Source organism: Lathyrus oleraceus, chromosome 1, assembly GCF_024323335.1.
Source record: "Lathyrus oleraceus cultivar Zhongwan6 chromosome 1, CAAS_Psat_ZW6_1.0, whole genome shotgun sequence".
NCBI lineage: Eukaryota > Viridiplantae > Streptophyta > Magnoliopsida > Fabales > Fabaceae > Lathyrus > Lathyrus oleraceus.
In genome coordinates, this window is record NC_066579.1 from 237958773 (window position 1) to 238102951 (window position 144179).

The 144179-nt window shown below is 39.3% G+C and overlaps 1 protein-coding gene, 2 long non-coding RNA genes and 1 other non-coding gene across 4 annotated transcripts; all 4 read right to left on the reverse strand.

The window, feature by feature from the left end:
• Positions 1-28393: 28393 nt before the first annotated feature.
• On the reverse strand, positions 28394-28500 carry LOC127117152 (small nucleolar RNA R71). Its single transcript, XR_007801910.1, has one exon. It is a non-coding gene; the product is annotated as a small nucleolar RNA R71 (small nucleolar RNA).
• Positions 28501-46157: 17657 nt separating this feature from the next.
• On the reverse strand, positions 46158-48433 carry LOC127129304 (uncharacterized). Its single transcript, XR_007806290.1, has 3 exons — positions 47863-48433; positions 47278-47779; positions 46158-46446 (listed from the first exon to the last, which is right to left on the reverse strand). It is a non-coding gene; the product is annotated as an uncharacterized LOC127129304 (long non-coding RNA).
• A 2281-nt stretch (positions 48434-50714) lies between these two features.
• LOC127129287 (uncharacterized) lies at positions 50715-52127 on the reverse strand. The gene is made up of 2 exons (XM_051058519.1): positions 51046-52127; positions 50715-50956 (listed from the first exon to the last, which is right to left on the reverse strand). Exons 1-2 carry the CDS (start codon positions 51823-51825, stop codon positions 50816-50818), a joined length of 921 nt encoding a protein of 306 aa, XP_050914476.1. The 5' UTR covers positions 51826-52127; the 3' UTR covers positions 50715-50815.
• Positions 52128-80468: 28341 nt separating this feature from the next.
• Positions 80469-82811, reverse strand: LOC127129298 (uncharacterized). Its single transcript, XR_007806283.1, has 2 exons — positions 82158-82811; positions 80469-82074 (listed from the first exon to the last, which is right to left on the reverse strand). It is a non-coding gene; the product is annotated as an uncharacterized LOC127129298 (long non-coding RNA).
• Positions 82812-144179: the final 61368 nt, after the last annotated feature.

A 144179-nucleotide genomic window follows, 5' to 3' on the forward strand; every position in this document is an offset into this window, starting at 1 on the left:
AATTGTACCATTCCGAGATCTTTCAACTTCTTCAACAGGAGAGCATACGTCATGGGTGGCCTATCAAATTGACGATCAATCCCCTTTCCTCTCACTTGGCATCCAACTCTCTGTGTTCTCTGTTGAGGGAACTGATGCTGCTGCTGTATCGATTGATTACCAATAGGAATCATTACCGCAGCAGTATGCTGGTAGTAATGATCCCCACCGTATCCTCTCTGGGCATACACAGCACTCGCGCCATCCTCCCTCTTATGCTGACCATTACCAAAGGATTTCTTCGATCCAGACAACGAAGTGTTTCCTTGTATTTTCCCCTTCTTCAGCCAGTCTTCAATCCTCCCCACCTTCTCGGCAATTGCTTTCTGCCCCAAGGCGAACTCTTGCATGACATTGATCAGCTCTCCCATCTTCTCTTTCAGCTCGAGAATGTCTGTGTTGGGTGGATTCATCATTCCTGTGTCAATCAATCATGTTAGAAGCTGACACCTGCAAAATAGAAGACAATTATTATGACTCACACATGAATGCAATGTCTATCCGCATGAGGAACACTCTGTCTTTCGATCCTGGTTTCATCGAGACAGATAATAATTCAGCAGCAACATTCTGACATCAATCGTCTGGTTTTGCCATACAGAGCAGGAAGTTATGATTTAGCAAAGATATCACCCAACCATGTGTGTGTTGTGAGTGTGCACAGATAAGCAAATAAAGCTTGAAGATTGATCACTGAATGATAATAACCATCGTATATCAAAAGTGCACAATAAGAGCGAGAGTCATACATCAAGTCTGATACAAATCACATACAATTCTCCAAAAATAGAAAGAAAATACAAACAAGTGAATTCCGTCAACAGGCCTGACGGTAATCCAACACAAATAAGAAAGGTCTAAACCGATGAAGGCCCCACAGACGGCTCTGCATCATCAACCATCTTGGTAAACTTCACCGCGAACCTAAGCTCAGTGTTCTCCTGCTGCAATCTCCCTATCTCCTTCTGGTGAATCTTCATCTGTCGGAAGTAATGATCTCTCTCAACAATGTAGTGATCTCTCTCAGCAATGATCTTCACGTTCTCTGCTTCCTTAATCTTCAGCTTTGCCTCCCATTCAGCAATAAGGACTCTGACTCTGTCTTCCCTCTGATCCCTCACAAGGATTTGTCTCCTCTTTTCATCTTCAATGACCTTCGAAGCTCTAGCCAACCTCTCCTTGGTGATGTTGTGCTCCCTTGTGGATGACTCTAAAGCTTGGCTGACCTTGCCATAGTAAGCGGTGTCTATCTCAAAGCGCTTCACTTCCATGGCATGTCTCTTGTCCTGGTCTTCTATTCTCCCTTTGATTTCCTGATTAGCCATCTGAATCCTAGCAACACTCATCTCCATCTCAGTCTTCTCTGCTTGCAGCTGATCTCTGGATTTCTTCATCTCAAGGAACTCTTCCATACTGACAGAAGAACGTGGCCCCTCAATCAAAGGACACCAAGGATCACCTCCAGGAAATGGTAGATGTTTGAGTTTAATCCTCTTCCTAAGCCAATCATCAAATGGAGGAAAAGACTTGCTATTAATCTTACCAAAAGGAACCTTTCCCTTTCTCTGAATATTACGCCATGCCCCGGACACCTGCCTCAACTGTAACAAATTACCCTCAGCCGGGAAATAGAAAGACTCCTGAATCTCACGCTCGAGAGGAGGAACCTCCATAGCAAACCCCATGTGTCTCCTAAGAAGCGTCGGGTTATAATTAATGCAACCTTGAACTCCTATAAGAGGCACATTGGGAAGACTCCCACAACTGTAAATGAAATCCCGTCCAGCCATACCATTGTGATTCCAAGCTATGTCATTGGCTCGCAAACCCATCAACCTGACTGACCACTTGACAGTAGGATCAAGAGCGACAAAGGCACCTCTGGAAGGCAAATACCCCATGAACCATTTGTACAACAGCTGAGCACAACACCGGATCAATCCCCCACGCCGCTTCTCGTTCCGATTGTGGACCGAGTAATAGACATCCCCAACCAGAGTAGGAACAGGATTCCTCTGCATAAACAATCTGATAGCATCAATGTCCACAAAGTTCTTCTGATTAGGAAACAGGATGGTCCCATAAATGCTCACAGCAATCAAGGCACAGACCGTCCTCCAATTACCCACAATAGCATGCTCCTTGGCTTTAGCCTCCATGAAATTAAGATGAAAACCAGGCAGCTTTCCCTTCTCCTTCAAACCCCCCTTAGTCACCTCTGGGCTCAAATAAAGAGCACGAGAAATCTCAGCAACATCAGGTTCCCCCCTAGTGACATAGAATGGAATCTGATCTCCGATCTGAATACCCAGGATGCTGGCATAGTCCTCCATCAAGGGTCCCAACAAGTAATCCGGGAAGATAAAACATCTCAAGCCCGGGTCGTAGAACTGAAGAAGAGTATGAATGGCACTCCTATCACTGTCAGTGAGCCTGAAAACCAACTTCAGAATACCACCGTATGTCTCCCTGAACATCCCCACATGGTCGGGTGTAATCAATGCTATCATATCTCTCAGCACATTAATCTCTGGATTGAAGAAACTGTAAACGACGTCATATTTCAAGCCGGTCCTCATGTCTGGAACAAAGAAGTCTCTCAACCAGGATCTCAATCAAGAATGTCCCTGCATATGGATAAACATGAGTTAGATGCACATAAATGCAAAATGTGAATGATGCTGATGTGTGAATGCAATGCACTGTGCCATCCTCCAAGTCATCTGATCAACCACTGCACTGAGTTACAGCCTCTGAACTGATCACAACCATCTGAGGTACTGAGTAACCACAAATCCGACTTGGGGTTCTGAAATAAACGGAACAGAATGATACATCACCATCATCACCAGCATCACAGAGAGCACACTGAACTGACAACCACAAGAACCTCTGAATCAGCCCAGGGAATCCTGAAATAAACGGATCCCCACTGATAAATACCACGGACAGAACTCCGGCGTCTCAGAAATAAATCCATAAATTCGACTTATAAATAGAACTCTGATCAATAGCTGAACCATTAGTCGCCATCAGAACATGCATCTGTAAGAATCAACCCTCCCCTCACAGGTGAATTCTAATCAGGTCATCCTAAGGCGGATAATAGTCTCGACAATCGGGCAAAGATACTCAACGGGTTTGCCCTTTCGGGTGTGCCGCTGTAGCTCTCTTAAAATCGTCTAAACCAAAGATCCGGGAATGAACGGTCACCGAAGTCAACAGCTCTAAAGAGATAACCCAACCAAAGTGGAATACTCCACCCGGAAGAGCTCACTCAGAAGAACCTCGTCCGGCTTGTGGTATGTCACGTCGTAACAACATGCTGATAAAGCAAGTGAGGAAACGTGAGACCACACTAATCCTAGGTGTATACTCGGGCCTGGGTTTTAGCCCCACTCAGAACACCCACCCCAAATCAGAGAAACCACCTGTACAGAAGACAGCACAATGATAGTATGATGCATGCAAACATTTATGCAAATAATCACAGTACAAAAATCATAAATGCAATAAATAGTAGCACAAGCAACCTAAACTATCCTAGAGAACGCTAGGAGAGACTCGCTTAGGGAAGATGGACCAGCAGGAGGTCAACTTCTGTTATCCCCAACAGAGTCGCCAGCTGTCGCATTACGCGAAAAACCGGCGGGAAAATGAAACAACAGAGCCGCCACCGTGCGTTATTTATCCCAAAAGAGGGAAAGGAAACGCTCGAAGTAAACCTGGAAAAGACATGGTCTCGCGACCAGAGAAAGATGGGATCGGGAGTCGGTTATGCAAATGGAAGGTATTAGCACCCCTCACGTCCGTCGTACTCGACGGGATCCACGCTCAAAAGAATAGAAGAAAGGTTGCTAAACACTGCTCAAAAGAATGCACACACACACTGGAATAAGACACAGGTGGAAGAAGAGGGGAAAGGGCTCGCTAGGATATCACATCCTATGCCTACGTATCTCATCTGAAATGAGAATCAGAGCTACCGTAGTTCGGCTCACGCACGACGAACAAAACACACGCACAGACGCTGAGACGTCAAAACAAACACACAAACAGGTAAACATGGAAACCGAATGCCAATCACTGGACTTACATCAGACTCCGGACCAAAAACACACACAGGAAACCGACTACCAATCGCTGGACTTACGTCAGACTCCACGCAAACAAGAGGTTAACCGGACGCTGAGTCGTCAAAAAAGCAACAAAAAAGCTGAACAAACAAGCTAACAGGGAGTCTGGTACTCGAACCTGCTAGCTGCCAAGCAAACACACACAAAAAGAAAAAGGGTGAACACACAGACTAGAAGGGAGTCGGGAACTCGGACCTAATAGCTGTCAAGCAAAACACACGCAAAAAAGGAAAAGGGTGCCCGGAGAGATCTCGTACGATCTCCTGCCTACGTACCTCATCTGGTATGAGGATCAGGGCAACGTAGTTCCCCTTAACAGGGGAGAAACTTTCTCCTAACCAGAGACTGGGAAATGACAAACTAGAAGGGAGACTGACTCGAGCCTAATAGTTATCATGCAATCCATAATGGTCCTAGGTTGAGGTTTCTATCTAACTTGCGCAGGCAGCAAGCTATCCTAAACAGCACAGGCAAAGCAAACATACACACAATTAGCACACACTATATACAAACAAAGTGGCCTCACACAAGGTTAGACTGTGAAACACAAGCCAACTGGAATCGGGTGTAGTTAGCTCTTAACCCTAACATTGAGAGTTAGGGTGAAGCAGATGAAGTGGGAAGTGAAGGTAAGACCTCACAGCTCTTATCCCTGGCCTGGGAGAGCTTCAGACAAATGAAAGTGTGGGAGTTCAGAAAGTTGGAACTCTTCTCCACATATGACTGACTCAACAAAGATCTTGGGTTAATATCCACAATGCATCAACACAAGGTGTGTGAGCAAAGTGGAAGACACACTGAATAGCAGGAGATGGATTGCACATCTCTTTTATCTGCCAATTGCCTTATCAAAGGACTTTTCCTGCTTGGCACAAAAAGAAACATACACAAGCGTTGCCTCTTAAGGAGGGCTTCAGATAGGTGCCTGCCCAAGTAACAGGACAGGTCTTCCAGACTACATGAAGTCAGAGAGTTATACCTATGTGGTTAAGCAACCAAGCAAAAGCAAGTTCAAATTGAACTTAAGCAACTTATGTACCTGTAGAAACATCAAACAAATCAGTTCAACTGTACAGACAAACAGACAACATGAATATCAACAGTCAAACCCAATGGGCAAAGGCATAAGCCAACAAGTCAAACTCAAATGAGTTAACAATCCTACAAAACACACAATGTTAGTAGTCAAAAGCAAGCATCAAATGCTCAAGTGAGGTTGCATCATGAACCATATAACCTGGATGTTCAACCTGAAATCAAAGCTCAAAGATGAGACAAACCACTAGGTCAAGGCCTAGGGTCAAAGAGGGAGAAAAAATTCAAAACAGAACATGAAAGGTATGCACATTGAAAGCACATTGTGATAACAGAATGAACAAATGCACATTAATTCAAAAATGCTTCAATTAATTTTGGCAAAAATCATGGGTAAACAGAACACACAACATGATCATCACACAAAGAATTAGAGCATTTGGACAACATTAAGCATGGTAATCAAATTGCATAAGGCAAGGCAAGCACAATCAAGCACATATGTGACACAACTTGGTATACCAACTTAGCACAAGCCTAAAACAGAAATGGTAAAAGATAAAAACCTCAAACCAAAGCCAAAACAAACTTCAACATGTCTAGAAACAATGTCCAAAATTTCACATTCATAGGATAAAGCACAAGCATTTCACAAACAATTGGAAATCATGACCATTCAAAAGCTCACACATGGCAATCCAGAATGAAAAATCTCAATCAAATCAGAAATCAATCCAAAAATTCCAAGAAAATTCATGATCAATCACAACATCCATATTATGTATCATGTAAAAAAACAGAGCAATTGGAATTCATTTGATAGGGTAAACACATAGCACAAGATGAACATCCAAAGGTGTGACATAAATTGTCACACCTAACTTAGAAAAATCATAACTCAGCAATGGCAATTGATAAAAATGCAAACTCAACAAGAGCATGTTGAGCATTTGTTGAAGCATTTCACCTAACTTAGAAAAATCTATGTTGATGATATGATTGCTAAATCAAGTGATGAATAAGAGCATGTTGAGCATTTGTTGAAGTTATTCCAACGCTTGAGGAAGTATAAACTCCGCTTGAATCCCAATAAGTGTACTTTTGGTGTTCGTTCTGGTAAGTTGTTGGGTTTTATTGTCAACGAGAAGGGTATTGAGGTTGATCCTACCAAGGTCAAAGCAATACAAGAGATACCTGCACCCAAAACTGAGAAGCAAGTCATAGCTTTTCTCGACCGCTTGAATTATATCTCAAGATTTATATCGCTTATGACTACCACATGTGCCCAAATGTTCAAGCTTCTCCGAAAAGATCAGTCTTATGACTGGACCGAGGATTTCCATAAAGCTTTTAACAGTATCAAAGAGTATTTGCTTGAACCTCTGATACTGTCTCCACCTGTTGAAGGAAGACCATTGATCATGTATCTGACCGCGATTGAAAATAGTATGGGTTGTGTTCTTGGACATCAAGATTAATATGGGAAGAAAGAATATGCAATTTACTATCTTAGTAAGAAGTTCACCGACTGTGATACTTGGTATTCTATGCTTGAGAAGACATGATGTGCATTGGCTTGGGCTGCTAAGCGTCTGCGCCAGTATAAGTTGAATCATACTACTTGTTTGATATCCAAAATGGATCCAATCAAGTACATTTTTAAAAATCATGCTTTAACTGGGAGAATTGCTCGTTGGCAGATGTTGTTATTTGAGTATGATATTGAATACCGATCTCAAAAAGCTATTAAAGGTAGTGTCTTGGCTGACCATTTGGCTCACCAACCCATTGAATATTATCAATCAGTACAGTATGATTTTCCTGACGAATAGATCTTTTACTTTAAAATGAAAGATTGTGATGAACCATTGCTTGAAGAAGGGCCAGAACCTGGTTCCCGTTGGGGCATGGTATTTGATGGAGTTGTTAATTCGTTACGTAATCGCATTGGGGCAATGATTATTACTCCTCAAGGCACTCATTTTTCGTTTACAGCTAGATTGACCTTCAAGTGTACAAACAATATAGATGAGTATGAAGCTTTCATTATGGGGCTTGAAGAGGCCATTGATCTTAGAATTAAATATCTTGACATCTATGGAGATTCAGCTTTAGTAGTCAATCAGATCAAAGGTGAATGAGAGACAAATCAACCCGGATTGATACCATACAGGGATTATACAAGGAGGATTTCAACTTTCTTTACAAAGGTTAAGTTTCATCATAACGCTTGGAACGAAAAACGGATGGCAGATACTCTCGCAACATTGGCTTCCATGATTATGGTGAATTTTTGGAATGAAGTTCCTAATTTGACCATGATGCTTCTAGATAGGCCAGCTCATGTATTCGTTGTTGAAGAAGTCAAAGATGAAAAGCCTTGGTATTATGATATCAAATGTTTCCTCCAAAGTCAGATTTACCCGTCAGGGGCATCTTTGAAAGATAGGAAGACTTTGAGAAGATTAGATGGCAACTTCTACTTGAATGGTGATGTGCTTTATAAGAGGAATTTCGATATGGTTTTGCTTAAATGCATGGATAGACATGAAGCATCCCTATTGATGACTGAAGTCCATGAAGGTTCCTTTGGTACTCATTCCAATGAACATGTTATGGCGAAGAAGATGTTGAGAGCAGGTTACTATTGGCTGACAATGGAATCTGACTGTTGCAAGTTTGTGAAGAAGTGCCAGAAGTGTCAAATTTATGCAGATAAGATTCATGTTCCTCTTACACTGTTGAATGTCATTTCCTCTATGTGGCCCTTCTTCATGTGGGGAATTGATATGATTGGCATGATTGAGCCCAAAGCTTCAAACAAACATAGTTTCATTCTGGTGGATATTGATTACTTCACAAAGTGGGTTGAAGCGGCATCATATGCAAATGTGACCAAGCAGGTGGTAGTCTGATTTATCAAGAATGAGATTATGTGTCGTTATAGTGTGCCAAGTAAGATCATTACTGATAACTAATTGAACTTGAACAATAACATGGTGGAAGCTCTTTACAAATAATTCAAGATTGCACATCATAATTCTTCCCCCTACAGACCCAAGATGAACGGGGGTTTTGAAGCTGCAAATAAGAACATTAAAAAGATCATTCAGAAGATGGTTGTGACATATAAAGATTCACATGATATGCTCCCATTTTCTTTGCATGGAAGTTGTGCTCCCCTTTCTCTCTTATCTATGCCATGGAAGTTGTGCTCCCCGTAGAGGTTGAGATCCCGTCATTGCATATCTTGATGGAAGCCAAGTTAACTGAAGTTGAATGGGGTCAGACCAGATATGACCAGTTGGATTTGATTAAAGAGAATAGATTGACTGTCATGTGTCGTGGTCGGTTATATCAGCAGAGAATGAAGAAAGCTTTTGATAAGAAGGTCAAGCCTCATGTGTACAGAGAAGGTGACCTCGTGCTAAAGAAGATTCTATCTTTCAAACCTGATGTTAGGGGCAAATGGACTCCTAATTATGAAGGCCCGTATGTTGTTAAGAGAGCCTTCTTAAGAGGTGCATTGATTCTTACAACTATGGATGGTGAAGAGTTCACGCGTCCTGTGAATACCGATGCAGACAAGAAATACTTCGCCTAAAAAAAGAAAAGAACAACTTGTTAAGTTGAAAACTCGAAAGGGCGACTTAGGCAAAAATGAGTGTCTCGGTGGATTGAAAACCCGAAAGGACGATCCAGGCAAAAATTAGAGACATAAAATAGAAAGTTCATCTCGGTAGATTAGGTACCCCGCCTTGGGGAAATCTAGGAAAAAATTAGGGATTATGGCAAGTAACTGCATCGGGTTGGTCCTGATCTTTAAAGCAGTTTTGAGCAGTCATTTGGTTCTAATTCACCATTCTCAACCAAAGACAAGCACAATGGATTTTGAAGTTGGTAGGGAGAGTAGTGATCGTTGTATTCAATGTAGACCTTTTCCATGTAAATTACCATTTTCAAAATTTGTGAAGATCCATGGAGTCTCGCCATTTGCGGACTACCATTCCATTAAATAAAGTTGAGCTTTTATCCAATTATTTATATTCTTATTTGCTTCTATTTTTAAAATTGAATTTTTGCGATGATGATTTTGAAATAAATCAATCAATGAATAATCATTTTTCTTAAAATAACGAAGCATTTACTTTAAGAATAATCAATTTTAGCAAGGAACATCAACAGTAATATCAAGGACGGTAAGTCTTGATGTGTGAAACATTGTTGGTATTCCCCGAGCAGTTAGTTTGGTGACTTTGTCCTCCCCAAGAGTTCATCGTGCATCCCTAGCATGGTTGATAAGTTGCTCCCCAGGCAACCAATCATCCCCTTTGCAATTCATCTTTCCCCAGCTGAGACATTCATGTGTTTCTACATTTCCCAATTTGTGACTTGATGAATGAACCCTGGGTATCTTGGAACCTTTATTTGGGCTCCAAATTCCCAACATATTGATTAGTGTGTTGCATAACCGCGACAGTTTCTCGCCTACGTGAGTTGGTAGGACCGGTTATCTTTTCCTTGGAATTGGTTTATTTTGCAATCTCCAAGAAGAATCTGATGATTATTGTAGGATTTGGTGGTCTTTGATTTGTTCCAGCAGGTCACGACATCCCTAGCAGTTGCCTGTTTCCTCACTTATGGTTTTACCTCTTGAATCCCCGACAAAGTTTCATCTTATGATGGAAGTTCCCTCATTCCCAGTGCTTGGTTTTGGGCAGTATTTGGTTATGTCCCCTGTAAGGTTGTCTCCCATTTATGGTTTTGACTTAAGATTCCCCGCAACTTTGACTTATCAAGATCCTCAGCAAATTCTTGGCATGTTTGGTGGAATGCATGTTCTCCATGTCTTTCCCCAGCCAAAGTTGAATTTATTCTGAGCTAGATGATTTATTTTCATCCCTAGTATATTCTCCAGTGGTTGTTTCCATCTTGTTGAGATTAGTCGGGTGTTTAGTAGTGATGATTCAAATTTTCGTTATTTGTATCCTTTGTGCTGGTTTATCAGCATAATCATAATCATATACATGCATATTCATGCATAAATACAACATCAAATATTTTATTGTGCATTTTATCGCATTGATTTTTCTTCTGATCCCCTGCTTTGGTGATATTATTTCCCCATGCAGATTTGGTGTGTATGTCCTCCTTCAATTATAGAGTGTCAGCCCCTTAAGCAGAAAGAGTTTATCCTTTCTCACTCCCCACTGAGTTATTTCCTCGTGGATGATTATTATTTCAGTTTCCTCCCCAGTTCTTTACCTGGATGGAACCACTCCCTTTGGGTTATATCCCCATTGGGTTGAGTCTTTTTTTGACCATTTCTTTCTAGTTCTTACCTAGATAGATCTTTTGGTCCCTGAGAGTTTATTACCTAGTAACTGGAAATATTATTCTTGTTGTTGAGTACTTTACTTGTGCCAAGTAATTGGTAAAAGGTAATTTACTTCTTTGTTTTCCCCAATGGATTCGTTCTCACGTTTCCCCAGCAAGTCTATCCTTGATATGTTCATCCTAACTGATGACGAATATTCTTCATGTCTGGCTTTCTACCCAATAAAAAGGTAGTTGTAATTCCTATTTTCCCCAGAAGGGCTCATCCTTGATATGTTCACTTTAACCAGTAATGGATTGTCTCTTTCTTTGGTATTCTACCTAGTAACCGGTAGTTGTAATTCCTACTTGCGGTATTCTTCCCAGTAAACGGTAGATATAAATCCTATTCTCCCCTCGGGGTTTATCCTTGATGTGTTCACTTTAACAAGTGACAGATACTCTCTCTTTCATCTTCTGCCCAGTAACAGGTAGTTGCAAATCCTATTTGATATCTTTTCCCTAATAAGTCATTCTTACCCAGTATACTCCCAACAAAGATTCTTTTTGCATTCATATCATATGCATCATGAGGTCTCTTAGAGACCAAAATTTGTTTCTTGATGTTGTTACTTAAGTCCATTATACTTAGTTGATACGAATATTTTAACCTTCACATCCTCATCTAGAATGTCCTTAAATAGGGGAAGCTGTAAGGCCCCAATTTTGACCCTAAGATCCCTCATGATATCTCATCATTTGCATTGACTTTGGGATCACACCTTGGCATCCTCATTACCCCTCATTCATTGGGTTTGTATTGAGAGAGATCACCAAGCACATTTGATTGTATCATACTTTAGTTTCTTTTGTTTACTAACCAAAATACAAAAATATGTCTCTATGTGTCTTTGTGCCTTTTGTAGGTAGTGTATACATCCATATGTGCCCTATCAAGCTCACAACTAGGGTTTGAGACCCTCAATGCAAAGAGATAAATCCAACAATGGTCCATATTGGTTCAAAAACATCATATATGGATCCCCATGTTCTTCATTTACCAATTTGATCAAGAATTCATGAAGAGATTGAAGCTTGTTTGCCTTGGAAGCCCTAATTCATCTAGGTATCTTGTATGACTTCCTGAGCAAGTTTCTTCATCAATTGATTAAATATTTCAAGGTATACTTCATTATACATCATCTAAAGCATATTTGATCCTACACGATCCCTAAAGATCAAGAGAACTTCAAGTTTGCAAGTTGGTTCAAAGAAGTTGACCAGAGAAAGTCAACTGGTCGAAACTGGGGTTCCCTAGACCCTATCTCCTACAATTTTTGTCATATGAAAATGATTCCAAGAGAAAAGTTTCTATTTATGACATTAAAAACAACTTTCATGTTTGCATCAAGAGATAGTTTTGCTTTTAAAGTCAATTTTTATGGTGAAACATTAAAGGTCATTTTGTTTGTGCCCTAGTTAGGAGGTCAAATTCCAAGGACCATAACTTGATCAATTTTTATGATATGAAGGCCATCCAATTTTCATGATCAGTTTTAAGATGTATTATCCAACTTTGGTTCTTTGAGAAATGTCAAATTCAACTTGCAAGGGCATATTTCAAGAGGAAACATTATAGGTCATTTTGGGCCATCATCATCGAACAAGCAATTTTCCTCAATGTCTAAAATGCATAACTCCCTCATGCCAAATCCAAATGATATTAAATTTATGACCAAATTGAAGAGAAATAAAAGCTCTACAACTTTGGTGAAGAAACCATTTTCATTTGGAGCTCATAGCAAAAGTTATTCAAGGTGGAAGAAGTGGTCATTTGACTTTTTACTTAGAAAATTTTCAACTATGTTTGGTTTCTCCAACTTCCACCCACAACTTCATCACGATCCAAACTCCAAATTGGAAGGTGTTCAACACCAAAGTTTTCCCCCTTGATGTCACCTTTCAAAATCATCCAAGATCACTTCATTTGGACAAGAATTGAGGGACTTGCGCATGGTTCCTTTGGTGGGCTTATTTTGGCAACTTTTGAACTCAAATGATTATTTCCTTTTGCATGCTTCCATGTGATGACTTCAGTACCAAGTATGCCTGAATTGGAAGTGGATTGCATCATTGGTTGGGCCTAATTCAATGTCCATGCACCCATGCATAACTTGCTAAATTTGGCCAAAAATTCAAAAGGTGTGGAAATCAATTTTTTCATGAGCTTACAAATAGAAGAGCATTGCTTCAGAATCAAGGACACACATTGTCCAAGCCTTACCAAGCAATCCCAAAACCCTACTCCATAGAATACCTTGAGGATTTATTTGAAATATAGTTTGAATTTCACCTTCTGTTTTGAGATTCAAACTCCAAGGATTCATTATCATTTTCATCTCATTTGATCATTGCAAGAAAGAGGAGGAAGAGCCAAGTGGATTCACATTGAGATCAAGCCAAATCACTGCTACCCGAAGATGAATTTTTAGAAACTTCAAGCCTTCGATTCTCTCTCAATCTCCACCATTCTCTTTGTTTATTGGTCGTCTGAGGTCCTATCAATGTAGGCAACAAGATTGAGTTTCTTTGAGGTCAAATTGAAGCAACTCAGATTGTGTACCTCCAAATTTAATTCCTCATATATCTAAATATATTTTAAGTTGGATAAAATTGAGGCCAGATTCTTGATCCTGGGCTTTTTCTCTTTAAAATAGTGTCCTAACTTTTATTTTCTGATTCATTGAGGATGGACCAGTTCGGTGAGGTCCACCGGAAAAGATGACCGGAGCTAGGGCTCTGGTGGTGTGTTGGCAATGTTCTAACCATTTGATCTTGAGTCCACGTTCTAATCCTGACCCTTTCCTTTTGATTACCACTTGTACATGCGCGTTGACTGTGGACAATGGTGGATGATATGCGCTTGGCCATCATATCTTCCACCTCAATTAATGAGGGAGATCTGATGGCCCTCGTTTTTTCCAATTTCTTTTTTAATTCTGATTTTTCATTTAATCCCTTATTTTTTTTAATTCATATTAAATTCATTTTTAATCCAAAAAATATGGGACTTTCACCAAAAATCTTTAATCTTTTCCTCTTCCATATTTTGAATTAAAATCATTTTTTGGATTAATTTTGATATTTTTCATGAATTAAATGTTTTTTTGACTTATTTTCAATTGTTTTAAAATACTTCTGACTTTCAAAAAATTATGATTTTTTTTGTCTAAGGTCCTTTGACCTTGTTTGACCTAGGATAAATCATTTGGCCATTTATTTGGTGTTTTGAAGGGATTTGAGGTTTTATCCATTTAAAAATGCATTTTAATTCATTTTTAAATTGATTTTTAATTGACTAAATGTTTAAAAATTATGTTGAGCCATTTTTATGGTCTTGTGATGTTTGACTTTCTGTTTGGGCCTTGGTCAGTGTTGATTTGGCTTTTGTTGAATCAATACCATTGGATTTAGGGGATTGATGAAATGTACATTTCATCTCCCCAAATGAACGGATGTTATTGATCAAATGAAATTCCTCTCACGAACAATTTGGGTTTCTACTTCCCCTTCCCTCTTCATATTCATCCCTATTCTTCCCCAATCCAATATTTTACCAATGAAATATCTCCATGTCTAATGCTAGCTGATTCATCAATGACTTTGTGTTAGATGAATTGACATGAGCCATACTGAGATAGGTTCCCCCCCCCCCCATTTTCTTTTAGTGTGTGGTATGTTTTAGGAGTTTGGTTCCTTGTACCGAATCTCTAACATGCATTAACACTTATATTTTTATTGCCCGACCTCATATAGTTGTGACTTCTAATAAGTCCAATTACGATTGCTTAACATAGAGCTAAATTTGATCAAGAAGGCATAACATTCAAGTGAGATTGTAAGCCTCCCATTCTTCATGGCATTTTATGGAGACTTGGAATTTTTTCTTTTCATGAGAGCTAGTGGCATACTTGTTGAATTATCCAAGTTGGAGCCCTTCTCATGGATGATGTCTTGGTTAAAGGATTCATACTTGTTAATGAATGGTTGAGTATTCTCCGAAGAATGACTTAACAATTAAAACTCTTCACTAACAATTGACTAACTTCTTATTAACATTTATTTACTTTCAAGTCATTTACTTTATGCAATTTAAATTCCAGTACCTTTATCATTCCTTACCATTTACATTTCATGCAACTTGTTTATGTTTTAAGTCCTTTCACTTTGCTCATTTGAGCCATATCTTGTGAATGTATATATTGTTTTCTTGCTTTTGTATTTGATTGTGGTCTTAGGACCTTAAAACATCTAATAACAACAAAAAACCTAAAAAAGTATGTTGGTGGACTGTTGGACTTGATCTGAACTTTTGGACTTAGAAGTATGAAACTTCCCTATGCTAAAGGACTTGGCCAATGCCGACATTTGAGACTGGGCTATCTTTGACTATGCCTTTATCTGATGTAAGATCTTGGATCCCTTTGATTCATCTGCTACTCTGTCTTTGTGCTTAATTGTCATATTGTTATTATTGCATATGTCTGATGTTTTATCTAAGTTGATCAAGGAGTATTTCATTTGATATATTGGAAGATATTGAAGATTATCAGCTATTGGACTGCTTTCTTGGATATTATGGCTATCTTTATTAGATTCCTTGATCTTCATGTGGTGTTGCAATATTTCTTATTGCTTGTTGCTTGTCAAAGTCCAAAGGAAAATGAGTGTCTATATGACATTCTTGTCTGTTGGATTGCATCACATTTGACAGATCTTTTCAACTCTTAACTTTTAATTCTTGCTTAGGATAGTCCATTCATCTCCGGTGGACCTCGCTGGACTGGTCCACCCTGAACTTGTACAAAAATGAAATGTGAGTACACTACTTTAAAGGAAAAATGCTCAGGAGGTCGAATTTGGCCTCAATTTCTCCCAATTCCAAGTATATTGAAAGATACGTGGATTTTATATTTGAGGTGCATGATATGAGTTACTTCGATTAACCTCAAAGCAACTCAATCTTGTTGCCTACATTGGTAGGACTTCAGCCAACCAAAAATTACTTGAAATAATGGAGAATTGAGAGAGAGTCGAAGAGAGAAATTTTCACAAAATCCACCTTCTGTTTGCAGTGAAAAAGCTTGATCTCAATCTCAATTGGCTTGGGCTTGCTTCTACTTGTTTGTAGGAGGTGAAATGGAAGCTCAAATTGCTTGGACTCTTGGAGTTTCAACTTCAAAATAGAAGTGAAATTGAAACTTGAATTCAAATTAAAACCTTCAAGATTATTCGTTAATGGAGATAAGGGTGTTTGCAGTTCAAAGCTTGGGCAAGGTCCTCTTCTTCTGAGCAAGAGGGCATGTATATATAGGCTTCATGATTCATTTCTACACCAATCCAAAAAATGTCAAAAATAGCAATGTCAGTGCATGCTTGCGTGGGCGTGTGATAGGCCCATGAAATGATTGGAAAAGGTCCATAATTGTGTATGAATGATGCTGAAAGATTAACATGAGGCCATGCTATTGTACTTGAGAATTGGTTATAGGATTTATCCAAATGGGACCATGAAATGTAACCATGCGCAAGTCCTTGAAAAATGCTCAAAATGCCATGATATTGGACTCTTTGGAAAGGTGACATGAAGGGGAACAACTTTGTTGTTGAACAAGTTTTCATTTTGAGCTTGGATCATGATGAATTTCAAGGTGGAAGTTGGAGAAATCAAACATAGTTGAAAAATTTCTAAGTATAAAGTCAAATGACCACTTCTTCCACCTTGAATAACCTTTGCTATGAGCTTAAAATGAAAATGGTTCCTTCACCAAAGTTGTATCTCTTTCATTCCTCTTCAATTTGGTCACAAATTTGACATCATTTGAATCTTGCATGAGGGAGTTATGGATTTCATAAGTTTAGGAAAATTGCTTGTTCAATGATGATGGCCTAAAATGACCTATAATGTTTCCTCTTCGCACATGCCCTTATAAGTATAATTTGAAATTTATCAAAGAATAAAATTTGGAGAAGACATATTGAATTTGATCATGAAACTTGGATGGCCTTCATATCACAAAAATTTAGCATGTTAGGACACAAACAAAATGATCTATAATCATTCACCATAAAAAATGACTTTCCAAGAAAAATTAGCTCTTGAGGACAACATGAAACTTGTTTGGAATGTCATAAAGTGTAACTTTGCTATTGGAATAATTTTCATATGACAACAATTGTAGGAGATATGGTCTAGGGTACCCTAGATTTGACAAGTTGACTTTCTCTGGTCAACCTCTTTGAACCATCTTGCAAACTTGAAGTTATTTTGCTCTTTGGGACTCATGGACAATCATGTATGCATAATATGATGTACCATGAAGTATACCTTGAAATATTTGACCAATTGTTGAAGAAACCTGTTGAGGAAGTCACACAAGATACCTAGATGAATTAGGGCTTCCAAGGAAAACAAGCTTCAAACTCTTGATGAATTCTTGATCAAAATGCCAAATAATGAACATGGGGACCCATATATGATTCTTATAACCATTGTGAACCTTTATTTGATTGATCCCTTGCATTTAGGGTCCCAAACCCTAGATATGGACTTGATGAGGCACAAGTAGACATGCACATTACCTACAAAAGAAAAAGAAAACTATACTAGACATATTTTTGATATTTTGGTTAGTAAACAAATAAAAACAAAGTATGATACAATCAAAAGTGCTTGGTGATCTCTCCCAATGCAAACCCAATGAATAAAGGGTGAAGAGGATACCAAGGTGTGATCCCAAATCCAATGCAAATGATGAGATAGCATGAGGGATCTTAGGGTCAAAATTAGGGTCTTACAGTTGTCCCTATTTAAGGACATTATAGCTGAGGCTCTGAAGGTTAGAATCTTTGTATCAACTCAGTAGAATGGACTAAAATAACAACATTAAGAAACAAATTTTGGTCCCTAAGAGACCTCATGGTGTATATGATATGAATGTTAAAATAATCTTTATTGGGAATATATTGCCTCAAAGGAAAAGAATCCAGACAGACTAAAAATCCATAGGAGCATAATGCATTCCATAAGGAAAGCTCATTGAGGAGACATAGACTCTGGGGATAAAAAGTTGTGCATAGACCAGGCTATGACTTGAAAAACTGTTGGAGACGCGAGGGGATTTCCATGAGAATAAATCAATGAAAATACTCGGTTGGGGAAAAAGGAAATCTACATGTATCGTGATAAAACCAATACAACAAAGAATATTCCCTGGGAAAATGCGTAAATCAGGACGAGACTGAAACGCAAAAGAGAAATCGATTTCTCAAAAGAAATACGAAATCAAACTCAACTAGGGAAGAAAAAATTCAACACATGAGTAAAAGAAATATATTATCTACTACCGGTTACTGGGTAAGAAGATAATACACTCGGATAGAGGGACATCCATTACCGGTTAGGGTAAACACATCAAGGATGACTCATTGAGAAAAATGAGGCATATTCATTTCCGGTTACTGGGTAAGAATGACCTACTGGGGAAAATACACCAAATAGGATTTATAACTACCTTCTACTGGGAAAAAGACCAGAGAGGGAGAGAGAGAGTATATCTCACCGGTTAAGATGAACATATCAAGGATAAACTCAAAGGGAAGAATATCCATCACTAGTTAAGATGAAAATATCAAGGATGGATTGTCGGGGGGAAATAGGAATTACAACTACTTGTTACTGGGTAGAATACCAAAGGAAGAGAAAATCCGTCACCGGTTAGAGTGAACATATCAAGGATGAACTCTGAGGGGAGAATAGGATTTACAACTATCGGTTACTGGGTAGAATACCGCAAAAGAGAAAATTCGTCACTGGTTAAAGTGAATATATCAAGGATGAACTCTTTGGGGAAAGAAGGAATTACAACTACCTTTTTACTGGGTAGGATACTGAACATGAAGCATATTTGTCATCGGTTAAGATGAACATATCAAGGATAGACTTGTCGGGGAAACGAAAAAAATGAATCCGCTGGAGAAACACAAAAAAGTACATTACCTTTTACCAATTACTGGGAAAATTAACATAGGTAAAGTACTCCACACCAAGAAGAATATTACCAGTTACTAGGTAATAAACTCCCGGGGACCAAAAGATCTATCTAGGTAAGAACTAGAAAGAAACTGTCAAACAAGACTCAACCCAGTAAGGATATAACTCAATGGGAGTGGTTTCATCTAGATAATGAACTAGGGAGGAGACTGAAATAACAATCATCCACAAGGTAATAACTCAATGGGGAAGGAGAAAAAATAAACCTTTTCTGCTTAAAGGGGCTAACACTCTACAATTGAAGGAGGACAGACACACCAAATCTGCATGGGGAAATAATATCACCAAAGAAGGGGATCAAAAGAAAGATCAATGTGATAAAAATGCACAATGAAATGTATGATGTTGTGTTTTATGGATATGTATACATGAGTATGTACATAATTATACTGACGAATGAGCACAAAGGATACAAATGACGAAGATTTGAATCATCATAACTAGATACTCGGCTAATCTCAATAAGATGGGAACACCAACTGGAGAATCTGCTAGGGATGAAAATAAATCACCGAGGATATAAAATTCTAACTGCAAAATGAATTCAACTTTGGTTGGGGAATAGGCATGAAGAACATGCATCCAACCTAAAATGTTGCGGACAAAGAAGGATCTGTTGAGGATCCTATCATAGCAACAAGTCATCACTGTGGGGAATTTTAAGTCAACAACATATCAAATGGGAGACAACCCTGCAGGGGACATCATCAATACTGCTCATAACTGAATACTGCCTGAAGGAAAAAATCTTCTAACAGGAGATGGAAGTCTGTTGGGGTCTCAAGTCACAATAAGAGGTAAAACTCTGAGTGAGGAGAACCAGACGATCTACTGGGGATTCCATCCAAAACAAAACCTATGTAGGGCTTCACTGGGGATACAACAATCTGCCTGGACAAATCAAATGCCACACGAGGATACAAAGATCAGTAAAAACTTACTCAAAAGGAAAACGATAGTCATCAGACTCTTCTTGGAGATTGAGAAATAAACTAGTTCCAAAGTACCAAAATATCAACCAGATATGCAGACTCACGCAGGGGAGAAACTACCACGACTACGCAACACACAAATAAGGGTGTTGGGGATCTAGAGACCAAATAAAGGTTCAAAGATAATTCGGGGTTCATTCACCAATACACAAATCGAGAAATGCAAAAACATGAATGTCTCAACTGGGGAAAGATGTATTGCATAGGGAACAACACATCAGCTCTACCGGGGATGAAAACCCACCAACCATGCTAAGGATGAACACAAGTTGTTATGGAGGTAAAGTCACCAAACCACTGCTCGGGGAAGACCAACAATGCCTCACATATCAAGACTTACCGTCCTTGATATAGTTGTTGACGTTCCTTTTTGAAATCGATTATTCTTAAAGTAAATGCCTTATTATTTTAAGAAAAATGATTGTTCATTGATTTATTTATTTAAAAATTATCATCATAAAAATTCAATTTTAAAACTGAAACAAATGAGAATAAAAAATAATTGGATAAAAGCTCAACTTTATTTAATAGAATGGTAGTCTGCAAATGGCGAGACTCCATGGATCTTTACAAAGCTTGAAAATGGTAATTTACATGGAAAAGGGCTACATTGAATACAATGACCATTACTCTCTCTTCCAACTTTGAAATCCATTGTGCTCGTCTTCGGTTGAGAATGATGAATCAGAACCAAATGACTACTCAAAATTGCTTCAAAGATCGGGACCAGCCGAATGCAGTTACTTTCCATAATCCCTAATTTTTGCCTAAATTTCCCCAAGGTGGGGTACTCAATCTACCGGGATGATTTTTCTGTTTTATGTCTCTAACTTTTGCCTAGATGGCCCTTTCGGGTTTTCAATCCACTAAGACGCTCATTTTTGCCTAAGCCGACCTTTTGGGTTTTCAACTTAGCGAGCTATTCTTTTCTTTTTTAGGCGAAGTATTTCTTGACTGCATTGGCATTCACATGATGCATGAACTCCTCACCATCCATAGTTGTAAGAATCAAAGCACCGCCTGAAAAGGATCTCTTAACAACATATGGGCCTTCATAATTAGGAGTCCATTTGCCCCTAGAATCAGGTTTGAAATATAAGATCTTCTTGAGCACGAGGTCACCTTCTCGGAACACACGAGGCTTGACCTTCTTATCAAAGGCTTTCTTCATTCTCTGCTAATATAACTGACCATGACACATGGTAGACCATCTCTTCTCTTCAATCAAATTCAACTGATCATATCTTCTCTGGAACCATTCAGCTTCTGTCAACTTGGTTTCTATCAATATACATAGTAACGGGATGTCAACCTCCACGAGGAACACATCTTCCAGGCCATAAACAAGAGAGAAAGAGGTTGCCCTTGTTGAAGTGCTGACGGATGTACGGTACCCATGCAAATCAAATGGGTGCATCTCATGCCAATCTTTGTACGTCACAATCATATTCTAAATAATCTTCTTGATATTCTTGTTTGCAGCTTCAACAACCCCATTCATCTTAGGTTTGTAGGGAGACGAATTATGATGTGCCAGCTTGAAGACTTTACAAAAAGCTTCCACCATATTGTTATTCAAGTTTGATCCATTATCAATAATGATTTTTCTTGGCACACCATAACGACATATAATCTGATTCTTGATAAACCTTACAACAACTTTTTTGGTTACGTTTTCATATGATGATGCTTCAACCCACTTTGTGAAGTAACCAATAGCCACCAAAATGAAACGATGTCCATTTGAAGCTTTGGGCTCAATCATATCAATTCCCCATATGGAGAAGGGACATGGAGAGGAAATGAAATTCAAAAGTGTTGGAGGAACATGAATCTTATCCGCATAAATTTGACACTTGTGGCATTTCTTCACAAACTTGCAACAGTCAGATTCCATTGTCAGCCAATAGTAACCTGCTCTCAACATCTTCTTTGTCATAGCATGGCCATTGGAATGAGTACCAAAGGAACCTTCATGGACTTCACTCATCAACAGTTCTACTTCGTGTCTAACCATGCAGCTGAGCAAAACCATATCGAAATTCCTCTTATAAAGCACATCATTATTCAGGAAGAAGTTTCCAGCTAATCTTCTCAAAGTCTACTTATCTTTCACAAATGCCTCAGACCGGTAAATCTGACTTTGGAGGAAACATTTGATATCAAAATACCATGGCTTTGTATCTTAGACTTCTTCAACAACAAACACATGAGATGGCCTATCAAGACGCATCATAGTCAAATTGGGAACTTCATTCCAAAATTTCACCACAATCATGGAAGCCAATGTTGCAAGATCATCATCCATCCGGTTTTCATCTCGAGGAATATGATGAAACTCAACCTTTGTAAAGAAAGTTGAAATTCTCCTCGCATAATCTCTGTACGGTATCAAACTGTGTTTATTCGTCTCTCATTCACCTTTGATCTAATTCACAACCAATGTTGAATCTCCATAGATGTCAAGATATTTAATTTTGGCATCAATGGCTTCTTCAAGCCCCTTAATGCAAGCTTCATATTCAGACATCTTATTTGTACATTTTAAGGTCAATCTAGCTGTAAACAGAAAATGAGTGCCTTGAGGAGTAATAATCATTGCCCCAATGCCATTACCATACGAATTGACAGCTCCATCAAACATCATGCCCCAACGGGAACCAGGTTCTGGCCCTTCTTCAAGCAATGATTCATCACAATCTTTTTTCTTCAAATACAAAATCTCTTCGTTAGGAAAATCATACTGCATTGACTGGTAATCATCAATAGGTTGGTCAGCCAAATGGTCAGCCAAGACACTAGCTTTAATAGCTTTCTGAGATCGATATTTGATATCATACTATGATAACAACATTTGCCAACAGGGGATTCTCCCAGTTAAAGAAGGCTTCTCAAAAATATACTTGGTTGGATCCATTTTGGATATCAACCAAGTAGTGTGATTCAACATATACTGGCACAGACGCTTAGCAGCCCAAGCCAATGTGCAACACGTCTTCTCAAGCATACAATACTGAGTCTCACAGTCAGTGAACTTCTTACTGAGGTAGTAAATGGCATATTCTTTCTTTCCAGATTCATCTTGCTGACCAAGAACACATCCCATACTTTTATCAAGCATAGCCAAATACATGATCAAAAGTCTTCCTTCAACAGGCGGAGACAGAATCGGATGCTCAAGCTGATATTCTTTGATATTGTCAAAAGCTTTCTGGCAATCCTCGGTCCAATCACAAGACTGGTCTTTCCAAAGGAGCTTGAATATAAGCATACATGTGGCAGTCATATGCAATATGAAGCTCGAGATACAATTCAAGCGGACGAGAAAACCTCTGACTTGCTTCTCAGTTTTGGGCGTCGGCATCTCTTGTATTGCTTTGACCTTGGCAGGATCAAGTTCAATACCCTTCTCGCTGACAATAAAGCTCAACAACTTACCAGAACGAACACCAAAAGCACACTTATTAGGATTCAAGTGGAGTTTATACTTCCTGAAACGCTGGAATAACTTCAACAAATTCTCAACATGCTCTTCTTCATCACTTGATTTAGCAATCATGTCATCAACATAAACTTCAATCTCTTTATGAATCATATCATTAAAAAGAGTGGTCATAGCTCTCTGGTACGTTGTACCAGCATTCTTTAAGTCGAAAGGCATCACTCGATAACAGAATGTTCCCCAAGGTGTAATGAATTTGCTCTTCTACATATCTTCGGGTGCCATCTTGATCTGATTATAACCGGAAAATTTGTCCATAAATGAAAAGACTTTGAATTTAGTTGTATTATCTACCAACATATTAGTGTGTGGCAGAGGGAAAACATCTTTTGGACTGGCTTTATGCAAATCCCTGTAATAAACACACATGCGGACTTTTCCATCCTTCTTTGGAACATGCACAATATTGGTCACCCACTGAGGATACTCGGAGGTAACAAGGAATCCAACATCAATCTGCTTCTACACTTCCTTTTTAATCTTTACTGGCATATCAGGATGAGTTCTTCTCAACTTCTGCTTGACCGGTGGGCATTCTGCATTTAAAGGCAATCTATGCTCCACAATCTCAGAATCCAAACTAGGAATATCTTGATAGGACCAAGCAAACACATCAAATACTCTCGAAGAAGATCAACCAATTCCTTCTTAGCTTTTGGACACAGTTGAGACCCAATCTTGATTTCCTTCACATCATCATCGGAACCCAAGTTGACTAATTTAATTTGTTCTTCAAATGGTTGAATGGCTTTTTCCTCGTGCTCAAGCAAACTGGATAAATCTTCAGATGCTTCTTCATCATCATTCTCTTCCTCAGCTTCAAACATAGGAAAATCAAAGTTTGGCGAGGGAGTAGGATCATTACATTCAATGGGTTTGAGAACCAACCAGCATAATGATTTGATATTTTGATTTTAGAGAAGTGAAGTATGAACAAATATTATGCAGATGGAAAAAGTATTATTTATTTATGTTTTTTGTGATTACCATTTCCAGAAAAAGCATAAAAGTAAAAATAAATATCATAGATGTGGATGAATAAAATTGTATTTTGTTGATGATAATATTGAAAGCGTCCAACAATGTTTCACTTCTCCCTTAGGCATAGGAGAAGGATTTTTATTAAAATAATTAAAAAAAACAAATTACTTTGAATGGTGCATAAAAACAGGAACATCAACAGCAACCCATCTATTGTCTTACCGTGCACTAGACGTACTGATGTACGTAATGAGAGGAATTGGACCTATGTTTTAGATGCTACACCTGTTTTGGGTCCACTTCCTCCTAATGTTCCTGATGAGGAGGGACACGACACGGATGAAGAGTTTGATCGGAGAGAGTGATCTCCCGTACCTCATGTGTCCCCCCATCACCCTTCACCACCACACACCGCACCATCTTCTTCTTTTGCAGGTTCTGCCCCTGGCTTTTATATTACAGAGGAGATGTGGCATGACCACATGGCTAGAAAGAAAAAGCGTGATGACCTACTCTCTACCATTCAGCAACAACTGGCGGACAACATGAGCTTCATGCAAGAATCGCAGCGGAGGACAGATAGATCCTATGAGACTGTTGTACAGTCTCTGCTTACGATCACAAACGAGCAAGCCCTTCAGCGGAACTACCACCGTCAACATTATGCGCTTATAGAAGCCACTCAGGGTTCCATTTTGGGTAACCTTCGAGAGGTGAGGACTGCTCAGGATGCCTTACAAGCCAGGATGGATCAGAGAGACCGTCGTCGCAGCCGATCCCGTCGTCCACCTCAAGATGGCGAAGGCACCAGTGGTCAGCAGTAGAATGTCAGGTGACTCTCCCCTGATCTTATTTCGAAACATTGGGGACAATGTTCGATTTAAGTGTGGGAGGAGATTTTATCGCTTTCTATTTTTCTTTGTTGTTTTTAGTTAGATTGTTTATTTTGCTTTTTAGTCGTTTACTTTGTTTCATTTTGCTTTTAGTCCGAGTGTTTTAGATAATGCATGAGTCTGAAGAGTCACCAGTATAGTGTATCTTTAGTACATTCTAATCTCCCCATTCCTTTAGCCCTACCAAAAAAAATTTGCAAAAGAAAACGGTGTTATTCTGAAAGTTTTTGGGCTTTAAGACCGGTTTGAGTTGGGATGTGGTGACTTGGGAGAACTTCTTGAAACATCAGTATCATTTTAGCACCATAGACTTTATGAATATAGGAATCACTCCCAAAACCCCATATACCATGGCCTTAATCATCATTTCAGTATAGTCCTCAGTAGTTTATTCCAGCAGTCAACTTCGGCCGATGCAACCTATACGTAGGGGACCGATGAACATAAGTGAATGATCCAGTGAAGTAAATAAAAGAAAAGAAAAGGCAACTCCGGTATAGGTGACCCTCACAAAGTCATTTAAACCAAAAAGTTGTGAAAATTCGCTACAAAAAGAAAAAGAAAAAGAAAAACTCACCCGCTGTTAGTTGGTTCAGAGGTATCTGGCGCTGAACTCGGTATGGCGGATTACGATCCGATCCCCTACAACTGCACTTGGGTTAAATAAAAGGGTTTACACAACTTTATGTGCCAGGAACCCCATGTTCGGATCATAATCACTAACAGGTCACTCTGTTATGAAGCATGTACGGACAACGGGCTTAATGTGATTGCGCCTGAATGAAAAGGGCCCAGAAAGAGATGAAGAGGTAGGCCTAGGTATTGTGGGATAATATGGGTTGGTTAATATAGGAATGGAGTTTATGTCCGTGTTTGCGGACAAGTGTCATCACGATACCCTTAGATCACTCAGTTAGTACCTATCACTGCATCCTGACTTGAACTTAGAAGCCTTTCTAGCCCGAATTACTCGTTGACACCAGTTTTTCTTCTATGAGCTTTTTAGTGTTTTGCTTGAGGACAAGCAAGGGTTTAAGTGTGGGAGAATTTGATGACATTGAATTTCACCGTATTTTCGACTCCGATTTCGCATGCATTTTAGTGGTTTTATTGTTATTTTGTTATGTTATTACTATGTTTCTCTTTGTTTTTAGGTTTTTAGTCTAATCAGAGCCCCGATCGAGAAAAGGAGTGAAAATGAGCTAAAAAGACTAAAATTCATCATTTTGCACTTGTGGCTCCCACTGTGACTGGCGCCATAGGTCCATCCATGACGTGTCACATCTCAACTTCCCTCAACTGCCACGTTCCCCACTACCTCCACTTGGGCGCCACAATTTGCCCTTATGGCGGGCGCCACAAGAAGAAAACTTTTCCCTCCCAAATTCAAACTGAAGGGCATCCTTGTCTTTTCCATTATTTTACTTGCCTATAAATAGAGACTCGAATTCATTTGTTTAATCATCCAAACTTAGAGCAAACTTAGTTGCAAATTAGGCATATATTCAGTATTGTAAAAGTGGTAATCGCTTCGCATTGTGGTCTTGCCACAATTGTGTGATCGAGTCTGTAATCGAGTTTGGAGCACTTTGGAAGGAAGTTAATCCTGCCGCCATTTTCATTTCCGCTTCGCATTTTATTCAACCCTCCGATTGGAGCAGGTTTTTATCGCTTTACCTTTATCTACTTTACTTTCCCGCACTGTCTTTACTTTATTTATTTCCCGCACTGCCTTTACTTTATTTATTTCTCGCAATCGCACTACTTTTATTTATTTCTCGCAATCGCACTACTTTTATTTATTTCTCACAATCGCACTACTTTTATTTATTTCTCGCATTCGCACTACTTTCATTTATTTCCCACACTCGCACTACTTTTATATATTTCTCGCACTCGCACTACTTTCATTTATTTCCCGCACTCGCACTACTTTTATTTATTTCTCGCACTCGCACTACTTTTATTTATTTTCCGCACTCACACTACTTTTATTTAAATTCCGCACTCACACTACTTTTATTTAAATTAAAATACACCTTTATTTTACCATGTCTAGCTAAACCTATAAAGGTTAGAATGTAAGGATCATAATTGAACCGATAATCCGTACAATTGTTCGTAGAAACACTTAAGGACTATTTTGACTTTCAACTTAAGTTTTCCCGCACTTAATTTCCGTTGGGTAAGATCGAAAGTCGTCCAACATCTTTTTAAACTTAATTGGTTTTAACTATTTCAAATACAGCGAAAGTGCTTTGTTTAGTTCATTAGGAGTTTTTAACTTAAAAAGAAAAGTGATTTTAAAACTATTTTCGGACGCGTTTATAAGTTTAGAGTCTGGTTCGTGAGAACCTCTTTTTGTTAAGAAATCCAAGTTAAAATACTTTTCAACTAGTCAAGATACTATATTTCTTAAAAATAGGTTTACTACTCTAACGCAATGCGCGCCTTTTTATAAGTGACGATAAGAGGGTTTGATTAGGGAGTACAACTCGGTTCTGAATACGCGAAAGCGACAGTTCCCGTTAAATTGGTTCTTTTCAAAGTAGAAAACACTGCCCATAAGTAGTTCTATTAGCAAGTACTTGGATTATTAATTGATTACGTGAATTACATTCGAGCCTGTCTTTATTAACTGAATTTAATTTAATACTTTACTCTTCATTGCACACTCTAAAAACCCCTATTTTGATTACCTTAGATAAACACCATAACAATAGATAACGATAGATTGACACTTGGTCTCTGTGGATTCGACAATCTTTTATATTACTCTGACGTGTTCGTATACTTGCGAAGAACCCGCATCAAGTTTTTGGCGCCCTTGCCGGGGACCAATTTAGTCAAATTTCATACCCTGTTGTTATATCGTTTAGACTTAGGTTATTACCCGCCGGTCAATGCGAAGAACTCGCAGCACCGGAAGCTTAGTATACCCTCTGGCGGAACCTGAACATTACGCTCGCGCACGTTTATTCTTCCATAGATTTAGGAGAGTTATGGCCGAAGATCAAAACCAAAGACCTCTTAAGGATTTCTCCCAACCATCCAACGAAGAACCTAGTTCTAGTATAGTAAACCCAACCATCCCAGCTAATAATTTCGAACTTAAACTCTCCCTGTTGCAACTAGTGCAACAGAGACAATTCGCATGTCTCGCTACTGAGAACCCAAACCAACATTTAAAAATCTTTCTCCAATTAGCAGACACTTTTAAAACCAATGGAGCTTCTCCTGAGGTAATACGTTTAAGATTATTCCCTTTTTCCCTCAGAGATAAAGCCCTATCATGGTTAGATTCCCTTCCACCCAATTCCATTACGACTTGGGATAACCTTAGAAGAGTATTCCTTGTTATATACTTTCCCCCAAGTAAGACCGTCGTTCTTCAAAACCATATAACTAGATTTACCCAGAACCAAGGAGAATCGTTGTTCGAAGCTTGGGAGAGATATAAGGAGCTGTTGAGAGCATGCCCACATCATGGTTTAGAAAATTGGTTAATCATTCAGATCTTCTATAATGGACTTCACTATAACACTAAGATGACCATCGACGCTGCCGCAGACGGTGTGCTGATGAACAAACCTTATCCTGAAGCTAGTGCCCTCATCGAAGATATGACTCAAAACCATCAATCATGGGGAGTCGAACGAGCGATAGTTGAGAAGAAGGAAGCCCAAGGAGGAGTGCATGAGTTAAGCTCTATAGACATGATGCAAGCTAAAATGGACGCATTAGCCCTCAAGGTCGAGCATATGTGCATAAACCCGAATACTGCAGCCGCAGTTTCGTCGGATTATGAGATATGTGGAACCAAAGGACACCAATCTGCAGAATGCAGTCTATTAAAAGAAACCCACTCTGAGCAAGTGAACTACACCCAAGGGAACCCATATTTGAATACCTATAACCCTGGATGGAGGAATCATCCAAACTTCTCCTATAAGAACAATAACCCTATCCAAAATAATGCACCTCCGAGACAACCTGGTTATCAAGCCCCAAGACCAAATCAACCTATGCAACCTGTACCACCAAAGTCGAGCCTTGAGAAAATTATGGAAAATTTTATCACTGCTCAAACCCAACAAAACAAAGAGTTCATGAACCAAAGCATTCACGTTAACGAACTGATTACCCAGTTAGGAACCAAGGTTGACCAAATAGTTACTCACACCAAGATGCTTGAAACCCAGATCTCTCAGGTAGCTTTAAACCAAGCCCTTCATACCACACCTGGAGGACAGTTCCCTGGACAACCTCAACAGAACCCGAGAGGACAAGCCAATGCCATTACCTTACGAAGTGGGAACGCTTATGATGAGCCACAAACCCAAGATTGAGTGAACCCAAAACTTCTAAGGAATTTACAGCCCTCACGGACAAAGTAAAGGAACCAGAGGAACCTGAAAAACAGGAAGGTCAAGGAAAAGGAGAAGAACCTAAAGACAAAACTTATGTACCACCCCCGCCATATAAACCACCTATACCATATCTGCAAAGACTCAAACAAACCCATATCAATAACCAATATCAAAAATTTATTTAAGTTATAGAAAAAATTCACATAGAAATCCCTTCCACATAAGTCATCACCCAAATACCTTCTTATGCAAAGTTTCTCAAAGACATCCTTACCAACAAACGTAGACTTGACGATCCGAAGCCCTTGGAATGTAATTCCATTTCCGAGAATAAGTTAGCCAAAAAAGATAAAGATCCTGGAAATTTCTCCATTCCTTGTCTTTTGGGAAGTCATGTCATCGAAAAAGCTTTTCTAGACTTAGGAGCTAGTGTGAGCTTAATGCCTTTAGCAGTTTGTGAGAGGTTAAACTTAGGAGAATTACAGCCTACTAAGATGTCACTTCAGTTAGCCGATAGATCTGTCAAGTATCCGATAGGCATATTAGAAGATGTCCCTATTAGGATAGGTCAGTTAGTTATCCCTACTGATTTTGTTGTCATGGACATCAAAGAGGATAATGATATACCAATCCTTCTAGGTAGACCATTCTTATCAACTACAGGAGCCATAATAGATGTGAAGAGAGGAAAGTTGACCTTTGAGGTGGGTGACGAGAAAATAGAATTTATACTTTCGAAATTTCTTATGGCACCTGTGATGGGAGACAGATGTTATGCCATAGATATCATTGATGAGTGCGTTAGGGAATTAGAACAAGAAGAAATCATAAAAACAATTAAGTTACCATCAACTCTCATAATGGAAGATGATGACTTTAGGAAACCCTATACCGATGATAACCTTTACGAATGTTTATCCCTTACCCCAGATCATGTGCCATGCCCTAAGAAACCAACCTTAGAACTTAAGGAACTGCCTAAGAACCTGAGATATGAGTTCCTCGATGAAGAGATGAATCGTCCAGTTATAGTCAGTGTTACCTTGAGCCAAAAGGAAACATACCAACTTTTAGATGTTTTACGAAGATATCCCTCAGCCTTAGGATATAATATCTCTGACCTGAAAGGTATAAGCCCATCCGTATGCATGCACCGGATTTCGCTCGAAGAAGATTCAAAACCCTCCAGAGAACATCAGAGAAGAATAAACCCTATAATGAGTGATATTGTTAAAAAAGAAGTTCTTAAGTTACTTGAGGCATGTATAATCTATCAGATCTCGGATAGTAAGTGGGTGAGCCCTGTGCATGTAGTACCTAAAAAGGGAGGCATCACAGTCGTGAAAAACGATAAAGGAGAACATGTAGCAAAGCTGTTAGAAGGAGGATGGCGGATGTGTATAGACTATAGGAAATTAAAGAAAGCAACCATGAAGGATCATTTCCCTTTACCATTTATAGACCAGATGTTGGAGCGTCTAGCCAGACACTCCTACTTCTGCTATCTAGATGGATACTCTGGATTCTTCCAAATACCTATCCACCCCGAAGATCAAGAAAAAACTATCTTTACATGCCCTTATGGAACTTTTGCCTACAGACGAATGTTATTCGGCCTCTGTAATGCCCCAGCTACTTTCAAACGCTGCATGATGTCAATCTTTGCAGATTACCTAAATGGTATCATGGAAGTGTTTATGGATGATTTCTCGGTTTGCGGATTTGATTTCCACAATTGTCTTGCTAACCTTGAGAAAATCCTGGAGAGATGCGTGGAGGTGAACCTCATGCTAAACTGGGAAAAGTGTCATTTCATGGTGACCGATGGAATTGTTTTAGGACATATAGTTTCCGAAAAAGGTATAAAGGTAGATAGAGCTAAGATAGAAGTAATAGAGAACCTAAAACCACCCAAAACTATCAGAGAAGTCCGAAGTTTTCTTGGACATGCTGGATTCTACCGGCGTTTTATCAAGGACTTCTCCAAAATAACTAAACCCTTAACTAGCCTTTTAATGAAAGATGTTGAATTCATTTTCGATGGAAAATGTAATGAAGCATTTAATCTTTTAAAACAAGCATTAATATCAGCACCTATTATGAAACCCCCTGATTGGTCAGAACCATTTGAGATAATGTGCGACGCTAGTGATTATGTCGTTGGAGTCGTTCTAGGACAAAGGAAAGATAAAAAATTACATGCAATTTATTATGCCAGTAGAACCCTAGACGCTGCCCAACTTAACTATGCAACAACTGAAAAGGAATTACTCGTTGTAGTTTTCGCTATAGACAAATTTAGATCTTATCTAGTAGGAGACAAAATTATAGTTTACACTGATCATGCTGCCATTCGTTACCTATTAAATAAAAAAGATGTCAAGCCCAGGTTACTCCGATGGATTCTGTTACTACAAGAGTTTGATTTAGATATAAGAGATAAAAAAAAGGCACTGAAAATGTAGTAGCTGATCACCTTTCTAGGCTAGAACACCTAAAACCAGACTTAGTACCCATAAATGATGATTTTGCCTATGATAGACTGATAGCTAGACTAGAAACCATTGAAGATGATAGCCTAGGCCCGCATGAGCACTCCCAAAATTCCTTAGCAGTAAGTAACGTACCATTGTATGCAGACTTTGTTAATTAACTAGCTGCTGATATCGTACCCCCTGATCTTGACTACTACCGTAAGAAGAAGTTCTTCAACGATGTGAGAAACTTTTATTGGGACGAACCGCTCCTTTTCAAAAGGGGTAAAGATGGCATTTTTTGTCGTTGCGTTCCAGAAGAGGAGGTGAAAAGTATAATCGAGCATTGTCACTCTGCACCCTATGGTGGACATTCGAGCACCTCTAAGACATACGCCAAGATTCTTCAAGCTGGCCTATTTTGGCCTGCCATGTGGGGTGATGTCCATGCTTGCATTGTCAAATGTGATAGATGCCAACGCACGAGAAATATTTCAAGGCGTGACGAAATGCCTCTAAGAAACATTCAGGAAGTAGAACTCTTTGACGTTTGGGGTATAGATTTCATGGGACCTTTCCCACCATCCTTAGGAAACAAGTATATCTTAGTAGCTGTAGACTACGTGTCTAAGTGGATTGAAGCTATAGTTGCACCCACAAACAACACTAGGGTGGTGATCAAGCTATTTAAAAACTATATATTCCCTAGATTTGGAACGCCCCGTTTAGTCATAAGCGATGGAGGATCACACTTTATATCGAGAATATTTGATAAACTTTTAAGAAAATATGGAGTTAGGCATAGAGTAGCAACACCATACCACCCACAGACTAGTGGCCAAGTAGAACTATCCAATAGGGAGATAAAACAAATCCTTGAAAAAACCGTTTCTATCTCTAGAAGAGACTGGTCTCAGAAGCTGCAAGAAGCATTATGGGCCTACCGAACCGCTTTCAAAACCCCTATAGGAACAACTCCCTACCAACTAGTCTATGGAAAATCATGTCACTTACCTTTCGAATTAGAGCATAAGCCCTATTGGGCCATTAAAACTTTGAATTTAGATTACCTGACCGCTGGTGAAAAGCGTATCCTTGACATTCACAAACTAGAAGAACTCAGGAAATCCGCCTACGAGAATGCCAAAATATACAAAGAGAGAACAAAAACCTGGCACGACAAAATAATAGTAAAGAAAGATTTCAATATAGGCGACCTTGTTCTCCTGTTCAACTCTAGGTTACGACTTTTCCCTGGGAAGTTGCGCTCAAGATGGACTGGCCCTTTCAAAGTTTCCAAGATTCTGAGATCCGGAGCTGTAGAAATCAAGAACGAAACTTGTAGTCCATTCATTGTAAATGGACAAAGACTGAAGCTCTAAGAAGGAGGAGACATTCCAACAGACTACTCAAGCCACACTCTGATAGATCCACCGATTCCTACTACAGGTGTATAAATTCCGATCGTCAAGCTAATGACGTTAAACAAGCGCTACTTGGGAGGCAACCCATGGTTTTCTTATCTTGTTTTACTTTTTTGCATTTATTTATTTTATTTTATTTTTAATCATATTTTCACCAGGACTAAATATTTAAATTGTTTGTATTTTTCAGGATCCCTTTTCCTAACTTTTATAGGATGTAGGACTTCGACGATATGCACATAGCCTATAGAGATGATGCCCAGAGAGAGCGCTACATAGCTCTTTACCAGCGCCCTATGGCCCCTACGCGCTACCCAGATCAGTACTGCATGGAAGCCCTGGGCATTGAGCCAAGCATCTGATTTCTGAGCCACCAGCTCCATTGGGACGAGTTCGCTGACGACCTGAGCAACACCTACAGGAACTTGACATTGGAGTTCCTCAGTTCATTTGATTATGACCCTTACTCTGGACCGGATGGGTATGCTGCTTTCAGGCTCTTTGGGGTTGAGTACTCTTTCAGCCAGAAGGAGTTCGGTGACCTATTAGGTTTCCAGACCACCCCTGACGCTATCCCTGAGACACCGATGGGATACTTTCTGGGTAAGGAAGTGGAAAAGTTCTGGAGTGATATCTCAGGTGGAGGGAGTGAGTATCCTTCTACCCAGTTGTCCCAGGCTATACACAACCCTGCTTTTAGGTACTTCCAGATCACACTGGCACACTCCATCCTGGAAAGACTAGATGTTGAGACGTTACTGAGTGAGGAGGAGATATTCCTATTATTTTGTGCGTCCTAGTCTCGCCCCGTGGCATGTGGGAACTTTCTGTTGTGTGGCCTCAGCGGTGTTTCCAGATCGTCTGAAGGAGTCATTCATGTAGGAAGGATCATCACACAGATTGCCATTGCCTTAGGTCTATCCCGCAAGCTGCTACATCTCAGTACCTTCTGTGGGTACACTACTATGGATATCGATTTTTTATTTGACTAGAGGGTTGATGAGGAGATCCTCCTTCAACCCAAGACAGTTCAGATTGCTGGTCGATAGCGAGGTGATACATTATTTTACACTGCTTGATCCTATAATTACCAGTGTTCATGACCCAAATAACTGGAGTTATGCTTTGGAGGGTCAGGTAGAGACTACCGAGAAGCCCAGATCCCCACCTATTGCTGAGTATACCCATACACCGTCTTCACCCAAGATCATTGTACTCTCTAACAATTTATCATTGCAGACCCTAGACATCCGCACCCAGATTGCAGAGTGTTGTAGAGAGATTGCCGACCTTAGGCAGGAGGTGGATGACCTTACCTTACAGATGGGAGTATCCGATCTCACACATGCTACCGAAGCTGACTGTTTGTACCAGGAGATCGCAGAGTTTCGCCAGGAGATAGTCATGCTTCGTGGATCTAGTCAGGCAGACGAACCCCCTACTATTTGATTTTACCATCTCGTTTTATTTTGTCTCATTTATGCTTATATTTTTCGCATTTACCTAACTTATTTTATATCATTGCATTTGGGATATTTTCTTAACTATGTTAGCACATTGATATTTCCACATATATATATATATATATATATATATATATATATATATATATATATATATATATATATATATATATATATATATATATATATATAGATATAGATATATATGTTTTATATTTGTTTATTATATTTATATTTTTATTATAGTCTAATTATTATAATTATTTATTTATTTATTAGTCTAATGTTTAAATTTTATTTGTATAAAATTGTGCAAGCCTTATTGAAATTCTAGTTATCAGACTTTAGATGTCACACGGGTTGTTATGACATCCAATTCTGCACAGACAAGAATTATGCAGAACTTAAAAGTAAGTGCAGTAAATAACACAAGTAATTGTTTACCCAGTTCAGTCCAACATGACCTACATCTGGGGGCTACCAAGCCAGGGAGGAAATCCACTATCAGTAGTATTAATTCAAAGCTAAACTCACCCATTTACAACTCTTCACTTAATCCCTACCCAATGCAATTTCAATCTTACTCTAAGATCAGAGTTCCTACTCACTCCCCCTCAATCACCTCAGTGATTACTACCTTTAATCAATATTAAAGACAATTTTGAAGTCACACTTCAAACAACTCTTGATTGTGCTTAACAGCTTTAATCAAGATACACAGCACTCACGCTTAAACGCTTTGAGCGACACAACACTTACAACTCAATGAACACCCTATGCCAAAGCAATCATCTACGTGATAATGGCTTGGCTTACAAGATATGTCTAATACAAGACTCACAAAAATACAGCAGTGAAGTATGATGGACACACTAAATCTTCACGCCTCAAAATCCCCAGTTCTGAATGAAGGAACGACTTTCTTTTATATTGCAGTACTTGGGCCTTTGCACTTGTATTCTCCTGAATTTAAGGTCACGCGAGTTTCCCTAAATTCCACATCTAGGTTACTAACAAATAGGCTATTTGTTAGGTTCATTAAATGTAGCTTGGTTGTTGATTTCCCGGATTTTCTCTCAGCTGTTGAATCCCTGAAGAATAGCCTGAGAAAAAGCTGAAACAGAAAACTGAACAACCTACAATATAGCATATGCTGTCAGGAATGAATGTCACGACATTCAGCTTGACATCAAGGATCATATGCTAAGTCTGTTTTTCCAGAAAACAGACTGTACAATTTTGCTGACCTGTATATGACCAAAATGACCATACTACAGTAACAGCTTACATTAATAAATGTCAAAGTATCCAATTTGACATTTACACATTTGGCCTTTAATCAGTTCTGTTATCCTCTTGAAGAACAGACTAAGAAACATGCTGAAGTATAGCAGAACACCACTCTGTCTATTGTTCAGTATATGTTGTCAATGATGAATGTCATAACATCCAGTTTGACATTCAGACAGTAGGCCTTATGCCAGGTCTGGTATTTCCTTGATAACCAGACTGGAAATAAATACTAAGTTCTAACAGAACACCAGCTGTTCTATTCCTTAGTATCTGCTGACAGGGATGAATGTCACAACATCCAGTTTGACATTCAATAAATCCTGTATTAGCTAATCCTGCAGTAACTACTCAAGTGTGTCATGACATCAGTCAAGACATCAGAGTCCAGCTAGTGTTTTACCATCTAATGCAGCCAATTAAACACTTACACTTATGTCACTAGGAAAATACAATGCAAACGTTATCCGGACCCCCCAACCAAAAAGAGAATGAGAAGCCCATGCCAATAAAGCAAAAATCCAGCCCAGCCAAATTTAGCCTTGTGGCGCCCGCCATGGATGTTGTGGCACCCGCCACAGCGTCTGTATAAGCTCGGGGCAGACTCACATTCTTCACCATTTTCATACCTTCAAACCTCCAAAACCCATATTTTCACCTTCCGAAAAAGTCCTTGAACCCCACAAAAGCTCCCACATTTCTCATCTTCACACCATACAAACCATTTTCCCAACTTCCATTTTCATTTTCATCCGTCGAATTTCATAAAAATCCCACCTTTATACAAACCCATCTTCATCTTCTTCATCACATTGCAAGAGCTAAATAATGGAGTTCAATGGATTTATCCTTCATGAAGGGAAACCGGGAGATGGGCAAAGGAAGATTATCGAAAGGTTGCAAAATCGGGAAATCCTCCCGACAAGGTTTGTGGATGAAAATTGTCTTTACACTTTGGGTATCTACCATAGCATTTTTTATTTATTAGATAATTTAGGCTTGCACACTATCTTTTCAAACAAAGAACCCACCTTTGAGCGATTGACAATCGAATTTTTAAGTTCTTTAATCTATATTGTCAATCCTAACACTGCTAGTACAGTTGGTACTGTCCGATTTAGAATGTTTGCTGTTGAGTATGAATTCAGTACCGACGCACTAGCAAGCCTGTTAGGAATCCCTCACGGGGAAGGTGCTATTTGTGAGGCCCCTTTGGATTCAGATTGGTCGGTCGAGGTGTTTTCCTTCTGGAAGAGATTGTCTAACACTTTAATAAATTCTTTTGAAGGAATCCTTGCCTCGACCATCCATAACCCGGCCATCAGTGTTTTTAGATATCTATTAGCATGTACTATTTTTGGCCGGGAGAATCCAAACAAGGTCAATGCTCGAGAGCTTCTATTTTTGCAAGGAAGCCTCATAAATAGAAGAATTAATTTGGTCCCGTTTATGATTGCCCATATGGCTTTAACTCTTAATAAAGCGGGACCTATTATTTTCGGAGGACTCATTATGTCTATTGCTCGGACGCTTAACCTGAACAATGAGATAGCTACCCTAGATCCCTTACCTCCTCGCACAATCAACCTAAAATTTCTGAGAGATATGAAATTGTGCCGATTGAGAAGAGAATGAGGTTATATGCTTATGGTTCATGGTATAGCTATCCCATCTGTTGTCTTACCGCGCACTAGACGTACTGATGTACGTAATGAGAGGAATTGGACCTATGTTTTAGATGCTACACCTGTTTTGGGTCCACTTCCTCCTAATGTTCCTGATGAGGAGGGACACGACACTGATGAAGAGTTTGATCAGAGAGAGCGATCTCCCGTACCTCATGTGTCCCCCCATCACCCTTCACCACCACACACCGCACCATCTTCTTCTTTTGCAGGTTCTGCCCCTGGCTTTTATATTACAGAGGAGATGTGACGTGACCACATGGCTAGAGAGCAAAAGTGTGATGACCTACTCTCTACCATTCAGCAACAACTGGCGGACAACATGAGCTTCATGCAAGAATCGCAGCGGAGGACAGATAGATCCTATGAGATGGTTGTACAGTCCCTGCTTACGATCACAAACGAGCAAGCCTGTCAGCGGAACTACCACCGTCCATATTTTGTGCTTAGAGAAGCCACTCAGGGTTCCATTTTGGGTAACCTTCGAGAGGTGAGGACTGCTCAGGATGCCTTACGGGCCAAGATGGATCAGAGAGACCGTCGTCGCAGCCGATCCCGTCGTCCACCTCAGGATGGCGAAGGCACCAGTGGTCAGTAGTAGAATGTCAGGTGACTCTCCCCTTATCTTATTTCGAAACATTAGGGACAATGTTCGATTTAAGTGTGGGAGGAGATTTTATCGCTTTCTATTTTTCTTTGTTGTTTTTAGTTAGATTGTTTATTTTGCTTTTTAGTCGTTTACTTTGTTTCATTTTGCTTTTAGTCCGAGTGTTTTAGATAATGCATGAGTCTGACGAGTCACCAGTATAGTGTATCTTTAGTACATTCTAATCTCCCCATTCCTTTAGCCCTACCAAATCAAATTTTGCAAAAGAAAACGGTGTTATTCTGAAAGTTTTTGGGCTTTAAGACCGGTTTGAGTTGGGATGTGGTGACTTCGGAGAACTTCTTGAAACATCAGTATCATTTTAGCACCATAGACTTCATGAATATAGTAATCACTCCCGAAACCCCATATACCATGGCCTTAATCATCATTTCAGTATAGTCCTCAGTAGTTTATTCCAGCAGTCAGCTTCGGTCGATGCAACCTATACGTAGGGGGCCAATGAACATAAGTGAATGATCCAGTGAAATAAATAAAAGAAAAGAAAAGACAACTCCGGTATATGTGACCCTCACAAAGTCATTTAAACCAAAAAGTTGTAAAAAATCGCTACAAAAAGAAAAATAAAACGAAAAACTCACCCGCTGTTAGTTGGTTCAGAGGTATCTAGCGCTGAACTCGGTAGGGCGGATTACGATCCGATCCCCCACAACTGCAGTTGGGTCAAATAAAAGGGTTTACACAACTTTATGTGCCAGGAACCCCATGTTCGGATCATAATCACTAACAGGTCACTCTGCTATGAAGCATGTACGGATAACGGGCTTAATGTGATTGTGCCTGAATGAGAAGGAACCAGAAAGATATGAAGAGGTAGGCCTAGGTATTGTGGGATAATATGGGTTGGTTAATATAGGAATGGAGTTTATGTCTGTGTTTGCGGATAAATGTCATCACAATACCCTTAGTTCACTCAGTTAGTACCTATCATTGCATCTCGGCTTGAACTTAGAAGCCTTTCTAGCCCGAACTACTCGTTGACATCAGTTTTTCTTCTATGAGCTTTTTAGTGTTTTGCTTGAGGACAAGCAAGGGTTTAAGTGTGGGAGAATTTGATGGCACTGAATTTCACCGTATTTTCGACTCCGATTTCGCATGCATTTTAGTGGTTTTATTGTTATTTTGTTATGTTATTACTATGTTTCTCTTTGTTTTCAGGTTTTTAGTCTAATCAGAGCCCCGATCGAGAAAAGGAGTGAAAATGAGCTAAAAAGTCTAAAATTCAGCATTTTGCACTTGTGGCTCCCACTGTGGTTGGCGCCATAGGTCCAGCCATGACGTGTCACAGCTCAACTTCCCTCAACTGCCACATTCCCCATTACCTCCACTTGGGCGCCACAATTTGCCCTTATGGCAGGCGCCATGGAGTTGTGGCGGGCGCCACAAGAAGAAAACTTTTCCCTCCCAAATTCAAACTGAAGGGCATCCTTGTCTTTTCCATTATTTTACTTGCATATAAATAGAGACTCGAATTCATTTGTTTAATCATCCAAACTTAGAGCAAACTTAGTTGAAAATTAGGCATATATTTAGTATTGTAAAAGTGGTAATCGCTTCACATTGGGGTGTTGCCACAATTGTGTGATCGAGTCTGTAATCGAGTTTGGAGCACTTTGGAAGGAAGTTAATCCTGCCGCCATTTTCATTTCCGCTTCGCATTTTATTCAACCCTCCAATTGGAGCAGGTTTTTATCGTTTTACCTTTATCTACTTTACTTTCCCGCATTGTCTTTACTTTATTTATTTCCCGCACTGTCTTTACTTTATTTATTTCTCGCAATCGCACTACTTTTATTTATTTCTCGCAATCGCACTACTTTTATTTGTTTCTCGCAATCACACTACTTTTATTTGTTTCTCGCACTCGCACTACTTTCATTTATTTCTCGCACTCGCACTACTTTTATTTATTTCTCGCACTCGCACTACTTTCATTTATTTCCCGCACTCGCACTACTTTTATTTATTTCTCGCACTCGCACTAATTTTATTTACTTTCCGCACTCGCACTACTTTTATTTAAATTCCGCACTCGAACTACTTTTATTTAAATAAAAATGCACCTTTACTTTACCATGTCTAGCTAAACCTATAAAGGTTAGAATGTAAGGATCATAATTGAACCGATAATCCGTACAATTGTTCGTAGAAACACTTAAGGACTATTTTGACTTTCAACTTAAGTTTTCCCGCACTTAATTTCCTTGGGTAAGATCGAAATTCGTCCAACGTCTTTTTAAACTTAATTGTTTTTAACTATTTCAAATATAGCGAAAGCGCTTTGTTTAGTTCATTTGGAGTTTTTAACTTAAAAAGAAAAGTGATTTTAAAACTATTTTCGGACGCGTTTATAAGTTTAGAGTCTGGTTCGTGAGAACCTCTTTTGGTTAAGAAATCCAGGTTAAAATACTTTTCAACTAGTCAAGATACTATATTTCTTAAAAATAGATTTACTACTCTAACGCAATACGCGCCTTTTTATAAGTGACGATAAGAGGGTTTGATTAGGGAGTACAACTCGGTTCTGAATACGCGAAAGCGACAGTTCCCGTTAAATTGGTTCTTTTCAAAGTAGAAAACACTGTCCATAAGTAGTTCTATTAGCAAGTACTTAGATTATTAATTGATTACGTGAATTGCATTCGAGCCTGTCTTTATTAACTGAATTTAATTTAATACTTTACTCTTCATTGCACACTCTAAAAAACCCTATTTTGATTACCTTAGATAAACACCATAACAATAGATAACGATAGATTGACACTTGGTCTCTGTGGACTCGACAATCTTTTATATTACTCCGACGCGTTCATAAACTTGCGAAGAACCCGCATCACTTTTATTGTTTCGAAAGGAAAAGGGAAAAAGTACGAACAAAACCCAAAGATAAGAAGTTTTCAAATAAAAACTAATAAAATGTCAGAGATTACAGGTAAGGTGGTTGGTTACACAGAGGGAAGGTGTTAGCATCCAAAGTGTCCTAGGTACTCCTAGGGAGCCCTTTTTTTTGTGCAAGTGATTTGGTCAAAATGATGTTTGATAAAAATATAGAGTGGGAATATGAAGGAAGAATTCATTAATTATATTTTTGTGTTTGACAAGACCTTCGGTCTTATGCCTACGTACCAACATAAAAATGAGGGATCAAAACCCCGTAGTTCGTGGTAAAAACTTCAAAGAAGTCGGTGAATTGATTTTAACAAAAGTTTAACAAGAAAGGCACAAAAGGACCAAATATTTGAATGAGGTTTGTAGTTCTTTTTGTCTTTTTGAAATTAAAGTCAATATGGTTAAGTTCATTCACAAGTTTGATTTAAGAAAAAGTTTGAAAATTCAATGGCATAAGGCCAAAGTTTCTAATCATTAAAACATGTCTAAGTTGAAAACAGAAACAAAGAAGGTTTTTGAAAAGAGGGAGAGATTTGAAATTAAAGAAGTGGGAGGAGATGAAGGGACTATCCTACGCAAAAATTAAAAGTTCAGAGTTGAAAAGATCTGACCAATGGGATGCAATCCAACAGACAAGAATGTCATATAGAAACCCATTTTCCTTTGGACTTTAGCAAGCAACAAGCATAAGCAATCCAAGCAATTATATGAAAACCAAGGCATCAAATAAAGATAACCATAATGTCCAAGCAAGCAATCCAAGAGCTAGCAGTCTTTAATGCATCAGATGAAATATTCCTTTGACAAACTCACATAAACAATCATTAAACATAATCAACATAACAATTAAGCATAGAGGGAAAGTGACAGATGAACATAGGGAATGTTGCCTAGTTCTAAGTCCAAAAGTTCAAATCGAGTCCAACAGTCTACCAAGATGTTTTTAGGGTTTTTGTTGTTATTATGTGTTTTTAAGGTCCTAAGATCACAAACAAAATCAAAACAAGAAAACAATATATATAATCACAAAATATGGCTCAAATGAGCAAAGTGAAAAGGACTTGAAACATAAACAAGTTGCAGGAAATGGAAATGGCAATGAATGATAAAGGTACTAAAATTTAAATTGCATTAAGTAAATAACTTGAAAGTAAAGCAACATTAATAAAAGTTAGTCAATGGTTAGTCAATGGTTAGTCAAATGTTAGTGAACTATTTTAATTGGTTAAGTCATTCTTTGGAGAACACTCAACCATTCATTCATAAGTATGAATCCTTAAACTAAGACATCATCCATGAGAAGGGCTCCAACTTGGATAAATCAACAAGTATGCCACTAGCTCTCATGGAAGGAAAAAAGGTCAAGTTCCCACACAATGCCATGAAGAATGGGAGACTTACAATCTCACTAACTAGAATGATATGCCTTGCGGGACAAATTTAGCTCTATGATAAGCAATCATCATTGGACTTATTTAGAAGTCACAACTATTTGAGGTCGGGCAATAAAAAATAGGTGTTAATGCATGTTAGAGATTTGGTACAAAGAACCAAACTCCTAAAACATACGACACACTAAAAGAAATGGGAAGGACCTATCTCAGTCAAACTCATGTTAATTCATCTAACAGAAGGTCATTGATGAATCAACTAGCATTTAGACATTAGAGATGAAAATGAAGAAGGAATCGGAAATAGAAACTCAAATTTATCATAGGAGGAATTTCATCTGATCAATATTATCCATTCATTTTTGGAGATGAAATGTACATTTCATCAATCCCCTAAATCCAATAGTATTGGTCAAACAAAAGTCAAATCAACCATGCTCAAGGCCAAACAGAAAGTCAAACATCACAAGACCAAATAAATGGCTCAACATAGTTTTTAAACAATTATTCAATTAAAAATCAAGTTAAAAATGAATTAAAATGCTTTTTAAAATGGACAAAACCTCAAATCCCTTTAAAACACCAAATAAATTTCTAAGGGATTTATCCTATGTCAAACAAGGTCAAAGGACCTTAGACAAAAAAATTCATAATTTTTGGAAAGTCAAAAGTATTTCAAAAATATTTAAAACAAGTTAAAAAAAATATTTAATTCATGAAAAGTATCAAAATTAATCCAAAAAATAATTTTAAATCAAAATATGGAAGAGGCAAATTTTTAAAGATTTTTGGTGAAAGTCCCATATTTTTTGGATTAAAAATGAAATTAATATGAATTAAACAAAATAAATGGATTAAATGAAAAATCAGAAATAAAAAAGAAAATAGAAAAAACAAGGGTCATCTGATCTCCCTCATTAATTGAGGTGGCAGATCTGATGTCCAAACATGCGTGTTCCATTGTGTGCTGCAGTCAACGCGTCACATGGTTGGTATTTAAAAGCAATGGATCAGATTAAAACGTGAGAATAAGATTTGAGGGTTTGGAACGTGCCAACACACCACCAGAGCCCTAGCTCCAGTCATCTTCTCTGGTGGACCTCACCGGACTGGTCTACCACCAAAGTTCACCAAAATAAAAAGTGAGCATACCATTTTAAAGAGAAAAAGCTCAGGAGCTCGAATCTGGCCTCAATTTCTCCTAATTCCAAGTATATTAAAAGATACAAGGAATTGAATTTTGAGGTACACGATATGAGTTGCTTTGATTTGGCCTCAAAGAAACTTAATATTGTTGCCTACATTGGTAGGACTTCATACAACCAATAAACAAGTAAAATTATGGAGAAATGAGGGAGAATCGAAGACTTGAAAATATGGAAAAATCACCTTCGGGTTGCAGAGATTTGGCTTGATCTCAATGTAAATCCACTTGGTTCTTCCTCCTCTTGCTTGCAGTGAGTGATTGAGATGAAAAGGGCTATGAATTCTTGGAGTTTTTCTCCCCAAACAGAAGTGGAATCAAGAACTCGATTTCAATGAAATCCTTAAGAAATTCTATGGAATAGGGTTCTGGGATTGCTTGGCAAGGCTTGGGAAGAAGGTCCTCTTCATTTTGAAGCCAATGAGTTCTTATATAGGCCATGGAAAGTGATATTCACACCATTTTAATTTTGAGCCAAAAATAGAAATTCAAGTGTGTGGGTGCATGGGCATGTGCTAGGCCCAAAATGATCATTGCAAACCACTACAATTCGTGCACAAATGCTACTTATGTCATAACATGGAGCCATGCAAAGTTAAATGTTGTTTGAGTTCAAAAGTTGCCAAAACAAACCATGAGAAGAATCCATGCGCAAGTCCCTCAATTCTTGCCCAAATGAAGTGATCTTGGATGCTTTTGAAAGGTGACATCAAGGGGAACAACTTTGATGTTGAATACTTTTTCATTTGGAGCATGGATCATGATGAATTTTGAGGTGGAAGTTGGAGAAATCAAACATGGTTAAAAAATTTCTAAGTACAAAGTCAAATGACCACTTCTTCCACCTTGAATAACTTTTGCTATGAGCTCCAAATGAAAATGGTTTATTCACAAAATTTGTATCTATTTCATTCATATTTATTATGGTCACAGATTTGACACCATTTGGATTTGGCATGAGGGAGTTATGGATTTTAGAAGTTGAGGAGAATTGTTTGTTCAATGGTGATGGCCCAAAATGACCTATAATGTTTCCTCTTGGCACATGCCATTTCAAATAGAATTTTACACTTATTTGTAGTACCCCAAAATCCCCCCCCCCCCCCCCCCTTTTTTATTTTCCATCTAACCCGTAACCTGAGATCCATCTATCCCCATTCACGTCTCATGCATATTCATCACCATTCATTCCTCACAGATTCAAGGTTTCTGATTAACAAAGCGGGGTTGGATTGGAGATTTCGGTATTGGAGTTGGTAATCCTTGTGGTTTGTTTTGAAGGGTTGGAAACCCTAAATGGGTTCACGACATTAACAAATTGTTGGATTTGAGACCTTTGGTCATTGCTGGACACTTGGATCTTTGACCTAGCTAAACCCTTGTACATGGCTTGTTTGCATTCATATTCCACTGAATCTCATTGGACCCAAGTCACTATCATCCAATCACAAAATACATTGGTTCTAGTTGGATCATAGTACCACATGAACATACATTTTAATCAGAGAAGTCCATTTCATCATCTTTTGCATCAGTCTACTTTTGGTCAACTTTTGACTTTTTGGTCAACCAGTTGACCAAAGTCAACTTGTCATACTTGATAATTGCATTTAACATAATTGTCCATGATCATTTCATCATTAATTCAAGTTAATTTAGAAATTCAAGTTAATTTGAAAATTCAAGTGAATTTTGATAATTCAATTAAATTTGGAAAGTCTTTATTTTGGAATTCAAGATTTAATTTTGAAGTTGGAATTGGGAATCCAATTTGATTTTCAGAATCGTCTTTCCTATGGGCCATGATGGTTGTCCTAGAGTGATCCCATTTTTTGTCTTTCATGTCCATCACTCAAAAAAAAACAAAACTCATGTGCAAGCCTAACCCAATTGTCCATGTCCAATTAGTATCCATTTGGAACCAGTTATCCATAAACCATTTTGCTAAACTAATATCCATTACTAATCCAATTTGATTTTTTAATCCATGTTGACTATCCAAAACCCATATCCATTTCCATATCCAATTCTTTAAAAAACTCAAATCCATAACTTTAAACCGATTTCCAATTAATCCATTTTCCAACTATCCATTTTTATCAACCATGTTAGGTGTTATCCCTTTTTCTAAATCAATTAACCATTTACCAATTCTAGAATCAACCTTCCAATCAAGTTAAAAATCACAAACACAATCTAACTTCCCATTTCAATTAGAAACCTTTCATTAAATCCCTTCATTTCACAATTAATCTTTCTTTTCAATTTCAAGCTCCAATCTTAACATTCCAACTTTCCATAACATTCAAACTTTCAATATATTTAACCATTCAATACACATTACAATTTCATCAATCCATTTCTATTACAACCATTATTCCAAACATTTTTCATTAATCCAACTCAATTTCACATTCTTTAATTCAAATTACAACAAAATTTGCATCAATACATAATGAAAGTTTAATAGCATCCACCATGCTCCACTCTTCAATACAAGTGCATAGAGCAAGCAACCAAGTTTCACTCCAATATTCAAAGCATCCCAAGTTCACCATAAGTTCACAAATCATCTAAGCATCCTGCAAAACACTTTCACCGATTAACTCCAAGGCTAGCAAAATAATCCATTTTCAAAACACAGCCAATAGTCCTTAACTATCCAAAGCAGGTTGTGTCATATCCAACATCAAGATTCCAAGCCAATACCACAACAAATTAACCAAGTGATCACAGAGTAAGAATTTTCGGTCCAAACTAACTAGCCAACCGAATTGGAACTGTAAAAAAAGGCTAACATTTTGGCAGAACAGAGCATTAATTCTAACATAAATCATTCTAACATATTTTTAACCAAAGTTAATACTTTAACCGTATTCACATAACAGCAGAAAACAAAAGTAATTGGCATTGCAATCTAAGCTGAATTTCTGACTAACATTGCCAACAGTTACTGACAGAAATTGAACAAATTTTATTCAAATAAGCAGAAATCACAATGACACGATAATGATATATGAAGTTCTGGAATGATGGTTATCCTATCCTATCCTATCCCACCTATTACCGCACCACACTCCCTACCAAGTACAATTTCAAAGACAAATGTGAAACATGAGACAACCATAAAGTGCAGTAAAAGATCGAATTGGAAGCATTACCCCTTTCAAACAATCTCATCCGTAGGACACATCACAAGCATAGCAGTTTCTAACTGCATAACTGAACCAGCGAAAATAACAGAAGGAGAAAACCATTTTTAACCAACCGTAACTAACTCTAGACCTCTAACTGATTCCTAACCAACCTAACAGAAATCCTAACTGTTTTGTAACTAACCAAAACCGTAACAGATTCTCAACCGACTCTAATTGATTGGAAGCATAGTAAAGGAAGAATGAATCTATAAATACCTGGCTGATCATTGAGAGAAGGAGCTTTTTTTTGGATTTTTGCAGAGAGTTCTTTTCGATTCTGCAGCAGGGAATTTTCACTCTGCAACAACATCACTTTATATCCATTCTCACATAATCATCCCTTCAATATCAGCTCTCACCTTCAATCGAGCCCTTCAAACTTGTCTCAACCAATTCCTTCAACCTTCTCTCGAACAATTCCTTCACCTTCAAACAGCTTCAATCCATGTTTTTTCTAACTCTGCATTGTTTTCCATTGCTCCAATTCAGGGCTCCCATCAAATCTTCACTCTTCACAATTCATCTTTGAGATGCTCCAACACCAATCATCATCTGCAACAAAGAGTGCTCCTTCTTCAATTGGCCTAGAGGGTTTCTCGATAATTCATATTCACCTTCAATCCTCAAGCTTTAACTTCCTTCAAACGTCACCTCTCGGTCTCCGTTTCTTGACCTGCCGCCGTTATGTAAACACCGCAATGATGTCGTCACAACTCATCTGAAAAACCACAATGTCAGCTTGCAACCATATCAAACGCAACAGTGGTGGTAATAGAAGGAAGAAGGGAATGATTTTAATACCTGTCAATCGCCAAAAATCAGAGTACCGGAGTTTTGATTTCACAGCCTATCACAATAAGTCCAATTCAAATTCTTCTTGATTAGATTCTCAGTTCACGTGTGAGGCTTCACCACTCTACGCACAAGATGCGAAGTTGCATAGGCTTTCAGTTGCGGCGTTGAATCTTGCGATCCGGAGTTAGCGAAGACGGCAATGAACCTGACCTAAAGGGTGAATCCGAATCATTTTGTGCAAACTGAAGAAGAAGATGCACGCATATACATACACGTCGCGGCAGTAGTGATTGACTAGGGAGAGAAATTTCATCGAGAAGGCCTGTCAGAAGCAATCGCGGAAGCGTGTCCTGATCTCGATTTAGTTGGAATTGGACGCGATTCTTGTTGAACTTAGGATCCAATTCGCAGTTTGAACCAAAATCCAATTGGGAACATCGAACGAGCACGATTCATGATTTTGAAACGCGGCCGATTCCATCGACACGAGGACGTTGAACGCGATCACTATGCTAGCTCAGGGCTTGCTTGAATAGGTGTTTTCGCAGAAGCGCTTTTGCCTGATTTCAGCTTATGGAGCGGCATTAGGAAGGTCATTCGTCCAAGGTCGAAATTTGGACCAGCATTGATGTCGGGCCGAAAGCCCAAGTGCTTCATTCACCCGATACACACCCAAATCACATGTGCACCCCCTTTTGTCCAATGGGTCATTAATCTGGGCATGTGGTCTCCGGGCCTAAGTTATCTGTTGCAGAAAATTTTACCCTATACCCCTACAATTGTACCCATACCCCTACATTTAAAATTTTTTGACCAAAATACCCTCATATAAATAGGGTATATTTTCCGTTTCAAAATTTTTTTACCATTTTCGTTGAAGACTTCCGGAGAAGAAATTTTTTTGGCGTTTTTGCATTGTATACCGGAACACTTAAGAGTAAGTCTTCCGGTTTGAAAATTGTATACCGGAACACTTCTCTTAAGTGTTCCGGTTTGTTGTTTTTTTTGGACACTGAACCGGAAGTCTTCTAGAAAGTCTTCCGGTTTGTATACTTATATACCGGAACACTTTCTTAAAGTCTTCCGGTTTGGATGATGTGTACCGGAACTCTTCTTTGAAGTGTTCCGGTACGTAATTTTTTTTTTTTTTTTTTTTTTAATTATTTTTTTTACATTATTTTTGCAGTGGTTCGAAGAAGAGGTGCAGATGGCCGGATTCCAGTCCGCACGTTAGACCGGGGTGCATCTTCATCTGCAGCTGCAGCTGAGCCGACTGGATATCCAGGAGGGCCGTACGATACATCGCTTTTGGTGAAGTACGAGCATCATGTTGCTCGACATATATGGTTCGGTGAGGTAAGTAAACGGACTATATTTGAAAATGAATAATAGTTGAATATTTTATAATTTGTTTTCTAATATGTGTTTTAATTGTTTTTAGGAAAGAGGACCAAAGAAAGAGTTGAAGGTTGCCGGACATGGACTGAAGTTGAATTCTAGGGTTCCATTGGCTCTTCCACCACAGATGGAGAGTTGGGTATCTAGATCCGGTTTAGCTTCACTGCAGAGAACGAGTCTGAACAAGATAGACACAAATCTTGTCTCTGCATTTGTGGAAAGATGGCATCTAGAGACATCTTCATTTCACATGCCGTTTGGTGAAATGAGCATTACTTTAGATGATGTCGCATGTCTACTTCACTTGCCCATTAGGGGTATCTTTTGGAGTCCTCAGGATGTGACTGAAGAGCTAGCTGTTGAACTTGCTGTGGACTACCTAGGAGTGTCACAGAGTCAGGCACAGTCACATGTTCGGAGCTGCAGGGGGTCGTATTACAAGTTGGAGTGGTTATATGATATATTCGTACATCATAGGGCTGCTTCCAGCTGGGCATATGCGACTAGAGCATATCTATTGATGTTGGTGGGTTCCACCATATTTGCTGATAAGACCTTTACACTTGTAGAGGCACGATACCTCCTTCTGTTTAGGGACTTGGATGGATGTTCAGGATATAGTTGGGGAGCAGCTGCACTAGTTACCCTCTACCGATATCTTGGAGATGCGTCCATGTACAGTTGCAAACAGCTAGGTGGATATCCTACTCTCCTACAGGTATATAATTTAATTTTGTTAATTAAGTGTTGGATTCATTTTATAAAATATTGTAACTTAATTTGTTTTATTTATTATGTTTTTATTTTGTAACAGTGTTGGATTCACGAGTATTTTCCAACTGTTGGAAAAAGAGGGGAGAATTGGAATCCTGCTGGAAACTGTGGTCTTCCCCGAGCGATGAGATGGTCATATAGACAGGGAGTCCTGAAGGTCGATGATTTATGACCTATTTTGGACGAGCTGACACCTACCGACGTCATCTGGCGACCATTTGAGGATCATAGAGCATGGCGTGTATTTGATGAGATATGTCTTTACAGGGGCTGTTTGAAGTGGGGTGAAACAGTTGTTCCATACTTGCCTGATAGATGTTTACGTCAGTTCGGGTATAGACAGTATGTTCCATCCCCACCTCTGGATTGTATGATGGCGACGGATATTGATGTTGATTGGATCAGTTACCATCAGAGTGTTGTCGATGTGATCGGTTCATCTTCCGTGGCCACCACTCCATCTGAGGTAGTAGACGGTTATCTGGAGTGGTATTATCGTGTTTCCCATCCACGGTTGGTCCCTCCCCATCGTGACGCTCCTAGAGAGGTACCCGTTCCTGTATATGACGCCGGGCCATCTGATCCTGATTGGGCTCGTGTATCTACATTGATTCGTCGCTATCTGAGACAGGTTAATGCTGAAGAGGAAGATCCACAGTTTTCTGATTTATTTGAAGCTTTGCATATTTCTCGTTCACATTGATTATATGTATTAAGCTTTGAATATAATAGACATAATAATATAGATTTCATGTTTTGATTACATATTTATGTTTTGATTACATAATCATGCTAATACAGGTGTAAGTAATTGCCAATGTTGCATACGTCCTGCAAATCCTAGCATCCAAGTAGTTGCTATATGAGAACGAAATTTCTTCCAATCTAATGTGACCGGTGGCAATGGAAACCCCTCTTTCATGTTAACCTGATAAAGTAAAATAATTAAAAGATTAAGTCATATAACATAAAATATTAACTGGAATAATTAAAATATTTAGACATAAAAATACATACCTGAACCCAATGATTCTGGTTAACAAAACCAATGCAATAAATAGAGACATTTGGTGAATGTGAACTTGTCATCGGAAAGAAAGTGATGCACGGATTGCCTAAACAAACAAGTACAACATTATAACGATTGGCTATCAAGTAACCCATATCTGGTAGACTCATCCATTTTTCAGGTGGCTGTGAACCAAACGATTCTATCATCAAAGATTCTCTCACAGCTGACAACCGATTAGAAAATAACTTGTCATACAAAGTTGACCTATCCTTGTCTATTAATTCCAACCCCAACTCTCTGCGAACCATTGACCAACCATCCTCACCATATCCATGCAATGATGCAATGACTCTAAATCCACAATTACCATCTGATTCAACATTAACTACATCTTCAATGTATGACCTAATATGATTAGGAAATTGAACAATGAATTGTGGTTGCTTCTTTGATAATTTGATCTTCTTCGAAGTCTGTGATGGTTGAGATTGCCTTTGTGAAGATTGAGATGCCTTATCAACATACTCATGATACGAAGGGTCCCTATAAACATCATAATCTGCTGGTTTTTTCCCTTTCTTCTTCACTCCTCCTTTGGTTTTTATTTTCTCAGGTGGTGGACACAATGTTGTCATTGTTGGGTATGCTAGTTCACATACCCTACTCCTTAATGCCCTTTTCCCAACAACATCTAATGACCTAAATCGTCTCCACAACTCATCCATTGCAGCTGTCATATCCACCTCTGATCCATCATCTTCACCTTTCTCTAACTCAACTTCCATAGTTAGTTTCCTCCAATGAACATGAACAGCATCAATGGGTATCGGTATACCACCTACTCTGTATCTTCCTAACTCACAAGCACAAGGTAACCCATAAGATGTTCTAAGAGTACAACCACATATTTGCCTGTTAGTTCCAACATAATCAACTCTCAATAACTCTTCAGCAATACGTCTCAAAGCAGCTCGAGATACGGAACCACGCAAATAACCATAAAAGGGACTTACGTGCGCGTTCTCAACTTCGTAAAAACTCTTTTGAAATGAAGCTCTAATGTTTCCCAGTTGTAACCTCAAGTTGTTATTCATGGCTTCCCAATATTTGACCATGTCACCTATACTGTTTCCTAACATCTGCTTTAACTTCCAATGAGCAGATTCAACCCTAAAAATATCAGATATAAAAAATACCATTAGATATTGAAAATATTAAGTATTAAAAATATCAGATATTGAAAATAACACATCAAAAAACATAAAAAAAAAATCAAATATAAAATTATAAGACGTACCGATTAGTCGTTGTGTTACCCAAATGTAGGACTCGATTAATCCATGCTCCAACAAATCTATGCCTATGTGGAGTCAACCATGTGTCTTTCACATAATTAATAAATCCACTATAATCAACACATGCTTGCTCAAGTTGATGCAACCGCTGACCATACTCAACCTCATCACTAGCCCAGACAACTTCCATCCATAATGTGTCTATCGTCTTTTGCAGGTCATTCACCACATGTTGTTTGCATTTGGCACCAACGTTTTTGTTAATGTGAAATCTACATAGCAAATTAATCGAGTTGGGAAACACAACTTCAATTGCTTTCATCAAAGCAAGATCTCTATCTGTCAAAATCACTTGTGGACACATGTCTTTCTTCACAAACAACTCTTTTAATTTCTCCAATACCCAGCAAAAATTCTCTGTTTGCTCAGACTCCATATATGCAAATCCAACAGCAAAAGTCAACTCAGTCGATGTCATGCCAACAATTTCAAACAAAGGTTGTCTATATTTGTTTGTCTTGTAGGTGCTATCCATAACTAACACAATCGGAAATATATTCAACAACTTCACTGAATCAGGATGTGCCCAAAATATCTCTCTCACCACTTCCGAGTCATCCTTTTTTCTACTCCAATACACATATCCTGCATCCTCAATAAGCTTAAACAGATGTTGTATCTCACTCCTTGGACCTCTTATCTCTTTTTCTATCACACTCTTATGCTTGTATACTTGCGTAATACGAGTGACATTCTCAGGAAACTTGTCTTGCAAGGAAAGCAAAATGTTTCTAGGTGCTACATGTCTCTTTGCCAAATCAGCGACATGTTGCTTCTCATCTGTGGTCAACCTACCAATAAACGAATGACCTTCTAATCTATCAGGTAAACCATGATTATGTAACCCACATTTTACATCAATCTTCCAACCAGATCCATCTTTCGCCGGAGTCGACCTGATTTTAAATGGACATCCACATTTCTTGGACGCACTTTGGGTACCACTATCACTAATCTTGTGTTTCCCACCTTTATCACAGCCAAATATTATTTTGTTACTTCTCCCTCTCTTCCCCGTTTTAGTATCTGAACGACTGATAATAACAGTTACTTTATTGTCGATTCCAACCTCTTTAATCCATCTGATAACCTCTTCTCGTGTACCAAATCTTTCCGTCGTCATAAACGCATCAGTAGTATCTACACATATTTTGGGAAGATTTTCCATTTCTGTAAAAAAAAAAAAAAAAAAATATTAAAAAAAAAAAAAAAAAAAAAAAAACACGTACCGGAAGACTTAAAGAAAGACTTCCGGTACACAAAAAAAGCAAACCGGAACTCTTCTCCAAAGAGTTCCGGTATGCAAATTTTTTTTGAAATTTTTTTATGTGAACCGGAACTCTTTCCTTAAGTGTTCCGGTTTGTTTTTTTTTGTGTTCCGGAAGTCTTCCCATAAGTCTTCCGGTTTGCAAAAATACATACCGGAAGTCTTTTTGCAAGTGTTCCGGTGCGAGGGGTGTGAAAGTGTAATTTTTGGAATTTTCAACTGAATGGTAAAAATGAAATGGTAAATTGGTTAAAACCAATTAAGGGTAAAATGGGAATTTTTAAATTTTTGTAGGGGTATGGGATTAATCGTAGGGGTACAAGGTAAAATTTTCTCTGTTGCATATCCTAATTTACCAGGTTCTGCACCCAATTGCTTTTTTGGTTTAAGTTGTTAATCAATTTTACCTATGCTAATTCAAACCATTAGGATTTAATAGAATTTGTAGAATTTAATTAACCATTAGGATTTAATAGAATTCGTAGAATTTAATTAACCATTAGGATTTAGTTGAATTCATAGAATTTAATTGACATTAGGGTTTAATTGACCTTTTAGAATTTATTTGATTTTTGAGTTCGGTCGATTTTGACTAATTCCAAACATTTAGAATAATTGTAGAATAAGATTACATTGTAGGCATAGTTGAATTTTAGTTAGAATTTAATCGGTGATTGTAATTCAATATTCTCATAAACGACAATTTTGCCCTTTAGAGGTAATTGAAGATCTTTTATCCATTTATGCCATAATCCCATTAGGATTAGAATTCATCTTTAGGATTTAATCAATTTTAGGTCATGGTTAGAATTTGACATATTTTTGTAAATGACCAATTTGCCCTTATGGGCCTTATTTTATTATTTTTGTGATAGAATGGCATGATCCCTTTAGGATTAGAATGTAGGACTTTAATTAATCATTTCCTTACAATTGTAGGACTTTTAATCAACATTTTGACCAATTTGTGTTAGACTATGGCACGGATCTAGAAGGGGGGTTGAATAGATCTCAATTAAAAACTTGAGTCAGCGCCACCAATTTAAAAGAAAATTGGTTTTCAAAATTGTTTTAAGTGCGAAAGCAGCCGAGGAAAATTTTAGTCTAAAACGAACCGTTATTGGAAAACCGGATATGCGTTAAGCTGATGGAGTAGAGATAAAATGAAATACAAATTACTACACTATTTGCACACTCAATTGATATATTTCACTAACTAGCAAGCCTAGTTCCAATGATCCAAAATACCAGATAAAACTGAATGTAAACTTAAGACAACTTTGGCTTATGCAAATTCACAAACACTTGGTGTGCATACACTCCAAGAGATATTTGAGTTGAGTAAGTAATTCAAATTTATCTAGTACAATACACTATTGTACTTTGTATTCAAACAACAGTTTTAATCTCTTACTCAACTTATATCAACGTTTGGTAAAATTGCTTAAACTAAAATCACTTAATTTTTGAGCTGAAAATCAGATTATGCAGAAAATTAAAGAAGACAGAGATTTGATGAGGCAGTTCCCCCGCCGTCCTCGCTTCGGGGTACGTCTGCCCTCAATTCTAAAAATAGAATTGAGATGATTAATTAGATATCACCTGTGAAATTTAATCGTTTATACAAGGATTGCAAAGCACGTAAACAACAGAACTTCCAATGTGTTGAATGATGCTTCCTATCCTTGCTCCTTGATTCAAGATGAATCAAGACCTTCGATCGTTGTTGCTAGACCTCCGATTCCAGCCCCTTTGTTGAAGAATCTTCCGTTCTTCAAACCCTCGGCCCGGCTGATCTCAAACACAACGAGTCGAACCCGAATCCTTCACTTCAATGCCACCGAATCCGCTACTAGACTGATGAAGACTTCCTCTTCTCAATCACCTTTGCTCGGCTGAATATTGATGAAGCGATTCGTCCAAAAACCCCCAAACACAAACCCGTATTGGAGGACAAAACCCTAATGGTTTTATTCAAGAAAGAACCTGCCACAAGCTTCAACCCGAACTGGATTCTTCGATCACATCTTCGAACCTTATCACCTTTGCTCGATCACGAACCACATCAAAAGTAATTGTTTGCAGATGATGAGTTGTGAAATGTTGAAGATGAAGATGATGAGTCTTGGGCACCTTTTTCACTCTTTCTTGTTTCCTTGAACACTTGAACTCAATTAGCAAATGTTGGTTAATAAAAGTGTTTTAACTTCTATATATAGTAACAGACAAAACCAATTAAAAATAACAGAATTTCAAACATTGGAAATAACTCAGAAAACTGAGTTTACGCACGAGCGGTCGACCATAGGTCGGCGTGTGCTGAGCCGTGAGCTTTGAGCTGACCCTTATGGTCGACTCAAAGCTTCCATGAGCTGACCTGTGGTTGACTCAAAGCATCATGCGCTGACCCGTGAGCTTTGAGCTGACCCTTATGGTCGACTCAAAGCTTCCATGAGCTGACCTGTGGTTGACTCAAAGCATCATGCGCTGACCCGTGAGCTTTGAGCTGACCCTTATGGTCGACTCAAAGGTTCCATGAGCTGACCTGTGGTTGACTCAAAGCATCATGCGCTGACCCGAGGCTTATGCGCTGACCCTTGCGGTCGACTCAAAGCCTGCAAACCTGCAAAAATTCGTATTTTGTGATTTTCATGCATTTCGTCATGATCACACTTTGTCCACATATGTTTTTAAGAATTATAACAGATTTAGATAAGCATAGGAAAGGATATGATAGGTGATGTGTTGCATTTGTTTGTAGACATGCATGGTGGTCATTTGTCATCATCGAAACTTGCGATCGTATGTTGTCTAACACTTTGCCCTTACATACTCCCCCTTTTTGATGATGACAACCTGTGCACAGCCAAAGAGCAAACAACATGCAGTATATGCAGTATTTACACACATTATGCACACTCCCCCTTTCTTTTGTAATCTAACGCTATCTGCAAAACCGACTGTTAATTGTGTCGAACATTTTGGCTGCTTGTACTCTTCTCCCCCTTTGACAACATCAAAAAGAGACAAGGAACAATTATTCAACATAACAAAAAAAATTCACAGGAAATAACACAAACAGATAATAATATCACACCAATATCATTACTGAATGATAATCATTAATTAAAAGAACATTAATCATTAAAATAGATTGAGCACAAACAAGCATAACAGAGAAATGAATACAATCAAACAATAAGCAAAGATTTCAATTTTACATTTTTCTGCACATATGTTGACAAGTTTGATGCATAGATAGAATGCCATACGACAGTAAACATCCAAGGAGATATATCATGCATATATATACAATATCATTATGTGGTATAGCTATGTTAATCATGAAACTTTGCAGAAAGAGAGAGAGAAGGGAACAATATCACCTTGATGCCGGAGTGACTTGGTGAACACTAAACTTGTGCTTGCAACAACATCAACTTGTTAGAAGTACAAGATTATAGTCTTAAGTGGAATAAGGTAAAACAGCAGATTATAGTGCCCGTTCCGAAATATCGAGAATACCAAGTTCTCGGCAGATATGAAAGAAAGGTTCAGTGGCTAACGGCTTTGTGAAAATGTCCGCTAGTTGATTTTCAGTATTAATATGTTCGAAAACAATGTCACCTTTCTCTACATGATCCCGAAGAAAGTGGTGTCGAATTTCGATATGTTTGGTGCGAGAATGTAGCACAGGATTCTTGGTCAGGTTAATGGCACTTGTATTGTCACAAAAAATGGGAATACGGTCAAGTTTGAGGTTAAAATCCAATAGTTGTTGCTTAATCCATAGGATTTGGGCACAACAACTACCGGCGGCAACGTATTCCGCTTCGGCGGTTGACAATGCAACAGAAACCTGTTTCTTGCTATGCCAACTGACCAAAGAGTTTGAAAATAAGTGACAAGTGCCACTGGTGCTCTTCCTGTCCGATTTGCAACCGGCAAAGTCGGAATCGGAAAAACCTACCAATGAACAATCATTACCTTTGGAATACCATAGTCCATACTTCGGAGTACCGGATAGGTATCGAAGTATTCGTTTGACGGCTTTTAAATGGGATTCCTTGGGACATGATTGATATCTTGCGCACATGCATACGCTAAACATAATATCGGGACGAGAAGCAGTAAGATAAAGGAGTGAACCAATCATACCTCTATACCGTTTTACATCTACTTCCTTACCGTCTTCATCTTTGTTCAAGTTTGTACACGTAGGCATGGGGGTGTCTATGGCCTTTGCTTTTGCCATGTCAAATCTCTTGATAAGGTCCAAACAGTACTTTGTCTGGCTCACGAAAGTTCCTTCTTTGAGCTGTTTGATTTGCAGACCGAGAAAGTATGTGAGCTCCCCCATCATACTCATCTCGAATTCACCCTGCATAAGATCAGAAAACTCTCTCACAAGATTCATGTTAGTAGATCCAAATATGATATCATCTACATAAATTTGCACTAATATCAAGTGCTTTCCTTGACGTTTAATGAAGAGGGTTGTGTCAACCTTTCCTCTTGAGTAACCTTGATCGAGTAGAAATTTGCTTAGTCGCTCATACCAAGCTCTAGGAGCTTGTTTGAGGCCATACAAAGCCCTTTTAGTTTATAAACATGACCAGGATACTCATGAGATTCGAAACCCGGAGGTTGTGCGACATAAACCTCTTCATTTATGTGACCGTTAAGGAACGCACTCTTGACATCCATTTGGAATAGCTTAAAATCTTTCGCACAAGCGAAAGCAAGGAGAAGGCGTATAGCCTCGAGTCGGGCAACCGGCGCATAAGTTTCCTCATAGTCGATGCCTTCCTCTTGGTTATACCCTTGCGCGACTAAACGCGCCTTATTACGGGTTATTACCCCGTTTTCGTCCAGCTTGTTCCTAAACACCCATCGGGTGCCGATTACTCGATGATCTCGCGGAGGAGGGACAAGGTCCCAAACCTCATTTCTGGTGAACTGATTAAGTTCCTCCTGCATTGATAAAAACCAGTGTTCATCGAGTAGGGCTTCTTTAGGGTTTTTAGGTTCCATCTGCGAAACGAAAGCGAAGTGATAACAGAAATTACTTAGCTTAGATCGAGTTGTTACACCCTTTGAGATGTCCCCGAGAATGTTGTCGATTGGATGGTCTTTGGAAGACTTCCAAGCTTGAGGGAGATCATCGTTTGAAGGCGGATGAACTGCCTCGGTTTCCTCATGTTGTACATCTTTGTCCTCCTCAATTTTGACTAAGTCAGGTTGATCAATCCCCGGCTCGCAACCTTTGAGTATGTCTTCAGTAGATGTACCTGCACCATGAAAAACACTACCCTTTCCGACGTTTCTCGGATTGGATTCATCAAAAGTAACATGTACAGACTCTTCTACAGTAAGTAATCGCTTGTTGTATATTCTATATGCTTTGCTAGATTGAGAGTATCCGAGGAAGATACCTTCGTCGGCCTTGGAATCGAATTTCCCTAAGTTTTCCTTTCCATTGTTCAATACAAAACATTTGCAACCAAAGACATGTAAGTGAGAAACATTTGGCTTTCGCCCTTTTAAAAGTCCATACGGTGTTTTGTTTAGAATGGGGCGAATTAGCACCCTATTCAAAACGTAACAAGCCGTACTAATGGCGTCAGCCTAAAAATATTTTGGTAAGCCACTTTCATTGATCATTGTTCTTCCCAATTCTTCCAAAATTTGATTTTTACGCTCCACCACCCTATTTTGTTGAGGAGTACGTGGAGCGGAGAAGTTATGATCAATACCATGGTTACCGCAATATTCTTCAAATAAGTGATTTTCAAATTCACCTCCATGATCGCTTCTAATTGCAACAATGTTTGTATTTAGTTTATTTTGGGAAAGCTTAGCAAATCGTTCAAAGGCGGCGAATGTGTCACTCTTACTTACTAAGAAAATAGTCCAACAAAATCGAGAAAAGTCGTCCACTATTACGAAACCGTAATAGTTTCCTCCTAGACTTTTAATCCTAGATGGCCCAAATAAATCCATATGGAGAAGCTCGAGAGGTCTCGTTGTTGAAACGATATTTTTGGATTTAAATGAGATCCTCGTTTGCTTCCCCTTTTGACAAGCATCACAAAGGTGATCCTTGGTGAACTTAATTTTGGGGAGACCTAGGACTAGATCTTTTGAGACTACTTTGTTGAGTAAGTCAAAGTTAACATGTGCTAAACGCCTATGCCATAACCATGAATCTTCACTCATTGTTACGAGGCATTTGTCACTTGTTAACGATACTTCATTTAAGTCAAGCATATAGACATTGTTCACACGAAGACCATTAAACATACTCTTCTTATCATCATTATGTACAATTTTGCAACAATCTTTTGAAAACGATACATTGTATCCTTTGTCACATAATTGACTGATGCTAAGTAGATTGTGTTTAAGACCTTCGACAAGCAAAACATCAGAAATAGTAGTAGAGGAGGGATTACCTACACTACCTTTACCAAGTATTGCTCCACGGTTGTTATCACCATAAGTTACATATCCCTTCTTCTTAGCCACAAAGTCAATGAAGAGAGATATGTCACCTGACATGTGCCTTGAGCATCCACTGTCGAGAAACCATCTTCTCTCGGTAGTCTCGAGGCATTGTACCTGTGACAAGATAATTAACAAGAGAAGGTACCCAATTGCTTATTGGGTCCTGAGTGGTGAGGAACGAAATGGTTGCATTTGGGCATCCATTGATAAATGCCTTTAGGAACTAAAAACCTCCTAAATCTACATTTAGCAATGGAATGACCTTTCTTGCAACAATAGAGACAAGAGAGAGCTACATTTGGATTGCTTTTGCTATCTTCATCTTTTATAACATATTTATATTTTGATATGGATTAACCATACTTTTTCGAAAATTAGATTTGTTGATAGCAAAAGTAATCTTGGGCTCAAGAGCCTTGTCAAGTTTGGCTTTTAGGTTTCTTACTTCACCTTGCCAAATGTAACAAGTATCACACCCAAAGTTCATCATTCTACTTTTAAGGTCCTCATAACTTGTTTTTGTGCTTTCCACTATAGAAGCTTTAAGAGCCTCAAGTTTCCGTTCGGATTCTTGAATTTTATGTTCCAAATGAGAAAAAATTTCTTATTTGAGGCAAGCCTTTTAAAGGCTTCTTTTGCTTCATAGTGTAAAGTATCAAAAGCAATTTGCAATTCATTATCAGACATACTAGAGGATTTTTCATATTTAGCATGTCGTACCTGTTTCTTTTTGTTCTTTTGATGAGCAGAAAGGCATAGATTTGCATTTTCATCTTCATCACTAGAGCTTTCATCATCAGAGGAGTCGCTATCGCTTTCCCAAGCGATGTATGCTCTCCTTGGCTTTGATGGTTTCTTGTGTGGTTTGTATGAGTCTTTTTCTTTTGTCTTTTTGTTCATCGGACAGTCCGGTTTGTAGTGACCCGGCTTTCCACACTTATAGCACGACCCTCTAGTTGTTTTTCCTTTTGAGTCATCATTTTTTGGGAACCTAGATTGCTTCCGGAAGTTTACCAAGTTCTTCTCGGAATGTTGGATGTCGTTCTTTCTCACGTAACGGTTGTAGCGTTTGACGAACAACCCCATATCTTCACTCTTGTCCTCTTCTTCTTCGTCACTCGATGAATAATCACTTTGCTCTTTTGCTTGAGACTTTGAGGAGGAAGTCTTTAGAGCTATTGATTTCTTTTCACTCACCTTTGCTTTGTCTTTCTTGTCTTTCTTTTCGTGTTGTTCCAGGCTTAAGAGAACTTGTTCGTGCTCTTGTAGTTTACCGAACAATGTTGTCAAGTCTAATGTGGTAAGATCATTTGCCTCTTTTATGGCGGTCACTTTCAGCTGCCATTCCCTGTTAAGACATCTTAAGATCTTATTAGTAGCAATATCATTGGAAACAGGCCTACCAAGTGAATGTAATCGATTGATGAGATGAGTGAATCTCTTTTGCATGTCGGCAATGGTTTCCCCTTGCTCCATGAAAAAGAGATCAAACTCTTGTGTTAGTGTATTGATTCTAGCCAATTTAAAATCATTTGTCCCCTCATGGGCAATTTGTAGTGAATCCCACATGGCCTTAGCAGTAGGACAATGGGATACACGATAGTATTCATCTACGCCTAATGAGGAGATTAGGATATTTTTGGCTTTCCAATCATAATTGTATTTCTTTTCATCATCATCGGTCCATTGTGCTTCGGGCTTAGGCACAACTTCGTTGTTCTCATTGGTCATGGTTATTTGAATTGGACCATTGAGAATAACATTCCATATTTTTCTATCTATGGAATTTATGTGCACCCGCATACAGTCTTTCCAATAACTATAATTTTCACCATTGAAAACGGGAGCTCTATTGTAAGCCCCTTTAGGTTCGTTAGCCATTTTCTATCAACGTTGTATTTTGAAGCACGGAGTGAACCGGAGCTCCTGATACCACTTGTTAGACTATGGCACGGATCTAGAAGGGGGGGTTGAATAGATCCCAATTAAAAACTTGAGTCGGCGCCACCAATTTAAAAGAAAATTGGTTTTCAAAATTGTTTTAAGTGCGGAAGCAGCCGAGGAAAATTTTAGTCTAAAACGAACCGTTATTGGAAAACCGGATATGCGTTAAGCTGATGGAGTAGAGATAAAATGAAATACAAATTACTACACTATTTGCACACTCAATTGATATATTTCACTAACTAGCAAGCCTAGTTCCAATGATCCAAAATACCAGATAAAACTGAATGTAAACTTAAGACAACTTTGGCTTATGCAAATTCACAAACACTTGGTGTGCATACACTCCAAGAGATATTTGAGTTGAGTAAGTAATTCAAATTTATCTAGTACAATACACTATTGTACTTTGTATTCAAACAACAGTTTTAATCTCTTACTCAACTTATATCAACGTTTGGTAAAATTGCTTAAACTAAAATCACTTAATTTTTGAGCTGAAAATCAGATTATGCAGAAAATTAAAGAAGACAGAGATTTGATGAGGCAGTTCCCCCGCCGTCCTCGCTTCGGGGTACGTCTGCCCTCAATTCTAAAAATAGAATTGAGATGATTAATTAGATATCACCTGTGAAATTTAATCGTTTATACAAGGATTGCAAAGCACGTAAACAACAGAACTTCCAATGTGTTGAATGATGCTTCCTATCCTTGCTCCTTGATTCAAGATGAATCAAGACCTTCGATCGTTGTTGCTAGACCTCCGATTCCAGCCCCTTTGTTGAAGAATCTTCCGTTCTTCAAACCCTCGGCCCGGCTGATCTCAAACACAACGAGTCGAACCTGAATCCTTCACTTCAATGCCACCGAATCCGCTACTAGACTGATGAAGACTTCCTCTTCTCAATCACCTTCGCTCGGCTGAATATTGATGAAGCGATTCGTCCAAAAACCCCCAAACACAAACCCGTATTGGAGGACAAAACCCTAATGGTTTTATTCAAGAAAGAACCTGCCACAAGCTTCAACCCGAACTGGATTCTTCGATCACATCTTCGAACCTTATCACCTTTGCTCGATCACGAACCACATCAAAAGTAATTGTTTGCAGATGATGAGTTGTGAAATGTTGAAGATGAAGATGATGAGTCTTGGGCACCTTTTTCACTCTTTCTTGTTTCCTTGAACACTTGAACTCAATTAGCAAATGTTGGTTAATAAAAGTGTTTTAACTTCTATATATAGTAACAGACAAAACCAATTAAAAATAACAGAATTTCAAACATTGGAAATAACTCAGAAAACTGAGTTTACGCACGAGCGGTCGACCATAGGTCGGCGTGTGCTGAGCCGTGAGCTTTGAGCTGACCCTTATGGTCGACTCAAAGCTTCCATGAGCTGACTTGTGGTTGACTCAAAGCATCATGCGCTGACCCGTGAGCTTTGAGCTGACCCTTATGGTCGACTCAAAGCTTCCATGAGCTGACCTGTGGTTGACTCAAAGCATCATGCGCTGACCCGTGAGCTTTGAGCTGACCCTTATGGTCGACTCAAAGGTTCCATGAGCTGACCTGTGGTTGACTCAAAGCATCATGCGCTGACCCGAGGCTTATGCGCTGACCCTTGCGGTCGACTCAAAGCCTGCAAACCTGCAAAAATTCGTATTTTGTGATTTTCATGCATTTCGTCATGATCACACTTTGTCCACATATGTTTTTAAGAATTATAACAGATTTAGATAAGCATAGGAAAGGATATGATAGGTGATATGTTGCATTTGTTTGTAGACATGCATGGTGGTCATTTGTCATCATCGAAACTTGCGATCGTATGTTGTCTGACACTTTGCCCTTACAATTTGCACATGCTCCCTCATGACTTCTAACTTAGAATTTTCCATCAATTTCTAATGCATGATCCCTTAGGGTAGTTCCTAACAATTACTAACTTTGATTAGGATGATCTAGTTCCCCAAAAATAAAATAAAACCCATGATTAAATTGATTAAGAGCAATTTCGATCAATTAAATCCTTTGAACTTGTATAATCTAACAGTCTAAATTGAGTGACCAAAAGACCCTTGTTCACTTAATAAGACTTTTCTTCCAAGCTGTGGAGCTCAAGGCCTCAAGACAAGATCTTCAATCAAGGCATTCTCAGTCATACCAAGCAGCGGATTATTCAAGCACATCAAAGGTGGCATATTCAACACTTGTTAAATCAAAGTTAGAAGTGTGTGGCACAAGCCTTAAGCAATAGAGAAGGAGTGGGACTAGAGTATTCCTTCCCCCATTCTGAGTATCTTTGGGTATGGGACGTATGACTCAGCACTCATCGTACTCATCTCTATTCATAGACTTTAGAACAATTCTAACCATACGACTGACAAGTCTCTCACTACAAAGCAAAAACAACAAAATCAAGGACCATGTCAGCAACTTATCAATCATGAATCAAGTTGTACGATACGAGCCTTAAGTAATGGAGAAGGAGTGGGACTGGAGTATTCCTACCCCCATTCTGAGTATCTTTGGGTATGGGATGTATGACTCAACGCTTATCGTATTCACCTCCATTCATAGACTTTAGTGCAATTCGAATCTAACGATTGATAAGGTCTTCATAAATACAAGAAACAACTACAAAGACTCTTCTCTCTCCACTTGAAGTTTAAGACGAGAGTTACATGCCACGAGCCTTAAGTGGTAAAGAAAGAATGAGACTACAGCTTTCCTACACTCATTTTGGATATCTTTGGGTGTGAGGCATTTGGCTTGTTCCTTATTGTATCCACCTTTACCCATAGAATTTAGGGTGATTCTTATTCGGTAACTATCAAGTTTATCTATTCTTCATTCTATTCAATTCTCAATCATTCCATTTCTAATCATTTCAATCTCAACCATCCATTTCTTCTTGCCTCCAATCAATTTCTTTTTAGCCCTGGTGGGTTAAACTACGAAAGCTCTGATTTCTTTATTGCACTATAAGGGTATGTAGGCAGGAGAACTCGGTTTCTTCGCAAGCTATCTTATTTATCAATCCACCTTCTCTACCCTATTTATCAATCAATCATTCTCCGTTCATTCAATATATACCATCTTTTTGAGACCAATCATATTTCTCCTTGGACTCCTTGTCCATCCTTTTAGGACGTCCTGGTGGCAGTCCCTCTCTTCATTCAAGAGCTGTTTGGGAAAACAACCTCAAACACTTAACTTAGTCTTTCTTTTTGTCTTTACCTTATAGTGGCGGCCTACTATTCCACGTATTGGTAAATGCTTACCTTGCTCTTTGATTAAGAGTCTATCTCCTTCTTAGACCCAAGATACTATCCTGATTTGATCTCAAATTGTTGATTCCCCAGCAAGTGATTCCTTGCACTTCATTACTGCAGTCCTTCCTTGAAGATGTGTTTGTCTTGTGAGTCCACGTTGCTTATACAAATCTCTCTCTCTTTCTATTCTCGTAGTTCTGAACTACGATTTCTCTGACTTACTCATTGCACCACGAGAATACGTAGGTACGAGGATGCGAATCCTTGGCGAGCATACTTCTAATTATTCTTCCTTCGTTTTAGGGCATCGTCCATATCTTTCATAATTCATTACCTACCTTCGATCATAAATCGTTCACCCAGTGACATACTGTCTCTTTGACATTGAAATATACTTTCTTTGGAATTCCATATACACCTTTTTAGGACGCCTAACAAATAGTCCTCATTTCTACCTAGAGTTGTTTGGGCAAACAACCCCAAACACTTAATTCCTTCCTTTTTAGCTAACACCCTGTAGTGGTTAAAATATATTTCCCTATATGGTAGAAATCCCATTTCTCTTATGGATTCCAATATACTTTCACCTTTTGATTTCAAATAATACTTCCTCAGTCGCTATATTTCCAAATACCCTATTTTGTGACTTCGGTCACTTTATTCCGTTCATCTCCACGATACATTCATAATCTACCTTCATTCACTCCACGTGATATACCTATTCTTTGATCCAAATACAATATACCTTTGTGTTCCATCTTGTACCTCCTTGAGAACCAAGAGTTTTTTGGCCCTTAACCCAAACACATAATTCCTCTTCTTTTCAGCTGTTCCAATACAGTGATACAAGTGCTATACGCCCTCACTTGTTGGTTCACACCTGTTTACTCTTGGGTTCACATTTTCGCCTTTTTGGAGTGCAAATCATATAATTCTTTGGCTCATACCATATTTCTATCACCATTCTTTTCATCTCCTACTTCTAGTTCCTTGAACTACGAAGCTCTGAATTACTCATTGCACTATGAGGATACGTAGGCATGAGGACCCTAATCCTCACCGAGCACTTTATCCTTCCTTTCCCATTTTTTTGCGAGTAATCTTTAGATAACACCTATTCGAGCAAGAACAATCAAAATGGTTCCCATGGAGTACCATGGATGTTTGGGGTGCTAATACCTTCCCCTTGCATAACCGACTTCCTTACCCAGTATATCTCTTTCCCCCGGGTTTTATCGATGTTTTCCCTCCCCTTCGGGGATAAATAAAGTTTGATGGCGACTTTGTTGTATGTTCGAGCGTGCTATACGTTCGGGTATATTTCTGCTAGCTTCAGCTGGCGACTCTGCTAGGGAGTCCTTGCTTTGCTAGGTAGGAGTCGAGCCTAGTTTTGATTGCTTTCTTAGCTTGCTTAGGTGTTTATCTTTGCGCTTTACTCGCTTTATCATATTATTAATTTGATATATATTATGGATATTATTTGTTATACTCCCTGCTGGATTGGGATAGATTACATGAGAGGAAAGCTCTGTAATCGAGCTCAGTATACACATAGGTTAGACTCGTGGATAGTCGTGTACGCCCGCGTTTCGCGCGTTGGGTTGTCACGAGAGCCACACCCAGACTAGATTCACTTGGAAGTACTTTTGTCCTGTGAGTATTCACTACGGCAGGGTATTTCCATTTCGAGTCGATGACTCCGGGAGACCTTCTAGGGACCACCTTGGAGCATAATCCACACCTGTGAGTGGGATATGGGTTTTTATTGCAGGAAACCGTAGACTCTACATACCCTTGTTCTCATGGATGTCGAACCTTCGATCCTGCATCGGGAAGTATACACAGATTATTCGGATTATTGGTGTTGTTAACCTATGGTGTTGCATCGTTGTACATGTATTGGAGCTTGGAACTTGGGTTACTATACCTCCAGTCCTTTGAATCTATGGATGTTGCATAATTATTTGCATTTCATCCCTAACATGTGCATTCATTCATTTTCATTTCACGCATGTTAACTAGAAAACTCACCCTATCCATTCCTCCGTCAGAAAGACAATGATTCGCCGGCACCACTCATCCGAGGATCATGGAGGAGATCAAGAGCATTGACCGAGCTGATATGGTTTTGGGGCTATTCTTGGATAGCATTACAACAAACTTCCCAAATCAGGTTGTGATTGATGAGCAAGTTGAAGACATTCTGAAGGAAGATAACAAACATAAGGATGTTGCAGGCTTTCCGCCACCTCGTCCTCAAGAATAGTGTGTACTTCCACATCAGAGGCCTGCTCAAAACCATCAGAAATTGAAGCAGAAGCAAATCAGCAAAGGAAACAAAGATCAAGGAGGGAGACTTCCTCGCTATGATCCAATTCCTGTGAGTTACGCACATCTTCTACCTATATTGGTTAAGGTTGGGGCAATTGTGCCTAAACAGACCGAACCTGCTAAGTTTCCCTATAGCCATAAGCATGACCCTCATGCCACGTGTGGATATCATGTTGGACATGTAGGGCGCTCTACAGAAGCTTGTCGTGTTCTCAAGATCAAAGTTCAATAACTCATTGACCAAAATTTGTTGTGCTTTACACCCATGACTGCTAAGATGCTCATCGAGAAAGAGTTCTAATACAAGGGTCCTTCGATTCATGTGCAAGTTCCTCCACCTGTGTTCCAACCTGCTATGCAGTATCTGAATCAAGGATCCCACTTTGGAATGATGTTGGCCTATATTGGGGCATCATCTACTGTTGTTGCACCTCAGTACACCTATATTGGGGAACCCTATACCCCATTTGGAGTTCATTATGATCAGACTTCACATCAGACGGTCAATCCTGGCTTGGGGCAATCTGCTCAAATGTTCCATCCAATGAATATTCCTCCGACTCATGCTCTGTTGCAAGTACCTTGGATGCCTATGTCAAGCTACTCATACCCACGTGGTGTCACGTCCTAATATCAACAACCTTCTCGGACTCAAACTCTGAAAAGTCAACAAACTGTGCCACGCAATCATCAAAGGCAGAGACAGACCAGACATCGCAACAAGAAGCGTCCTCAACACGACTAGATCCCTGTATCATATACTCAATTACTTTCATATCTTGTCCAGCAAGGGGTAATTGTGCCAAAGGAGATTCCTCCTGCAATGCCTCCCTACGATAACAAGCATAATCCTAATGTGTCTTGTGTGTTCCATGCCGGATACATAGGGCATTCTACTGAGGATTGTTGGGATTTCAAAGTTAGAGTGCAAAAGTTAATTGATTAGAAGGTCTTGTCATTCTCTGAGAAAGGACCCAATGTTATAACCAACCTGTTGCCAGACCATTGTGGACAAGTTGTGAACGCAGTCAGTGTTGAAGATGGCTCAGATTCAGTTGCTTCTTCAGAGGAGATCAAAGTTAGAACTATCATATTGACTCGATCATGTCTCATTTGTAATATTTTCTTGTATGTTAATGTATTGTTCAATTGTGAACTTGTTTGTTTTTGAATAATGATCATAATGGAATAAACGTCCATGTTTTGCTTAAAATCCATTCGTTTTCACTCATATTTTATTTATCAGTATCAAACTGTTTCTCAAAATAAAACCAAAAGAGAATTATGCAATTAAAAATGCACAAGATCGTTGCCTGTATGCTTTTGAATAAGACCATGCTGATGATGTAAGGCATTGTTCAATCCCTAAACACTGGAGGTATAGGGAAGTTAATCCCTAGTCAACCCCTATGGGCCTTGTAGTAGGAGTTCCTTTCTTTAACACATACAACCCTCATGTTTAACCAGGGGCAGGGTAGTCTTTAGTTAGTTTAAACTTGCATTCGAAATTCAGAAACAGAATGTCTCATTAAGTGATCAATCACATCATATCCCTCTCAGAAGGATAGAATCACAAACTCATAATGGTGAGATAGTCACGAACTGTATAACAAATCCAAATCAGACAAGCAGAATATCATAGAATTTGCTCAAATAGGAAAAGAAAAACGGAAAAAAAAATGAAAAATCAAAAGCAAATAAAAAGCCAGCTAAGTTAAGAACTTGAAAACAAGATTGACTTAGGAAAAATTAGGGAATCTCGGTGGGCGGCCGACCCAAAGGATCAGCCCAGGAAAAATCAGGGTAAACAAAGCAAAAGAATCAGAGGATCAACATCAAAATCCTCAACAAAAGAGCAAACCTTTGTGATTGCAAACCAAAACAGAAGGAGAGTGGTTATTGCTCCAATATCTCATAGGGTTCCTTAACCATCATTGTTGATATCCAAAATCCTTTTCTGAAATATGAATGCTTGTTCTAAGCTAACTGAACGTAGGACTGGAGAACATCACGAAGAATGGGCGGGTTAGAATAGGTTTTGAGTCTTATATCCTTTCTTCCTGATACCGTGAACCAGGCCATGTTACAACCCTCGAAAGACCTAACTGAAGCATGGTTTATTTTGAAAGCATACTATGGTAAGGTCACGTTAAGCTGACTCCTAAATATTTGCTTGTCATCTGTATTGATACTGACACGATATTCTAAATAGTGATACATTCACTAGATGTCATAATCTTAGTGAACACACTTGAGTTTTCAAAACTTGCATGAATATGACATTATAATTATTATTCTTAAAATGAGCATTTACATGTGAATAGTCATTTGACATCAAGGGAGATGACATATGGGGAGCATTGATCAAATTCGTGATATCCCATAGCTCGAATCTCTTCAAGAGACAGTCAAGCTGGGGAAACCACGTCGAGATTCTATCAATCTCTCTGAATCAGCCAGATAGGGGCAAAGTTACTTCAAAGCTCACATTGGGGCAAACTATCTCAAGAGCACGAGAAGTCAATCCTTCCCAAGATGGTTCATCAAGGGGATACAGTTTCAAGACATTGGGGCAAGGCAGTATGAGATGTTCAGATGTTGAGGCCCTTCCATAACTTGTGACTGGGGCAGTTGGTGCAAAGACTCAATATCTTGGGGCAGAGGCAGGCTACTCTCCATGTTTCAGACATAATCTAGAGGTGTTACAACCGCTTTTGAGCTTGAAGTTGGTGTCAAAGAATCATGTCCGGATAACCATTATCCTATCCTAAATTTCCCACTGCCCTCTATATGAGCACCTGGCTTAACCATTGCATAAATCATTATCTTACATAAATCATGTCGCTTCACTCATGCATATCATAAAGCATAACACGAAACCGTGCAAATAAGAAAAGACAAAAAAATCAAGCTTCATTGACTAACCCAAAGCCCAACCCTTGCTTGGCAAACCATAAAACTCTCATCACGTTACGTCCACTCTTAATAGGCAGATTTTTGGATGCGTAGTATCTAATCCTCTTCTACCTTGAATACCTGAAAAGCTCCCGCAATTCCTGTATTCAAGTTCAAGAAGATTAAATAGGGGCAGTTGTAGTACCCCAAAATTTGCCCCCAATTTTCGCTTTTCCATCTAACCCATAACCTGAGATCCATCTAACCCCATTCACGTCTCATGCATATTCATCATCATTCATTCCTCATAGATTCAAGGTTTCTGATTAACAAAGCGGGCTTGGATTGGAGATTTCGGTATTTGAGTTGGTAATCCTTGTGGTTTGAAGGGTTGGAAACCCTAAATGGGTTCACGACATTAACAAATTGTTGGATTTGAGACCTTTGGTCATTGTTGGACACTTGGATCTTTGACCTAGCTAAACCCTTGTACATGGCTTGTTTGCATTCATATTCCACTGAATCTCATTGGACCCAAGTCACTATCATCCATTCACAAAACACATTGGTTCTAGTTGGATCATAGTACCACATGAACATACATTTTAATCAGAGAATTCCATTTCATCATCTTTTACATCAGTCTACTTTTGGTCAACTATTGACTTTTTGGTCAACCAGTTGACCAAAGTCAACTTGCCATACTTGATCATTGCATTTAACATAAGTGTCCATGATCATTTCATCATTAATTCAAGTTAATTTGTAAATTCAAGTTACTTTGAAAATTCAAGTAAATTTTGATAATTCAATTAAATTTGGAAAGTCAAGTTTATTTTGGAATTCAAGATTTAATTTTGAAGTTGGAATTGGGAATTCAATTTGATTTTCGAAATCGTCTTTCCTATGGGCCATGATGGCTGTCCTAGAGTGATCCCATTTTTGGTCTTTCATGTCCATCACTCAAAAAAACAAAACTCATGTGCAAGCCCAACGCAATTGTCCATGTCCAATTAGTATCCGTTTGGAACCAGTTATCCATAAACCATTTTGCTAAACCAATATCCATTACTAATCCAATTTGATTTTTTTAATCCATGTTGACTATCCAAAACCATATCCATTTCCATATCCAATTCTTTAAAAAATCAAATCCATAACTTTAAACCGATTTCCAATTAATCCATTTTCCAACTATCCATTTTTATCAACCATGTTAGGTGTTATCCCTTTTTCTAAATCAATTAACCATTTATCAATTCTAGAATTAACCATCCAATCAAGTCAAAATTCACAAACACAGAATTTTTTTTTTAAATATCCAGAATTTTAAAAAAAATTTCAAAATTAACCCATTTTTCAAAAAAATTACACAAATGGGCAAAATTTGCCCTAATTGTGTACATAGGCGCCACCCTAGTTGGCGCCTACCCTTAATGGGTAGGGCAAGTCGCCACTAGGGGTGGCGCCTATGCCCAATCCCTTTTTTTTTTTTTTTTTTTTTTTTTTTTTTTTAAATGTTTTATTAATTTTTTTTTTTAATTTTTTTTTTTTAAATATTAGATATTTGATAAATATATTTTTTTTATAAATTATATTAATTTATATTAACACTTATATATAAATAAAATTATTACAAGATATATATATATATATATATATATATTAATTTATATATATATTAATTTATATATATATATATATATAATTTAATTTATAAACAATTAATATTATATACATTTAATTAATATATAGAAATATTTATTTACAAGATATATATATATATATATATATATATATATATATATATATATATATATATATATATATATATATATTTATATATATATATAAATATTAATTTATATATATATTAATTTAATTTATAAGTAAATAATATTATTTATAAATTTTTGGGAGAATTAGGGTTAGGTAGACTGGTGTACAACCCAGATCTTTTCCTATAAATAAAGTGTTATTTCCTTGCATTTTCTTCAACACTGTTTCCTACCACCTTCTGTATCAAGTTGAGTTCATGGCATCCCCAAGACCGTCGTCATGGCAGCGAACATCATCAAGGCGCCCGGATCCTGAACCAGTAATCTTAAAAAGGGATGGGCATGTTATTTTCTCGCCTTTGAAACCCCCAATGGAGATGAAATTTTGGAACATCCGTTCGTTGGACCAACTAAAAAGGTCCTTGATGTCTTGGTTAGAGGGAGATTACCAACCTGGTGAAGTCATCAGAAGGATTCAGAGGCTTAGAACAAGGTTCTCATTTGAAACTGGAGAAACGATACGCTGGTGGGTTGAAGTTGAAAGCGACATTGATTGCATCCAAATGATGCATGGATCAGACGACATAGTGTTAACTGTTGTAATTTCTTAGATTTTAATGGTTGTTTGTCATGTTGTTGTTGTATTTGTTATTGTTCTAGTACTTGTTCTTGTTTTAGTACTTGTTTTTGTTCCAGTATTTGTTTTTGTTTTAGTAATTGGTGTTGTAATGTTAGATGTTTGTGTTTGTTGTTCAAGTGTCATCTTCTATTTGGAATAAAAAGTAAACTTTAATTTAAAATGATTTTGGTACACAGATTTATGAAAGTGAAAACTAAGTTGTGGAACTAGATCCACGATATGGACATTTGTTCTTATTATGCCCTAGTTGTCTACATATGCTACACTTCCTCTGCATTTTCTCTGCGACGTCCATTTCAGTTCTAATGCGCCTGCTATTTGGGCGACCACTTTTATTCCGCCGCATCGATTCGTTGTGCCAAACAATTTCCCCGTCATACTCTGGCCAATACGCCTCCAATGCTACCACCGGAAAGGGATTGTCGTATACATTGAGCAATGTTGCAACTTTGTAGATTGGAGACACTAGCGATAATGCATCGAAGTGGCTGTGTGAACACGCTGCAATGACATGGGAACAAGGCATACGATACGCCTGAAATTGACCACAGTCGCACCAACGGTCTGGTATTAGGACCCTATACTCTTGTCTGGGCAGCCCTTGGTTGTGGTCAATTGTTTCCTTGACACTGAAAGTGTGGCCATGGCGGTCGAACTCCGTAACCCGATGGCTGCTGGCTTTGGCGGATTCCTGCCTCATAAACTTCATGCATGCTTCACTATAAACCTGACTCGTCTGCAACACTTCATTCCAGCGCCTGCCCCTTGTTACGAACAACGTTGCCATCCGAAAATAGGTCGCACTCACCAATGCGGTTACCGGGAGGTTACGTATGCCCTTAAACACGCCGTTCATTGATTCCACAAGATTTGTTGTCATGTGGCCCCACCTCACCCCATCGTCGTACGATCTAGTCCACTTCGCTCTGTCGATATTATCAATCCACCTCCCTGCATCAGAATTTGCCAACACTATTTCCCGGCGATAGTATTGGAATCCAGGCTGGTTTAATGCGTACCCCGCGTTTATCAAATGTTGCTTCAAAAAGTTATCCTTGAACTCCCGCATAAAATTTTGTGCAATATGCCTGATGCAGTAGACATGGGTAGACGGGGGGTCATGCCAGCCATTTGCTGGATTATTGTATGCACTGTCTATTGAGGCGTGCCTGTCAGAAATAACGCAGATGCCAGCTTGTGGAGTCACGTGCGTTCGAAGATTCTTAAGGAAGAAACTCCAACCAGCTGCCGTTTCTCCTTCCACCAATGCAAAGGCTATTGGGAAAATATTTGAATTGCCATCTTGTGCGACCGCCATCAGTAACGATCCTTTGTATTTCCCATACAGCCAAGTTCCATCGACTTGAACAAGTGGTTTGCAGAATGTGAACCCGATGATGCATGGACGGAATGCCCAGAAAAGTCTATGGAAAATTCCATTACCTTCTAGACGAGTTCCGTCAGGGGATTGTGCAGGCAAGGTCTCCATTATAGTAACCGTCCCAGGTGAATACAATCGTAGTGCAGCCAGGTAGCGTGGTAGTTGTTTGTATGATTCCTCCCAGTTACCGTACACCAGTTCAATTGCCTTGGTTTTTGCTAACCAAGCCTTTCTGTATGACGGTGTATATTTGAAAACAGCCACACAATGGGAGATAATTGTTTTGACCTTCAGTGACGGGTCAGCCTCAACTAGAGGTAATATGGAATGGCAGATCATGTCATGGCTAAGTTTGCGATGATCCTGTGCCATGTTGGTGTTGACGCAAATGTGAGCTTGAGATATTGACCCTATCACCCACGCGTTATGCTTCTTCTTGTACGATGCCATCAACCTATATCCACACTCCGGATTTTTGCATTCAATAACGTATCTTTCCGGATTTGATTTGATAACATCGTAGTCAACACAATTTTTCAAGTGCCAGTTCTTTATTGCTAACAGACACTCTTCCTTGGTCCGAAATTGGTCACCCTTCTTTAAGTCCTCATCAGACCTCATATATGGGTTGTAGAACATATCTGATGAGGGCTCATCCTCGCCCAAGTTAAGTGTTGTGAAGTGCGCAGGAGGTGAGTAGCGTTGCGCTATAGGTATTTGAGGTTGGTCTTCGTCTTCAGAATGACGGTTCACCAAGTCATCAACCACGTCTTCAGCATCATCAACCACATCGTCTTCAACGTGGTGCTCAGCATCTTGTTCGTCATCAATCACAGGATCAATAACCTGTGATTGAATATTCTGAGTTGGTTGAGGTTGTTCCAACACAATGTACAACACTATGTAGTCGTAACCAGAGTACTCATGGTTACGAAGCATGTATTGTGTCTCCATGTCATTTTGAATCAATGACTTATAAAACTTGACAGAGTTGTTTTCTGAAAAAAAAGGTTGTTGATAAAAAATTTGGGACACTGGTTGTCTTAGTTTGGACTCAATCTTCCTTTTCAGATAAGAGAAGTCAGCTCCTCTATTTAGACAAAACCGAGTGCATTCGGTGTTTCTAAATAGGAAGCCAGACTTATCACATTCATAAGTCTCACCGTTGACGTGAGCTTTGACTTTGTATTGTGAAGAAGATGACATGTTTTGTGAAGACATTGTGAAGGTTTTGTGAAGGTTTTGTGAAGGTTTTGTGAGGGTTTTGTGAAGGTTTTGTGAAGATATTTTCAAGGTTTTGTGAAGATTGCTGTGAAGATTGCTGTGTGTGATATGTGAATATTTATACTGCAAGAATCTTACTGAAGATTGCAGTATACTGCAAGAATCTTACTGAAGATTGCTGTGAAGATATGTGTGTGAAGATTGCTGTGAAGATATTGTGAATACCTCAGAGATTCCCTTGCATGCCTTACACGTGTCACACCCTTGAATGCAACACTCCCACCTAGTCTGTACTAATGCATTCCAACCTATCCACCTAGCCTGAACATAGTCTCAGAGATTCCCATGCATGCCTGTTCCCCATCAAGTCTTCACCACCAAGTCTCAGAGATTCCCACGCATGCCTTACACGTGTCACACCCTTGAATGCAACACTCCCACCTAGTCTGTACTAATGCATTCCAACCTATCCACCTAGCCTGAACATAGTCTCAGAGATTCCCATGCATGCCTGTTCCCCATCAAGTCTTCACCACCAAGTCTCAGAGATTCCCACGCATGCCTTACACGTGTCACACCCTTGAATGCAACACTCCCACCTAGTCTGTACTAATGCATTCCAACCTATCCACCTAGCCTGAACATAGTCTCAGAGATTCCCATGCATGCCTGTTCCCCATCAAGTCTTCACCACCAAGTCTCAGAGATTCCCACGCATGCCTTACACGTGTCACACCCTTGAATGCAACACTCCCACCTAGTCTGTACTAATGCATTCCAACCTATCCACCTAGCCTGAACATAGTCTCAGAGATTCCCATGCATGCCTGTTCCCCATCAAGTCTTCACCACCAAGTCTCAGAGATTCCCACGCATGCCTTACATGTGTCACACCCTTGAATGCAACACTCCCACCTAGTCTGTACTAATGCATTCCAACCTATCCCATGCAGGTGTTTTGGACTTTTTCTACTTTTATAACACATATACGCCAATTAGTATGGCGTAACTAAATGAAGTATTCAATTTAAAGTTGTAATAAAACATAAAATAATTTAATTACAATATAATTATTTGTTTTTCTTTTTGAAAAATATTTGAAAGTGCACGCGTACACCACAATAATAAATATTTGAAAGTCAAATTTCAACCGTTAAATAAATTATTGGGGGATATCAAAGCTAAAATTGGATTCTACTATCTCTGTGACACTTAACTTCTCATCTAACCTGTACAGTGTGACACCTATTCTGCAAGATTCCCACGCATGCCTCACACTTGTCACATTTTTGCATCATCAGATTCCACCAAGTCTTCCCCAAGACAAGACAACTCCCACCTAGTCTGCACCTAAGCATGCCAACACTGCCACGTAGTCTGCACCTATTCTGCAAGATTCCCACGCATGCCTCACACTTGTCACGTTTCTGCGTCATCAGATTCCACCAAGTCTTCCCCAAGACAAGACAACTCCCACCTAGTCTGCACCTAAGCATGCCAACACTGCCACGTAGTCTGCACCTATTCTGCAAGATTCCCACGCATGCCTCACACTTGTCACGTTTCTGCATCATCAGATTCCACCAAGTCTTCCCCAAGACGAGACAACTCCCACCTAGTCTGCACCTATGCATGCCAACACTGCCACGTAGTCTGCACCTATTCTGCAAGATTCCCACGCATGCCTCACACTTGTCACATTTCTGCATCATCAGATTCCACCAATGCATGCCAACACTACCACGCATGCCTTACACTTGTCACATTTTTGCATATTCAGTTTACTTGAAAAAGAGTATAAATAGAGGGTCATTCTTGCAAGTTTTCATCTACCACTAACACTTTTATTCAGAGAACTCAGGCGAAACTTCTCATCCACCAAGCTTCTTCCTACATTGCAGTCATGTCGCTTCTTACCATGGGCCAAGAACACAGAGGAACTAGGGCAAACATTGCCTCATTCGTAAGTTTTTCTTGAACATTGCCTCTTTCGTATGTTTGTAGTTAGTTTTTTAAAAGTCCAATATAATAATTTTTTATATTGTTTGTTTTTAAAGGATCCCAAGAAATTTCGTCAACGTTCACACCCAATGCCTTATCCAGACCCATGGTGCGTACCTTACATAGAGCGTGCGGGTTTCGGTCATGTAATGCATGTCGTAAATGCCACCATTGATGCCAAATTCATTTTGGCTCTGTGTGAACGTTGGAGACCTGAGACACACACCTTTCACCTACCAACTGGTGAATGTACCGTCACATTAGAGGACGTGTACATGCTTTTAGGTCTTAGAATAGATGGTAAGCCTGTCACCGGAAATGTTCAACAGCCTAACCAAATATGTGTTGAAATGTTGGGGGTAGATCTGGTCGAGGGTGAGGGGTCTGCCAAAGCAAGGGGTCAGGGTATTAAATTATCTAGCCTACAATTGTACCACGACTCCATAACTTTGACTGAGGAATCCTCCGAACAAGAAAAAGTCATAAAAACCCGGGTTTACATTATGCTATTGTTTGGGAACTTGCTATTTCCCGAAGGGACGGGAAATAGCATAAATTTTATGTACTTGAGTTTGCTCGGGGACATTGATAGAATAAGCACATATAGTTGGGGTTCTGCAGTATTAGCATTCCTATATAGCTCTTTGTGTAAAAATGCACAAAATGAGCACTGTACATTTTCTGGATGTTCTTTTTTGCTTCAAACATGGGGGTGGTGGAGATTGCCGAGGCTAGCCCCAGAAAATCCTAATGACTACTCCTTCCCCTACGCAACTAGGTAAATTTATGATCTTATTTCATTTTGTATATTTATTCTATAAATATTTGTAACTAATATTATTTATCTTTTTTTGTTTAGGTTCATTACAACCGGACTGGATTACAGTCTTACCCCCAAAAATAAAATTATATTTTATCGTCAACTGTTGGATCGTCTCCGAGCACAGGATGTATTACCACTAAATCACTCAACTTCTAACTGATTTATTAATGTCATGCATTATCGATAAATAACATATTTACTTTTTTCTTTGCAGTTTATTTGGAGGCCATATTTGGGATTGGAACATCAACCAAACCCCGAAGATGCAGCTGTTTGGACAGCAAAAACGGCCATAATGCGGTTCACCACTGTGGAGATGCACCAAAGTGACCGTGTCAAGCTTCAATTCGGAATGCATCAAGACATCCCAGGCCCCCCAATGTCCATGGAACCTTGGCATCTAAAAAAAGTCAGCCACCAGTGGTATGCCCAAAATTGGAAGGAATTTGCTAAGGAGTTTCGAAAAATGTGGAAAGACCGTGCCCACTATGTTCTACAATTTCCGGTGGCGCCCAACGAAATGAAGCCGACAAGGGAATATGTGGAATGGTATAGAGCAAATACCAATCCAGAAATGATTGTGTCTGACCCGTTCTATTTGGACGATCCCCGGATGCAACAGCCATATTTCCAACAACAACAACCACCACAGTATTCCCAACAACAACAACCACCACCTTATTACCAACAACAACCACCACAACCATTTTACCAACAACAACCACCACCACCTTATTACCAACAACAACCACCACCACCATATTACCAACAACAACAACCACAACACATGTCCACCCCCCAACCAAACCAACAATACATACCACAAACTCAATCCCAATACCATGAAGACTACCAACAACAAACTCAACATTCCCACCACCATCAACAGTCCCAACACCTACCACAATATCAATCCCCCTACTTCCACCAATCCCAACAATTCCAACACGGCAATTTCCCAAGCTCTTCCAGTCCTCCACCTAGCCCCGACACGGGTATACAAGAGGACTACCAACAGGACTACTACACACCACAACAAACATTGCACTTTGGCCAACCCGATTCAACCCTAAACTACCAAAGACCACAATTCGAGGGCGCACCCAGCAGTAGTCAGTTTGTCCCACCGAGACAAAGCTTCGAGGGCGCAGAGGGGACCCGTCTTTCCTACAGCACTGAAGGGACTTCGACCGAACCACAACGGCAAGCGGCAAGGGGGCGCGTTAGGGCAAGGGGTGGTAATAGGGAAGCACCACCACCACGTGAACCGTCTAGGCGAGTAACTAGACCTCCCCCGTGCGGATCGTACAAGGGACCGCATCATATGTGATTAATCATATCTTTGTAATATTTGCCTTGTTTATTATTCAAATAAAAATATTTTCTGTTTATTATCTTTATATCTTTATCTTTATCTTTAAAAATATTGTCTATCATATCTTTATACATATATAAATTAATTTTTTTTCCAAAAATTTACAAATAATATTAATTACTTATAAATTATATTAATATATATATATATAATTAATATATATATATAAATTAATATATATATATATATATAAATAAAAAAATTTAGACAAAATATATGTGTGAACATAAATTAATATACTTAATAAAAAACATAAATTTATAAATAAAAAAAAATTAAAAAAAAAAAAAAAACATTAAAAAAAACATTAAAAAAAAAAAAATAAAAAATAAAAAAAAAAATGGATTTGGGCATAGGCGCCACCCCTAGTGGCGACTTGCCCTCCCCATTAAGGGTAGGCGCCAACTAGGGTGGCGCCTAAGGGTAAAAAATGGCCAATTTTGGCCATTTGTGTAATTATTTTGAAAAATTGGATATTTTTGAAATTTTTTTGAAATTTTTGGATATTTAAAAAAAAGATTCACAAACACACTCTGACTTTCCATTTCAATTAGAAACCTTTCATTAAATCCCTTCATTTCACAATTAATCTTTCTTTTCAATTTCAAGCTCCAATCTTAACATTCCAACTTTCCATAACATTCAAACTTTCAATATATTTAACCATTCAATACACATTACAATTTCATCAATCCATTTCTATTACAACCATTATTCCAAACATTTTTCATTAATCCAACTCAATTTCACATTCTTTAATTCAAATTACAACAAAATTTGCATCAATACATAATGAAAGTTTAATAGCATCCACCATGCTCCACTCTTCAATACAAGTGCATAGAGCAAGCAACCAAGTTTCACTCCAATATTCAAAGCATCCCAAGTGCACCATAAGTTCACAAATCATCCAAGCATCATGCAAAACACTTTCACCGATTAACTCCAAGGCTAGCAAATAAAATCCATTTTCAAAACAGAGCCAATAGTCCTTAACTATCTAAAGCAGGTCGTGTCATATCCAACATCAAGATTCCAAGCCAATACCACAACAAATTAACCAAGTGCTCACAAAGTAAGAACTTTCCGTCCAAACTAACTAGCCAACCGAATTGGAACTGTAAACAAGGGCTAACATTTTGGCAGAATAGAGCATTAATTCTAACATAAATCATTCTAACATATTTTTAACCAAAGTTAATACTTTAACCATATTCACGTAACAGCAGAAAACAAAAGTAATTGGCATTGCAATCTAAGCTGAATTTCAGAATAACATTGCCAACAGCTACTAACAGAAATTGAACAAATTTTATTCAAATAAGCAGAAATCACAATGACACGATAATGATATATGAAGTTTTGGAATGATGGTTATCCTATCCTATCCTATCCCACCTATTACCGCACCACACTCCCTACCAAGTACAATTTCAAAGACAAATGCGAAACATGAGACAACCATAAAGTTCAGTAAAAGATCGAATTTGAAGCATTTATCCCGTATGACACATCACAAGCATAGCAGTTTCTAACTGCATAACTGAACCAGCGAAAATAACATAAGGAGAAAACCATTTTTAACCAACCGTAACTAACTCCAGACCTCTAACCGATTCCTAACTAACCTAACAGAAATCCTAACTATTTTGTAACCAACCAAAACCGTAACAGATTCTCAACCGACTCTAATTGATTGGAAGCATAGTAAAGGAAGAATGAATCTATAAATACCTGGCTGATCATTGAGAGAAGGAGCTTTTTTTTGGATTTTTGCAGAGAGTTCTTTTCAATTCTGCAGTAGGGAATTTTCGCTCTGCAACAACACCACCTTCTATCCATTCTCAGATAATCATCCCTTCAATATCAACTCTCACCTTCAATTGAGCCCTTCAACCTTCTCTCAACCAATTCCTTCAACCTTCTCTCAACCAATTCCTTCACCTTCAAACTGCTTCAATCCATGTTTTTTCTAACTCTGCATTGTTTTCCATTGCTCCAATTCAGGGCTCCCATCAAATCTTCACTCTTCACAATTCATCTTTGAGATGCTCCAACACCAATCATCATCTGCAACAAAGAGTGCTTCTTCTTCAATTGGCCTTGAGGGTTTCTCGATAATTCATATTCACCTTCAATCGTCAAGCTTTAACTTCCTTCAAACGTCACCTCTCAGTCTCCGTTTCTTGACCTGCCGCCGTTATGTAAACACCGCAATGATGTCGTCACAACTCATCTGAAAAACCACAATGTCAGCTTGCAACCATATCAAACGCAACAGTGGTGGTAATAGAAGGAAGAAGGGAATGATTTTAATACCTGTCAATCGCCAAAAATCAGAGTACCGGAGTTTTGATTTCACAACCTATCACAATAAGTCCAATTCAAATTCTTCTTGATTCGATTCTCAGTTCACGTGTGAGGCTTCACCACTCTACGCAGAAGATGCAAAGCTGTGTAGGCTTTCAGTTCCGGCGTTAAATCTTGCGATCCGGAGTTAGTGAAGACGACAATGAACGTGACATAAAGGGTGAATCCAAATCATTTTGCGCAAACTTAAGAAGAAGATGCACGCATCTACATACACGTCGCGACAGTAGTGATCGACTACGGAGAGAAATTTCATCGATAAGGCCTATCAGAAGCAATCGCGGTAGCGTGTCCTGATTAAGATTTAGTTGGACTTGGACGTGATTCTTGTTGAACTTAGGATCCAATTCGCAGTTTGAACCAAAATCCAATTGGGAACACCGAACAAGCACGATTCGTGATTTTGAAACGCGACCGATTCCATCAACACGAGGACGTTGAACGCGATCACCGTGCTGGCTCAGGGCTTGCTTGAATAGGTGTTTCCGCTTTCAACTTTTCGCAGAAACGCTTTTGCCTGATTTCAGCTTATGGAGCGGCATTAGGAAGGCCATTCGTCCAAGGTCGAAATTTGGACCAGCATTAATGTTGGGCCGAAAGCCCAAGCGCTTCATTCACCCGATACACACCCAAATCACATGTGCACCCCATTTTGTCATATGGGTCATTATTCTGCGCTTGTGGTCTCTGGGCCTAAGCTATCTGCCGCATATCCTAATTTACCAGGTTCTGCACCCAATTGCTTTTTTGGTTTAAGTTGTTAATCAATTTTACCTATGCTAATTCAAACCATTAGGATTTAATAGAATTTGTAGAATTTAATTAACCATTAGGATTCAGTTGAATTCGTAGAATTTAATTGACACTAGGGTTTAATTGACCCTTTAGAATTTATTTGATTTTTAAGTTCGGTCGATTTTGATTAATTCCTAACATTTAGAATAATTGTAGAATTAGATTACATTGTAGGCATAGTTGGATTTTAGTTAGAATTTAATCGGTGATTGTAATTCAATATTCTCATAAACGACAATTTTGTTCTTTAGAGGTAATCGTAGATCTTTTATCCATTTATGTCATAATCCCATTAGGATTAGAATTTATCTTTAGGATTTAATCAACTTTAGTCCATGGTTAGGATTTGACATATTTTTGCAAATGACCAATTTGCCCTTATGGGCCTTATTTTATTATTTTTTTGATACAATGGCAATACCCCTTTAGGATTAGAATGTGACATAGGATTTTAATCATTTCCTTACAATTATAGGACTTTTAATCAACATTTTGACCAATTTGCACATGCTCCCTTAGGACTTCTAACTTAGAATTTTCCATCAATTTCTAATGCATGATCCCTTAGGGTAGTTCCTAACAATTACTAACTTTGATTAGGATGACATAGTTTCCCAAAAATAAAATAAAACCCATGATTAAATTGATCAAGTGCAATTTTGATCAATTAAATCCTTTGAACTTGTATAATCCCACAGTCTAAATTGAGTGACCAAAAGACCCTTGGTCACTTAATAAGACTTTTCTTCCAAGCTGTGGAGCTCAAGGCCTTAAGACAAGATCTTCAATCAAGGCATCCTCGGTCATACCAAGCAGCGAATTATTCAAACACATCAAAGGTGGCATCTTCAACACTTGTTAAATCAAAGTTAGAAGTGTGTGGCATGAGCCTTAAGCAATAGAGAAGGAGTGAGACTGGAGTATTCCTTCCCCCATTCTGAGTATCTTTGGGTATGGGACGTATGACCCAACGCTCATCGTACTCACCTCTATTTAAATACTTTAGCACAATTCTAACCATACGACTGATAAGTCTCTCACTCCAAAGCAAAAACAACAAAATCAAGGACCACGTCAGCAACTTATCAATCATGAATCAAGTTGTACGATACGAGCCTTAAGTAATGGAGAAGGAGTGGGACTGGAGTATTCCTACCCTCATTCTGAGTATCTTTGGGTATGAGACTATAAGACCCTAATTTTGACCCTAAGATCCCTCATGCTATCTTATCATATGCATTGGCATTGGGATCACATCTTGGCATCCTCCTTACCCCTCATTCATTGGGTTTGTATTGGGAGAGATCACCAAGCACTATGTGATTGTATCATACTTTGTATTTTATCATTTAATAACCAAAATACCAAAAATATGTCTTTGTATTTGTCTAACTCTTTTGTAGGAAGGGCACATGATCACCTTTGATCCATCAAGTTCACATCTAGGATTTAAGACCCTCATTGCTAAGAGCTCAACCAAGGAATGATCCACAATGGCTCTAAGCATCATATATGGATCTCTATGATCTTTGCATGTTATTTTGATCAAGAATTCTTCAAGAGCTTGGAAACCCTAGTTCATCTGGGTATCTTGTGTAACTTCTTCAACAAGCTTCTTCAATAATTGATCAAATACTCCAAGGGACGCTTCAAAATTCATCATATTATGCATATATGATCTCCCATGTGTCCAAAAAGTCAAGAAGATTTCAAGTTAGCAAGGTGGTTGAGGGTGGTTGACCAGAGGAATTCATCTGATCAAAACTGGGTTCCCCTAGACCCTATCTCCTTCAATTTTCATCATATGAAAATGATTCCAAGAGAAACTTTACTCTAAATGACATTTCAAACAACTTTCATGTTGAGGTCTAGAGCTAGTTTTGATTGGAAAGTCATTTTTTATGTTGAAAGATTATAGGTTATTTTGTCTAAACCCTAATTTGAAAGTCAACTTCCCAAGGCCATAACTTGATCAATTTTTATGAGATGAAAGATTTCCAAGTTGCACAATCAAATTCAAGGTGTCTAATTAAACTTTTATGTTTGGAGGATACATTATAGGTCATTTTGGACCAATACCATTGATTAAGTGATTTTCCTCAACTTCAAAAATGCATAACTCATTGATCCTAAATCCAAATAAGGTCAAATTTGTGACCATTTTTAAAGCTTTTGAAATAGGTACAACTTTTATGAAGACACTTTTCTCATTTGAAGCTCACATAAAAAGTTAGCCAAGGTGGTATAATTGAACATATGGCTTAACACTTAGAAAATATTTTGACATGTTGAAATATCCAAACTTCCACCTCAAAATTTATCATGATACAAGCTCCAAATGGAAAAGTGTACAACATAATAGTTGTTCCTCTTGATCTAACCTTTCCAAAGAGTCCAAAATCATCCATTTTGGACAAGGTTTGAGGGGTATGTACATGGCCTGAACATGGATGTATCAGTTGGCAAGAATCATTCTTCAAACACCAATACACTTTTGCCTTGCATCATAATCCACATTCAGACTCAATCTCACTTGCATTTGGACCTAATTGAGTTGCTTCATGGGCCTGTACATGCCCATGCAAACGTGCACTCCATATTGCCAAATTTGGAAGAATTTTCAAAGGTGCAAATATCACTTGCATTTGCTATAAATAGAGGTCTATTGCATCAGTTTTGAGGACCCTTGCGTGCCAGTTTTTCCTCCCACATTTGAAACCCTCAAATTGAAAGGAAAACCTGAGAAATTTCACTTGAAATTTGAGTTTGAATCTCACTCTTTGGAGATTCAAAAACTCCAGGATCCAAAGCCTTGTATCATTCCTAATCTACTTCTGCAAGCTCCATAAGCAAGAGAGATCAAGTTCAGCACAACATTGAAGGTATTTTTCCAGATTTTTCTTCTCTTCGATTCTCTCTCAATTCTCATCAATTCTCTTGGATCCTTAGTTGTCTGAAGTCCTACCAATGTAGGCAAGAAGATTGAGTTGTTTTGAGGTTAAATCGAAGCAATTCAGTTCATGTACCTCAAATTTCAACTCCATGTATCTCTCAATATACTTGGAGTTAGGTTGAATTGAGGTCATATTCGTGATCTACGCCATTGTTTCTTTAAGATCATGTCCTCTTTTTTCATTTTTGTGATGGTGATGAGAAACCAGTCCAGCCAGGGTCATCGGAGAAGATGACCGGTGGTTTGCTCCAGCGATGTGCTGGAAGAGTTCTGAGCCACATGATCAAGCCAATGCGTTTAAATCTTGAGTGTTCTTTTTGATTACCAGTTGTGTGGCGCGCTGACTAGTGTGCACCATGGAACGTGTGTTTTCATCCACTTCATCTGCCACCTTAATTAATGAGGGAGATCAAGTGGTCCACGTTTTTTCAGATTAATTGATTTTCATTTTATTTGTTTTATTTTCATTAATTCATATTAAATTTAATATTGATCCAAAAAATATGAGAGTTTCACCAAAAAAATTTAAATAAAATCCTCTTTCATTTTTTTAATAAAAATTATTTTTTTGGATCATTATTAATATTTTTCACAATTTAATTGATTTTGTGAATATTTTTAATTGTTTAAAAATACTTTTAAGTTTCTAAAAATTCTGAAATTTTTTCTCCAACGTCCTTTGACCTATGATAAATCTCATGACCATTTCTTTGGTGTTTTGATGAGGTTTTAGGAAATTGACCAACCATAATTTAATTTAATGCATATTTTTATTATTTAATTGTTTAAATGCCAAATTAATTGTGTAGAGCCATTTTATTTGACTTTGTGAGTTTGACTGGAGTTGTTGCGCCTTGTTCAAGGTTGATTTTACTTTGCTAGGTTAAGATCATTGGATTTAGGGGATTGATGGAATGTACATTCCATCTCCCAAAATGAATGAATGATCTTAATTTAGTAAAAGTCCTCCTTTGACCAATTTGTGTTTGATTCATTCCCCCTTCCTCTTCATCTTATTCCCCTTCTTTATCCATTCATGTCATGAACCTATGATATCTCTATATCCTAAGGCTAGTTGATTGCAAAATCAACATAAGTATGGATGAGATTAGGTCCCCCACTTTGCATATTCTTTTTGTGTGTGGTATGTTTCATGAGCATAGTCCATTATACTATGTCTCTAACATGCATTAACACCTAAATTCTATTGTGCGGTTGTAAGACCCCAATTTTGGGCCCTAAGATCCCTCATGGCCCATATCATTCATATCATAACTTCAAGGATCATTGCATGCCTTTGTCCCCTCCTAGTGGGTTGGTTGCCTTGTGGGTTGTTTCTTGATCACCAAGCATACCTTGCATTTGTATATCTTTGCTTTCATATGTTTATCTTCCAAAAAGTACAAAAATATTGTCAGTCTAACCTTGTTGCTTGCAGTTGAAGCAATCATCAGCAATTAGGTCAAAGTCAGTCAACAGTCAGTCAAAGCAATGGATGGTGGCCATTCTTGCAGAATTTGGGCACCATGATCAATAATCAAGAATTCATATGACTTAGGACATCATTGGAAGTCAAGTTCTCAAGGAATTAGGGTTTGGAATCCATCAGAAATGCTTCAGCCATCCAAAACCCTAGAAAAGTCAAACTTGGTCAACTGTTGATTTAATCAGAGATTTGATGGATAAAATTGATTTGAAGAAGTTCATTCATGCTTGTATAAGCCTCATCTATCATGTTCAACCTCATCATGGAAGAATTTGAAGTAAAAACAGAAATTTCCCAAAATAGAAAGTGGACCTGTAATTTCAACTGCCAAAAATGGAAACTTCTTGATCCTCAACTTACATCATGATACAAGCTTCAAATGAATTTTTGCCCAACATGAAAGTTGAAGATCTTGTCTTCCCATTTTCAAAAAGTCCAAGAACTCCCAAATCCCATGTGTGGTTGTCAAGATATGATCAAATCATTTTCACCAATTTTTGAACTTCAACAAGCCATATCTCTCAAACCATAAGGCCAAATTTGGTGGGGTTTTTTCCTACACACCACATTTTTCATCCTCTTTCCAAAAATATAAATTTCATGACCTAAAACCTTACCATTCAAAATGGCATTTTTGGACCTTTTCATTTAAATTCAAAGTTTGACCAAACTTTGACTTTTTGATTTATGGACTTTTTCATCATTTTTGCCAATTGGGAAATGTTTCATATCCTATTTGTGACTTGCCTCAAGCTTAAAATCATCATCATACCACCATTATGCTACCACTTTGGACCAAAAATGCAAAAACTTGAAAATTTTGCAAGAAGCTTCACATAAGTAAAACCAGTACAGCATTTCACATGTACAACCAAAACAGCAATTGGAATAGTCTGTATGCAGCCTGTACCAGGCCCAGCTCGTGCAAACACACCTCCATTATCCACTTTGGTACAAATTAGCAAAGTTGCAAATCATGTCATAAAACAAAAACCAGCTTAACACATCATTAGCAGACCTTAAACAGCTGATATTTAAGTCTCATTTTCTGATTTGCAACCCTAGTTTTTACAGCAGCCTACACAGAAATACATTTTCTCTCTTTCTTGCATATTGGCCAAAACAGAAATTCTGCATAGCCATTCAAAGGAATTCGAATACCCTTGGTTCCTCCCTGCTCTAGACAATATTTAGAGGCTTTTCGAACCATCAATTACCAACTGGAACTATCATTCGAATACTGCATCTTCAAGGCACCCTTCAATGGCAGAAATCATTGCAAGCTAACTTGTGCATCTTGGAGTGGAAATAGCTTCATCATCCATCAACACGAAACACAAAAGCCACCTGTTTCGAGCTGTAGCCTTCAAATAACACTGCATCATCGAGTTCTTCGAATCAAGTACTTTAGTTGCCTAAGTTCTTTGAACTTGCTTGCTTTGCTATTTAGCATTTGCTTTGAGGTATAATTACTTCTTCTTCATGTAGTCTGGAGACCCGGTCTGTTATTTGACCGGGCAAACTGTCTGAAGTCCTCCTTAAGAGGCAATGCCTGTGTTTGTTTATATTTGTCCCAAGCAGGAAAAGTCCTTCAAGTAAGGCAATTGGTGGAAGGTAGGGATAAGCAATCTATCCCCCACTATTCAGTGTGTCCTCTCTTTGCTCCCATTACATGGTTGAAGCATTGAGATAAATACCCAAGATCTAATCGAGTCAATAATATGGAGAGAGCTCCATCTTTATGAGCTCCCACACTTTCTTATATGCTCTCCCTGATCAGGGATAGAAGCAATGAGGCACACCCCTCATCTCCTTTTCATCTGCTTCACCTTAGCCTCTCAATGGCAAGGTTAAGAGCGACATTTACCTATTACAGTGGACTTTCATAGTCAAACCCTCTTGTATGAGCCTCCTTGTTTTGGCTATAGAGTGTGCTGTTTTGATAATCATTGATTGACTGATTGCTTCATATGCACTTGCTTGCTTGTATGTTATGCATTTATCATCATCAATTGCCCTTAGTGCATGATCATATCATTTGTCTGTGAGACTTTTATTATTGTTGTTTGCCCATTGAGGACAATTGTAAGTCCATTGCTTTGGCATTTGCTCCTATGATATGGAAGGATAGAGTGTAAGACCTCATTGGTCACTCATATCTTCTGTTTTATCTGTTTGTATGTGAGGATACAGTTATAAGTCCCTGTAAGTTGGCATCTGTTTTCCTGTGATCATAGTTTGTTTGATTTGTATGTGAGGATACAGTTATAAGTCCCTGTAAGTTGGCATCTGTTGTCCTATGATCATAATTTGATCTGTTTGATTTGTATGTGAGGATACAGTTATAAGTCCCTGTAAGTTGGCATCTGTTTTCCTATGATCATAATTCGATCTGTTTGGTTTTGTATGTGAGGTTGCAGTTATAAGTCCCTGTAAGTTGGCATCTGCTTTCCTGTGATCATAGTTTGTTCATCTGTTTGTGTGAGAGGTTGCAATTATAAGTCCCTGTAAGTTGGCATTTGCATTCCTGTGATCATATTGTTGCTTTTGTTCTTGTATGTGAGGATCCATTGTAAGTCCCTGTAATGTGGCATTGGATTTCCTAGGACCATACTGTGGAGTTAACCTAAGTCCAGATAGATTGGCAGTTGACTTCCATGTTTCATTCTTGTTTTCTTCTGTGGAGATTAGTGTAAGTCCATTGAGTGGCATCTGATATCCATTTCTGTTTTAGGAGACTGGTGTAAATCCATCTATTGGTATCCGGTATCCGCTTTTTATTTCTTTGCCTGTGGAGATTAGTGTAAGACCATTGAGTGGCATCTGACATCCCATTCTGTTTTAGGAGATCGGTATAAGACCAGTGATTGGCATCCGATATCCGCTTTTGCTTGCTTTGTTTGTTTGTTATTATTAATTGCTATTCCAAAGGACACACTTGAATCATCTGCTATATGATTTCAAGAAGTGAACCTTCTAAGAAGTTTTACTTTCCATCTCCATCCATTCATCATTCATTATGTCCTAAACCTTTTCACACTTTATCTTTCAAACTTGACATAAGTGTTGTGCAAACATCTTCATGTTTTCAAACTAAAAACCTGGACTCAAGTCCTTGACTTTTTTCAAACTCCTTTTCATAATACTTCTTTGAATTAATCTTAATCATACTTTGACTCCATTTTCATAATCATAATCAATAACTTCACTCATTCACTTGTTTTGGCTTTGTCCATTAATCTTTTCATACGTGAGCTATAGGTTTGATTTATCTTAGTGGTTGATGTTAATCTCACCTTCTGTCTTTAGTGATTGAATTGTAAGTCTTCCTTGCCTATTATAGGGTTAACCCCTCCCTGGCAAGTTGAAGCTGTTCTCACATGGTGGACGTTGTTGTTTGTATAAGGTTGAGTTTTCTCCCGTGGATAACGTAAGACCTAGGGTTTGTGTTTTAAAATTGAACCTAACCCACTTTTGGAAATCTTTTAGCCGAACTACGGCGTTTTGATCCTTACCTTTGATGGAAGGTACGTAGGCAGCGGGTTTATCCGTTCAAACCCAATAATAAAATTGTATATTCTTTTCTCATCATCCCAATCATGTTTGCACAACATTTATGTCATAACAAATAACAATTTTTACAACAAGTGTGAAAAGGGCTCCCTAGGAGTACCTAGGACGTGATGGGTGCCTAACACCTTCCCATTGCGTAATTTACCCCTTACCCAGACTCTCTGATCTTTTTATTAGTTTTCTACGTGTAAAACTTCTTAGGCTTTTGTTCGCTTTTTAGCCAGTCCTTTGGATAAATAAAAGTGCGGTGGCGACTCGAAATTTCATTGTATCTCATAGCTTATGATTTAATCGATAGATCATATAGCGACGAATACACCGCTACAGAAAAGTGGCGACTCTGCTGGGGAAAAGCTCAACAGAATCCTTGGTGGTATTGCCTACTTTTCACCCTTGTTGTGATATATGTTATTATTCTTTATCTGACATATTTTTGTACAATTTGGGATGACTGTATTGATTGTAATGTGTGAATTGCTTGATATACATTTGCTGTTTGCTTTGGTGATCTGTGAGATGAGTTCTATACCCGAACTCGAGTGCACTCTAGGATAGGAGAATGGCATAGTCTTGTTGACTGGTGTGGAGTAGTCCTTAGCCAGTTGACTTGCGAGCCCATTCACTTGGTGGAGGTCATGTTGAACTAATAATGTCACACAAGTTATTTGTGGTTAGGCATTATTCTTTCAATCATGTGCCGCAGAAGCCAAGGACCTTAGTTTACCAAACCCATCTTGGCCTATTTTTAGGACCGTAGTGCGGAGGTCGTTCAGATGTCAGTTCTGATACGATTGTTACGCGATACTACACTCATAAGAGTTTCTCTTGAGAATATTCTTGGAATACGAGTATTCGTTCCTCCGATAATATTCGAAAGATGGAACGATGATTATGGGAACCTCTTATAGAACATGTCTGGCAGGTTTAAACCCTAGTACACTCCCTTTGGGTGGTTCTTAACCGAGACTCCATGCTCGTGACTCTCAACAAACCCGTGATTCGTGGTTGAGTCGTTCAAACATTGTTAATATCAATGGATCCCGGATCAGGTGTAAAACCTAAGATCCACCAAAGCGGCTGGTTGATATTAAGAATGTCTGAACCGGTTCACGTACCGTTAATACCAATGGAACTTGGGTGTCGATAAGGTGAAAACCTAAATCCACCAAAATGGATGATTGATATTAGGGATACATAGAGCTTTCCCACGACCTTTGTTTGGTGTGCTTTGCTTGATCCTTGAGTGTGTTTGTTGCATTCATGCATTCACGCATTCATCCGCATTCATATCATCAAAAAAAAAAAAAAGAAAATTTTCAAGGAACTCAAAGGAGTTTATTTGCAAAAAATTTCAAAAAAATGAAAAAACCGGGAAATTTTTTTCACCTGATATATCTGATGAGATATTTTCATGTATGATCAAAATGCTTAAATATTTCAAAGTTTGCAAATAAAACCCTCGGGTTCCTTTGATATAAAAAACAAGCATATGCACAAACACTTCATGCATCATTTGCATAGGCAGGTGTTTTGTTCCGGTCTCCCGTCCTGTGGTCTGACCCTGCGATCTTCATTTATTTTGAAGACGCACTTTGCCGGTACTATACCAAAGCCAACTCTGCCAGATTGATGGATCATCCTGAGCAAGAGAATTGTGAATTCAGAGAGGATTTTGCCAGCCTTAGTGCTGTTGATGGATTTATTCCTGTTGATGGATTTATTCCTATTGATGGATTTATTCCTGGTTAACCAATCCCGGGCTGGCATTGGCTACTGTTCTGGGGCACTTAATGAGCAAGGTTTATTCAAGTGGAGGATTCATCCATGCTGATCAACCTGAAGAAGAAGAGGCTGCTGCTATCTTGGAAGAGGATGCAGAGGACCAGAACAATTTCATCATTCCTGGTGGTGTCTGCCACAATTGGGTCGCTGTGGATGTTCCTACGGTCATTCATAAGTCAGTGTGATTTGTTCACCTTGTTTAAAACCCTTCTCCCATGCCAAAAGGAGAAGTGATGACATTGTTGGCAAAGCATTTAATACAATGATGTTTTCATTCAATTAATGCATTGTTTAACATTTGTTTTTCCATTTGTTTTCACTTTTTGCTTTTCTTTATGAAATCAGTGATCACAAAAAACCTTGAAAAACAAAAACAGCTTTTTCATCTGCATAACTGATTTGCTTGTTTAAATTCAAAAGCTTTCATTATCCAGAATCATTATGCAGGGATTTCTAAACCCATTGAACATAATGATCCAACGCCATCTCCCAATCTTGAAGTCCTTGTATCTGAGGCAGAGGAAGATGATGTTAAAGGGGATTCCTGACGAGATTACCCGCCTTCTTGAGCACCAGAGAAGCTCATTCAGCTGTATCATGAGAATCAGCAAACCAGTCAAACTGGGGCATTGCAAATGCAATCAAAATTAAAAAAAAAGAAAAAAAAAGGAAAAAGGAGAAAGAGGGTGAAAAGATAAAAAAAATCAAAAATCAGGAAAATTTTTCAAAATTTTTCCAAAAGAAAAAGTATACCCTCAAGTCCCTAGTTGACTGATGCTGAATGGATTCAGAGTCGCTATGACCAGTTGAATTTGATTGAAGAAAAGCGTTTGACTGCCATGTGTCATGGTCAATTATATCAACAGAGAATGAAGAAAGCATTCGATAAGAAGGTCAAGCCTCGTGTGTTCAGAGAAGGTGACCTTGTGCTCAAGAAAGTTTTGTCTTTCGCGCCCGATTCCAGGGGCAAGTGGACTCCAAACTACGAGGGTCCATATGTTGTTAAGAGAGCCTTTTCAGGCGGTGCTTTGATGCTTACAACAATGGATGGGGAGGATTTCACTCGTCCTGTGAATTCAGATGCAGTCAAGAGATACTTCGCCTAGAAAAAAGTATATGCAAATAAGAAAAAACAGAATAGCTCGCTAAGTTGAAAACCCGAAAGGGCGGCTTAGGCAAAAATGAGCGTCTCGGTGGAGAACCCGCAAGGGTAATCCAGGCAAAAATTAGAGACTTGAAAAAAAGATATATTTGCATCCCGCTAGATTGAGTACCTCACCCTGGGGCAATCTAGGCAAAAATTAGGGATTTGGCAAGTAACTGCATCCTGACAAGACTTTCTGGTTTATCAATCGTCATTTCGTCAGAAGATTCTCGATTCGTCGTCAACTGAAGCATCGGATACATCGAGATTCAAATTGGTAGAGAAAGGATCATTATGTTCAATGTAGCCCTCTTCCAATATATATCACTGATTTCAAATTTGTACAGATCTATGGAGTCTTGCCATTTGCAGGCTACTATTCTATCAAATCAATTTGAGCTTTTTATCCAATTATTTGCACTCTTATTTGTTTCAATTCAACAAATGTTTTGCATGTTTTAAATTGATAAAATGTCATTGTTTTAAACAAATCAATTTTTTCAAAATTGTTGTTTTAAACAAAGTGAACATTCACAAGATTGAAAGGATACTCAAGAATATCTCAGTGCTCTCCCGAGGGTGGTATGATTCCCAACAGGTAAGACATTTGTTCATATTCCTGGTTTGGTGGTATCTTCTTTCTTCAGATCTTTGTTGAGGTTGTTCCTCAGACAGAGTTGTTGTTGGGGTTGTTCCTCAGTACAATCGCAAGCAGAGTGTTGTTGAGGACTTCGTTTTCTCCAGCAGCAGTTTTGCCCCAGCATGGGTGTTTTTCTTGTAGAAGTTTCGGCGGTTGATAGTCTGTCATCTTGGTGCCCCGTCACTTTCTCCAGTGGATCGATACCCCCAGACTTTATTTGTCTCCTCAGCACAGTCATGAGTATAGCCATTGATTGATACTCCCCTCGGAGTCGCGAGTAGAGCTGTTATTAATATCCCCACCAGAGTTGCAAGCAGAGTTTGTTACCTCTTTTCCCCATGCAGTGTGCCAGCAGGATTTGTCTGTTTCCTCAGCACGATCGCTTTCTTTTTGAAGACTCGGTAAGTCAGTGGTTTGATACCCAGTACTTTACCTTTTCCCCGGCGAAGTCGTCTGCGGAATTGTTGCTATCTCTTCATCAGAGTTTATTCTCTTCAGCAGAGCAGGATTTATTTTCCTACTCAGTGGTTGATTTGGGTTGACATCCCAGTATTTCACCCATCTTTCCCTCAGCATAGTCTGCAGAGTGTTTGTTGTGGCAGTTTTCGCCTGTTGAATACTCTTCAATCCCCAGTATGGTCGGATGATGGCTCTAGCCTCCTGTGAACGGATTAATTTCCTGACTGTTTGTGATCCTCAGTAGAGTGGCTTGTATTGCAGAATCTACTTACCGTGATCAGTTTGCTGTGTATATTCTCCCCAAGTGGAGTGGTTCGTTGCAGAATCTACTTGTTTGATCTGTCCTCCCTCAGTGGTTTGTTCCCAAGAGAGTAGCCGACAGTTTTCCCCAACAGAGTTGCTTATGCAGTTAGATTCTATTTGGATGATATCATTCTCCCTCAGTGGATTGTTTCCCAGTGGAGTTGTGTAGAGTTGCTTCTACAGCAGTTCGTGCTTGTGCTTATGCATTTGTTGTTTCTCAGTCGACACTGGGATTCCCTGCAGATATACTTTGGGATTTCTCTTGTTCCCCTACAGATGTGTCTTGGTGGCTGTTATGCCCGTTGTGACTTTCTGTACCCTGATCGGGTTGTTTCCTGATATTTCTGATTCTCTGCTTCTTCAGCAGTACCTGCAGATCTTTGCTTTACAGCATGTGGATCTCCGCAGATTGGCTCTCCAGTTGGTTTTTCCCCTGGAAGTATAGTACCGGACGTTCAGTTCCTGAACCCTGTTGTGTTAGAATTGTCTGTTTTGTCAGCATTCATCAAACATAAATCACGCATATTCATGCATATTCATAAACATTCAGATATTCATGTTGCATTTCTTGCCATATATCTTTTGTTTGTCGTGTCTCCTGCTATGGTGATATGGATCTCTTTACAGATCTCCCCAAGCAGATGTCGGGTGTTTAAAATCTCTCCATATAGAGTCAACCCCATAAGCAGAAAATGTTGTCTTTCCTTCTGCAGTTCCCCACTGAGATATATCCTCGTGGATGACGGTTTCTTCCGTTTCCTCCCAACACATACATTGGGATGGAAGTTCCTATTTGAGTTATATCCTCATTAGGACGTGTCTTGATTCAGTCTGTCTTTTCGGATCATTCCCGAATTGGCCATTTGTCAGATATCTTGTGCTTCCCAGTGGGTTGTTCCCCCAGCGGAATATTTCGGGCCTCTGCCTACAGACTGGTAGTTATAAGTCCTACTTTTCCTGGCTTTCTTGACAGAATTTGTGGTTATACACCTTTTATTCTCCAGCCAGAGTTTTGGTTTTCTACCTCATACCGGTAGTTGTAAATCCTATTGTCCTGCTCTTCAGTAGTTTGTGGTTTGTTACCAACCCTATTTTTGTTTCCCGTGCGGATTTGTGATTTGTTCTATCCCCACGTGGAGTTGTTGGTCTTCTACCCCGTATTCGGTAGATGTAAACCCTAATTTTGTGGTTATCTTCATCCAGTTCTTGATGTTGATTTTCCTTGGCTTGGATAAGTTGCTCAGATCAGCACTTATATTTTCAGCAAGTATTTTGTGGATAATTGCCGTATGCTAGCAATTTTATCCCCAGTGGGTCTTTTCACCGTATGCTAGTGATTTGTTCCCCGGATCATTGGTTGTTTACCAGTGCATCCCCAGCTAGTCTTCTTTGGATAATTGCCGGATGCTTGCAATTTATCCTCAGCAGTTCGCCTTTCATTTACCCTTTTGTCGGTAATGTCTGTTGCTCCTTTTGATTGGTTATCATTATATACCTGATTTGGTATCCCGATGCCTTTCTGTTCGGTTGATTTATCCTTTGTTAACCTAGTAACCGGTTGTGGATAATCTTCCATGCGAGTATATTATTCACGGTCTGCCGGTAATGAATAATATATCTCATGCACTCTTCAGTCGAAGCCTTTTGCGTTTCCCCGGTCGAGTAAGATTTGTTATTTCCCTTTGTGGAGTCGAATATTCTTGTTGTCGGATAATTGCCGGATGCTTGCAATTTATCCTTTGAGTTGTCTTTCGTTTACCCGGATGCTTGGTATCGATTGTCTCTCTTTTTGGTTAGTCACCTATTATATACCCAGTAACCGGTATCTCTGGTGTCTTTTCCTTTCGAGTGTATTATTCACGGTCTGCCGGTAATGAATAATATATCTCATGCGCTCTTTAGTTGGAATCCTTTGTTGATTTTCCCCAACTGAGCAAGATTCGTATTCTTTGTAGAATCGAATATCCATCCTTTAACCAGTTTGTGTTTTGGATGATGAGTGTTTTGGAAGTGAAAACCAATTCACGCTTCGGTAGATCACCTATTATATACCCAGTAACCGGTATCTCTGGTGTTTCTTACCATGCGAGTTTATTATCTACGTTCTGACGATAATAGATAATATATCTCATGCGAGTATCTTATCCACGGTCTGCCGGTAATGGATATTATATCTCATGCACTCTTTGGGTTTGTGTCCCCAGTTGAGTAAGATTCGTTTTCCCGTTGTGGATTCGAATGTCCATCCTTTAACCAGTTTGTGTTTTGGATGATGAGTGTTTTGGAAGTGAAATCCAATTCACGTTTTCGGTAGATCACCTATTATATACCCAGTAACCGGTATCCCTGGTGTTTCTTACCATGCGAGTGTATTATTCACGGTCTGCCGGTAATGAATAATATTTCTCATGCGCTCTTTAGTTGGAATCCTTTGTTGATTTTCCCCAGCTGAGCAAGATTCGTATTCTTTGTAGAATCGAATAGCCATCCTTTAACCAGTTTGTGTTTTGGATGATGAGTGTTTTGGAAGTGAAAACCAATTCACGTTTTCGGTAGATCACCTATTATATACCCAGTAACCGGTATCTCTGGTGTTTCTTACCATGCGAGTTTATTATCTACGTTCTGACGGTAATAGATAATATATCTCATGCGAGTATCTTATCCACGGTCTGCCGGTAATGGATATTATATCTCATGCACTCTTTGGGTTTGTGTCCCCAGTTGAGTAAGATTCGTTTTCCCGTTGTGGATTCGAATGTCCATCCTTTAACCAGTTTGCGTTTTGGATGATGAGTGTTTTGGAACACACACCAATTCACGTTTTTTGCCCATCCTTTAACCAGTTTGCGTTTTGGATGATGAGTGTCTTGGAACACACACCAATTCACGTTTTTTTGACCATCCTTTAAACAAGTCTGCTGTTCTAGCTTTCTTTCGGATGATGAGTGTCTTGGAACACACACCAATTCACGTTTTTTGCCCATCCTTTAACCAGTTTGCGTTTTGGATGATGAGTGTTTTGGAACACACACCAATTCACGTTTTTTGACCATCCTTTAAACAAGTTTGCTTTCGCTTTCTTTCGGATGATGAGTGTCTTGGAACACAAACCAATTCACGATTTCGGATCTTATCCTATAAACAACCCAGTAACCGGTTCAGGATAATTTTCCCTTCAAGTATATTATTCACGGTCTGCCGGTAATGAATAATATGTCTCGTTCACTCTTGGGTCAATCCTTTGTTGCTTTCCCCTCAGAGTAAGATTCGTATTCCTTGTGGAATTGAATGTCCATCCTATAAACAAGTTTGCTTTCGCTCTCTTCAGGATGATGAGTGTTTTGGAACACACACCAATTCACGTTTTTGGTCGGTCACCTGTTACATGCCTACAACCCGGTATCCTTGGTGTTCCTTCCTGTTTCTTTGATTACCCTCATGCCTGGTAACATCTCATTTGCTTTGCTACTTCCCCAGTGGAGTTTTCTTTTGCTTCTCCTCAGGAGTCAGCTTGTGTCTTTCCAATGGATTTATTTTCCATTTGGAATTCTCTTCCCAGTGTGAGTCCTTCACTCCCCAGTGAGTTCTCTGGTCTGTTCTCTGTTTTTCCCCTAATCAGAGTCGTGTTTCGATCACGTTATGTCAGTCTTATCTTCCCTAGTTTGGAGTCGTGACTTGTTCACACATCTTTCTTTCCTTTGTTTATCCCCATTAGAGTCTTGTTAGAGTCTCTGTTCCTGGTGAGTGTATTGCTCCGATGGATTGTCTTTTCTTCTGTGTGAATCATATTCCCCACAGAATTTGTGTCTTTTGCACGCATACATCTGCATCATGAGGTCTCTTAGGGACCAAAATTTGTCTCATTACTGTTATTTAAGTCCATTCTACCGCGTCGAGATGAAGATTTCTAAACTTCACTTCTCCGGCTAGAATGACCTTAAATAGGGGCATCTGTAAGACCCCAATTTTGGGCCCTAAGATCCCTCATGGCCCATATCATTCATATCATAACTTCAAGGATCATTGCATGCCTTTGTCCCCTCCTAGTGGGTTGGTTGCCTTGTGGGTTGTTTCTTGATCACCAAGCATACCTTGCATTTGTATATCTTTGCTTTCATATGTTTATCTTCCAAAAAGTACAAAAATATTGTCAGTCTAACCTTGTTGCTTGCAGTTGAAGCAATCATCAGCAATTAGGTCAAAGTCAGTCAACAGTCAGTCAAAGCAATGGATGGTGGCCATTCTTGCAGAATTTGGGCACCATGATCAATAATCAAGAATTCATATGACTTAGGACATCATTGGAAGTCAAGTTCTCAAGGAATTAGGGTTTGGAATCCATCAGAAATGCTTCAGCCATCCAAAACCCTAGAAAAGTCAAACTTGGTCAACTGTTGATTTAATCAGAGATTTGATGGATAAAATTGATTTGAAGAAGTTCATTCATGCTTGTATAAGCCTCATCTATCATGTTCAACCTCATCATGGAAGAATTTGAAGTAAAAACAGAAATTTCCCAAAATAGAAAGTGGACCTGTAATTTCAACTGCCAAAAATGGAAACTTCTTGATCCTCAACTTACATCATGATACAAGCTTCAAATGAATTTTTGCCCAACATGAAAGTTGAAGATCTTGTCTTCCCATTTTCAAAAAGTCCAAGAACTCCCAAATCCCATGTGTGGTTGTCAAGATATGATCAAATCATTTTCACCAATTTTTGAACTTCAACAAGCCATATCTCTCAAACCATAAGGCCAAATTTGGTGGGGTTTTTTTCCTACACACCACATTTTTCATCCTCTTTCCAAAAATATAAATTTCATGACCTAAAACCTTACCATTCAAAATGGCATTTTTGGACCTTTTCATTTAAATTCAAAGTTTGACCAAACTTTGACTTTTTGATTTATGGACTTTTTCATCATTTTTGCCAATTGGGAAATGTTTCATATCCTATTTGTGACTTGCCTCAAGCTTAAAATCATCATCATACCACCATTATGCTACCACTTTGGACCAAAAATGCAAAAACTTGAAAATTTTGCAAGAAGCTTCACATAAGTAAAACCAGTACAGCATTTCACATGTACAACCAAAACAGCAATTGGAATAGTCTGTATGCAGCCTGTACCAGGCCCAGCTCGTGCAAACACACCTCCATTATCCACTTTGGTACAAATTAGCAAAGTTGCAAATCATGTCATAAAACAAAAACCAGCTTAACACATCATTAGCAGACCTTAAACAGCTGATATTTAAGTCTCATTTTCTGATTTGCAACCCTAGTTTTTACAGCAGCCTACACAGAAATACATTTTCTCTCTTTCTTGCATATTGGCCAAAACAGAAATTCTGCATAGCCATTCAAAGGAATTCGAATACCCTTGGTTCCTCCCTGCTCTAGACAATATTTAGAGGCTTTTCGAACCATCAATTACCAACTGGAACTATCATTCGAATGCTGCATCTTCAAGGCACCCTTCAATGGCAGAAATCATTGCAAGCTAACTTGTGCATCTTGGAGTGGAAATAGCTTCATCATCCATCAACACGAAACACAAAAGCCACCTGTTTCGAGCTGTAGCCTTCAAATAACACTGCATCATCGAGTTCTTCGAATCAAGTACTTTAGTTGCCTAAGTTCTTTGAACTTGCTTGCTTTGCTATTTAGCATTTGCTTTGAGGTATAATTACTTCTTCTTCATGTAGTCTGGAGACCCGGTCTGTTATTTGACCGGGCAAACTGTCTGAAGTCCTCCTTAAGAGGCAATGCCTGTGTTTGTTTATATTTGTCCCAAGCAGGAAAAGTCCTTCAAGTAAGGCAATTGGTGGAAGGTAGGGATAAGCAATCTATCCCCCACTATTCAGTGTGTCCTCTCTTTGCTCCCATTACATGGTTGAAGCATTGAGATAAATACCCAAGATCTAATCGAGTCAATAATGTGGGGAGAGCTCCATCTTTCTGAGCTCCCACACTTTCTTATATGCTCTCCCTGATCAGGGATAGAAGCAATGAGGCACACCCCTCATCTCCTTTTCATCTGCTTCACCTTAGCCTCTCAATGGCAAGGTTAAGAGCGACATTTACCTATTACAGTGGACTTTCATAGTCAAACCCTCTTGTATGAGCCTCCTTGTTTTGGCTATAGAGTGTGCTGTTTTGATAATCATTGATTGACTGATTGCTTCATATGCACTTGCTTGCTTGTATGTTATGCATTTATCATCATCAATTGCCCTTAGTGCATGATCATATCATTTGTCTGTGAGACTTTTATTATTGTTGTTTGCCCATTGAGGACAATTGTAAGTCCATTGCTTTGGCATTTGCTCCTATGATATGGAAGGATAGAGTGTAAGACCTCATTGGTCACTCATATCTTCTGTTTTATCTGTTTGTATGTGAGGATACAGTTATAAGTCCCTGTAAGTTGGCATCTGTTTTCCTGTGATCATAGTTTGTTTGATTTGTATGTGAGGATACAGTTATAAGTCCCTGTAAGTTGGCATCTGTTGTCCTATGATCATAATTTGATCTGTTTGATTTGTATGTGAGGATACAGTTATAAGTCCCTGTAAGTTGGCATCTGTTTTCCTATGATCATAATTCGATCTGTTTGGTTTTGTATGTGAGGTTGCAGTTATAAGTCCCTGTAAGTTGGCATCTGCTTTCCTGTGATCATAGTTTGTTCATCTGTTTGTGTGAGAGGTTGCAATTATAAGTCCCTGTAAGTTGGCATTTGCATTCCTGTGATCATATTGTTGCTTTTGTTCTTGTATGTGAGGATCCATTGTAAGTCCCTGTAATGTGGCATTGGATTTCCTAGGACCATACTGTGGAGTTAACCTAAGTCCAGATAGATTGGCAGTTGACTTCCATGTTTCATTCTTGTTTTCTTCTGTGGAGATTAGTGTAAGTCCATTGAGTGGCATCTGATATCCATTTCTGTTTTAGGAGACTGGTGTAAATCCATCTATTGGTATCCGGTATCCGCTTTTTATTTCTTTGCCTGTGGAGATTAGTGTAAGACCATTGAGTGGCATCTGACATCCCATTCTGTTTTAGGAGATCGGTATAAGACCAGTGATTGGCATCCGATATCCGCTTTTGCTTGCTTTGTTTGTTTGTTATTATTAATTGCTATTCCAAAGGACACACTTGAATCATCTGCTATATGATTTCAAGAAGTGAACCTTCTAAGAAGTTTTACTTTCCATCTCCATCCATTCATCATTCATTATGTCCTAAACCTTTTCACACTTTATCTTTCAAACTTGACATAAGTGTTGTGCAAACATCTTCATGTTTTCAAACTAAAAACCTGGACTCAAGTCCTTGACTTTTTTCAAACTCCTTTTCATAATACTTCTTTGAATTAATCTTAATCATACTTTGACTCCATTTTCATAATCATAATCAATAACTTCACTCATTCACTTGTTTTGGCTTTGTCCATTAATCTTTTCATACGTGAGCTATAGGTTTGATTTATCTTAGTGGTTGATGTTAATCTCACCTTCTGTCTTTAGTGATTGAATTGTAAGTCTTCCTTGCCTATTATAGGGTTAACCCCTCCCTGGCAAGTTGAAGCTGTTCTCACATGGTGGACGTTGTTGTTTGTATAAGGTTGAGTTTTCTCCCGTGGATAACGTAAGACCTAGGGTTTGTGTTTTAAAATTGAACCTAACCCACTTTTGGAAATCTTTTAGCCGAACTACGGCGTTTTGATCCTTACCTTTGATGGAAGGTACGTAGGCAGCGGGTTTATCCGTTCAAACCCAATAATAAAATTGTATATTCTTTTCTCATCATCCCAATCATGTTTGCACAACATTTATGTCATAACAAATAACAATTTTTACAACAAGTGTGAAAAGGGCTCCCTAGGAGTACCTAGGACGTGATGGGTGCCTAACACCTTCCCATTGCGTAATTTACCCCTTACCCAGACTCTCTGATCTTTTTATTAGTTTTCTACGTGTAAAACTTCTTAGGCTTTTGTTCGCTTTTTAGCCAGTCCTTTGGATAAATAAAAGTGCGGTGGCGACTCGAAATTTCATTGTATCTCATAGCTTATGATTTAATCGATAGATCATATAGCGACGAATACACCGCTACAGAAAAGTGGCGACTCTGCTGGGGAAAAGCTCAACAGAATCCTTGGTGGTATTGCCTACTTTTCACCCTTGTTGTGATATATGTTATTATTCTTTATCTGACATATTTTTGTACAATTTGGGATGACTGTATTGATTGTAATGTGTGAATTGCTTGATATACATTTGCTGTTTGCTTTGGTGATCTGTGAGATGAGTTCTATACCCGAACTCGAGTGCACTCTAGGATAGGAGAATGGCATAGTCTTGTTGACTGGTGTGGAGTAGTCCTTAGCCAGTTGACTTGCGAGCCCATTCACTTGGTGGAGGTCATGTTGAACTAATAATGTCACACAAGTTATTTGTGGTTAGGCATTATTCTTTCAATCATGTGCCGCAGAAGCCAAGGACCTTAGTTTACCAAACCCATCTTGGCCTATTTTTAGGACCGTAGTGCGGAGGTCGTTCAGATGTCAGTTCTGATACGATTGTTACGCGATACTACACTCATAAGAGTTTCTCTTGAGAATATTCTTGGAATACGAGTATTCGTTCCTCCGATAATATTCGAAAGATGGAACGATGATTATGGGAACCTCTTATAGAACATGTCTGGCAGGTTTAAACCCTAGTACACTCCCTTTGGGTGGTTCTTAACCGAGACTCCATGCTCGTGACTCTCAACAAACCCGTGATTCGTGGTTGAGTCGTTCAAACATTGTTAATATCAATGGATCCCGGATCAGGTGTAAAACCTAAGATCCACCAAAGCGGCTGGTTGATATTAAGAATGTCTGAACCGGTTCACGTACCGTTAATACCAATGGAACTTGGGTGTCGATAAGGTGAAAACCTAAATCCACCAAAATGGATGATTGATATTAGGGATACATAGAGCTTTCCCACGACCTTTGTTTGGTGTGCTTTGCTTGATCCTTGAGTGTGTTTGTTGCATTCATGCATTCACGCATTCATCCGCATTCATATCATCAAAAAAAAAAAAAAAAAATTTTCAAGGAACTCAAAGGAGTTTATTTGCAAAAATTTCAAAAAAATGAAAAAACCGGGAAATTTTTTTCACCTGATATATCTGATGAGATATTTTCATGTATGATCAAAATGCTTAAATATTTCAAAGTTTGCAAATAAAACCCTCGGGTTCCTTTGATATAAAAAACAAGCATATGCACAAACACTTCATGCATCATTTGCATAGGCAGGTGTTTTGTTCCGGTCTCCCGTCCTGTGGTCTGACCCTGCGATCTTCATTTATTTTGAAGACGCACTTTGCCGGTACTATACCAAAGCCAACTCTGCCAGATTGATGGATCATCCTGAGCAAGAGAATTGTGAATTCAGAGAGGATTTTGCCAGCCTTAGTGCTGTTGATGGATTTATTCCTGTTGATGGATTTATTCCTATTGATGGATTTATTCCTGGTTAACCAATCCCGGGCTGGCATTGGCTACTGTTCTGGGGCACTTAATGAGCAAGGTTTATTCAAGTGGAGGATTCATCCATGCTGATCAACCTGAAGAAGAAGAGGCTGCTGCTATCTTGGAAGAGGATGCAGAGGACCAGAACAATTTCATCATTCCTGGTGGTGTCTGCCACAATTGGGTCGCTGTGGATGTTCCTACGGTCATTCATAAGTCAGTGTGATTTGTTCACCTTGTTTAAAACCCTTCTCCCATGCCAAAAGGAGAAGTGATGACATTGTTGGCAAAGCATTTAATACAATGATGTTTTCATTCAATTAATGCATTGTTTAACATTTGTTTTTCCATTTGTTTTCACTTTTTGCTTTTCTTTATGAAATCAGTGATCACAAAAAACCTTGAAAAACAAAAACAGCTTTTTCATCTGCATAACTGATTTGCTTGTTTAAATTCAAAAGCTTTCATTATCCAGAATCATTATGCAGGGATTTCTAAACCCATTGAACATAATGATCCAACGCCATCTCCCAATCTTGAAGTCCTTGTATCTGAGGCAGAGGAAGATGATGTTAAAGGGGATTCCTGACGAGATTACCCGCCTTCTTGAGCACCAGAGAAGCTCATTCAGCTGTATCATGAGAATCAGCAAACCAGTCAAACTGGGGCATTGCAAATGCAATCAAAATTAAAAAAAAAAAAAAAAGGAAAAAGGAGAAGAGGGTGAAAAGATAAAAAAAATCAAAAATCAGGAAAATTTTTCAAAATTTTTCCAAAAGAAAAAGTATACCCTCAAGTCCCTAGTTGACTGATGCTGAATGGATTCAGAGTCGCTATGACCAGTTGAATTTGATTGAAGAAAAGCGTTTGACTGCCATGTGTCATGGTCAATTATATCAACAGAGAATGAAGAAAGCATTCGATAAGAAGGTCAAGCCTCGTGTGTTCAGAGAAGGTGACCTTGTGCTCAAGAAAGTTTTGTCTTTCGCGCCCGATTCCAGGGGCAAGTGGACTCCAAACTACGAGGGTCCATATGTTGTTAAGAGAGCCTTTTCAGGCGGTGCTTTGATGCTTACAACAATGGATGGGGAGGATTTCACTCGTCCTGTGAATTCAGATGCAGTCAAGAGATACTTCGCCTAGAAAAAAGTATATGCAAATAAGAAAAACAGAATAGCTCGCTAAGTTGAAAACCCGAAAGGGCGGCTTAGGCAAAAATGAGCGTCTCGGTGGAGAACCCGCAAGGGTAATCCAGGCAAAAATTAGAGACTTGAAAAAAAGATATATTTGCATCCCGCTAGATTGAGTACCTCACCCTGGGGCAATCTAGGCAAAAATTAGGGATTTGGCAAGTAACTGCATCCTGACAAGACTTTCTGGTTTATCAATCGTCATTTCGTCAGAAGATTCTCGATTCGTCGTCAACTGAAGCATCGGATACATCGAGATTCAAATTGGTAGAGAAAGGATCATTATGTTCAATGTAGCCCTCTTCCAATATATATCACTGATTTCAAATTTGTACAGATCTATGGAGTCTTGCCATTTGCAGGCTACTATTCTATCAAATCAATTTGAGCTTTTTATCCAATTATTTGCACTCTTATTTGTTTCAATTCAACAAATGTTTTGCATGTTTTAAATTGATAAAATGTCATTGTTTTAAACAAATCAATTTTTTCAAAATTGTTGTTTTAAACAAAGTGAACATTCACAAGATTGAAAGGATACTCAAGAATATCTCAGTGCTCTCCCGAGGGTGGTATGATTCCCAACAGGTAAGACATTTGTTCATATTCCTGGTTTGGTGGTATCTTCTTTCTTCAGATCTTTGTTGAGGTTGTTCCTCAGACAGAGTTGTTGTTGGGGTTGTTCCTCAGTACAATCGCAAGCAGAGTGTTGTTGAGGACTTCGTTTTCTCCAGCAGCAGTTTTGCCCCAGCATGGGTGTTTTTCTTGTAGAAGTTTCGGCGGTTGATAGTCTGTCATCTTGGTGCCCCGTCACTTTCTCCAGTGGATCGATACCCCCAGACTTTATTTGTCTCCTCAGCACAGTCATGAGTATAGCCATTGATTGATACTCCCCTCGGAGTCGCGAGTAGAGCTGTTATTAATATCCCCACCAGAGTTGCAAGCAGAGTTTGTTACCTCTTTTCCCCATGCAGTGTGCCAGCAGGATTTGTCTGTTTCCTCAGCACGATCGCTTTCTTTTTGAAGACTCGGTAAGTCAGTGGTTTGATACCCAGTACTTTACCTTTTCCCCGGCGAAGTCGTCTGCGGAATTGTTGCTATCTCTTCATCAGAGTTTATTCTCTTCAGCAGAGCAGGATTTATTTTCCTACTCAGTGGTTGATTTGGGTTGACATCCCAGTATTTCACCCATCTTTCCCTCAGCATAGTCTGCAGAGTGTTTGTTGTGGCAGTTTTCGCCTGTTGAATACTCTTCAATCCCCAGTATGGTCGGATGATGGCTCTAGCCTCCTGTGAACGGATTAATTTCCTGACTGTTTGTGATCCTCAGTAGAGTGGCTTGTATTGCAGAATCTACTTACCGTGATCAGTTTGCTGTGTATATTCTCCCCAAGTGGAGTGGTTCGTTGCAGAATCTACTTGTTTGATCTGTCCTCCCTCAGTGGTTTGTTCCCAAGAGAGTAGCCGACAGTTTTCCCCAACAGAGTTGCTTATGCAGTTAGATTCTATTTGGATGATATCATTCTCCCTCAGTGGATTGTTTCCCAGTGGAGTTGTGTAGAGTTGCTTCTACAGCAGTTCGTGCTTGTGCTTATGCATTTGTTGTTTCTCAGTCGACACTGGGATTCCCTGCAGATATACTTTGGGATTTCTCTTGTTCCCCTACAGATGTGTCTTGGTGGCTGTTATGCCCGTTGTGACTTTCTGTACCCTGATCGGGTTGTTTCCTGATATTTCTGATTCTCTGCTTCTTCAGCAGTACCTGCAGATCTTTGCTTTACAGCATGTGGATCTCCGCAGATTGGCTCTCCAGTTGGTTTTTCCCCTGGAAGTATAGTACCGGACGTTCAGTTCCTGAACCCTGTTGTGTTAGAATTGTCTGTTTTGTCAGCATTCATCAAACATAAATCACGCATATTCATGCATATTCATAAACATTCAGATATTCATGTTGCATTTCTTGCCATATATCTTTTGTTTGTCGTGTCTCCTGCTATGGTGATATGGATCTCTTTACAGATCTCCCCAAGCAGATGTCGGGTGTTTAAAATCTCTCCATATAGAGTCAACCCCATAAGCAGAAAATGTTGTCTTTCCTTCTGCAGTTCCCCACTGAGATATATCCTCGTGGATGACGGTTTCTTCCGTTTCCTCCCAACACATACATTGGGATGGAAGTTCCTATTTGAGTTATATCCTCATTAGGACGTGTCTTGATTCAGTCTGTCTTTTCGGATCATTCCCGAATTGGCCATTTGTCAGATATCTTGTGCTTCCCAGTGGGTTGTTCCCCCAGCGGAATATTTCGGGCCTCTGCCTACAGACTGGTAGTTATAAGTCCTACTTTTCCTGGCTTTCTTGACAGAATTTGTGGTTATACACCTTTTATTCTCCAGCCAGAGTTTTGGTTTTCTACCTCATACCGGTAGTTGTAAATCCTATTGTCCTGCTCTTCAGTAGTTTGTGGTTTGTTACCAACCCTATTTTTGTTTCCCGTGCGGATTTGTGATTTGTTCTATCCCCACGTGGAGTTGTTGGTCTTCTACCCCGTATTCGGTAGATGTAAACCCTAATTTTGTGGTTATCTTCATCCAGTTCTTGATGTTGATTTTCCTTGGCTTGGATAAGTTGCTCAGATCAGCACTTATATTTTCAGCAAGTATTTTGTGGATAATTGCCGTATGCTAGCAATTTTATCCCCAGTGGGTCTTTTCACCGTATGCTAGTGATTTGTTCCCCGGATCATTGGTTGTTTACCAGTGCATCCCCAGCTAGTGCATCCCTCATGGCCCATATCATTCATATCATAACTTCAAGGATCATTGCATGCCTTTGTCCCCTCCTAGTGGGTTGGTTGCCTTGTGGGTTGTTTCTTGATCACCAAGCATACCTTGCATTTGTATATCTTTGCTTTCATATGTTTATCTTCCAAAAAGTACAAAAATATTGTCAGTCTAACCTTGTTGCTTGCAGTTGAAGCAATCATCAGCAATTAGGTCAAAGTCAGTCAACAGTCAGTCAAAGCAATGGATGGTGGCCATTCTTGCAGAATTTGGGCACCATGATCAATAATCAAGAATTCATATGACTTAGGACATCATTGGAAGTCAAGTTCTCAAGGAATTAGGGTTTGGAATCCATCAGAAATGCTTCAGCCATCCAAAACCCTAGAAAAGTCAAACTTGGTCAACTGTTGATTTAATCAGAGATTTGATGGATAAAATTGATTTGAAGAAGTTCATTCATGCTTGTATAAGCCTCATCTATCATGTTCAACCTCATCATGGAAGAATTTGAAGTAAAAACAGAAATTTCCCAAAATAGAAAGTGGACCTGTAATTTCAACTGCCAAAAATGGAAACTTCTTGATCCTCAACTTACATCATGATACAAGCTTCAAATGAATTTTTGCCCAACATGAAAGTTGAAGATCTTGTCTTCCCATTTTCAAAAAGTCCAAGAACTCCCAAATCCCATGTGTGGTTGTCAAGATATGATCAAATCATTTTCACCAATTTTTGAACTTCAACAAGCCATATCTCTCAAACCATAAGGCCAAATTTGGTGGGGTTTTTTCCTACACACCACATTTTTCATCCTCTTTCCAAAAATATAAATTTCATGACCTAAAACCTTACCATTCAAAATGGCATTTTTGGACCTTTTCATTTAAATTCAAAGTTTGACCAAACTTTGACTTTTTGATTTATGGACTTTTTCATCATTTTTGCCAATTGGGAAATGTTTCATATCCTATTTGTGACTTGCCTCAAGCTTAAAATCATCATCATACCACCATTATGCTACCACTTTGGACCAAAAATGCAAAAACTTGAAAATTTTGCAAGAAGCTTCACATAAGTAAAACCAGTACAGCATTTCACATGTACAACCAAAACAGCAATTGGAATAGTCTGTATGCAGCCTGTACCAGGCCCAGCTCGTGCAAACACACCTCCATTATCCACTTTGGTACAAATTAGCAAAGTTGCAAATCATGTCATAAAACAAAAACCAGCTTAACACATCATTAGCAGACCTTAAACAGCTGATATTTAAGTCTCATTTTCTGATTTGCAACCCTAGTTTTTACAGCAGCCTACACAGAAATACATTTTCTCTCTTTCTTGCATATTGGCCAAAACAGAAATTCTGCATAGCCATTCAAAGGAATTCGAATACCCTTGGTTCCTCCCTGCTCTAGACAATATTTAGAGGCTTTTCGAACCATCAATTACCAACTGGAACTATCATTCGAATGCTGCATCTTCAAGGCACCCTTCAATGGCAGAAATCATTGCAAGCTAACTTGTGCATCTTGGAGTGGAAATAGCTTCATCATCCATCAACACGAAACACAAAAGCCACCTGTTTCGAGCTGTAGCCTTCAAATAACACTGCATCATCGAGTTCTTCGAATCAAGTACTTTAGTTGCCTAAGTTCTTTGAACTTGCTTGCTTTGCTATTTAGCATTTGCTTTGAGGTATAATTACTTCTTCTTCATGTAGTCTGGAGACCCGGTCTGTTATTTGACCGGGCAAACTGTCTGAAGTCCTCCTTAAGAGGCAATGCCTGTGTTTGTTTATATTTGTCCCAAGCAGGAAAAGTCCTTCAAGTAAGGCAATTGGTGGAAGGTAGGGATAAGCAATCTATCCCCCACTATTCAGTGTGTCCTCTCTTTGCTCCCATTACATGGTTGAAGCATTGAGATAAATACCCAAGATCTAATCGAGTCAATAATGTGGGGAGAGCTCCATCTTTCTGAGCTCCCACACTTTCTTATATGCTCTCCCTGATCAGGGATAGAAGCAATGAGGCACACCCCTCATCTCCTTTTCATCTGCTTCACCTTAGCCTCTCAATGGCAAGGTTAAGAGCGACATTTACCTATTACAGTGGACTTTCATAGTCAAACCCTCTTGTATGAGCCTCCTTGTTTTGGCTATAGAGTGTGCTGTTTTGATAATCATTGATTGACTGATTGCTTCATATGCACTTGCTTGCTTGTATGTTATGCATTTATCATCATCAATTGCCCTTAGTGCATGATCATATCATTTGTCTGTGAGACTTTTATTATTGTTGTTTGCCCATTGAGGACAATTGTAAGTCCATTGCTTTGGCATTTGCTCCTATGATATGGAAGGATAGAGTGTAAGACCTCATTGGTCACTCATATCTTCTGTTTTATCTGTTTGTATGTGAGGATACAGTTATAAGTCCCTGTAAGTTGGCATCTGTTTTCCTGTGATCATAGTTTGTTTGATTTGTATGTGAGGATACAGTTATAAGTCCCTGTAAGTTGGCATCTGTTGTCCTATGATCATAATTTGATCTGTTTGATTTGTATGTGAGGATACAGTTATAAGTCCCTGTAAGTTGGCATCTGTTTTCCTATGATCATAATTCGATCTGTTTGGTTTTGTATGTGAGGTTGCAGTTATAAGTCCCTGTAAGTTGGCATCTGCTTTCCTGTGATCATAGTTTGTTCATCTGTTTGTGTGAGAGGTTGCAATTATAAGTCCCTGTAAGTTGGCATTTGCATTCCTGTGATCATATTGTTGCTTTTGTTCTTGTATGTGAGGATCCATTGTAAGTCCCTGTAATGTGGCATTGGATTTCCTAGGACCATACTGTGGAGTTAACCTAAGTCCAGATAGATTGGCAGTTGACTTCCATGTTTCATTCTTGTTTTCTTCTGTGGAGATTAGTGTAAGTCCATTGAGTGGCATCTGATATCCATTTCTGTTTTAGGAGACTGGTGTAAATCCATCTATTGGTATCCGGTATCCGCTTTTTATTTCTTTGCCTGTGGAGATTAGTGTAAGACCATTGAGTGGCATCTGACATCCCATTCTGTTTTAGGAGATCGGTATAAGACCAGTGATTGGCATCCGATATCCGCTTTTGCTTGCTTTGTTTGTTTGTTATTATTAATTGCTATTCCAAAGGACACACTTGAATCATCTGCTATATGATTTCAAGAAGTGAACCTTCTAAGAAGTTTTACTTTCCATCTCCATCCATTCATCATTCATTATGTCCTAAACCTTTTCACACTTTATCTTTCAAACTTGACATAAGTGTTGTGCAAACATCTTCATGTTTTCAAACTAAAAACCTGGACTCAAGTCCTTGACTTTTTTCAAACTCCTTTTCATAATACTTCTTTGAATTAATCTTAATCATACTTTGACTCCATTTTCATAATCATAATCAATAACTTCACTCATTCACTTGTTTTGGCTTTGTCCATTAATCTTTTCATACGTGAGCTATAGGTTTGATTTATCTTAGTGGTTGATGTTAATCTCACCTTCTGTCTTTAGTGATTGAATTGTAAGTCTTCCTTGCCTATTATAGGGTTAACCCCTCCCTGGCAAGTTGAAGCTGTTCTCACATGGTGGACGTTGTTGTTTGTATAAGGTTGAGTTTTCTCCCGTGGATAACGTAAGACCTAGGGTTTGTGTTTTAAAATTGAACCTAACCCACTTTTGGAAATCTTTTAGCCGAACTACGGCGTTTTGATCCTTACCTTTGATGGAAGGTACGTAGGCAGCGGGTTTATCCGTTCAAACCCAATAATAAAATTGTATATTCTTTTCTCATCATCCCAATCATGTTTGCACAACATTTATGTCATAACAAATAACAATTTTTACAACAAGTGTGAAAAGGGCTCCCTAGGAGTACCTAGGACGTGATGGGTGCCTAACACCTTCCCATTGCGTAATTTACCCCTTACCCAGACTCTCTGATCTTTTTATTAGTTTTCTACGTGTAAAACTTCTTAGGCTTTTGTTCGCTTTTTAGCCAGTCCTTTGGATAAATAAAAGTGCGGTGGCGACTCGAAATTTCATTGTATCTCATAGCTTATGATTTAATCGATAGATCATATAGCGACGAATACACCGCTACAGCGGTCTCAAATAGTTGTGACTTCTACATAAGTCCAATTACGATTGTTTAACATAACGCTAAATTTTGACACAAAAAGGCATAGCATTCTAGTTAGTGAGATTGTAAGTCTCCCCTCTTTCATGGTATTTTATGGAAACTTGGCCTTTTTTCCTTCCTTTGGAAGATGTCTTGGTTCAAGAATTCATGCTTGTGATAAGTGGGTTGAGTGTTCTCCAAAGAATGACTTAAACAAAAGAAAAGAAAAAGAAATACTAACTTATAATTCACTAACAACTAACATTTAATTTCAAGTAATTTACTTTTAATGCACTTTAATTTTTAAGCCTTATTCATTTGCCATTATTCATACCATTCAAGTTGTTTACTTTAATGTCATTTTCACTTTGTCCATTTGGACCATATTTTGTGATATTTTGTGTTTGTATATATTTGTTTGTTTGTGTGGTCTTTTGACCTTAATGTACATAATAAGAACAAAAACCCTAAAAAAATATCTTGTGTAGACTGTTGGTTTAATCTGAGACTATTGGACTTCGAATTTAGGAAACACTCCCTATGCAAAGGACTTGGCCAATGCCAACTTTTATAAAACCAAGTACTTGTGAACTGAACATTCATCTGATACAATATTGAAGATCCATTTGAGTTCATCTGCAACATGATCATTGTGAAGCTGTCATTTTGAACCTGTGACTTATGTCATCTTTGAAGTCATCTAATACATGGGCAAATTTTGAAGAAGATCATGAAGCTGTTAAGCTTGGATGTGGCTATCTTTATTTGATGCCTTGCTCTTCAACTTGCTATCTGTGTATTGTTTGTTTGCTTGATTCTAAAGTCCAAGGGAAATTTGGGTTTCTATATGACATTCTTGTCTATTGGATTGTAGCCCATCGGTCAAATCTTTTTAACTCTTAACTTTTAATTTTGTACTTAGGTTTAGTCTCTTCATCTCCTCCCCACTTCTTTAATTTCAAAATCTCTCCCTCCTTTTAAAATCTTCTTTGCTCGTGTTTGTTGATTTCTAAACCTTTACCATGTTGTAAATTAGAAACTTTGGCCTTATGCCATTGCATTTTCAAACTTCTTTTCTTAAATAAACTTGTAAATGAACTTAACTATACTTGACTTAAAATTTTCAAAAGACAAAAAGAACTAACACTCATTCAAACCATTTTAGTCCTTTGGTGCATGTGTTCAACTCAATATTTGTTAAAAGAAATGCACTCACTTTGAAATTGATACCACAAACTACGAGGTTTTGATCCCTCATTTTATGTTGGTACGTAGGCACAAGTCTGAAGGTCTTGTCAAACACAAAAATATAATTAATGAATTCTTTTCTCATCCCTAAACTCTTTTTATTGCAAACATCATTTGTACAAAAACACATATGCATACAAAAAAAGGCTCCCTAGGAGTACCTAGGACACTTTGGGTGCTAACACCTTTCCTTTGTGTAACCAACCCCCTTACCTGTAATCTCTGGCATTTTACTAGTTTTGATTCGAAAACTTCTTATCTTTTGGGTTTTGTTCGTATTTTTCCCTTTTCCCTTGGAAACAATAAAAGCGCGGTGGCGACTCTGGTTTTGTTGACGTCTAGCTTATCCATAGCTTGATGGTCATGAATTTACCGCTACAGAAATTAAGTGGCGACTTTGCTGGGGAGTAGTCTCTAGTGGGTTTAGCCTACTTTTTCGTATGTATCTAACTGTATATTTGATGTATGTATATTTGTTTGTATGATATAATCTGCTTGTTGTGCTTGGTGATCTCTGAGTGGTGAGGTAAGTTCTAACCCGAACTTGAGTGCAATTAAGATAGGAGGGTGGTATAGTCATGTTCGACTCTTGTGGAGTAGTCCTTAATAAGTTGGCTTGAGACCCATTTACTCATTGGAGACCTTTTTGGAGTTAGGAATGTAACACAAGTTATTTATGGTTAGGCATTACTATCTCTGATTTGGGGTCCGAGAAGCTGAGGATCGTAGAACATTTAACCCCTCTTGGCCTATTTAGGACGTAGTGCGGAGACTGTTCAAGTGTAGACTTGATAACAGTTATTACGCGATACTACACTCAGACGAGTTTCTCTTGAGAATATTATGGGTTGATGAGTCAGTCATCCTAACCTGTAATACCCGATAGATGGAATTAAGACTCTGGGAACTTTTTAGAACATGATCTACAGGTTTTTATCCTTAGTACACTCCTTTGGGATGGTTCTTACCCATACTCCATGCTCGTGACTCACAACAAACCCTTGATTCTTGGTTGATCCAATCAAGTCTTGTCAATATCAATGGAACTTGGGTGTTGATAAGGTGTAAACCATAATCCACCAAAATGGATGATTGATCTTGACAATGGCTTGATTCATCCCTTGACCTTTTCTTGTTTGCCTTGTGTGTGATCCCTTATTTGTGATTGTTGCATTCATGAATTCATGCACATCATGACATTCATCACACGAAAATTTCAAGGAACTGGGTGTTATTTACAAATATTTCAGACCATGGATTATGGACGAAGGAATACTAAGAAGTACAGTTTCAGATGTCCCGACTCGAAAGAGTTAAGGAAGCTAGCATCTTTTGTATTAGATCCCTTGGACTTCAAACAACGCCATGGGAAGCTTCTATCTATTTTGTCTACTGATGTAGTTGAAGGACTTCTGAGTGTGTTGGTTCAGTTTTATGACCCTCTCTACCGTTGCTTCACTTTTCCGGATTATCAGCTTGTGCCTATGTTGGAGGAGTATGCCCATCTTTTGGGAACACTGGGTTCTAACAAAGTACCTTTTAGTGGATTAGAAGAGATTCCCAGATCTCATCTTATAGCTGAAGCTCTTCACTTGAAGAAGTCTGAGATAGAGGCTCATTGGGTGAAGAAAGGAGGATTATTTGGGTTGACTTCTGAGTTCCTCATCAAGGAAGCTACTGCCTTTGTTCAAGCCGGTAGTGTGGATGCTTTTGAAGCTATATTTATGTTGCTTATCTATGGATTAGCTTTGTTCCCTAACATTGACGGTTTTGTTGATGTTAACGCCATTAGAATCTTCTTAATTGGGAATCATGTGCCTACTCTGTTAGGTGATATGTATTTCTCTTTGCATCTAAGGAATTCTAAAGGTGGTGGAACTATTGTGTGATGTGTTCCTCTTCTATACAAGTGGTTTATTTCACACTTGCCTCAGACACCTGCTTTTGTAAAGGACAAACAATGTCTACGGTGGTCTCAGATACTTATGTCTCTCACTAATGATGATATAGTTTGGTATGATCCTTCTTTGAGCAATTTGGAGATTATTGATAGTTGTGGTGAATTCTCTAATGTGCCTCTCATTGGTACACAAGGAGGAATTAACTATAATCCTGCTTTGGCTCATCGTCAACTTGGGTTCCCCTTGAGAGACAAACCTAATAACACTTTGTTAGAAGGTCTTTTCCATCAAGAGGGTAAAGATCCCCAATATTTGAAGCAGAAGATTGTGCATGCTTGGCATAATGTGCATAGGAAAGGAAGATCCTAGCTTGGTCCGCGCAATTGTGTAGCTTTGGAAGCTTACACTCTTTGGGTGAAGAAGAGAGCTTTGGAGTTCAAGATGCCTTATGCTTGTAAAAGACCTATGTTTGTGGTTGTGGCTGAGCCATTAACTCTCCCTAACCAAGATGTAGAGGAGTTGGAAGACGCGCTCTCCAAGATGAAACAAGAGAAGGATATGTGGGAAAAGCGTTTCCATGCTTTAAGCTGAAAGCATGAGGAGTTGCAGCTTGAGTCTAAGGACAAAGATGCACTTATTGAGCTACTTGAAGATCGAGTGACGAAGAGACAGAGAGAGCCAGAGGTGTCATCTTCCTCTAGTATGCCTCAGCCTTCCGTTGCTAGGAAGAAGATTGTTGATCAACTTGTCCTCGAGAAGACTCTGATGAAGGCTTCTTTTGAGACCGAGATCCGACGCATTCGAAGGAAGTACGCGCCTGCAGTCAGATCTTCTGATGTTGTTAGGGATCCTTAGGATGACTAGTCTCCTTTTCTCTTGTATTTTATATTTTTGGTTTCTGGAATTGTACTTAGTGTAATCCTTCCAATTATATAAATAAAAGAGAATTTTATGGTCATATCAAATTATTGCAATTATTGTTAAATATATATATTTTCAAATAAAATAGTAAGTTCCTTAAAAATAAAAACAATCAAGCATTGCATTTCATGCATCATTTGCATAAGCAGGTTTCTCTTTCACCAGATGTCTTATTGATATTTCTTCTGCGCTTCAGCCAAACTGACTCATCGATACAATACCCGCACTAATCACTCAAAGATTATGGAGCATATAGAACAAGAGAACAGAGACTTGAAGGATGAGATCGCCCGTCTGACTGCCATGATGGAGTCAGTGCTAGCCGCTCAGAGCCAGTCTTTTCCAACGCCTGTAACTCCTCCTCCTCCTCAGAGGACTATTATTTCTGAGGTTGCTACCTCTACCATGCCTGCAACTACTGCTCACTTTTCACCCAACATGCCTGTCAGATTCCCGTGGGGAATGCCTCCGAATTTTGTACCTAAAGGTTTTGCGCCTACCTTTGCTTCCATGCCGGAATCTAGCCCAGTCATGTCTGTGCCGCCACCTATTGTGCATACTTTACCTCGTGTAGAAGACACCATATATCATTCTGAGACATCTGAGGGCCCTGATGTGTATGAGAAGATGGACGAGATAAAGGACCAATTCCTTGAGCTGCGTAAGGAATCGAAAACTTTGAGGGGTAAGGATCTGTTTGGGAAAAGTGTTGCGGAACTTTGTTTGGTTTCAAATGTGAAGATCCCAGTGAAATTCAAAGTGCCCGACTTTGAAAAATACAAAGGGAATACTTGTCCACTCAGTCATTTGGTAATGTACGCCAGAAAAATGTCGACTCAAACCGATAATGATCAGTTGTTAATCCATTATTTTCAAGACAGTTTGATCGGTGCCGCTCTGAGGTGGTACATGGGATTGGATAGTGCGAGCATCCGCATGTTTACTGATTTGGGCGAAGCATTCGTGAAACAGTACAAGTATAATGTTGATATGGCTCCAGATAAAGAGCAGTTGAGATCATTGTCTCAGAAGGATAAGGAGACATTCAAGGAGTTGCACAAAGATGGAGAGAGCTTGCCGCTCAGATTACCCCTTCTTTGGAAGAAAAGGAGATGACTAAATTTTTTCTCAAGACCCTGAGCTCATTTTATTATGAGAGGATGATCGCCAGTGCCTCCATTGATTTTATCGAGATGGTGAACATGGGGATGAGGCTCGAAGAAGGTGTCAGAGAGGGACGATTATCTATAGAGGAAGCGTCATCCAACAAGAGATATGGTAATAGTTTTGGTAAGAAGAAGGAAGAAGAGACTAATGTAGTGTCTGTTGGGAGGCAGAGGAGGCCTCACATAAGAAGAAATCAACCATCCCGTCAACATCATCATCAAGTATCATCAGTAATCCCAGTATTTTCAGCAAATCAGTCAACACCAATTCAACAACAACAACGTCAACAACAACAACCACAGTAACGAACAAACACCTACAACAACAACAATACCAACAATCATCAGCAATCAAATTTTAAGAGGAAGAAGGTCTCTTTTGACCCAATTCCGATCTGTTTACTGTGGAAATTGGTAAATAACCGTCGGTCCTCCCTAGGCCTTAAGACTAAGGGTTACTTGCAGAATCGACCAGTTGATCCTAGGACATGTGCTAGTGCAAGTGTGGCTTATCCAATTCGACAGAATAACTTTGTGAGGAACGACTCCTGACAAAGTATTGAACAAGTGCAGGTTTTTCCACACGAATGGTTTGAACAATGTTATAGCCTATGGGTGACTCGTGATCGACAGCGCTACAACATTCAAAAGATGTACACGACGAACACACTTTTCGTGAACTCTATTATCGTAATAGAATCAGTGTCGACAGCGTAAACAACAACGTAAAGTGATAACTCAAAAGTAAATGAAATTAAAATAAAATGTTCAACGGGAACAATTGAAAAGTAAGGAAGTTGCATTGAAATGAATGTGGTGATTCACGTACATAGCACTCTTAAAAACTCTTGCTTCCTCGCGCTGGGAATGAGAAGTTTCTTACAAGTGATTTTTAGTACAAGGTGAACACCTCGAGCCCCTCGTGGGATATTCTATTTATACTAAACTAAAGAAACTGCCTACAGGCTAAAAACTCCTAACAAACTAGCAGACGTCGTGCCACACCATCTGCAAACCGTTCTACCCACGTCTTGCAAACTGCTCCAGATTCTGGCGCTTTTATTCTTCTTGTAACTGCTAGTCATTTTCCAATTTCAAATTTTTCCTGCCCAGACATTTAGGGCGACACTGTCTTCTAAGCATTTAGCATGAAAGAAAATTCTTTAAGTCCTAAGCTTCATTTTAGTCGACGGAATGGCCTGTCGACCAAGCACGCTTCTCCTGTCGGCTTCATCCCTTGACTTGTGTTTTTTCCACTCTTGCTCATCTCAGGCACATCTTCATCCTTTGATGGGGTATAACCCCCAAATTCACAAGACCCTATCACCAATTATGCTTTCAGCATGCCTTAGAGATTTCTCGTGGTAACAAAAGGCCCCCCAGAGATGCCATTTTCGACTGTCGACGTTGGTGAGATAATGACATCTTTGAGATGTCGACTTACCCCTTACTGCTTCCACTTCTACTTAGTGGGACCCCTATTTACCCCACACTGATGAAGTCATATAATCATGACGAACGTTTCCTTTTTTCCTCGAGACGCACAAAATCACGTCCCCATCACTTCACGTCTTTATGACTGAAACGTGTTTGCTATCACAACTTCCTTCTCTCCTCCACGTGTCTGCAGACGTGGGAACATGGGCATACGTGTCGAAGATGGAAGACCAAACGCTCACTCTTCTCTGCTCAGGGTTTAACCCCTATAAAACCCTCGTTCTTTCTTCTTCTTCCCTTTTTTCTCCCTTTTGCTTTAGCATACAATCATCTCCTGTACTCTGTGTAAAAACTCTTCTTCTCCAAAAACTTCCATTTTCTCCATGGCTAGCTCCAGCAAACCCTCCGCTGCTAAACTCACACATCCTCTCACCATTGATGGTAAGGAGTATGTTCCCGAGCCTCCGTTTGCAGAAGAGAAGGCAAAAATCTGGCGTTCTCAGGTATTGATCCCTTTCTCCTTGGCTGACGAACCTTTAGCGTTCTTAGGTCCTCTTCTAGAAAATCGACGCCCAAAGATTACCAGAACAGATTCTTCCCTTTTCCCCTCCAGTCATATCTCTGAACCCTTGGTTTTTGCCCAAAAACCCTTTTCCCTTCGCTACGTCGACAGGAACTTCAGGACTGCTCCTCCTAAAAACTATCCTAAGTTTTGTGCCTGGATGGATCGGTTAGAATCAGAGAAAATCGACCATTGGAAAAGGACAAACATCTACACCCTTCTACAGATTGCCCGATGTGGCCCTCCCCAGTCTTGTGGCATGTTATTAGCTGCCCTCCAATTTTGGGAGAGTTAGACCAACTCTTTCCATACCAAGTGTGGCATGATCATGTCGACACTCCTAGATATCGCTGCCATCACTGGCTTAAAACCGACTGGTGAAGTCTTCGACTGTGAAGCTGTAGCGCCAATCTCCCTGTGGTTCGACGTTGGTGACTCTCGTAAGCCGGCGTACAACAATTTCATTGATCACCATGCCACCTCTTCAGGCCCTGTGACCGATGAGGAACATGTGGCTTTCCTGACCCTTTGGCTATCTCGCTTTGTTTTCTGCTCCAAATCTATGCAGATAGCCAAGCACTTTGCTCTCCTGGCAACTCAACTGCACCAAGAGCGTGACATCGCCCTGGGCCAATTGATTTTAGTTTCTCTCTATGAATCTCTGTCTGAGGTCGTCTTCCAAATTAGACTCTTTGACCCTGAGAACTCAAGGAAGAAAAATGTGTTGGTCCATGGGCCTTTTTGGTTCTTACAACTGTGGCTCAATGCCACTTTCTCTAAAGATATAACCCTCAGAGGAACGACACCTTATTTGGAAACGATTGATCCCTCTGACGCCCATCGACAAAAACTTCCCTAACCTCCAAGTGTTTCGTCTTTTATTCAACATCATGCTGACCCGTGCCAATTTTCTACCTTCTATGGCCCCTTTCAGCCATCGAACTGAGGGTCCTGCATGGTTCACCAGGCCTTTTCCGCCGACTAAAGATGAGCATAGAGATGAAACCTTCCTCATTTGGAGACGCCTTTTGGTCCCTCGATTCCTGTCGGCTGAAACCTCCAGTAGCAATCCTGGCTTAGTGGCTTATCAACCTAACTTAGTGGCCAGACAATTTGGCCTTTGCCAATTTATTCCCAAGTCCCTGTTCTCTTCTCAAGAATTACTCACCAATATCCTCTGTGGTCAACCCTGGAGTGAGATCCAGGAGGATCTTGAAACCCTTTGGGAAAACCGACCACGACTCCACTCCATTCCCTTTCGACCAACCTTCTTCTGCACCAAAAAATTCAATGATTGGTGGCAGTCGTATTTTGCTATTTATGTTGGCTCTCCTGAGGCCAAACTATCTGAACTAACTCAAGCTTTTGTTTACTTGCAGGCGAAGTTGACCAAGTGTAAGGCTCTCTATGTCAAACAAAGTCGCGCTTTCCAGAACTATTTCCAAGTTGTGTATCGACCAGATAATCTTCGTCGGACCATCTTTGAGGTCGTGGTCGAACTAAAGGAGAAAGTAACCGACAGGCTCCCAAAACTTAAAATCCCTGGTTACGCGAAAGACAAGTATCTTTACTCCCTTCACTTTGGACACCTCAAGTTCCCTCCTTTGCCATCTAGCCCCTTGGCTTTGGCCTTTGGGCATTTGGTCCCAAAGTGGTTTTATTGTCCCATTTCGCACGTACAAAATGCCTATAAGAAGAAGGCCGACATAGTGGTCCCGACGAAGCATTATCTGCCTGACGACTCAGGGCCATTTCATATTGATCCTCAATATGTTAGCGTGTTCGAATCCACACAACTTGGTAACACTTTTCTGGAAAGTTAAAACTTCATTTTAGTTGGATTTCATCGCTCACTTGTGTTTCTTCTATTTATTTGCAGCGATCCCTCTAGACCATGTGGGTCCTGCTCCTGCTAAAGAACCTACTCCTTCGGTACAAGAGGCTCAGGTTCGACTCTGGCTGAGTTGCCGTTTCCTTTAGCTTTTTGTTTTTTATTCTTAGCCGTCATCTCCCTTTTTGCAGGCTTCTCTTGAGAAATCCTCTGATGATGATGAGCGCCCTATTGCTCAAGTCTTGAAAAAACCCAGTTATTCGGTATGCACCTATATGAAGCAGTCTCATTTACTCTTGTAATTTTTTAAGGGAAACACTACGTGGTCTCTAATTTCTCACTTATGTGTAGGGTCAACCACGTTCGACAGACCCCACTGTCTCCTCTCACTTCAAAAAATCCAAAAACACAAACGCTCTGCCGCCACAAGATCTGAGGTATTTCTTGTCGACTTGTCTGATCTTCTGACTAGAATATCTGCTTATAACCTCTCTTCGTATCTTCAGCCAACTTCCCATCCATCTTCTCAGCACAAATCAAAAAGCCACCATGGCCACAAAAGGAAGAAGCATGACTCTCCCTCTAGGAGTGGCGAAACCAAGAAAAAGAGACACCATAAAGCACTCACTCCAGAGGCTCCTACTGTAGATGTCGACACCATTGTGGTCGACACTTCCATTCTTAACAAGGCCCCTGATCCAGCTGTGGGGGTTTCGCATTCGACTAGCACCTCCGCTGCTGCTGCCTTAGGGAAAGAAAATCAAGATGTCGTCTCCCCTGCGTCGACACAGGTAATCACTTGTTTTCCTGTCTACTCCCTTGGATTATTGTACTTCTCTTACACACATCTTTTCCTTATAGCAGGTTGATGCTTCTGCTGAGCCGTCTCAACCCGTCGCCGACTACACTCCTTTGTTGCCGGTTTCTTCTCCAACTCACCCACTATAATCTGTCGACACCGCTGGTGAGTTCATTGACTTCCCTACCCAGATTAGTGATAGTGACTCTGACTCAGTACTAGTCCTGCAACGTATACGGATTCCAGTTCGACTAGTTCAGACTCTAGTCTTTCTTCAGCTTCCTTGCCTTTGCAGGATCCAAGGGGACCAGTGGGTGTCGACACCAATAAGAAACCACCTTCTCAAACTACTCCTCTGTCAACTGCTTCTCCTTCTTCTCAAACTACTCCTCTGTCAGTCGCTTCTCCTTTATCTTTCCTGGGGCTGGCGATAAAACCTTCTGCCTTAGAAGCAATTGCTAGGCTCTGTAATCTGGTGAGATCGCGTGATACCTCTTCTGACTTTGAGCAGCTTCACTCTCGAAAAATGGGCTCGGAGGCGACAAAGACCAAAGCTTTAATGGACAAAGTTCGATTTCACGCCTTGAATCCTGACCTCCCTTTTGTGCTCATGCATGAACCTGCTGTCGGTCCAGAGATCTTGCGCGTGCTTGCCCAACTTAAAGATCTTCAGCTCTCAGAATATGCTAAGCGTGCAACGACTGCTTTAGAACAACTTTTGGTTCCCATGCTGCACCATCTCGACAACGTTAGGGAAACTGAACGCTAGATTGCTTCTATTGAGGCCTCTGTGAAGGAAAAGTGGGAGTTGGTGATACACGCCGACGCGGAGGTCACCAAACTGCTGGGGACTATGGAGGAGAAGAAGAAAGAGTTGATCCCCAAACAAACAAGGGCCACTGAGATACGCCAACAAATTGATGCTCTTCGGCATCAAATTGCCATTCTGGATAGTGAGTTGGAGTCAATTACCAAGGAGGAGTCGTGCTTTATCAACGAAGTTCTAAAACCTGCCTAGGCCACTGTGGAGTAAACCACCGGCGATGCCTTAGCGGTCGCTGAAGAGCTTTCGATTATTGAGGAGAAGCTTGAGCAGCTTAAAGCCCAGGCCGACACCTTGGAGCCTACGTCTCTACATTATAATTTTGAGCTTAAATCTTTTCAATCCAAATTCGGCCAACTTTGACCGCTTTTATTTTTGTGTTACTTTTGTGTAGTATATCAACAATGGCTTCTTGCCAATTTAATGTTATCATTCTTATTTTAGCACTGTGTATTTATTTTCTGTGCCTTTTGTAGCTGGTTTCCAACATAGTTTTCTCCAACATAGTTCATTCGACAGTCATTTAGTCTGTCAAAATCTTGACCTCTTGAAGGAGAGGCCTATATTTTTTCAAGTACTTGCCATTCACCCTTAGGATTCGCCTATCTGGTGCCAACTCCTCGACCTCGTAGGCGTTATTAGAAAAGGCCTGCAAAACCTTAAACGGTCCTTCCCAATTAGGGGGCCATTTACCCAAAACTCTATCATTTCTATCCATAGGCAAGATCACTCTCCAAACTAGATCGTCGACAACAAACATTTTTCCTTTCACCTTTTTATTGTAGGCTCTGGCGACTTTTTCTTTCTGCCTTCGTAGGGAATCCAAGGCTAACATTCTCTCCTCATCTAAGTCGACTAGTTCGTCTGCCATCATGCTCTAATAATCTTCAGAAGGTATTTCATATTGCCTTTGGGTTCTGACCGCCTGAACCTGAATCTCTACTAGCAACACTGCGTCATGCCCATATACCAGTCAAAATGGAGTTGTTCCAGTTGCTTGTTTTGGTGACGTTCGACATGCCCACAAAGCTTGGTCTAACGTCTTATGCCAATTTCTTGGCTTCTTGCCTATATGTTTCTTTATTAGGCTGATGATCACCTTATTGGCAGCCTCGACTTGGCCATTCGCCTGTGCGTAATAGGGGGTAGAAGTCAGTAATTTGATTCCCATTTCTTTTGCAAAATCTTGCACTTTTCGACCAGTGAAAACTGACCCCTGGTCGGTTGTGATTGTTTCTGGGATGCCAAATCTGCAGATGATATGACTTTGGACAAAATCTATCACAGCCTCTTGGTCTACATTTGTTAATGCCACGACTTCGACCCATTTTGTGAAATAGTCGATACTGACCAAAACATACCTTTGTTGTTTCGATGAGGCTGGTTTTATTTCTCCGATAACATCCAATGCCCACCCTCGAAAAGGCTAGAGCTTCACAATTGTATGCAACTCGCTTGCATGCACATGCTGTATGCGCCCATGCAATTGGCATTCCTGACAGCTTTTAGCAAATTCAATGCAATCTTTCAACATTGAAGGCCAATAAACTCCTGAGCGCATCAAGAGCCATTTCATCTTCAAACCTGCTTGATGCGCCCCACACGCTCCACTATGTACGCTAGACACAACCACATATGCCTTGCTTTCTCCCAGGCATTTTAGTAACACTCCTTCAACTGTCTTTTTGAATAGTTCATCATTCACCAAGACGTAGCTAAGGGCCCTATATTTTATCTTTCGATCTGTCGACCCTACAGGACTACGTAAATAACTGACTAGCGGTTTACGCCAATCACTTTCCCCCTCCTCGTCGACGGACAAAATTTCAAAATGATATTTATCTATAGCTCCCAACTTTATAATCGACAAATCTGATGGTGATAAGAATGTCGCTCGTACTTTCTCTCTTACTTGGACCTCTTTATCCCGGTCTTTCGATGCTTTGTACCCTAAAGCCTCATGCGCCAAGTCATTTGCTCTCTAGTTCTCTTTCCGTGGTATGTGCTGGAGGTTGACTTACTCAAACCTCTTGAGTAGTCTGATGGTAACCACAAAATACATGATTAAATTTTCTTTAACACACCTCTATTCTTTCGATGCTTGCTTAATTACTAACTCCGAGTCTCCCATAATTTTGACATTTCTTGCCCCCAATTCTAGCACTAGTTCAAGTCCTGTAATTAGCGACTCATATTCTGCTTCATTATTTGTGCATACCCCTTCGAATCTATATTTGAACTCTGTCGCAGCCTAAAAAAATAGGAGTGCGAAAAAAAGCAACCGGCGAAGAAGGAAAAGACAGAAGAGTCACCACCGTGCGTTATTTATCCCAAAGGAGGAAAAGGAAACGCTCGAAGTAAACCTGGAAAAAGGAAAGGAAAAGACAAGGTCTCGCAACCAAATCTTGGGTTCAGGAGTCGATTATGCGAAGGGAAGGTATAAGCACCCCTACGCATCCGCAGTACTCTACGGGATCCACTCTTGTTGTTCTTGTCTAAAGGGTGTGGGTTTATCTAATGTACTATTTACTAAAAGGGGGGTCAAAAGAAAATGACTCGCACGGATGTCGCATCCACTGCATACGTATCTCATCTGAATATGAGAATCAGAGTCTTCGTAGCTCGGCTACCTATGGGTTAGGGGGATGTGTGCTCGGTAAGACGTCGTGTCTTATGCCTATGTATCTCATCTGGAATGAGAATTAGAGCAAGACGTAGTTCGGCTAACTACGGGTTAAGGGTTGTGTTTTGGGCGAACGACGTTACTACGCAATCTACCGGATGCTCGACCTTTGGAGACTTACTCGCCTGTAGTAGAAGGAGTAAACGTGTTCTTAGGAGAAGAAAAATTAATGAGTTTGTTTGTGTTTTAGGGATGCTCATGCAAAAAGGAAGTCCTAGACGAAGGAACAATGCTACCTTAATTGACATGCAAACGAGAGACTATACGAAGCCTAGCAAATCCGATGGGGAGACGATCACACCATACAAAACACACATGCATAAAGTAAACACGCCAACAAAAGGGGCTCAAACATACATGGGCAGAGCTTTAGTCAAGAGGGGTCATATCAACCTCGACAAACAAGCCATGGAAGGGTAATCAACAGGGCTCTGAACCACTGGCACTGAACGTCAAGGTGAGCAGATCAAAAGGGTAATGAGGATAAGACCTCATAGCTCTTAACCCTGGACAGGGTGAGCTCATGACAAGGCGTGGGGGTTCAGGAAGGTGGAACCCTCTCCACTGACCGACCGGACAAAAGATCTTGGGCTTTTGTTCTGAAGCATCGACACGTAGTGTGACCTTAAAGAACGACGCACTGAATGACGGGGGATTGACTACTAATCCCTTTTATCCGTCAATTGCCTCTTCATGGAGGTCTTTAGGCACAAAAATAAACACACAAAAACATTGCCTCCTATCGAGGTCTTCCAGCTAAGAAAGCGGTAAAATACGGGAAAAATAAAGGGATCAAGAGATCTACCGCATGGATAAAAATCCAAAGTAATAGCAACTAACGACACAAGAAACCCGGAGATCCCTCAAGCTAGCACCATCAAAGAAAGCGAGTCAGTACAGGTAATCGGAATAAACCTCCAGGTGGTATCCCACAAATAAAGTGGAATACCAAGCAAGCTATCTCTTCAAGAGTCATGTGAGCCCTCACAAAAACTGAAATTCTGGTGTAGTCAGAGTTTAGATGTTCTACTCCAAGTAATGACATCTGATCTAACATTGTTACTAATATAGCAAGACGGTTATACAAATTAAAATCTAGTACTGATATGCACACATTCACAGATGTCCCGACATCTGCTACTATATCACCATAGAGTTGAAGAACACCCAGTTCTGTTCATCTGGTACAAAGGCACAGCAGAGATTAAACATAGCACTTACTTCTGTTGAGCCTGCATAGTTATCAGCATGATGTCTCAACATTGATTTGAACATCAGCTGTTACAGCATTACAATTTGACCTTATTTTATAACCGACAGAGTTATAACGTGCAGAAGGTAAAAACACAAGTAATTGTTAACCCAGTTCGATGCAACATCACCTACGTCTGGGGGCTACCAAGCCAGGAAGAAGATCCACTATTAGTAGTATTAATTCAAAGCTAAACTCACCCGTTTACAACTCTTCACTTAATCCCTACCCAATGCAATCTATACCTAGGAACTCCTAGATAGAAACCTCCAGTTTCCATTCCTATCACTACAATCACAATGTAATGGTAAACGACTTGAACTTGCTTCACAGCTTCATTCAAGACCATAATCACTCTTGCCTACAGGCTTTGAGTTACAAATACTCTCAGCTTTGAACACTGAGAAACACATGGTAACCTTCCCACAGATTGGGAGGTTTACCTTACACACACCCCTAAAAATTCATTCTAAGAGGCTTACAAATACTAGGTTACAAAGTGCTATTTATAACCTAATCACCCAACTGGATTTGGGCCTTCAGAAAATCGCAGCAACTTGTTCTTTGCTGTTACAAAGTCAGCAGAAACTTTCTGCTACAAACAAGGTCTTCAATCCTAAAATCTCTCCATATATATCTCCTTATTTTGAGCCTATATATATTCTAAGACCTCCACAAATAATGCCACATAGGATTCTAACTAATTTCCAGATATTAGTGTGCTAACAAATAGGCTATTTGTTAGGTTCCTTAATTGTAGCTTGGTTGTTGGTTTCCTGGATTTTAGCCTGAGAAAAATGCTGAAACAGAAAAACTAAACAACCTACAATATAGCATATGCTGTCAGGAATGAATGTCACAACATTCAGCTTGACATCAAGGACCATATGCTAAGTCTGTTTTTCCTGAGAACAGACTGTACATAATTTGCTGAACTGTACAGGACCAACCTGTCCATTCTACAGTAGCAGCTTACAATAATAAATGTCAAGGCATCCAATTTGACATTTACACATTTAGCCTTAAGTCAGTTCTGTTTTCCTCTTGAAGAACAGACTCAGAAACATACTGAAGTGTAGCAGAACTCCACTCTGTTTATTGTTCAGTATATGCTGTCAATGATGAATGTCATAACATCCAGTTTGACATTCAGACAGTAGGCCTTATGCCAGGTCTGGTATTTCCTTGATAACCAGACTGGAAATAAACATTGAGTTCTAATAGAACACCAACTGTTCTATTCTTCAGTATTTGCTGACAGGGATGAATGTCACCACATCCAATTTGACATTCAATAAATCCTGTATTAGCTAGTCCTGCAGTAAACTACTAAAGTGTGTCATGACATCAGTCATGACATCAGAGTACAGTTAGATATTCTAACCTACAATGCAGTCACACCTTCACACCATGTCATGACATCAGTCAAGACATTAGAATCCAGCTAGTGTTTTACCATACAATGCAGCCAATTAAACACCTACAAACTCCCCCTTTGGCAAATTTTTGGCTAAAACACGTTGATCCCCATAACAGAGTTCATAGCAGCGGAATCACACATCTAGCAGGGAATAAACATAGCTAATACACTCAGAGTGGCAGCACACTCACATACATGGAAGTTAAGTGAAAGTTCACATTACAACACACATACAAAAGTTAAATAAAAACTTCAACACACATCAGCTGCTGCAGGGGGGGGGGAATCTTCGAATCTGTCATGAACGTCTGTTTTCACAGACCAATCTGTTGTCTGGGGTATCACTGTCGCATCTGCGAAAAACAACCGGCGGGCTGAAACAAAAACACAACACAGAGCCGCCACTGCGTGTTATTTATCCCAAGATAGGGAAAGGAAACGCTCAGAGAAACCTGGAAAAAGCATGGTCTCGCGACCAAAGAGAAAGGGTAAGGGAGTCGGTTACGCGAGGGGAAGGTATTAGCACCCCTCACGTCCGTCGTACTCGACGGGATCCACGTTCTAAGAAAAGAAAAGGTTGCTAAAACATCACACACACACAAGGAACGCAGGTGGGGTTAAGAAAAGGGAGCTCGATAGGACGTCGCATCCTATGCCTACGTATCTCGTCTGGAACGAGAATCAGAGCTGCCGTAGTTCGGCTCACGCACGCCAAACAAGCAAACACAAACACACAGGCAAACATGGAGCCTGAATGCCAATCACTGGGCTTACATCAGCATCCGAACCAAAACGCGCACAAAACGGCAAACGTGGAGCCCGACCGCCAATCACTGGACTTACGTCGGCATCCGAACCAAAATACATGCAAGAAGATAACAAGCAAACACACGCAAAAAGGAAAAAAGGTGCCCGGAGAGGTCTCGCACGACCTCCTGCCTACATACCTCGTCTGGAACGAGGATCAGGGCGATGTAGTTCCCCCTCAAGGGAAAGAAAATCTAGCCAGAAACCAAGGGGAAGACACACTACCAGGGAGCTGGACTCGAGCCTAGTGTTGTCATGCATCGTTACCCTATGTTCAGGTTTCTACCTACTTGCACAACTGCAAGCTAATCCTATCCAGGAAGAAAGCAAGCATACAAGCATACAGGCATCAATCAAAATAAAACAAGCATTTCAAACAAATATTCACATAGCACACACTATAACCAATCAAGTAAGGCTCAAACAATGGGTTTGACTGCCGAAGCAAGTCATCTGTACATGGGTAGTATTCGCTCTTAACCTTGCCATTACGAGGCTAAGGTGAAGCAGACGAAAGGTGAGTGAAGATTAGACTTCACAGCTCTTATCCCTGACCAGGGAGAGCTTCAGACAAAGGAGCGTGGGTCCAGAATGGAGGGACCCTTCTACGCTCAAAGACTCTGACTCGATTGTGCAACAGCACAGGATCTTGGGTTTGTGTCCCAATGCATCAACACACAGCCGTGTGAGCAGAGGGACGACTCACAGAATAACGGGGGATAGATTGCATATCCCTTGGGTTCTGCCAATTGCCTCATAGAGGTCTTCACCTGCTTGGCACAAAAGTAAACAATCACAGACATCGCCTCTTAAGGAGGACTTCAGACAGTTGCCTGGCCAAGTAACAGGCCAGGTCTTCCAGACTACATGAAGATTAGAGATTCTACCTCAACTGGTTAAAAAACCAAGCAGCAGCAAGCAAGTTCTTAAAGAACTGTAAGCGACAAAATGTACCTGAAATCAATCAAGTATCATCAGTACTCAGACAAACAACAATAAACAGCAAATGTTAATCAGTCAGACTATACAGATTAAGCAACACAGGTTAATGCACATAAGTGCAAGCTATAAGCTCAAGCTCAAGCTTCACAACCTACAAAACAAAGTCAAATTAGTTCAAAACATCCAACAATCTCAATTTAATTGACTTGAAGCATTCTCCTTAAGCATCATGCATTTCATCCTGAAAAGTCAATCCAAATGTGAGAAACTAGACCACTAGGCCAAGCCTAGGGTCCAAAAGGGAGAAAAAATTCTAAACAGCAAACAATTCTCAACCAAAACCAAATTAATGCAAATAGAAAGCAAATGCAATTGATCCCATACTCATATCATTTACCATATTCATTTCATGACCAAAACATCACAAACTAGGTCAAATGCAACATCCAATGTCCAAACAGAATAACTTCAATCAAAAGCATACCAAAACAATTCCAAAAATCCTCAAATAATTCACACCTAAACAGGACATATTCAAGGTATAGCATGTCAATTTTCAGCTCAATTGGACAAAAGGAACTAGGCCAATAAAAATCAAAAAATCCAGACACAATTATCCAAGCCAATTCAAGGTATCAACACATGCATTCACTTCAAAAATTCATAAATCAATTAAATCAATTAAGAAATGAATGGGACCAAAACAGGGATGTCCTACAATGTGTCTACAACCAGCATACCAAATTTCACATTCATCCAAAACCATATGAGAATTTCACACAAGATATACAAACATGTGTCATATAAGCTTGCATAATGAACCAACAGAGAAGAAAAATATCAATCAAATTGAAAATGCCATAGAAAAATCCAGCAAAATTCACATAACATCTCAACATGTCAATAACCATCCATGCAAAATTTCAATCCATTCCAACAATCATAGGCCAGGCAAATAAATTCATGAAGTTGACCTAGCTAGGTGTGACAGAAATTGTCACACCTAGATTCAAAAAATCATATCTCACTCCTCAGGTATCCAAAAATCACAAACTTTATATGTAAATCACCATCAACATGTCCAGAATGAGCACAAAAAATTTCAGGAATTTCTTTAAATGTATGAGCATTTCATAATGAAAATGGCAAAACATGTAAAAAATACACACAAGTCAAAGATCCCTAGGCCAGGTCAACATTTTACCATGAACAACTTGTGAAACCATGCCTATAAAATTCTAGGGAAAAATTGGAATCCATTAAAAAAAATCCTCACTATTTTTGGACTAGTCATTATTTTTTTATGATTTTTCAAAGTTTGGTTGAATTATTAAATAATTATTGAGTGTTTTAATTAATTAAACAGGATTCAGTGGCATTATCGTAATATTCATCATCCAAGCCAAAACGACAGCGCAGCACATTAATGTGCTGTCACGCGCTGATTGGTGGTTTTTGGGAGGGAAACAGCTTTTTCAAAACGGAACAAGCCTTGGACGGATCAAACCACCAAAATTTCCAGAACTCTTCTTCTTCTTCGCGCGGCATACGTTCTTCAACGGCAGCATCGGTCTCGAGCAATTCTTCACCAAATCAAGCAAATGATACACCGATGGAAAGGTCTAAGTGCATAGATCACAAATACGTAACCTAAATTGCCTAATTCTCACTACATAATCCGGATCGAGCATTTAAAGTTTGGACATCAAAGCTTTGAATCGAGATTTCTCTCACCTCACTCAATCATTTTGCAAACCACGAGTTTCATGCTAACCTATGATGAACGATCTACACAATGCATATAACAATTTAAAGAATGAAGAGATTCGAAATTTTGGCACCTTGCAATGGCAGTGTTGAATCTTGAGTTCTTTCACTCCAATTGCCAGAAACAGATGCAGTAGAAGATATAGGAAGATGCTTAGAACACGTGCTTCAGCTTTTGGATGCTTCAATTGAGAGCAATTTCAAATCACCATGGTTGAGCATAATTGGAACAGTCGCGGATTTGGTGTTGTTAGCAGTGGTTTTGTCAAAACAGATGGAGAACATGATCCATGGAAAAGGCAGCAAGAAGAATTTCGGATTTTGGTGGAGAATTGGAAGAGTTTTGTTGAATTTTGCTTGATGAATGTTCTTGAGCTTTTGGAGAATTGGAGGGAAAATTGGTTGCAATTTCTTGTGAAATGTGATTCTGATTAAGAGTTTGTTATGATTAGGTATTTATATTTCCATTTAATCACATCCTTAATCATGAATTAACCAAAATGTAATGTGATTAGCAAAGTGTAATTTCCTTAAGCAAGAGTAAAATGGTATTTTCACTCAAGCCCTGTGACAGCTGTATGACAGCTCACACACTCTCAAAATGCCATGTGTGATGTGTTGTAACTTGTCCCATGGTCATTGGTTGTGTAATTTTGATTTTCCACATGCTATGGCACTTTATGCATTTTCAAGTACACTTCAAAAATGACTTGTTCAAATATTGCACCTTGGATGTTTATGACCATTCAAACAATTTCTAATTTGCATTTGTGAGGTGTTGCAAAAATCCCCATGCCAAAATTCTCATTATTTCTCAACTTGGACCATTTTGCCCTTGGATCTTTAACTGTACACTTGAAAATTGACTTTTTGTATTGACCATTTTTGATGAAATCCAATTATGCACCATGAAAGTACATGTCAAATGGAGTTTGCACATTAAAAGATCATCCAATTTGGACACTCCATGTGGAAGTTATGCCCCTCTGATTATGGGTCATTTTTGAAATTGAATGGACCATAACTTGCCAACCATACATGGGAATTTCAAGTTCTTGGACTTTTTGGAAAGGTGAGACCAAGATCTACAACTTTCATGTTGAACAAATTTCCATTTGAAGCTTTCTTGGACATGTAATTTTGTAGTCAAAAACTTTCCATTTTTGGAAACTTCCATTATAAGTCACTTTCTATTTTTGGCAATTTTTGTCCTGACTTGATTTTCTCCATTCTTGAGCTTTGAAATGTCAAATAACACTTGTTCCAACATGAATGAAGTGTATCCAACTCAATCCCACCTCCAAATCCATTAAATCAAGCACAGTTGACCACAGTTGACTTTTCCAACTGATAGATGAATTTGGCCATGCACAGATCAATCTGAGCTCCAATCCTCTGATGAAATGGCCCAAGGATGAAACCCTAGCCTCAATAATCTCAATAAAACCATGGGATGATCCCCATATACATCATAGACCCCATCTCCTGATCATGCCCTGATTGGCCCAATGCAACTGATTAGGGTTGACCAGTGGTCAAAACCCTAATCTCAAGGAACATGCTTCAAACACTTGATGATGACAAACCATGATGATGATGATGTATCACTTCAATCAAGATGAAGACCAATCTCCTTTGAGAATCACAAAACCCTAATTTGGACCTCCACATCCTCAGATGATTAATGACCAGTCCAATGAACCCTAGCTTGCACCATGACCTCTCTATCTTCTGACCAAGACTTGGGAGAATGGCTTGCACAATGTAACCATATGATATGCAATATGCAATGCCTAATGATCTAAAATGATATGCAAATATGTTAAGCTAGTCCCAAGAGAGGAGGGCAAATTTTGAGGTGTTACAATCACCTGTTACTCCCCCTTTTTGTCACAAATGTTGCCAAAGCCAACAACATAAACAGAAAAAAATGACAGACTTACATACTTGGTTTTACTTCACAGTTTCAACCAAGTTAGTACCCACTTGATCTTGCTTCACAACTTTGATCAAGTAATCACCCACTTTTGCTTTACTGTAGGTACAACCATATCAGATTCCAAGACTTTGAGTCTGACCTACATGAACACTTTCTTGAACTCCAGCAGGCACATAAGATATCTTATGTTAAGACATCACATATGACATCTTGTGAATACTCTGTCCTTTTTGTTAACAAGGCAAACTATCAGCAGTTTAAACCACATAATAGTAGTTTAATCAGCAGCAGGAGCAAAAACAATGACTAGTTATGGCTACTAGTAATACACACATGCACAAGGGTACTTCTCCTCCCTCTAAATCTTTGCAACAATCAGAATTACTAGTTATGGATGCAACTAGTAAGACACACAAATGTAAAATGCACAAGGGTACTTCTTCTCCCCCTAAATCTGTGCATTCATCAAATAACAGCTGCTGTAACTCCAGCACCTGTACCATCCAGAATGTCCTACTGGCATCTGCCTTCTATTTCCTTATGCCTGTAAGTTTCAGAAGGAAATAAAAATATTGTCCAAGGCAATGTCATGACATCCGGTCAGACATTCTTCTGCTCACTCAGCCTTGACACATACCACATCATCCCACTAGCTAACAGGTTTCCAAACCTTGTTATCTGAGAACACATAGACCACAAGCTTGATGATTACTTGCAGTGCAAGGACAGAACTCCCCCTGTCATGAACAACCTACTCTCCTCTTGAAACTGGGAGATCACACATGATCATATCCAACATCCCAAGGTTGGTCCTTCACATACTTCCTGATTCAAAGAGAACCCAGACCACTTGATGAATGGAAAACATAAGACGCATCTTCATGTCTTCAAGAGCACACCCTCTGTTCAACCCTCTTGGCTGAACACATCCACACTCTGTGTCAATCTCTCTTCTAACCAGAACAGAAAACCACTTCACAAAATGTTCTAACATTAGTTAGGACATCCTCACAACATAACAGGGCACACCAGCTTAGTCCAAAAGAGCCAGACACAAATTGGGACACATACATTTTCATCCCATTACAAGAGATAATCTTCCATAGATAGCTTAGAACTCCTACCACAAGCTCCAAGAGATGAATAGAGAGACATCTCCTTTTGTCTTCAACTTACTACTTTTCTGCTCAAAAGTAATTTGTCTCAGACTTTCCTCAAGAATAATCAGCTGCCATATGTTGATTATCTTGATCCTTCGAACTCACTTCTGAGATAGACCAAATGCCACTGGTTGATTACCTCCTTCATGAGTCCTCATATGAAAAAGTCAAATGCCACTTTTTGACCTCTCCAAGTTTATCAAACTTCTCCCAAAGATGTTCTAACCTTCCAAGTGAGATTTGAACTTCAAGCTTTTTGAAGTGTCCAATCTACAACCCTGTAGACCCTTCTATCTCAAGTTGATGTGCCACTTCACCAACTAAGAATCTGATGTTGAACCAAATGTCACAACATTGTGTTTTGACATCCAGCTGTTGAATTCAGCTCCTTCTTCTGCCACTTGAAAGAACTTCCTCCCTTCATAGAACAAGAGTTCAATGTTCTCATAGACTTGATTGTGGAACCAAGTTTGAGTAAACAACCTCCATCCTGCAGGTTTGCAGTTAAGTCATCCAAGTTCACACCTTGATGAATCCCTGCTTCTTCTCCAAAGACATCAGACACTCTGGTGCATGAGTCTTCAGAAGGACCAGTTAGAGACTAACCCTTTAGCTATACCAAGGATTCCACGTCCTAAGGCAAGGCTGTTTCCATGATGTCAAGAATGCTGCCACTTGTTCTTGACTCCACAGTGTGCATAAGCTAATGCACTTCCTTACCTAGATCAGAAATAAACTGATCCAAGTAACCACCATCAAGACTATGATATCTTCTTCTTCTTGTACATACCAAGGCTGAACATGTTTCTTGCCAGGAAACCTTTTCAGAGATCATATGCTTTTTCTGCCACCAAAGAGATAGATCATAAGCCAATGTACTATCCTTCCTGTGATTCTGCACAGGGTCTTGAAGAAGTGATGTTCCAACATCTTTAAGAACATCAGTTATCTTGAGCTCCAAGGATAATCAATTAAACACTTGTACTTGGCACAAGTAGACATTGATCTTAAATCCTTTCCCAATTATCCTTTCAGATACTTCCACCATAAGACTACTTTGAAAGTACTCTTCTTGTGTCAACATCTTCTGCTTGCAAGCACCTCGACAATTTTGAAAGTCTTCCCAGATTAAATTCACCCTTAGGAATAAGAGAGATGAATTCTTCCTTGCAAATGTGTCACACAACCACCAGAACCCATGTGACACAGGTCAACAGCCAACCAGACCCTAGGCTGACCAGACTTGAGGAGGTTAACCAAAACTCCCCCTCAACTTAACAATCATGGAAACTCCACACCAATAACCATGCATTGTATATAAATGTCTCAACCTGACATACACCATCCCTACTAGTGGCAACTAACTCTATGAGTTATACCTATACATACTCCAATCACACCAATCAGACTCCAGCTGACCATAAGTACTAGTGATACAAAACAACACCAGTCAATGGTAAATATGCATTGCTAGAGCATACTACCTCAACTAACCTCTGAATCTTCATATTCTCACTCCTCGAAAGAACTGCCACTTCTGAAACGTGGTGTTTGAATAACAAGATTCATGGTTCCAATCCTCTTAAATGGTATAGCAATCAGGTTATCCCATTATTGACTACTAACATCTAGGGGACTTGTCTTCCAACACAACATAGTACTTCAGGGAACAACTATCCAACCCTGATCAATCAACAGGAATATGCCAAACAGCAGGAGATTGCACAATGTCACATCTCAACCAGCTCAACTTCTAGAGATCAGACTTCTAAAGGTGACCTTCTTGAGCACACACACAGTTGACCCTACCCTTGTCAACTTAGCACACACAGATGTCTCCTCTTCCAGGTCAGGAGTAGGTTCCAAACAGAAGTATCCCTTTGTTTGATACCTAAAAACATCTGCTCTTCAACCAGTAGCTGCATACTTGTTGAACAACATGTTCTAACATCGCATAGAACATTAGTTCCACCTCCTTGGAACAAACCTTCCTTGAAGGTCTTCAAGGTCTTCATACACCCTACTCAAGTGAGTAAAAGAATCAGTGATTAAGTGATTCTTACCATCCTGAAGTGAGAACGTCATGATGAGTGGACTTGAGGAGACTCAAGTATCTTTGACATCTTCAGTAGATTATGATGAGATCTTGAATACAGCAGCCTTTCATCCACATGAGGGGAAACAACATCAGAGTTTGAGTTTTGCCAGGTATTATGCAGCGGAAATCATAATACAACTCAACCTATGAACACACACTTCACCAGATCAGCCTCCAAGACCATACCAAGTTTGAATATGATTCAATACTGGCACAGCTGTCCCACACACAGGCCAATTGCCACCCTCCAGCGACAGGTACACACCATTCCTGTCATGAACAATCCATCCACCTACTTCAAGGGACCATTCAGGGAAATTACAGAACCTTTCACAGGTTCCAACATCAGTACTAACATAACTCCTTACAAGATACCAGAAAGTATCACCCATGGATCTCATCCAGAAGCAGAACAGGATGCCTGCTCTGATACCAATTTAAATTCTGGTGTAGTCAGAGTTTAGATGTTCTACTCCAAGTAATGACATCTGATCTAACATTGGTACTAATATAGCAAGACGGTTATACAAATTAAAATCTAGTACTGATATGCACACATTCACAGATGTCCCGACATCTGCTACTATATCACCATAGAGTGGAAGGACACCCAGTTCTGTTCATCTGGTACAAAGGCACAACAGAGATCAAACATAGCACTTACTTCTGTTGAGCATGCATAGTTATCAGCATGATGTCTCAACATTGATTTGAACATCAGCTGTTACAGCATTACAGTTTGACCTTATTTTATAACCGACAGAGTTATAACGTGTAGAAGGTAAAAACACAAGTAATTGTTAACCCAGTTCGGTGCAACATCACCTACGTCTGGGGGCTACCAAGCCAGGAAGAAGATCCACTATTAGTAGTATTAATTCAAAGCTAAACTCACCCGTTTACAACTCTTCACTTAATCCCTACCCAATGCAATCTATACCTAGGAACTCCTAGATAGAAACCTCCAGTTTCCATTCCTATCACTACAATCACAATGTAATGGTAAATGACTTGAACTTGCTTCACAGCTTCATTCAAGACCATAATCACTCTTGCCTACAGGCTTTGAGTTACAAATACTCTCAGCTTTGAACACTGAGAAACACATGGTAACCTTCCCACAGATTGGGAGGTTTACCTTACACACACCCCTAAAAATTCATTCTAAGAGGCTTACAAATACTAGGTTACAAAGTGCTATTTATAACCTAATCACCCAACTGGATTTGGGCCTTCAGAAAATCGCAGCAACTTGTTCTTTGCTGTTACAAAGTCAGCAGAAACTTTCTGCTACAAACAAGGTCTTCAATCCTAAAATCTCTCCATATATATCTCCTTATTTTGAGCCTATATATATTCTAAGACCTCCACAAATAATGCCACATAGGATTCTAACTAATTTCCAGATATTAGTGTGCTAACAAATAGGCTATTTGTTAGGTTCCTTAATTGTAGCTTGGTTGTTGGTTTCCTGGATTTTAGCCTGAGAAAAATGCTGAAACAGAAAAACTAAACAACCTACAATATAGCATATGCTGTCAGGAATGAATGTCACAACATTCAGCTTGACATCAAGGACCATATGCTAAGTCTGTTTTTCCTGAGAACAGACTGTACATAATTTGCTGAACTGTACAGGACCAACCTGTCCATTCTACAGTAGCAGCTTACAATAATAAATGTCAAGGCATCCAATTTGACATTTACACATTTAGCCTTAAGTCAGTTCTGTTTTCCTCTTGAAGAACAGACTCAGAAACATACAGAAGTGTAGCAGAACTCCACTCTGTTTATTGTTCAGTATATGCTGTCAATGATGAATGTCATAACATCCAGTTTGACATTCAGACAGTAGGCCTTATGCCAGGTCTGGTATTTCCTTGATAACCAGACTGGAAATAAACATTGAGTTCTAACAGAACACCAACTGTTCTATTCCTCAGTATTTGCTGACAGGGATGAATGTCACCACATCCAATTTGACATTCAACAAATCCTGTATTAGCTAGTCCTGCAGTAAACTACTCAAGTGTGTCATGACATCAGTCATGACATCAGAGTACAGTTAGATATTCTAACCTACAATGCAGTCACACCTTCACACCATGTCATGACATCAGTCAAGACATTAGAATCCAGCTAGTGTTTTACCATACAATGCAGTCAATTAAACACCTACAAAAACTCAACAAACAGGTTAGAGTAACAGGATGGAATCAGGAGAAAACAATGCCATGACGAACACAAAACAGATTAGAGCAAACAGAAAAGCAACTGCTGTCGCGATCGCTGCTGCTTCGCTTAGCGAAGCTTCGCTGCAGGCTCACCCAGTGAAGCGGCTAGCGAATGCCTGCGGGTTTTGGGTTCTCCATAGATAACAGTATGATCTCGGCAACCCAAACCCTATGGTATCCATCGGCAATGAAACAATTAAACATTCAAGGTATTGTTTACACATTCATGCATATCTAAACCCGTGGGCAAAGCCTAACTATACCTCATACATTCAGAGAATTCAAATTGAAAGCATAGAGTAACGGGAATAAGGGCAAACCTGATTGGAGAGATCGATTAAAATTGAATGGCCCGGCTGGGTTTGCAAAGCAATGTTAGGGTTTGCGTGAGATGGAGGTGAAAAAGTGTGTGAGTCAGAGTGAACTTTTCAGAGCTGTCTGGAGGCTGCTGTAGATTAGTTCGTCTCTCTCCTTCTCTCCCTCTTTTCCTCTGTCCTTTTTTTTCTCTTTTGTTCCACTGAAACTCTAGTATTTATAACCTGATTTTCGTGGCTTGGTGGGCTCAAATGAGGGCAACTCAAGCCCATGACTTTCTGTTATTTTTCTCAAAACGCGTGGGCTTCGCCTAGCGAAGGATCTGCTCGCTTAGCGAGTATGACAGTTCAAGGTTCGCTAGGCGAACCATTCTGCTCGCCTAGCGAGCATGACAGCTCAGGAACAAATTTTTGCTCCTTCAAGATTAACATTCTGAATGATGAATAGACCCCATTTGAACCTGTTGGAAGTAACTCAAGTCTTTCCCTTGTGTTGACTGATTACCCGGATAGGACCCACAAAGTGTCTTGGATGATGTTCAAGCTTCTTGGATCTGATTCTGATTGACATGATGAAATGCAATATGAAATGTTAAATGACCTAAAAATGAATGCATGAATGAGGAGTGCAAATTTTGGGGTGTTACAGCTGCCCCTATTCAATCATCAGCTAACCCGAGCAGGATGAAAGCGAACAACTTAAACAGAGTGAGCTGTGATTGAATACCAAAGATAGACCGAAAGCGCTCTGAGAGCACCACAAAAATGCTGAAATACACCGCGCTGTTTATTTTTCTTCTGATCCTCTGGCTGAATCTGAATCAGTCTTCTGACTTAATCTGGAATTTTGATCCTCTGGCTGAATCTATACTCAATTTAGTCCTCTGGTTGGATATTAATTTTGATCCTCGGGCTGGATACGATTTTGATCTTCTGGCTAGATCTACTTCGATCTTCTGGCTAGATCTTCTTTGTTTCGATTCTCTGGCTGAATCTATTCTCTTTGATTCTCTGGCTGAATCTATTTTCTTTGATTCTCTGGCTGGATCTGGATTATTTTGATGATAAATTCCCGTCATCAGGATCTCGCATCTGAGGCATGCGCTGGTTGACCCTCTTTCGAAATCTACACCTAATCTTCATGTTAGATACGCAGCTTCGAGAATATTCCACTTTTTGGGCTTCGTACATATTCTTCAGGCTAGAACATGTTGTAACGACCCTTCAATTAGACTTTTGTTTTCTAAATTGCGATCCACGGGCTGGATCCTCTTGTAGGTTGATTTTCTGTTGAATTATCAATCTACTCCTCTAGCTGGCTTGCTGGGGAAATAACGCTTGCAGGCGACTCTCTGGCTGAATCTTCAAGTTGAACCTCAGGCTGACTCTTTGGAAAACGATTCTCAGGCTGAATCTTTGAAATGACCCTCATGCTGGATCACATACACTTGATCCTTTGGCTGAATCTCGTGACTTTGGTTTGAAGAACCTGTTTATCAGCTTATGTGTATGCTTGATATGCATGCAAATGCAAATTTTATGCATGGTGCAAAAAGAAAAGAAAAGATCCGCTTGGGGAAGCAAACTCCGGTAGGGAACGGATCACCGTATCAATCCTTGAATGCTCTGTGGGGAATGGTCCGTCTGCCGGGACCAATGAGCCGCCAAAAATAAATCGACTCTCCTTTTTTTGAAAAGTTGACCTTGCTGGAGGTATGAACTTGCTAATCGTCCTCAGGCTGAGGATCAAAACAAATCTGTTAAAAAAGTCTGCTGGGGAATGAGATGAACACTGGGAACACCACCCTCTTGTCCGTTGGGTATGCAACTACTCCGCTGTTGCTGGGAATACAAGGTGCAACTCTACTGGGGGACATGCTCTACCGAGGAGAGACTTTGTCAACCGCTTGGGGATGCGGATTCATGACTTGACATCTGGTTCCTGTGACCTGCAATCACACACGTACGTCCCGGGGGAATTACTCGGTTTGAATTCACCGTCCGGGATTAAGCACATTTAAAGCAATTTTAAATGTTTTCCTGTGCAAATCATCTGCAAAAGCCACCATTATGCCCAGATGCAATAGGTTTAATCAAGAATTTAGACATCTTTTGCAAACAAACTGATAAATGAAAAATAAAGAGGCTCTTTAACTGAATTATTCGACTTTTATTGGTTAAAAAATTTGTGCCAGGAATAGGCGAGTACATCAGGAAGCTGATCCCTGAAAAGAGGCGATCACTATAATTTGAACAAAAGAAAACTATCCTAATGGCAATGTGGATACGGGGTCCCACTGAGTTTCGACCCTACTATGGCTCGTATGACCTCAAGACGCTCTGCTCATCTTGCTTTCTGAAGTGGATGATTAGTTGATCTTTAACCTTCGAAGATTGCCGGATTGAATGAAACGGTGATATAACACGGATGGACTCAGATTGCAGTCATTCGCTTATTCCCTCTTTTGCGTGGACCGCCCTTTTGGGTTTTCCATCCACCGGGATACCCTTTTTTGCCTGAGCTGCCCTTTCGGGTTTTCGACTCACCGGGTGTACTCTTTTTTTTTTTTTTTTTTTTTTTTTTTTTAATTTTTATATCCCTAATTTTTGCCCGAACCTCTTTGTTCTGTTTTTTTTTGGTTCGTCGGGATGCCCTTTTTTGCCTGGACTCTTTTTCTTTTGTCCAGCGGGTCAATCATGCGAAGTATTTTTTAACTGCGTCTGAGTTGACAGGGGATGGGAAGTCTTCGCCATCCATGGTTGTTAGCATCAAAGCTCCGCCAGAGAAAACTCTTTTAACCACGTATGGACCCTCATAGTTCGGTGTCCATTTACCCCTGTGATCTATGTTGGGAGGAAGAATTCTTTTGAGTACCAATTCACCGACTTGATACTCCCGAGGGCGCACTTTCTGATCAAATGCTCTCTTCATTCGTCTCTGATATAGTTGGCCATGGCATATAGCTGCTAGTCTCTTTTCCTCAACTAGGCTCAGCTGATTGTATCGAGAACGGACCCATTCTGCTTCGTCAAGCTTAACATCCATCAGGACCCGCAAAGAAGGAATTTCGACTTCAACCGGAAGAACTGCTTCCATGCCATATACAAGGAAAAGTATTTCTTGACTGCATCTGAATTCACAGGACGAGTGAAATTCTCCCCATCCATTGTTGTAAGAATCAGTGCACCGCCTGAAAAGGCTCTCTTGACAACGTATGGACCTTCATAGTTTGGAGTCCACTTGCCCCTGGAATCGGGCGCGAAAGACAAGACTTTTTTGAGCACGAGGTCACCTTCTCGGAACACGCGAGGCTTGACCTTCTTATCGAATGCTTTCTTCATTCTGTGCTGATATAACTGACCATGGCACATGGCAGTTAATCTCTTCTCTTCAATCAAATTCAGTTGGTCGTAAAGACTCTGAATCTATTCAGCATCAGTCAACTTGGCTTCCATCAAGACTCTCATTGATGGGATCTCCACCTCTACTGGGAGAACAGCCTCAATGCCGTAAACAAGAGAAAAAGGGGTTGCCCCTATTGAAGTGCGGACAGATGTACGATAACCATGCAAAGCAAATGGCAGCATCTCATGCCAATCTTTGTACGTGACAACCATCTTCTGTATAATCTTCTTGATATTCTTGTTAGCAGCTTCAACAGCCCCATTCATCTTGGGTCTGTAGGGAGAGGAGTTATGGTGTGCAATTATGAACTCAGCGCACAAGTCTTCCATCATCTTATTATTCAGATTAGATCCATTATCAGTAATGATCTTATCTGGCACACCATAACGGAAAATAAGCTGATTCTTGATAAACTTCACAACCACCTGCCTGGTCACATTCGCATACGAAGCGACTTCAAC

Excerpts from the sequence above, each read along its gene's own strand:
- LOC127129287 (XM_051058519.1), bottom strand. The coding sequence starts at position 51,825 with ATGGAAGTTGAGTTAGAGAAAGGTGAAGATGATGGATCAGAGGTGGAT. Across the intron at positions 50,957-51,045 it reads ACCAGAATCATTGGGTTCAG|GTTAACATGAAAGAGGGGTT; the intron begins GTATGTATTTTT and ends TTACTTTATCAG.